Consider the following 144,179-nt stretch of genomic DNA (forward strand, 5'->3'; position numbering starts at 1 on the left):
AGGTGAGGAGGAGAGACTGGGAGGAGAGGAGGGAAGAAAACCTGCTGTCAAAATGTAATATGATGATGATGATGATGATGATGATGATGATGATGATGATGATACTGTGAAGTTCTTATCCATAAATGGGACTTACATACCACACTCCCCACTACCATCAAAGCTCGGGGATATTGGTGGAAGGGTGGACAGAAAGGCCATAGAACCAAAGGTAGATGATATCTTCAAGGAATCAGTACTTTCTGGATACAACAAAACAGTAGCACATGTGAACTCATATCTGTGCATAAGACTCAAGCAAACTGAAACTATACAAAATACCAACATGGGGTTGAGGAAGCATCATGGGCACCAAATTCAACCACTAGCTAAGGAGATATTGACACTTGATAGCACCTGGAAAAGGGAGAGTCAGCTTTCATTAATGGTGTGATCCCTGGTAAGTCAACCACATTTCAAAACAGGCCTCGTTTGTATGAATAGTCAGGTAATTACAAGCCAGATTTGATAGGGAAAGAAGAAAGAGAAAGGGAATAAGGGGCAGAGGGAATGAGGAGAAAGGGTGGTGACAAGGAGGAGGAAGATAAAGGAAAGAAAGAAAGAAAGAAAGAAAGAAAGAAAGAAAGAAAGAAAGGAGGGAGGGAGGGAGGGAGGGAGGGAGGGAGGGAGGGAGGGAGGGAGGGAGGGAGGGAGGGAGGAAGGAAGGAAAGAAAGAAGAACACTTTTCTCTCCCTCCTCTTAGTCCTTCCTCCCCACCTTCTCTCTACTGTCCCTAGTCACTTCTCTTTAATTTCTATTCAAAAAAGAGCAAGCCTCCCTTTGATATCAAACAAACTTGGCATATCAAGTTTGTGTAAGACCAGGCATCTATCCTTGGCTGGGTGAAGTGACCTAGTATGAGAAAAATTATTCTGAAAGCCTATGAGAGTCAGTGACATCCCCTGCTCCCACTGTTAGAAGTCTCATAAGAAGACAAAACTACACAGATGAAAAGAAAATAAGAGAAACAAACAAAGGGGAGACAGAAAAATCGAGAAGGAGGAAAGGAGAGATGGAGGAAGAAAGAAAGAAGAGAGAAGGGTAGGAAAGAGAGGGAGAGAGAAGAGAAGAGAAGAGAAGAGAAGAGAAGAGAAGAGAAGAGAAGAGAAGAGAAAGGAAGGAAGGAAGGAAGGAAGGAAGGAAGGAAGGAAAGAAAGAAAGAAAGAAAGAAAGAAAGAAAGAAAGAAAGAAAGAAAGGAAAGGAAAGAAAAGGAAGGAAGGAAGGAAGGAAGGAAGGAAGGAAAGGAAAGAAAGAAAGAGAGAGAGAGAGAGAGAGAGAGAGAGAAAGAAAGAAAGAAAGAAAGAAAGAAAGAAAGAAAGAAAGAAAGAAAAAAAGAAAGGAAGGAAGAAGGGAGGGATGAAGGGAGGAAGGGAGGACAGACACACAAATTTGGACAACTGTGAGGAGTGGAGTATGATGATCAAAATATGCAGTATGAATTTTTCAAAGAATTAATAAAAATATCATTTTAAAAATTAAAACAATATAGGTAACTAGAAACTAAAAACATTAAGGCATGCCTTATTAGTGCTGTTGATGTTGTTGGTATGGTACTGGTGGTGGTGATGGTGGTGGTGATAGGGTATGTCTGTCTGTGTGTGTGTGTGTGTGTGTGTGTGTGTGTGTGTGGCCTCTAGAAAATAACATTTCAAGCTCTTATATATAGCATTCATTGAAAATCACTATAGATGAGTATGGGACCATAAGGAAAATGTTGTTGTGGCACACAGTTTCAGTGTATAATCTAATCATTCACGTATTTTATTATAAGTTTTATAGTATAAATGGATTCTAGTAATATATTTATGAAGATGATTATTATCAAAGGGGGTGGTTAAAAGAACTTGAAAATAGTTAAATTGGGTACATTCCGATCAACTTAAGCAATCATATTTATGGAACTTAATTGAGAAGGTCTACCTCAGCAATTAATACTCAAGTTCAAAGACCCAAAAAGTCTTCTAGTGGTAGCACTTTTCCTTCATTCCCAGATTCAAGCAATAGTACTACAATTTACTAAACACTGCAATTTGAAATTTCTGAGCATTTCTAAGCTCCTCCCTTATGTTGTTGGTTCAGTTTCCAAACCAGGCAAATCAAGCTTTTTTTTTTTTACCTCCCATATTGAGCTTTTGCTTTTATGATAACTGACTCATCTCTAGCCCCAGGCACCATTGCTTTCAGCCAAATTGATATCACAGTATGATGCATGCACATTAACCTATCTCATACATTTCACTCTAGCCTCCTAAATGACCTGCTAGTCAAGTTCCATGAAGTGGAGCCTTTTACTTGTCCATGTATTTCATTCCTGAATTAGACAATCAGTGTATGGAGTTTGCTATGTCTCTTTCCAGATGATGGCTGCCATACAGATTTATTTCAGTGCTAAGCCTTATATTTTCTTAATTTTTGGTGTTAATGAAATTAGAAAAGAGTTTATAAAGTCCAGAAGAAGCTTAAGAATAGAGAAAGTTATCAAAGGGTCTTCCCTGCTGATGATTATACAAATTTAGCTTAAAGAATTGACTGTAACAATTCATCTAATTGTTATTATAGCCATACACTAAATTTCAATCTTGACCCATAGAAGTTAAACAGGAAGGAAGGCACAACTGAAGATACTTGAATCTCACTTAGAAGAAGGAATTAGTCCTAAGAGGTAGATGGAGTGAGGCAATTGGGTGGGAGAGAGGATGGGAATGGGAACGGGAGGGTGTTAAGGACCAGATATGGGGAGGGATAGGAAGGGTGGCCAGGGGGCCATGAGAATAAATGGAAATCTGCAACTGGCAGGGATGGAGAGGTAAGGGTCATCTCCAAGACAAGACAGGGACCTAGGGATATGGAACCTGAAGATGCCACCTTCTGTAGCCAGTCAGGAACCCTAGTGGAGGTCTGTGATCCACTTGGACTTGAGCTTTGTGCAAGGAGATAGAAAACGATTGATTTGCATTCTTCTGTGTGCTGACTACCAGTTGAACCAGCACCATTTGTTGAAAAGGCTGCCCTTTTCCATTGAATGTTTTTAGCTTTTTTGTCTGTGGAGAGTCTTTTGGTGCCACTGGACAGTTGGCGGTGGGAATTTTTGACATCACCAGGACAACTATAAGTTAGCCAAGACAGAAATCTGACTCTGGCCCTGAACTCAGGAAACTGGCCTGGATTAAGATCTTTTGAAGCTTAGGGCAGAACATTTACATTTACATTTGTAGTTCAGGGCATGCTCAGAGGATGTAGGTGTGGCAGTCTCTATGTCTCTTGAGACCCCCTCTTGTCTCTGGTCTCCCCACCGAGCCCTTAGAAAGATGTTTACAGGATTTTTTGATTATTAGCTTGCTTGTTTCCTGACTCAGAACTGATGTTATCTTTCTGCATGTAATTAAAGTGGTTTAGAAGAGGACTGAATAAACCAGGCTTCCCTTCAGCCTCAGAACTAGCAGAAGTCATATTATAATTAGGACTAACTGTCTCACTTTTCTTTTAATCCTCGCTCCTGCCCTGGGGGAACCTTTCGTCTGACAGAACTGGCTTCACATATTTGTCAAAGATCAAGTGACCATAGGTGTGTGGGTTCATTTCTGGGTCTTCGATTCTATTCCATTGATCTACCTGCCTGTCTCTGTACCAATACCATACAGTTTTTATCACAATTGATCTGTAATACAGCTTTAAATCAGGGATGGTGATTCCCCCAGAAGCTTTTATATTGTTGAGAATAGTTTTTGCTATCCTGAGTTTTTTATTATTCCAAATGAATTTGCAAATTGCTCTTTATAGAGAATTGAGTTGAAATTTTGATGGGGATTGCACTGAATCTGAAGATTGCTTTAGGCAAGATGGCCATTTTCACTATGTTGATCCTTCCTATCCATGAGCATGTGAGATCTTTCCATCTTCTGAGATCTTCTTCAATTTCCTTCTTCAGAGACTTGAAGTTCTTGTCATACAGTTTGTTTACTTGTTTGGTTAGGGTCACACAGAGGTATTTTATATTCTTTATGACTATTGTTAAGGGTGTTGATTCTCTAATTTCTTTCTCAGCCTATTTATACTTTGAGTAGAGAAAGGCTACTGATTTTTTCGAGTTAATTTTATATGCAGCTACTTGGCTGAAGTTCTTTATCAGCTGTAGAAGTTTTCTTGTGGAATTTTGGGGTCAAATAAGTATACTATCATATCATCTGCAAATAGTGATATTTTGACTTCTTCCTTTTCAATTTGTATCTTTTTGACCTCTTTTTGCTGTCTGATTGCTCTGGCTATATATATAAAATATAGCATAATGTATAGTATATATATAATATAATATAATGCTTCCAGTATTATATTGAATAGGTAGGGAGAGAGTGGGAAGCCTTGCCTAGACCCTGATTTTAGTAGTATTGCTTCAAGATTTTCACAATTTACTTTGATGTTGGCTTCTGGTTTGCTGTATATTGCTCTTACTATGTTTACATATGGACCTTCTAAAAGTGGATGGCCAATTTTCCTAGAACCATTTTCTAAGTAAGCTGAGTTTCTTTTCCAGAGTATGTCTTTAACACCTTTGGCAGATATTCGGCATCCATATTTCTATGTGTTTATTTCTGGGTCTTCTATTCTGTTTTATTGGTCTACCTGCCTGTTTTTGTGCTGGGATTATAGGCACACAACACTGTGGCTTGACTTTTTACATGGATGCTGGCAAACTCATACCCTCATTACTGCACAGCAAACATTTTCCTTACTGAGCCAACTCTGAGCCCTTCATTTTGTTCTCAGTCCAGCTAGTCTGCATCTTTCTGTTAGGGTTTTCATCTCATTTATGCTTAAGGTTATCACATATGTGCTATGATTTTCCTGGGTAATATTCTGGTTGGCTGAATTCCATTCCTCTTACCTTGGGAGTCTATGGTGGTTTGAATAGGAAATGCCCCTCAGTATTTGAATGCTTGTTTCTGAGTTGGTGGTGCTGCTTATGGAAATTTAGGTGGTGCATCTTTGTTGCAAGAAGAGTGTCACTGGGTAGACAGGAAACTTTAAGATTAAACTAAAATTCTTCCAGTGCATTCTCTCTGCTTTGTGGCTGCATCTTTCTGCTCCTGCCACAACACCTGCTACTTGTTGCCTTGCTTCCCCACTGTGATGCTTTGAATAAACTTGGCTTATAGGAAGTGGCCTTGTTGGAGAAAGTGTGTCACTGTGACGGTGGACTTTGGAAGTCTCCACCCATTGTGAAAAAGAGCTTCCTCATAGCTGCTTGTGGATGCCAGTCTCTAATGTTTGACTTCAGATCAAGATGCAGAGCTCTCAGCTCCTTTTCCAGCACCATGCCTGCCTGAACACTGCCATGTTTCTTCCATGATGATAATGGACTAAACCTCTGGACTACAAACCAGCCCCAACTAAATGTTTTCATTTATAAGAGTTGCCTTGGTCATGGTGTCTTTTCACAGCAACCGGAACCCTAAGACACACACCAGGATAGCTTTACATTTCTCTTAAACGATATACCCACATAAACTTTTCTATAAAACTACCTTAGTTATGATGTTTTATCACAACAACAGAAGGGTAATTAATACAGGATTTTGTTTTCTTTGCTGTGCTCAGTAGAAATGATCTTTTCTTGGCTCTTCTTTATTCAGGTAATCTTTTCATAGAATTTATACTTTGGTATGTTCTCAAAGATCAGACCGTCTTCTTCCATTTGTATAATATTCCTTTCAGAATCTTCTGCAGTGTTATCTTGGTTATAGTGAATTGCCTTAATTCGTATTTTTCTTGAAATATCCTTATTTGCCCTTCAATTTTGAAAGATAACTTTGTTATAGCAATCTTGTTGGACTATTATTTACTTTCAGAGCTTTAAGTATATCATTCCATGCATTCCTGGATTTTAGAACTGCTAATGAAAAATCTGAAGTTATTCTGATATTTGTACCTCTGTATGTGAGCTAATGTTTTTTCCCTTTACATATATTAATATTGTTCCTTTACTTTGTAGTTCTTACATTTTAACTATAATACATAGTATTATATAGATTATATATAGTTCTTCTCTAGTCATATCTATTTGGAGTTCAAAGTGCTTCTTGTGTTTGGATACTAACTTATTTCTCTAAATTTGAGACATTTTTAACCATAATTAAATAACTTGTCATTTAGCTTTTATCCCAGCCCCTACTTTTACTCCATGATTCTTAGATGATGTCTCTTGCAAGTATCTCAGACTTGGAAATTTAGGGCTGTTCACTAATTTTTGTCTTTATCTATATCTGGGTATATTATTAACTGGACTTTGCAATTGCTTCTGAAAATTCATTTTCCTACATGTACATGTCTGTTGTTCATGCTTCTGAAGCAGTTCTTATTTGTTTCATTTTCAGAATTTTGGTTTGATTCATTTTCAGTGTTGCAACTCCTTCTGTATTTTATTTGTAACTGTTTCATTCACTCTGAAGACTGTCTTGTCAAGGCCTTGAATCTAAGTTCATTCATATGTTGATTTGAGTTTTCTATATGGTCAATGATCGTTTTTTTTTTTTTTTTTTTTAAATTCACTTTCCATCTCAATTGCTGCCCTAACTCTTGTTCACCCCCTCCTACAATCCCTCCCCTCCCCTTCTCCTCCAAGAAGGTTGAGGACCTCCTAGGATTTCCTCCACCCAGGCACATCAAGTCTCTGCAGGGCTACATGCATCCTTTCCCACTGAGGCCAGACAAGACAGACCAACAAGAAAACATATCCCACAGGCACGCAAATTTAATCCAAAAAGGCAGGGAAAGGCACATAATACTCATCAAAGGAAAAAGCTACCAAGATGACACCTTAATTCTGAGCAATTATAGTGGGGGTTATCCCAAAAGCCAGTGATCCCTTTAAAACTAGGATTCTAGGATCTTTCTCAGACAGTTCAACTATACTGGTATTTTGGATTCCATTAGAGGGGAATTGAGAGGTTAGGGATCTGATCACGATTGAGAGCAGCACAAATCTACAAATATTAGACAATATTTTGACATGACCGTTTGATAAAACAGCAGTAGGTCTCCTACATATACTATGGCCTATGACCTAGATTTATCTAAGCATACATGAAATCTCTCTTTCAAATCGAACTAGAAAACTATTCGTTACTCCATAAACATTATGCTACCAGTGGGCATATCTTGCCTTGCAAGTTGTTATTGTAATATTCAGGGTTTATTGCTAGGTAAGGCCCTGGGTGTTTTTACTCCTCTTGCAGCTTATATAGCACCTTCCAGCTCTATGAAAGGCAAACAGCATAGAGTTTTTTGGTCAGTTGAGGTTGATTTTTTTTATGTTCTGTAAACCAAGAGAATAGTGTCTTCAGGAATACAGTCTTATCATTTAGGTACAGTGAAGTAACCAAGATCAGTGACAATAGTCAACATTGTTTGGGTAGCCTTGAAGGTTTCCCTGCTAATAATTCATAAAGACATATCCCATGTCTGACACGGAGTCTTTCATTAATAACCCATGTCTTCTAGGAGAAGCATTGTGTACCCATGCAGGATATCTCTGTTCAACTCTCTTTTTAAATATATTGTTTCTAAAAATTACCTTTAAAGCTACTAGATTTTAATAAGGCTTCTTTATACATCTGTAGCTTTGAAATGACTGAGAAATGACTAAATCAAGAGAGCCAAGATACACATTGTGAAAGGAAGACGATTATTGAAAGGTTAGAAAGAAAAGAGGTTCCCAATAGACAGCTGGTTCAGAAAGCATCCCTTAAAAAAAAATCCATGAATCTCTTCCATTCAGACTGGAAATATAGAGCAAGAGAATGGCTGGCGCCAAAGGTTAACTTCAATGGGCTATTATGGAGCTACCCTATTTACATGGTAGGAATCATATAACAGGAAGTTACATGCAATTTCTCCCTCCCTTCCTGACACCTAACACTTACCAGGTCTCCTATGATCCCAAAACTTAGAAGGCAGGAACACTATAAGTTTCAGACTAGCCTGGGCTGTATAGTGAGACCCTATTTCAAAAAGGAAGGGAGGGGAAATGAGGGAGGGATGGAGGAACAGAGTGACAGAAAGGGGAGGGAAGTGGGTAGCAATCAGAGCCACCAATTAACTTGTAAGGAATATACCACCTAAGAGGAAATATTAATAAGTCACTTGTTAGAGCACTTTCCATTCCTGTGACAAATAGATGGGAAAAGCAATTTATAAAGAAAAATGGTTTGCTTCTATCTTGCAGCAATTTTGTGTGTAGGTTCAGTACATGACTAAAAGACTCAGCTGGGGGCTTGTGGTGAGGCAGCAAATCACAGCAGAGAACATTCAGTAGAAGAATAAATTATAGTTAGGAAGGAAAGAAAGACTGATGAAGAGACCCATGGGCCTACAGTCTCTATCAAGGACCAGGACTAGAGGGATCTCTTACTAGCCTCCACCTCTGAAAGTTTCCGTAACTTTCCAGTAGCACCACAGGATGGAGAACAATGCTTTAACACATCTGTCTGTGGAGGACATTCTAGGTCCAAACTATAATACCACATGGCCACCAAAGACCTAAGATCTAGAATATGTTTTTGAAGTCTCCAAAATTAATGGTGGGAACAGGGAGATGACTCAGCAATGGATAACAACAACACTCGGCACACAAGAAGGCCTGGGTACAGATCTCTGGATCTTGTGTGAAAGCTGGACACAGTGGCATTTGCTTGTAATGCTAGTACTCATCCAAAAAGTGGGAGGTGGGGCTATGGGAATCTTCTAAACCTCAGAGGCCAGCTAGTCTAAAATAGTAAGCATGGCAGAAACAAGATAGAAAAAGAGGACCAACTCCCAGAACTATCCTCTGACCTCTACATAAAATCCTTGTATTAAATAAATAAGTAAATAAATAAATAAATAAATAAATAAATAAATAAATGAGCTTTATAAATCAACAATAACAATCAACTACATTACCAAGAACACAAAGATAACTAAGTATAAACTTAATCCCCAGAGATTAATCTCCCCTCTCTTGTTCTCACATCAGCAAAAAATGGACTAACCTGGGGTTTTTCTATTCCTTAAGCAGTGTTAAATGTGTTGCTTAATGGCCAGCAAACTAACCTCTACTTATTATATGATGGAATTTGGTCAAAGTCGGGGAGTATGTTTGATTAAGTGCAGAACAGATTATCCAGGGCAGAGAAAGGGAAAGTTAGTGTGTGTGTGTTAGAGTCTGTGTGTATGTGTGTTAGAGTCTGTGTGTGTGTGTGTGTGTGTGTGTGAGTGAGTGTGTGTGTGTGTGTGTGTGTGTTAGAGTCTCTGTGTGTCAGAGTCTCTGTGTGTTAGAGTCTCTCTGTGTGTATTAGAGTCTGTGTATGTGTTATAATATTTTTGTTGTGGGGTACATGTATATGTGGTATGAAGTGTGTGTATAAATGTGTGTGTGAACACATGCACAAATATAAGAGAGAGATGTGAGGCAGTGTGTGTATCTGTGTGTGTTATGGAGGATGAGGATAGGAGAATACTGTGTGTGTTGGGGTCTATGTATATAATTGTATGTATGTGTATGATAGATTTGATTATATGTATGTATTCAAGTACGTATGTGTTATGGGGTTTGCGCTATAAAGTATATGTGCTGTGAGATGTTTCTGTGATGAGGGATGGTATGTATTAGTGATGTGGGTAGTACGTATGTTTATGTGTGTGTGTACGTGTCTTGTAGACAGTTGGAATAGGAGTGTGGTATGTGCGTGTCAAACTGTGTATTCATGTGTTATGGAATTTGTATTTTGAGGTGTTTTGTGTTCGTTGTGGGGTACATATGTATATGGTATGAGGTTTGTGTGTATGTGGTGTGATGTGTGTGTGTCTGTATACTGTGTCTTGTGTGTGTTAGACTCTGTGTGTGTGTGTGTGATTGGTAGTGTGTATGTGTGTGTGTATTACGGGGTTTATATTGTGAAGTGTATGTACTGTAGATGTGGTAGATGTGTGTTAGACTTTGTGTACGTGTGTATGTGGTAAAGTGTATCTGTATGTGTGTATGCGTGTGTGTGTGTGTGTGTGTGTGTGTGTGTGTTAGGCTGTATGCACTGTGGAGTTCTGTAATATGTGTATATATGTGTTGTATTGTATATGTTATGTGAGCTGTGTATGAGATATGGGGTGGTGTGCATGTGTGTGTTGTGGGAGTTGTGAGATAGGGATGTGTGGTGTGTGTGTTTGGGTGTTTATTTTGTGAGGTGATATATACATGTATAGAGTGCATATATGTGATGAGAGATAGATACATATGATGTATGATGGAGTGGGGTGGGACGGTATGATATAGGAGGTATGAAAGAAGTGTGTGTGTGTGTGTGTGTGTGTGTGTGTGTGTGTGTGCGTGCGCGCGTGCGCTCCACCGAGACAGATATACCCAGAATAAAAACAGTGGAGGGTGGAGGCCTTCAGGATTCTTTGAAACTCCCAGGTGGAACCTAGGTTCAACACACATCCTGCTGCATCGACCTTTCCTGCCCAGCTGGGATATCCTGTGTTTGTCGAAAGGACTACACAGGGAAGCCATAACCATTGTCCTTCCCGAAATTTGCCTGTGTGCCCCTCCCCAGACTGAGGCAGCCGCCCCAAGCAGAGGAAGAGTGACTTTGGAAATGTGTTATCAGCATCCTCCATGGACTTCCTCACCTCCTGCCCAGCCTCATTAGCTGCTAGCTCCTCAGAATCCTCAGACAGAAACCTCAGAGGCTTGGACAGGATCAGCATCCTGAAGCCAGCTGCTTTTGGCAGCTTCCGTTCTGGTAAGGCCTAACCTCCGTGAAGCTCTGAGTGCACCGCTTACGACCAAAGGCTACAGCTACAACACAGAGCGCAGGATGGAGCCCCGACGACCGGGGGCTGCAGCTACTACTGCCTTCAACCAACACTGGCCAGCCCGGCTGCTGCTGTGGCTCTCAACCCTGAGCTGTTCTTTCTCCTTGCCAGCTTCTCTCCCTCCTTCTCTGGTACCCCGAGTCAGAAACAGCTACACTCTGGGAAAGACATTCCTCGGTCTTGATAAATGCAATGCCTGCATCGGGACATCCATTTGTAAGAAGTTCTTTAAAGAAGAAATAAGGTCAGAATTGCCATCAAATAACTACGAGGAGCAAATTAAGATTCTCTTAGTGTGAAGATGCCTAATTTATGGGTGGGAGCTGAGAGGAAGGCATTTAACAGTGGTAATGGGTTGACATAGAAGGGCAAGGGTGAAAACCAAATTGCCTCCCTAAATGCTAAATTCAAATGTTCCTTTTGAAACTGAACATTTTTTTTTCTATGACTGGAGTAGCCTAGGACTGCTGAGTTTTCCCATTCCTTTCTCATAATGAAGTAGAAAGAAAGTTACTATGTGGCAGACATTTTAAACTATTTCCAGGTGTTGACAGTTCGGGCTCATTGTTCAGACAGTAAGCAAACATGGTGGATTAAGGGACTTGCCCGAGGCAGACCTGGGATACAAAGGACCGTTTGCGCCAACATTTCAGTGCCTGGTCTCTGTTGTGTGAATTAACCTCTGGTTTTTTCCCTTCAGAGGTTAATTCACTGCAATGTACATGGCTCTCAGAAAGAGAGAGAGAAGGGAGGGAGGAAGGAATGGAGGAAGGAAGTGGGGGCAAGAAAGATGACCTATGAAAAACGTCATGGAGCATTAACAAGGCTAAGAACCTTGTTCTCAGGTAAATCAGGAACCAAGTGGGAACAGCCACCACAATCCTGTTAAGTTCTAGGTGGTCAGGAAAAAAGGACAAAATTACAAATAACAGTGAGCTTTGACTGATGCATGCTTGAATAAAGGGTGCCACAGAGAGGAAACATTGGTCCCAGAGAGGACTTTTCTGGAGACAGGATTTCTTTTGAACACAGTCATACAGGATGAACTGAAAGTTTTTGGAAGGGGAAGGATTAAGACAGAAGAAGCATCTTAAGCAAAGGCAGCAACCTGGGAAGAGGTGAGAGGTGCTGGTGGCTGAAACCCTAGGTTTAGGTGGCTAGGGACAGAGGAGAAGCTTGGAGAGATTTATGAGGCACAGGCCCTTGAATTATGGTCTAAGAAATGGGGAGCTTAGCCTGTGAACCAGTGATTCCCAGTTTTTCTTTTCAGCAGTGAAGACCTTTGACCTTTACTGTTTCTCCTCCTTGCACCAAAACCTAACCTTATGCCTACAAGATTCTGTGACCAATCAAAAAGCATAGCAATGGTATGCAAACTCTCTATTAGATAAAGATTTCTGTGACTGTTCCATTAAATTACTGAAAAGAAACAAATAGAAAAATGCAATCAAAACTTTTAAAATTTTTTGCTACATATTTATTATGCAAAATGATGGGGCTTCTTTATGAAAATTTTATGTATATATATTATGTGCCTTAATGGTATTTATCTTATTTTTTTCTTGTTCTCATTTTCTTAATGCCCTTTCTTTTTTCAACTAGTTCCTGTTTATTTTCATTTCACATATTTAAAAACAATTATATTCCACATGTGAAAACAATGTAATTTTTGTTTTTCTGAGTCTATCTCATTTTATCTATTATGATGATCTTGAATTCTACCCATTTTCCTAAAAAATTATGAACTTTGCTTATTCTTTATGGCTGAATAAAACTCCATTTGTATGTGTGCATGGGTGTGTGGGTCTCTCACAGAAAATATTAAACTTCATTTTCTTTGATTTTATTTTACTTTTATGTTGTTTCATGTGCGTGTGTGTTTTGCCTGCATGTATGTCTGTGCCTGAAATGAGGAAGCCAAGACACTGCGTCAGACCCCCTGGGACAGTTCTAAAGACAGTTGTAAGCCACCATTTGGGTAGTGAGAATCCAACCTGGGAAAGTGCTCTTAACCAGTGAGCTCTCTTCCTGGGTCTATTTAAATGTTATTTTAAGTGTTTTAGATGTTTAATGGAGTTTATGTGGACATTTTCTATTAAGGATATTGCTTTCTGCTTTGTTCTTTCTGGTGATGAAATGGTACCACAGCCAGGGCCTTTCAAATGCTAGCCAAGCATTCTACCATTGTGCTACATCTCCAGCCCTCTCCAGCAAGGCTTTCATAAACATTTTGTGAAGGTTGCAAAGTTGAAGGATCCCTAATTAAGACTAATCTGTTGCAGACAATAAGGAGGCTGTTAAGCTGAGAGATAAAAGCTGTCTTTTATAGAAAACTGTAAGTAGGGTGGCCTGGGGTTACTCTAAGGGACTGAAGAACCAGAGGAAAGATTACTGCCAACAAAGGAGGGCAGAAAGAATACTTCTGGGTTCAGCTCTGTGATCACTTTGTTGACTGACACAATATGAATGGAAGTAATAGAAATATGGAGATGTTTAATTTGAACTCAGGACTTCCCATCTAGGAAGTGGGATGCAGAGAACTGAGAATATAGTGAAGTGTACTGATTTCTCAGAAAGCAGCAATGAGGATGTGGATATACTTTAAGCTGGGAGAGAAAGAAACTGCAAGCAGAAGAAAGTATCACCAGTAGTGTCAGGGCTTGGTGCTTGCCCATGAGATGGGTTTTAAGTTGGTCCAGTTATTGGTTGGCCATCCTTTCAGTCTCTGCTCCATCCCTGCATTTCTTTTAGACCGGACAGTTTGGGGTTGAAAGTTTTGTTAGGTGGGTTGACGTCCTTGTCCCTCCACTGGAGATCCTGCCTGGCTACAGAAAGTTGTCTCTTCTGCTTCCATGTCCCCACTGTTAGGCATCATGGCTAGTATATTCATCCAAATGTACATGTTTTTAAGAATTTGTCACAGGGAATTAATAAGAGAGATGCACAGAATCTTACCGCAGGAATGTTTGACACATCACTGTTTATAATATTGAAAAGTGAAAAATACTTGTGTTGTCTCATGATAGAGGATTGGTTAACTAAGTTATAGCTGGTTGATGTAACTAAATATCATGAAGCCTTTAAAAAATCAGATTTTGAAAAATAAATTTTAACGATGAGAACAAGTGCTCCTTATATACTATTAAAGTCCTTAAAGAATGTAGATTGTCCTGAAGCTGTTTGTATTTTAATGTAAATTCCATTTCCCCAAGAAGGGCTGCTCAGTCACATATTCAAGAGGTGACTTCATTTGAATGTTTCCATTTTAATTAGTAGAATTAAGAATAAAGAAAAACCAGTGACTGGACAGGATGAGGGAGGTGGAGAGAGGAGAGGTCTCAGAGGTCAGAGGGCGGAGGGTGGAGGTTGTGGAAAGATGGAGGTTCCTAAGGACCAGTTAAACCCAGGTGATATTGATTAGCATTGAATAGCTATGAACATTAAGGACTTTATAGGTCTAGTACCTCATATAGAAGGGCAGTTTGTATTTTTGTCTATTTGATGTAATCTTGTTGTGTAGAGGGTTTGTGGGCTGAGAGTTGTATGTGTAAAGGCCAGAGTTGATGTCAGGTATCTTTCTCATGTGCGCCCAATATCAATCAATTTATTTATTTATTTACTTATTTATTCACATCCCAAATAATGCCCATCCTCAGAGGGGTCTTCACTCCATCTCCCTACCCCTTTGCCTCTGAGAAAGTGCCTCCCACCCAGGGCGTCAAGACTTTACAGGATTAGGCACATCTCCCATTTAGTCCAGATAAGGCAACCCTCTGCTGGATATGTGGCCAGGGGCCTCAGACCAGCCCCTGTATACTCTTTGGTTGGTAGTTTAATCTCTGGATGCTCCCCGGGGTCCAGGTTAGTTGACATTGTCTTCCTGTGGGGTTGCCATCACCTTCAGGGCCTCAGTCCTTCCCCTAACTCTTCCATAGGGATCCTTGGCCTTCATTCAAGGCTCAGCTGTGAGTGTCTGCATCTGTCTCAGTCAGGTTCTGGTAGAGCCTCTCAGAAGACAGCCATGCTAGACTCCTGTCTGCACATACAACATGGCATCAGTAATAGTGTCAGGGTTTGGTGCGTGCCCATGGGATGGATCCCAAGTTGGGCCAGTCACTATTCATTCAGTCTCTGCTCCATTTTTGTCCCTGCTTTTCCTTTAGACTGGACCAATTTTAGGTCAAAAGTTTTGTATGTGGGTTGGTGTTCTCATCCCTCCACTGGGGAGACTGACTGACTAGTGGAGGTGGTCTATTCAGGTACCATCTCCTCATTGTTGGGCATTTCAACTAAGGTCACCCATACTGAATCCTGGGAGCCTCTTACATTCAAGGACTCTGAACTTTCTAGAGGTTCTGCCCTATCTCTCACCCACACCACTGGCAGGTGAATATTTCCATTCATTCTCCTGTTGCTCAGGGTCTCTCTCCTATCTCTCTCCATACCTGACCCTGTTCGCCTACTCCCCTCCCAACTCCCACTCAGGTCCCTCCCTCCCTCTGCCTCCTGTAATTTTGTTCCACCCATTCTAAGTAGGATTCAAGCATCTTCACTTGGGTTTTCCATCTTGTTTACCTTCTTTGGGTCTATGGTATGTATCATGGCATTCTGTACGTTTTTGGCTAATATACATTTATTAGTGAGTATATACAATAATTGTTCTAGGTTACCTCACTCAGGATGATATTTTCTAGTTTCATACATTTTCCTACAAAATTCATGATGTCCTTGTTTTAAAAGCTGAATACTGTTTCATTGTGTAAATGAACCACATTTTCTGTATCTATTGTTTAGTTGATAGACATCTGGGTTGCTTCCAGCTTCTGGCTATTAAGAATAAAACTTCTGTGAACATAGTGAAGCACGTGTCTTTGTGGTATGTTAGAGCATCCTTTAGGTATATGCCCAGGAGTGGTATAGCTGAGTCTTCAAGGTAGAAGTTTTTTCAGTTTTCTGAGGAACTGCCAGATTGATTTCCAGAATGGTTGTACCAGGTTGCAATCCCACCAACAGTGGAGGAGTGTTCCTCTTTCTTCACATTCTTGCCAGCATCTTCTTTTGATAATTTTGTTTTGTTTTAATGTTTTATTTTATTTTTGTGCACTAGTGTTTTGCCTGCATATATGCATGTGTAAGGGTGTGGAATCTTCTGGAACTGAAGTTAGACAGTTGTGAGCTGCCATGTGGGTGATGAGGATGGGACCCAAGTCCTCTGGAAGAGCACATAGTGCTCTTAAGCACTGATCCATCTCTCCAGCACCCAATCACTTGAGTTTTTTTATCTTAGCCATTCTGATTGGTGTAAGGTGGAATTTCTGGGTCATTTGTTTTGCATTTCCCCAATGACTAAGGATGTAGAATATTTTTAGGTCCTTCTCAGCCAGAGTTGTTTTGATTTGCATTTCCCCAATGACTACGGATATTGAACATTTTTAAAGTGCTTCTTGACCATTTGAGATGATTCTGTTGAGATTTCTCTGTTTAGCTCTGTACCCCATATTTTAATTGGGTTATTTGGTTTGTTGGAGTCTGTTTTCTTGAGTTGTTTAAATATATTAAACATTAGCCCTCTATCAGATGTATGGTTGCTGGAGATCTTTTCCCAACTTGTAGTTTGCTCATTTGTTCAATTAACAGTGTCTTTTGCCTTACTGAAGCTTTGCAGTTTCATGAGGTCCCATTTATTGATTGTTGATCTTAGAACCTAAGCTATTGATGTTCTGCTGAGGAAATTGTTTCCTATGCCAATTCATTAAAGGCTATTTTCCACTTTCACTTTTATTAGATTCAGTGTATCTGGTTTTATGTTGAGGTCCTTGATTCTCTTGAACTTGAGTTTTGTGCAGGGTGATAAATATGGATCTGTTTTCATTCTCCAACATACAGACCACCAATTTGCCCAGCACCATTTGTTAATGGTGATTTCCTCTTTCCATTCTATGGTTTTGGATTCTTTGTCAAAGATCAAGTGACTATAAGTGTGTGGGTTTATTTTGGAGTCTTCAATTCTATTCCATTGATCAACCTGTCTGTCTCTGTGCCAATACCATGCAGGTTTTTTTAATCACTATTGTTCTGTAGTACAGTTTGAGGCCAGAGATGAAGATTTCTCCAGAGGCTCATTTATTGTTAGGGATTGTTTTAACTATCCTGGGTTTTTTGTTTTTCCATACAAAATTGAGAATTGCTCTTTCTGTATTTGTGAAGAATTATGTTAAAATTTTGTTGGATATTGCATTGAATCTGTAGATTGCATTTGGTAAGATCATCATTTTCACTATGTTAATCCTATCAATCAATGAACATGGGAGATCTTTCCATCTTATATCTTCTTCAATTTCTTTCTTCAGGGACTTGAAGTTCTTGTCATTCAGATCTTTCACTTGCTTAGTTAGAATTACAACAAATTGTTTTATATTACTTGTGGCTATTGTGAGTGGTGTTGTTTACCTAATTTCTTTCTCTGCCCATTTATCATTTGTATAAAGGAACGCTACTGATTTCTATACATTAATGTTACATCTAGCCACTTTCCTGAAGATGTTTATCAGTGGTAGAATTTTTGGGGTCACTTATATATACTATCAATATACTATCATATGATCTGTGAATATTGATACTTTGTCTTCTTCTTTTACAATTTCTATTCACTTGATCTCCTTCTGTTGTCTTATTGCTTTGGCTAGGTCTTCAAAGACTATATTGAATAGAGGAGAAGAAAGTGGACAACCTTGTCTTGTCCCTGATTACTTTAAGTTTCTCTCCATTTTTTTATCAAGCTGAATTTATTTTTTGTTTACTGGTGTTTGTGTTTCTTGTTTGTTAAGCTGTAAGTCTGTATCCTTTACCTCCTCTCCCTCCCTCCCTCTCTCTCTCTCTCTCTCTCTCTCTCTCTCTCTCTCTCTCTCTCTCTTTCTCTATCCATTTATCCCTTCTATCCCTCCCTTTCCCCCTCACTCTCTTTCTTGCCTGCTTGCTTTGGTGCTAAGGATGTAACCAGGTGTCTTGGCATGCTCAGCAATACTCTATCTCCAAACACTTTGCCCAGCCCTTTGCCTCTCTCTAATGTTACAGTTGTTCATCTCAGTCTTGTTTATCTTCTCACCAATCATTTCTCTATTTTTAAAAATATTCTCATTGTGCCTCAGGAGAAAGCCCATCTCAGGATCTCAAAAGTGTGACTGCAATTCTCTAGCCTGGTCATTGTGTATATATTCCAGCCTTGGTCCTCATTCAGGACTGAATGATTTGGAGCTGCAAATGACAGACAAGCTTCCCAGGTTAGCTGAGTAAACCAAAGTTCTACAACTAGCAAATGAATGTATTTTTCCATCTTTATCTGTCCTTCATAAGGATACTAATGATACACCAGGGGCTTTACATAGTCACCACTGGCAACTGAAAATTGGAATGTGGTCTAGCAATGGCGGCGCACACCTTTAACCCCAGAATTTAAGAGGCAAAGACACAGATGGTATGAGACCAGTCTACTACACAGTGAGTTACAAGATAGCCAGGACTACACAGAGAAACCCTGTCTTGGATAAAAAGGGATTGAAATATGTTCTTACCAGTTTTGATATGTAATCTGTGTTGACCTTTGTACCCTAATTTTTTTTAAAGGTACAAAACTTGGAAATTGGGTTGCCTGACTAACCTGTTCCTTCTACTGAAAATATATTTGGACAAGAAACTCTGCATTGTTCTATCAACCAGGAAGATCCCCCAGGATCTCCTTAGTCTGCATTGTGTATGCATGGGGAAAGGTTACTTAATGACAGTGTTTTATAAATATTGACAGGGATTCAAAAATGTAATTTGTGCAAGGGTCAACAGTGACTTGGTAAAACCAAAGCAACTTCATAAAGGAAACATCAGATAGTGATCATAAAAGTTCAGAGTTAGCTGTGATCAATAACATGACTATATCCTAAAAGCTTTAGAAAGATGATGGATGGTTTAAGAGCTCAATGTGGTGCAAAGACATGTAAAAAAGAAGAGAGACAAAAAGTATTCTGGGAGGCATGGATGACCAGAATCCCTCCTAGGATTCTTGAGCCCTTACTTGGGCAGATTTATTGCCTTCTCTTCCTGACTACATGTGATTGGCCTAACACGCCCAATTCCTACTCCTAAAATCTTAAAGAGTGTTTAAATACCTCCTACTGACTAGTGAAGGGCTTACCAAAAAACAAATTTTTAAGTTGGGCTTGGTTTGGTTGATTAGTTAGTTGGTTAGTTTTTTGCCTTCCCTTCTCTCTTGCCTCTTCTTTGTTGTCTTCATTAATGACCTGTTAGTTACTTTCTTTTTGTCTCTGTGAATAAATAAATGACAAAGCAAACATCAAACAAACAAACAAAAACAGGACATTGATGGAGTCAGGGTTTATTGTACCCTATATATTGAGAGCAATCTAATCAATTATAGAAGGGAAGGTATGCCAGGGAAGACTTGGCAGCTCTGTGGCCAGGAGAGGAAGAAACAGCTGGCTGCATACCATTAGTAGTCAGGAACAGAAAGAGGTACAAGCTGGTGTTCTGCTGGCTTCTTCCTTTTTCTTCTTTCACTTAGTCCAGAGCCCTAGTACATGGAATAGTGCCACCCACATTTGGGATAGTCTTCCTGCTTCTGCCCAACCTCTCTAGAAATCCCCTAAAAGGCACACCAAAGAGGCATGTCTCAGGTAATTGACAATCCATTTAAGTTCACGGTGAAAATTAACTCTTACCAAAGCAGGCAGTAATTATTGCTTTAATTCATTTTCTGACCCCAATTCAGAAGCCTAGGCAGTTCTAGGACTATATAATCTGTCATTCATCAATTCTTTCATGTGCCCATTCATCTATTGTTCAAATGCTCACTCATCCATGATTCTTCCATCCCCACCATCATTTCATGCATTTTATATTCATACTATTCTTTGAGCATTTCTCACATATGCATCTTACATTTAAATATTCTCCATGGCCCATCTGCACATCCAAGCATTCATTCATCTAGCCACAAGATATTGAGTACTAACTTGATAAGAAACACTCTGTTAAACTCTTGAGTTATAAAGTTGAAAGAAGAAACTGTATCTTTTCCCTGGAGGATCTTCTTATTGAGAAAACAAAGTAAATTTTCACAATATATAAAATGGTCAATGAAGAGGGTCATGGGACTATGTAGAAAAAAGCTATCTCAACAAAGACAAAAACAAATGAAGATCAGAAGGAGTGGTATTTGTCTGGGATTCAAAGGATAAGTAGGTATTATCCAGAGAAGAAAAAAAGAAAAAAGTTTCAGAAAAGGAGAAGGTCATATCAGGGACTTGAAAGGCTGCAATTATCCAAGAGTAGCCAGTAGTTTAGTGAGAACAACCCAACTTATAAGGAGAATGAACAGCAGGTGATGAGCCTTTGAAGAACATTGCTCACTGTAATAATGATGATGACTGTATCTTGAGGGTTTTAGAAAGAAGATTGATGGTTTTAAGATTCAGTGTAGAGCTTAGAGATGAAAAGTGACAAGAAATACTTAAGGCATGTGTGAACACAGTAAAAGAGAAAATTTCATTCTTATTCTAGTAGAGTCTCCCCAATCCCCATCATTACTACGAAACACATATTCATCTTAATGTTTCTACCAGTTCTGAGGAGGTATGGTCCTACTGGTCTACCTTTAATGAAGTAAGAAATTTGACCAACTTTACCTCAATCGTGCCCATGATTTCAATTCAAAAGAAAAGTAGAAAGTTGCCTGTTTTAGTTTTTTGTTTAATTTTTGTTTTTATGTTTTTGTTTGTTTCATTTGTTTTCTTTTCAATATTCTAAACTCAAGATTATTGATATTTCACTTAATGAACAGCAAGGCCCCTATTTTCATTCTTCTAGTCAGTGAACTAGGCAGACACTGACACTGGGAGATACACATTTCCCCTTTGCAGTAATAAATGTCACATGATTTTGAATGGAGGAGAGCCTGTCTGGTTTTTTTTTTTTTTTTTTCAAGTTCATTATTGAATTTCCTCAGCCATCATTAAACCTGCAGATTACCTACCAAGACATGCTGTCATCTCATCAGAGCCTCCTCAGAAAATGACAACAGAAAAAAAAGGACAATCACCTTGTTCCACAGAGCAGGAAATCTCTCTCCATTCAGTTCTACAAGTTGATTGAGTGGAAGCCCTGGAAGCTATCTAACCTTTATCACTAATTTTCTGTGATTCTTCAGACAAGTCACATATATTCTGTCTTCCCTTTCTTGTCCCTAAAACAAGATGGAAATGAGCACAAGGATTGAATACGCTTTCAGGATTTGCCAATTCTACCCTTTAATTGACCTCTTCCTATGAGCTAATTCACAAAATGGACTATATAGGAATAAACACTAGTAAAGTAGTAAAAGTTCCAAGCTCTGCATTCTTGAATGCTATTTTTTCCAATTCCTGGTCAAACATCTTTGGAAAAATGATGTTGCTAATCCATGCCTCAGGGTTTTCATCTGTACAATTCATAATGCTATCAATCTTACTGGTATATTGAGAGAATTATGTGCTGGTGATTTAGCTTGGTAGTAGAGCATTTGTCTAATATGTTTGATGTCCTGGGTACAAATTTTAATATCTCTCACAAAAAAGATTTTAAAAATTAATTATACACAAAGCATTTAAAAAGGAAGTTGACATCCTTAAAGGTTTCATAAGTGTGTGTTACTATCATTATCACCTCATTGTAAATCTAAAGTTCCAGGGGCTTTGTAGTTTTGGAACTTTATGACCAAGAGAAGATACTGGAACCAGAATTACCTATGGGCCCTGAGCCCTTTCTGGTCCTTTTTAGAAGGGAAAATGAGTCCCCACAGTTGTCCTGAAACTTCTGATAATGCTGACTTTTTCAAGCTTTTTTCAAGTTCATCTTCTTCAATATCCCCGTGGCAAGGTTCTTGAGAAGAACACCATGTGTTTGCCACCATTGCACTGCAGAGGTGACTTGTTGACAGCACTTTACTGACTGTGAGAGGCTGGAGCTCTAATATGGAAGAGACCCAGAGACCAGAACATTCCAGTTCTTTTCCCTTGTTGACCTTTTGCCCTTAATAGTTTTCTGTGGCTTGCCTTACTATCAAAATACTAGAAATCAACTGGTAGTGTGATTTAGTTATAGGACATTTGGGTAGCATACACAGGCCCTGAGCTTTATCCCCAGTACTACAAATAGCAAACAAATAATCAGTGGAAAATATGTAATCTCTTTAAACAAAGCTGAAATATATGAAACAAAACGATATACAGTTTGTAGCTCATCAAAATTCTAATTCATTGAAAATATACTAGTCAAAACCCATTAGCATGAGCTACTCAAATGTTTAATAGTGTTCAATAACAAAAATTTAAAACTTCCATTTAAGTTCAGTATTTAATGTAGTTTGATTTTCACTTACAGTATGACCTTCAGTTAATAATAATAACGGCAAACTTTTCTGAGTAGTTTTTTAAGACATAAATCAAAATCAGATTCAACATTCTTCCCTGATGAAAATGTCAGCACACAGCTGGAGACGTGACTCTTTAGAAATGGTAACCATGGAGCCTAGGAAATCAGCAAATGATAATAGGCCAGTGCCTTTCCCCTGAGGAGGATTAAAAGCTGACCAAACCGCAGTGCACAATCACACACCTGCTGGAGCCAGATGGCTTCAAATTTGATGGACATGAAGCAGCCTTAGTTGCCTGAAATTTGCTTGGTGATGATGACTTAAATCAATGTTGATGGGGCTCCTCGGGGTTAAATATGGGAGCATGGTGGTCTTTCAAGTTCAGACCCAAGAGTCTGTTGGAGAAAACTGTTTTTGAGACCCAAGCATTGGTCAAAACATGGGTGGTTTGGACAAATAGGAGGACTTGGGGGTTTCACCCCTGACTATCAACATTGTGTTGGATTTTGAACAAGAATACTTAAGCTCTATATGCTTCTGTTTCCATACCTGTAAAGCAAGAGTGGGGTATAAAAGGAACCAAAGGTGTAAAGTTATTAGCTTTAAATGAAGTTGAAGTTCAAAGGGCCACAGTCAGCCCACCTCTACTTTGGAGGAAGAGGATAGTTTCTGAGTGACTTCTTTTCACATCATATGTTTGGCCAAATACAAGTAACCCTGTTATAAAAGGAGTTAAGAACAAATCAAAGGAAAATAAACTATCAGAGAGGCTGTTGTCCCATTTGCTCTTAGGCTCTGCTGACTTCTGGCTCACAGATTTGCTCTATGCTTCCTGCAGGTTTGACAACACACTGGCTTCCCACCCGGGAGTGCCTCCTCCAGATTTGCCTTCTTATGCTGCAAATTACTCAGATGACTCTAAATCCTGGCGCCCTGTGGAGATTTCTCGACTGGTCAGCAAGTACCAAAGTGAGATTTCTGACAGGAGGATCTGTGCCTCTGCATCAGCACCAAAGACCTGCAGCATTGAGCGCATCCTTCAGAAAACAGGGAGGTTCCAGAAATGGCTTCAGGCCAAGCGCCTCACACCTGACCTGGTGCAGGTGAGTGTGGGCCATGGGGCGAATGAGGAGTGGGAAGAGACATCCACTCATAACTCACATCTCAGAACACAGAGGCTCTCAAACCTGTTGGTTACCACCCCTTTGGGGGTCGAATAACCCTTCCACAAGGGTCACTTCAGATGACCAGAAAACACAGATATTCCATTAAGATTCATAACAGTACTGAAATTACTGTAATGAAGTAGCAACGAAAATGAGTTTATGGTTGGGGGTCACCATGAAGAATTATATGTATTAAAGGGTCACAGCAACGTTGAGAACCACTGCTCTAACAAAAAGAAGTACTGGTTTATCTAAAGTGTTACAAAACAATCATAAAACAGAGTGTCTTGTGACAAGAAAGGAACTAGTCAAAATTGGCTTGTAACTCTCTGTCACATTGTCATCCACGGCTCTCTTCTATGTGAGCCTCAGTGGTTATTTGATAAATAGTCCCTGGCTGTCACCTTTAAGATGAAGGTTTGCCAAACCCTCAGCAGCCCTTACCAGCCCACTCCTGTGACAGGGTTAAACTCACCTGCAACATTCCCCTGGATGCTTTCTCAACCCTCAGATGAGCTGAGCTGCTCTCTAAAGAAGCTCCCATACGAAGGTCAGGCATGATGTCATGTGACTATAATCTCAGTAGTCAGGAAGTAAAAGCAGGAGGAGCATGCCACAAGTTGGAGGCCAGTTTGAACTACATAGTGAAACTATAACACACACACACACACACACACACACACACACACACACACATATTGATTCTGCTCTATTCCTTTAGAAATCCTGACTAGTACATATAGAAACTGTTCTGAAATCAGGTGTCAGAAAAAGTACAGTGCTAGTCTAAAAGATACCATCTGACACTGGATAAAGCTGAGTTTTTCCAAGGCTGTCCTTTTCTCCTAGCTTATTGCTAACAAGACACATAATCCTCCAAGGCAAGAAGCCTATTTCCATCTTGAAACTGGGGAACATTGCAAAAGAAGAAACTTCCTGGTATACAAGATTCATTCCAAAGACTGTGGGAATCTCTGCTACCACACCAGACAGCAGAGTGATGATCCTACTCCTGACAGTAATGAAAACAGTTCATCCAACACAACTAAGTAGCCAGTGTTGGATCAAATTTCAGGAGTCTGAACTCAAGACATTTACTTGAGACATAGCTAAACACAGAAAAATTTGGTGAATAGCTTAACTATTTGATGAATAAATAAATAAATACAAATTTGGTGAATAGATAAGTCAATCCCATGTGCACAAGAAAGCTTAAGACATGACTTCATTGAACTTTTCATAATGTACATGTTACATCTTCCATAATTATAGGTCCTCTAGATTAACAAGCTCATGAGACAAGCTCATGTCTCCGCCACACAATGCAAAGGTCACCAGTATTCTCCCAGTCTGCTGGGTGGAAAACAGGTTATACATTTCTCTTTTGAGAGACAACTCTGTGTGTTTAATATTTCTCGTTTTTCTAGGGCTTCTTTGTGAGCAAAAGAACCTTCATACCTCCCACAAATTATAGTCATTATAAGACGAACAGATCAGTCTTAGGCTCTAAACCAGTGCTTCTCATCCTTCGTAATGCTGCAATACTTTAACGCAGTTCCTCATGTTGTGATGACCCCAGCCATAAAATCACTTCATTGTTACTTCATAACTGTAATTTTGCTACTGTTATGAATTATAATGTAGATATCTGATATGCAGGATACCCTATAAAGGTGTCAACCTACAGGTTGAAAAACACTGCTGAAGACTAAGGTAAACTAGTCCCCTTATTCCATAGACACTTTCATAATAACAATAGACTGAGAATTATCCTGTGAGTCCTGACAAATTCAAAGCATCGTTCTGGTATACCTAGAGTCACCTGTATTAGTGTATGTGGACAACAAAGTGTAGGCCAGAGACCCATGTGGCGGTTTTAATATGCTTGGCTCAGGGAGTGGCACTATTTGGAGGTGTGGCCTTGTTGGAGTGGGCGTGGCCTTATTGGAGGAAGTGTGTCACTGTGGGGGTTGGGCTTGGAGACCCTCCTCCTAGCTGCCTGCAAGCCAGTCTTCTAGCTATCTTTGGAACAAGAAGTGGAACTCTCATCTCCTCCAGCTCCATATCTGCCTGGATGGTGCTATGCTTTCCACCTTGATGATAATGGACTGAATCTCAGAACTTGTAAGCCAGCCCCAATTAACTGTCGTCCTTTATAAGAGCCCTTAGTCATAGTGTCTCTTCCCAGCAATGAAAACCCTAAAGCACCCATGGAACATAAAGACTGTGCTTTAGTCTCAGATCTATCACTAACAGTTGTGGCAAAATGAGAAGAAACAGAGTCCCAGGAAGAATTGGGTGTTTCTAGTTCTCAGTCATACATTCAACAAGTTTCGACAACTGCGCTTCCGCAGTAGATTTGGAATCACATGTAGCCTCCTCTCCCAGGAGCATTGGGCTCAGTGGTGGAGACGGAAAAGCCCACAAACTACCAACTCTTTCATGTTGTGATAGCTCCATGAGGACAAAAGAAAGACTACTGACTTGAGTCATTCATTCACTGACCAGTGGCCTTAAATGTAAGCCTTGAACTTATCTCACTCTGCTTTGACCTTCCTGCTGAAGAATGAGGTAAGAAGAGGGCTTCTAGATACGCTCAAAGGCCCTCCAGGATCTGACATTCTTTGACTTCTGTGGCTCTGCTGTGTTTACTTCACAGAAAGACCTGACGTCTATTATCACTGGATTTTCTTATTTCTAAAATGACAGTACATGCTCCCTGTTTCTACCTCATTCCTTCATTCTAGTATGCTTAGAAATAGGAGATGCTTTAGAAAAAGCCTACCACTGTAGAAATAAATATGGTGTTTTGGTAATAAATGAGCCCCTTTCTTTTATTTATTATGCAAATATTTTCTTCATCCCATTTTTTTTATTTTGCATTTGACATGTACTTACAACTTTCACTTCTTTCTCCCCAAACATCTCTTAACAGCACTCAGTAAGACAGCCTGTACCGTAACCATATTTACTTTTCTTTGGTCCTCCCCTATTCAATCTTTTTATCACCAACAGACTTTCTTCTTCCTTATACAACAGAAGAAAAGAAATCAACAAGCATTTTATAAATTCTGGACAAACCCCATTGTTTTTCTATTCACTAAGATCAAGGTCATTCGTATTTTTTTCTGGCAGCATCTTCTCCCTTTCTTGTCATACTTTCTTCCTAGAGATCCTTTGCCTTTGGCATCTACAACCCATCTGCCCTTGGATTTTTGCTACTCTTTGCTGCTTCCAGACCTCATCTGATTATCATCCAAATGCCTATTCTTTTCTTCTTAGCAAAATTCAGTTTCAAATAGATTCTTCAGTGGAGGAAAAAACTCTCACCTAGTGTAACCCAAGAAAATTGAAGACCAGAGTTTAAATCAATCTTGTAATAAATATTCCTGATAGTGCTACTTATAATAGCCAAATGGTAGAAACAACACAAATAAATATCCATCAACTGATAAATTGCTAATAAAATGGGTCATATCCAAACCACGAACTATTTATTAGTCGGCCTTAAGAAGGGAAAATGTACTGATTCATACTGACACATAGATGAACCTTGAAAACATGCTCCAAAAAATAAATCAGATAGAGAGGGTAACTGTAATTCTATTTATAGGAAATGGTCACAGTGGATAAATTAATAGAGACAAATAGATTAGTAGTTGACAAAAATGTAAGAACAGGAGCGAATTCAGAGTGACTATTACTGGGATGCAGTTCCTTTGGGGATGATCAGATTCTAGAATTAAGTACTAATAATGTTCTCATACCATTATGTGAATGTACTAAAACCCTTCAAACTGTATAGTTGAAAATGACTAAAGTGCCCAGGCATTACAGTGTCTGCCTGCAGTCCCAGCACATAGGAGGCTGGGGCAGGAGGTTGGCAAGTCTGAAACAATTCTGCACTACATAGGGAGACTTCTTATCAAAACAAATCAATAGTTAAAGTGTTGAATTTCATGTTATGTGAACTTTAACTCTGTAATAAAAAGAAATATGGTGGGAACAAGTGTGATAAACAAACATTGTTTCCAAGTATGGATATATCATTGTAAAACTTAGAGCTAGGTGCACTGAAAAAATTCCAATTAAAAAAGGAAGAAGTCATTAAATTGCTAGCCTATCTTATGAGTCCACGCATTTAAAGGCATGTGATAAGACAGCTAACCTTATAGTGTACCCTAGGTCAAAAATAAAAACAGTGAAAAGCATTTAACTGCCAGCACTGTGGGAAAACATTTGGATACAAAGCCAAGAGTGTAATTCTCTGGCATAACAATGAGTGCTGTTTTGTTAACTATCTAGGATGTTCCTAATACTGTCAGTGTTCTGTACTAGTGGACTCCACATCTGTGGATTCCATTAACCACAGATCCAAAATAATCTGGGGTACTCACTTGTTGTCCTGGCTACTTTGGATCCCAAGTCAGAAGAACCCCTGGGATTCAAGAGTTCTAAGCCAGTCTATCCAACATAGTGAGAACCCACCTAATCACACTCCAAAATAAAAGTGCCCGTATTAACTGTAAACATATTTTTCCTTTTTATCTTCCCTAAGCAACACAACATAATTATTTGCATAAGATATAGGTTATTATAAGTCATCTAGAAATGATTCAAATTTTGGTGATGTGCTGAGACTCTACACAAATATTCCAACATTTTCTATAAATGATGAAGTGCTGTGGAGGACCATGTACCCAACCACATACCCATACATTCTTTCCATATAGCTCAGATATAGCACCGAGACCCTTCTCAACACCATTCTGAGCAAGCAGTGTCTGTCTCTGATCTCATTTGGAATAAGCTGAGATCTCTGAGACCTAGATTTGGCTGAGCAACTCTGCCCTCTTTGTCTGACCATCCATCAGACATAGGGACTTATTTATGGTTGGGAAATCATGTTCATACTTATGTGGGAGTTCTATTCACCAACTGGGGAGCTATACAGGATGAATCGGGGCAAGATGTACCTCATCTTTCGATGGACACTAAATAGCCTAGAGCCAGCTCAGCCTACCAGCCAAGCCTGGCACTCTGTCGGTGTTTGACTTAAGCTGTCTACCCCAACCCTATTTCCTCGGGAGCTACTTTCTAACTGTGATCCAGATGAAATCCCTTAAGGGGGGAGAGTATGTGAAAATATGTGTAATTGGAGGTGTTTATGTGTTAAGGGAAAGTAGGAAAGGTCCACAATAAACTAGCAGACCTTGTTCAGAGAACTGGCAAGGCAGAGTGGGGAGGAGACAAAAATATAAAGAAATAGAAGTAAATACAAGGAGTATTGCAGCTGGCCATTTGGCCTTGGATCTGGACACTGTGTCTTCTTGTTTATTAATAAAGTCAGCATGGGTGAAAGGCCCAGTGGTCCTCATCTGAGGCAGAGTCCAGTTTGGTCATGTGAACATTCTTTGGGGCTACAGAATATCTACAACATGAGCTATCAAAGATGGTGGCAGAAGCAATAATCAAGAGGAAGTTGAAAATCCAGCGTGTGTGTGACTGTGTGTGCCCAGCATTTACTATAACAAAATTGTGACTTTTCTATGTGGTTTTGATGGAAATATCCCACAACCTAAATTGCTAGTCCCCAAACAGAAACACAGCTAAGAACACACCACTCTTTGATTCTATAATGTGCTTGTTCCCAAAACTACAAAAAAAAAAAAAAAAAAAGCTTCCCTATTATTATGCTAAGTGCAAAGACACAAACACCCCAGCCACCTAGGAGTTGGAAAGGGAAAAACACATTCGCCCCGTCGTGTCTGCCTTCCATCCATATCAAATTACGTAATCTGCCTGGACATAATCATCGATGCAAGTCAGGAGATGCAAATCCAAGAAGAATGAACGAGGAGCTTTTTGACCACTAGATGGCAATACAGAGTCTTTAAACACCTTTGTTTAAAACCGGAGAGTGAACAATTTTACTTTCCGGTTTCCATTATTTGTTTGAATGAATAGAATGGGGAAAATACACAAATTCACCAAAACTCAGCTTAATCATTCAATCAAAATATAGATTTATATGTGACTGCTGAACAAGATAAATTCCGTTTTGCTTAAATTTCACTCAAAATTATCTAAGGGTTTTTGTTTTGGAGGAGTTTTCTTTTGTTTAACCATTTTATAAATTTATTTGATCGAATTCCTCAGAATCCCCTGGATCTGGAAGGTTTTTAATTCACTTTACATCTCACTCTCTGCCCCTCACTGTCAGACACCCCCTCCCCTTTTCCTCTGAGCAGGCGGGGCCTCCTTGGTTATTACCCCCACCCCGGCATATCAGTCTCTTCAAGGCTAGATGCACCCCCTCCCATTGAGGACAGACGAGGCAGACCAGCTAGAATAATCCCACATGCAGGCAGCAGCTTTTGGGACAGCCCCCTCTTCCGTTGTTTGAGACCCACATGAAGACCAAGCTGCACATTTGCCATACATGTGCAGGAAAGCCTAGGTCCAGCCTGTGTATGTTCTTTGGTTGGTGTGTTCAGTCTTTGGGATCCCTAAGGGTCCAGGTTAGTTCATTCTGTTGGTCTTCCTGTGGAATTTCTATTCCCCTTTAGGTTCACAAGCCTCCCCTAACTCTTACCCATAAAAGTCCCAAGCTCTATCCACTGTTAGGCAGTAGGTGTTTGAATCTGTCTGAGTCAGCTGCTGGGTGGAGCTTCTTAGAGAACAGCCGTGCTAGACTCTGGGTTTTCAGGACCTGATAGGACACTGGAAGGGGATGAGTGAGTTTCCTGCACTCTGGAAGATGACACCTACATTCTGATACCAGACAGGGAATGACAAGGTGTTTTCATGAAATTTTATATTAGATTCACGGCTACTTTTCAGAATATCAATTTCTAATTTCTCACACACCACTACTATCTCAAGAACCTTCCAAACATTTTAATAGGATTTTGCTTGTTTCTTTCTTGGTTCAAATATTAGGGTGACTATATTGATGTTGAAAATAAAAATAACTCATTATTGGCTGCATCATTTTCACACTTGTTTAACACTGGAGTCAAAATTTAAATGACTACCCTGGCTGGGTGGGGTACATCTGTAAATCCAGCATTTGGAAGTCTGGGGCAAGTAGAGAGCCAACCTGAGCTATATCAAAAACAAAAGAAATAAATGATTGTTAATGAACAAGAAAAGTCAAGCAACCAAAAGTGTCTTGGCAGTATCACATGAGACAAATTTGTTTCTTCTATGCCCTTTGCAGAACGCGTTTTCAAATCAGAGCCCCCATCACAGGTACAAGATGACCACATCATAAGACATTGTTTCTACTGAGCCAGGAGTGGAGATTGCAGATGCCTAAATCAACTGCTTAAATAAATTGACTAAATTGTTTAAAAAACAAGACATTGTGTCTGGGGACCCTTGAAAGTAACCACTGTACTGTTCCTTGCCCACAGGAGTTTAGAAGGTACAGTAGAGAAATGCAATGGGATGGACTAAGTGTCTCCACAGTGTGATTTCTCCTGCTAACCATGGAATTGCTGAGAGCTGACAAAACTAATAATGGGATTTGTTTAGTGTTAGAATCATTGAGACTTAGGCAACTCACATTTGTGGCACACTGTTTAGAATAGTTTGAATGAAAATGGTACCACAGGCTCATATGTTTGATGACTTTGTCCCCAGCTGGTAGAACTGTTTGAGAAGGATGAAATGCTTCTTGGAGAAAGTATTTATTTCACTGGGGGTAAAATGAGGTAATTTGAGGTTTCAAAAGACTACTATTTCCAGTCTCATCTATCTATCTGTCTGTCTGTCTATCTACCTATCTATTTTTGTATCTATCTCTACCTCCTTCACTTTTCCACACTGTCTTTACTTTCTTCTTGCAGATGAAGATGTAAGCTCTCAAGTGTTCCTGTTGTTATGCCTTTGTTCCACCAAAGGATTCTAATCTTCTAAAACCATCAGCTCAAACCAAACATTTTTATAAGCTGCCTTGGTCATAGTATCTCATCACAGCAAGAAAAAAGTAATTAACGCACGTGACCTACTAATTTCCAGGCCCTTATTGCATTGTAGATTCTCTCTCTCTCTTTCTCTCTTTCTCTCTCTCTCTCTCTCTCTCTCTCTCTCTCTCTCTCTCACACACACACACACACACACACACACACATACACAGAGAGAGAGAGAGAAAGAGAGAGAGAGGGAGGGAGAGAGGGAGGGAGAGAGGGAGAGGGGGAGAGGGAGGTAGAGAAAGGGGAAGAAGGAAAGAGAGAAGTCATCTACTTGGTCCAATAAAATGACTTCTAGAACATTCTTCACAGATGGTATGAATGTAAACAAAACATGGTAAATGGTTTTTCCAGGCTTAACATGGACAAGTTTAAGGAGAACAAGAAGGCAAGAAGACTATATTAAAAAGTGGGTATAAGACAGAGCCCCACCCCCAGCCAACACATAACTAAAATCTGAACAGTCAAGACAGACATTGCAAGAGAGCCTTGTCTAAAGATAAGAGCTTAGAACTTTCTAGCATTTACACATTAGTGAACCAAATCCACTCAAAAGACATTGAGCCATCCTCCATTTTGCTATAATATCATTCCTTTGAGATCTCACTACTTCTGTTCTGATGTATAGTAGCCCATCCCTTTATTTGAAACTTCACTTTACAGTTCCCACTACCTACAGTCAACCATGGTTCAAAATATTAAATTAAAAAAATGCCAGAAATGAGCAATTCATAGCCTCAAAGTAAGTCTTATTATAGTATTTGTTGTAATTATTAATTTTTTTATTTAACTGGCATCAGGACTTAACATGTCTCTCAAACATGTATTAGTAATCATTATACATTATACTTTACTGTGAATAATTTATAAATTAAGCTTTTTCAGAGTTCTTTGGATATATAGAAAAACATAGTCAACTGGGAATTGGTTTATTTAGAATGAGTGTTATATTTCTTTTCTCATGTACAGAATAGCTTAGAACAAATTATCTGCAGATAAGAAACGGATGCTTTTCCTGTAAATGTGACTTGGCTCAGAGGCCACTGGACTGGTTATGTCTATATGTATGTTCACATAACATAAAGAAAGCAGAGGTTAAACATAACTATAGAATAAGTTCTGTAAAGAAAGTTACGTGGAAGAATAAATTATAGAACCACCTTATATATTATGTTTTTAAAAAATGTTTATTAGGCCACAGAGCCTCTTGATAAATTTTTAGAACAAGAAATATTAAAGACCATTTTCTCTAATCATAATACAGTACAATCAAACCAAAAGTATAAAAAGACAAAGACAAAACCACAAAGATTTCAAATAAAACACAGGGATTTAATGACATTATCTTTAAAGCACAGAGCAAAAAACTAAAACTGTAATTTGGAGAAAATGACAATGACAGAAATTCCATATTACCACTATGTATATGATTTATTAGCCATTGCCAGGTCACAGCTGTTCTGACTTTGGTTCCTGATGTGGACGAACAAACAGACACAAAAAATGAATGTTAGTTCAGCCAAAATCAGGGTCACTTACAGTAGACATAATTTTCCCAACTGGGTTAATTCTCCTCTCTGAATATTATCTAGATTTCTGTGGAAGGCATGATTCATAAACTTTTTGGGCCTGTTAAGAGGCAAATTTACTCCCAGTTTCTATATGACAGCAGGCCTCGAAGCAAGATTAAAATAGATTTTTAAGGCCAGTGAAATGGATCAGTGTGGAAATGTATCTGCCAGCAACCCTAACAGTCTGAATTAAATCCCAGGAACCCATGTGCTAGGAGAAAACTGACTCTCACAAGCTGTCCTCTAACCTCCAAAGAAGTGCCATGTGGTGGACTTCTTTCATACACTCACTAACTAATTAACTGAAGTTTTTGAAAGAGAAAGGAAGTGTTTATTTTGGGTACAGTTTTAGGGGATACAGTGAGTTGCATTAAATATTAAAAAAATAAAAAAGGCTTATCTCTTTATCAGCCTGAGGTCTCACTCCTCAGGCTCGATTTTAGTATGGAGCCACATGCCCTTCTGTCCCTCGGTCCGAGCCACCCCCACGATCTCACTTTGTCCACTAGACTCCCTTCTCTGGCAGTTTTCCACTACCTGTTTTCTGCCTCTGACCCAGAGTGTTTCTTTATCCCAAAACCCAACACAAACACATAGCCTGATAGCTTTTCATACAGGTTTATGTATTCAGTTCTCAATCCACAAACCCTCTACACAACAAGATTACATCAAATAGACAAAGATACAAACTGCCCTATCTAATGAGATATTAGACCTATAAAATTCTTAAATGTTCATAGTTATTTAAAGCCAATTAAGCCCACCTAGATCCAGCTTATTCTTATGAATCTCCATTTGGAGTTTCTCCCTCATCCTCTGACCCCTCTCTTTACCTCCCTTACACTGCCCAGTCACTGGCTCTCCTTTATTTTTCTAATTAAAATGGGAAGGTTCAGATGAAGTCACTTCATGAGTACTTGACTAGGCAGCCCTTCTTGGGGAAGTAGATTTAACAGTAAAATATTAACAGCTTTAGGACAATCTACACAGTCTCTCATTCTGAGAAAGGCATAGCTGCTGGAGTAGGGAATAGCTCTATTTCTGTTTGTCATAAGTTCTTGAAGTAAACTTGAAACATCACCAATTAAAGAAAGTAAGGTGAACACACACACACACACACACACACACACACACACAAAGGATTGTCTACCTTGATAACACAATAACAGTAAACATATTTCTTCAAAAAAAAAAAGGCTATGTGGGGGGGGCAGAAAAAAATCTCCTGAATTATAACTTTTATGCATATAAATTATTTCTACTCACTTCCCCTAAAACCTTCCTCCTAAATTGTTTCATCTCTAATGTAAAAATCCCTAGTTTTCCTTATCGTTCTATCTGTCCATTGACCTCATATTGAAGTATTAAGTATATTAATGTTTATCTTAACTAAAAACTCCTCTCACTAGATTTTCATTTATAAGAACAGAACACTTCACTTATCCCACAAAATTGATCTTAAATTAAATCTTACTTTAACCTATCAGATTAATCCTGATTCAAAAAAATGAATCATATTTATTTTTAAGTTATATGTGGTCCTGCCTGCAGAAACCAGAAGTGGATTTTTTTGTTTGTTTGTTTGTTTGTTTGTTTGTTTGTTTGTTTTTATGCTAGAATCTATATGCTTGTGAACACTGAGAACGCGGGTCCTCTAGAAGAGCAGCAAATGTTTTTAACTGCTTAGCTATCTCTCCAGCCTCTTAATTCTGATTCTTTCTCACACTACTATCATCCCAAGTATACATCATCTTCAGTTTTAATTAACAAAACTTTAGTTATGGGCTGGGGACATGGCTCAGTGGCTAAGAGCACTGACTGCTCTTCCAGAGGTCCTGAGTTCAAATCCCAGCAACCACATGGTGGCTCACAACCATCTGTAATGAGATCTGATGTCTTCTTCTGGTGTGTCTGAGGACAACTACAATGTACTTATAAATATGTACTTACAAATAAACAAGTCTTTAAAAAAAAACTTTAGTTATATACTATTGTTAATAAAGCTGTTACATAGGACAGGGCCAAAGAAAAAGCCTAATTTTCTATGAAATTCATCTATTAGCTTTTAGACAAACCCAGTTAGTCAAATATTAATTATCTTTGGGTTTGCAGCCAAGATCTTTAGTGTTAAAATAAGAATCACTGTTGAGTATCTCACTATACATGTACTCTATTTATGAGATTAAAAAGATCAAATAGCCAGGTCAAAGAAGAAAGCCAGTCAGAAATTATTTGATTAACAGAATTGTCAGTGGCTCCATAATATCAACTTTCATTTCAGAAGCTTCTACATTTTATTTTCGGATATTTACCATGATCCCGGATGAGCCCATGAGCCATCAGTTTCACTAAGCCACGACTTGCTTTTTATGCATATTAAAAACAATTTTGTTTTAGTTTTTTCTGATCTCTGTATCCACTGCCCATGGTTCAGAAACACTGTCTGCAAAGTCACTGAGACTTTGTGCCAGGGAACTTGTTCAGAATAATACAAGTTTGTTTGGTGCAGTTGGCTTTCCATTCCTGCTCAGCCTATTTTGTTTCTTTCAAAGTCTCATCTGTCAACAAAGACAGTTAAACTTTAAACAAAGGCAGAAACTCCAATTTGTTTGCCACCAAAATTCTTTCTTTGTTTTTTGTTTGTTTGTTTGTCTGTTTGTCTGATAAAACCTCTGCACAATGTCAATTATTGAGGTTGTTTTAAGATATGCCTTTTTGTTTGTTTGGTTGGTTGGTTGGTTGATTTGGTTGGTTGCTTGGTTGCTTGGTTAGTTGGTGGTTGTGTGGTGATTTGTTGGTGGCTAGTTGATTGGTTTGTTGGTTAGTTAGTGGGCGGTTGGTGAATTGGTTTGGTATGGTTAGGACAAGGTCTGCTATGTATCTCAGGCTAGTCTTAATCTCATGATCTTCTTACTGAGTGCTGGAATTTCAGGCATGCATCACTATTCAGGGCAAATAGCTATTTTTAAAGATTTCTAATTAAAGTATAAACAACACACACAAACACACAAAACTTAAGTATAATAGGTAAAATTTAACATGTGGGTTCACTCGGAAATACCACCCACAAGATACTGGATGTTTCTAGACCATCAAAAGGCCTTTCTGTGTCTCTTTCAAAAGAAAAAGTTTCTTCCTAGGATAACAAATCATCCCAATTTCCTCAGATCTAGTTGATTTTTGGAATGAAAATACAGTATCCCAAAAAATCCTCACAACCCAAGCCAAACTGAAGCAGTAACTCACCCTGTCTCCCCCTCAGTGTGCTCGATATCCTGGACTGAGTCACCTTAGATGGATTTGCCTGTTTTTGAAGTCTATTTAAATGGAATATTGCAGTATTAGAAAACTAAAATATCATCAAGTCATAGTATTTATTCATGTTCTAAGAATCAAAAGTTTGTTTTCTTTTCCTTGAGGTGTAATACTTTACTTTTAATGATACAGGCTATATATTCTGCTATTGATGAACATTTCAGTTATGCTTAGCTTGGGCTATTGTGAATTGGAATTGATGCCAACATTCTTACATGTACCTACAATTGAACACAAGCATGTTGAAGTGAATTTTCTGGATCATAGCATTACATATGGACAGAGTCAGAAAGGGCTGCCAGTTTTCCTATTCACAGTACTCAATATATTCTTCTGCCTATACACAACAGAGAAGAGGGCACTGACTGCTGATTTCTATCTGCATCAGAATTATTTTTAATTTGGAACTTCAGGTATTTTAGTAGGTATCTAGCAGTCTTCTACATAATCTCGCTTGCATTTTTCTGATGACTTATAATGTGGGGCCCTTTCTCATATATTTATTGACTTCTTTGATTTTTGAAAGGGTACTTATATGTGTCCACTTTGTAGTTTTCTATGTTTGTTATTGACTTTCACAAGTTACATATTTATGTTTCGAATACAATTTCTTTATTAGATATATATATATATATATTCTAAATAATTTCTTATTGATCTCTTTATTTCTACATATGCCTACCAGTATTCAGAAGATTCTTCCAACAAAGTGATCCTTCTATACAACACCCTCATTCTCTATTCACTGTAAGGTAGAAAGACAGACCAAGAAGTACACAGCCAGAGACTGGAAACCGGGAATCACACTAAAACCATCAACGATCTACCCATAGTGACCTGCCAGCTAGTTCTCCTCTCTTAGAAGTTTTATACAAGTACACACACACACACACACACACACACACACTGAAATATAGTGCCACCACCTGGGGAACAAACATTCAAAACATGAGCCATGTTCAATTTCAACCATTAACAATATTAGAAATTATTTAGTTTCCTTAGCATCTACAGAAGGACATATAACCTAGGTTCTTCATAAATTCTTTGCCATTTTACACAAGAGACCTGTAAAACTTACAGGGCAGTCCTGGCCCTAATCCCCCATTTACTAAAGGAAAATGGTATTCATATATATATATGATATATATATATATATATCATATATATATATATATATATATATCATATATATATATATATATATATATATATATATATATATATATCAGGGTTGTGGGCACAGATCAATGGTAGGGTGCTAGCTGAGCATGGGCAAGGCTCTGATTTTTATATCCAGCACCATAAAACAATGAAACAAAATATTAGGAAGTTGAGGAGGCAAATGTCACACATGACAGAGAAAATGACTGTGAACATATTGAAGTTATTCCTTCTATATTTTTCTAATCATATTAAACATGGCTGCAGAGTTCTTTATGTAATGTTCCCCAATGGCTTAATTGCATACCACATACTGTTCTTGCTGTTGGAATGATAAGCAAGCAGCATCTCATCATGTTGATATAACACAGCTTAATTTACTGTTGTTGAATGATGTTATTGGTTTATTTGTTTCACTTATCAAAATCACACTTTGAAGAACATCTTGTGCGAAGACTTCATGTAACTCTTTTTATGTCCTTGAAAAAAATTTTTTTTCAAAGTTCCCACATACTGTTTTCTCTGGGCCAGGCACCCTTCATACATAGTGTTGATAGTTGATCTTTAGCACCTGGCACATTCTTCTCATTTTACAGGTGAGGAATCTAACGTGTGTCTCCTGACTCCGGAAATGGCAGCCTTAAACATTGCTTACTCTCTATCATGTGGGTCCCAGACATCAAACACAACAAGTATTATGCCATCTTGCCACTCCCTTCGCACTACAAGTTTCAAAGCATGCTTATAGCACCTTTATAAACCATAACCTTTGACTCTTAAGATTATGTACATTAACTACTAAACAAAATCTAAAGTACTAAATATAACATTCAAATGATAAGCCCTTTTCCCCAGATTGCTTTTCCTGTCCTCTCCCTGGATGACTCTATCTCTATATCTTTTAGGCCAGAATTGATCTTTAACTCTAATCCTTATCTTTGTTCAAGTCTGACCCTTCAACCTGAAATACATTGACATTAGATATCCACCTACCCAAGTCCTACTCATTCTTCAAGGCCAGGTACATATCACAACTTCTATAAAGTCTATCCACACTCCCCTATTACTCTGCACATGATTTACTCCTCCTATAGCATTCGTCACATTCTGGCCCATAGGAAACTTGTGGCAGACATGTTACACTAGTTCACAAGAGTACCAATCAGTTAGAGGTAGGCACCCTTTGTTATTTATCTTTATGACCCCCTGCTTTATATAAAACAAATAAACTTTGACCAAGTTTTGTTGAATGAATGGCTAGCTGCACCCTCACTGGGAGCTTTTGCAATTTTCTTAACACATGTGCATGATTGGATTAGTCTATTTGGGTTGGAGGAAGAGTTTCCTAATTCTTTCTGGTTATATCTAAAATGCAATTGCTGGAGTTGAGCCTAGAGACAATCACAGTGAGTCTGGACTACTAACACTTCCTCCTGGGGGTTGAGGGCAAGAAGAGCTTAGCTGAGCCTGTTCCGGAGGCTTTGTGACCTCTCTTGCTATTGTTTCTGGAGCTGCTATCTCATGCCCAGGAAGCTACTTGCTTTTTTCTGCCCATAGCCCTTCCTTCCACCATAAAAAGACATAGTATATGTTACCCTATGAAGATACCCAGGAAACACTAACAAGAGGGAACATAAGATTAAGATAGAAAATTACAAAGAAGATACAATGGCTAGGGCTATAGGTCAGAAATAGAACACCTGATTATCAGGTGTAAGGCCCCCAATTCCCAACAGGAAAAGTCCCATAATTCTACCTCTCTGTTTGAACCCTGCCTGATACACCTGGTACAGTCTCACCAGAGAGGCACAGGGAGAAGGTAAAGAAAAAGCCTAGCAGCCCTTTTCCTAGGCAAGCAGGAGTACTTTTTGGCAATCATAATTCTCAGAGCCTCCTGCATCAGAGTTATCAGACATGCTTAGCTTCCTTTTTTTAATTAGAAAAAGAAGTAGAAACTAGAACCAGTAACCCATAGGAAAAAGTGGCCCAGTGGAAAACTGCAATCAACCTTAGCATACTTGAGTCAAAATGACAGACCATTAAATAATGTGTTTTGCTCTGCATCAACTGCCCTGACTGCCCCAGCTGTCAGCTGCTTTGCCTTCCACTGTGATGATTTCATCTGACACAGTGAAAATCTTTGACCAACCCACAAACATTTCATTGGCAAAGCCCCAGGGGCCCTGGGATAGAGGAAGATGCAGGACTGGAAGTGGGAGGAAAGAAAAAAGTCCCCAGCAAGAGAGGAAAAGCAGGTCAGACTTCCATCTGCCAGCTAGTTCAAGATGTTGGCAACCCTGTGAGCACTACCAGGTGAATTTGGGATACCAACCAATTTGCCAACAGGAGAGATGTAAACATAAAGGAAAGAGCCTAACTAAGGGTATGGCTACATAGATACTAAGCATGTCAGTGTAGGATATTAACCTGAGATGGTCCTCTACTTCAAATGACAAGACAAATCTGCTAAACAATTCATGTGGTGTTACTGCTACTGCTAATGGTGATGATGATGGTGGTGCTGGTGCTCGTGCTCATTCTGGTGGTTTTGAATGGGACCTTCCACTGCAGCCCATGCTAACCGAGAACTTGGTCTTCGTATTTCAGCCTCCCTCCCTCCATGCGGGGATTAGAGGAGTGTGATACCACATTCAGCTTTTTGTTTGTGTCTTAATCAGGGCTAAGGTTAGGGTTAGGTTAGTTACAAAGATCAAAAAGGAGACTCAGAACACTTAAAGTCAAAAAGGGAGTTAGCATTATTTTTGGTCCTGATTGTTAATTTGACTAGATTTAGAATCATCTAAGAAACACATATCTACTAACAACTGTAAGGGTTTTTCAGAAAAGTCCAGTGGAGAAGGGAAGGTCCACACTAAATGTGGTAGCATCAGGGTTGGAGACCTGGAGTAAAGAATAAAGAAAGAAAAATGAGAGAGAGAAGGAAAAGAAGAAGAGGAGGGGAAGAGAAGAGATTCTAGACCTAGATGGTCTTGATTGAAGATAGATAGATATGACTATTTTTGTAATTTTAATTGGATATTTTATTTATTTGTATTTCAAATGTTATCCCTTTTCCCTGTTTCTCCTCTGGAAACCTTCTCTCCCCTCACCCTGCTTCTGTGAGGGTGAACCTCCACCCACCTCCCTGCCCTAACATTCCCCTATACTGGGGAATGGAACCTTCACAAGACCAAGTGTTTCTCCTTCTATTGATGCCAGACAATTCCATCCTCTGCTACATATGCAGCTGGAGCCATAGGTCCCTCCATGTGTACTCTTTGGTTGGTGGTTTAGTCCCTGGGAACTCTGGGGCGTCTGGCTGGTTGATATTGTTGTTCTTCCTATGGGGTTGCAAACTTCTGCTCCTTCAGTTCCTTCTCTAACTCCTCGGTTGGGACTCCATTTTCAGTTCAATGGTTGGCTCTGAGCATCCACCTCTGTGTTTGTCAGACTCTGGCAGAGCCTCTCAGGAGACAGCTATATCAGGCTCCTGTCAGCATGCAATTCTTGGCATCTGCAACAGTGTCTGGTTTTGGTGTCTGTATATGGGATAAATTCCCAAGTGGGGCAGTTTCTGGGTAGCCTTTACTTCAGTCTCTGCTCTATTCTTTGTTCCTGTATTTTCTCCAGTATTTTGGATATGACTATTTCTAAGGGTTTCTATTGGTCAGTTTGTTTTATCTAGGTGGGTGGTTTATATTTTTGTCAAATGGTTGTAAGCTTATTGTATGGATGTATTGTGGATTGAGAATTTAACATATAAATCTGATTGATAAATTATTGAGTCATGATTTTACTGGGCTGTGGGGAATATGAACTAAGTTCCTGGCTGGCAGGGATACAGCTAGGAGAGGGTAGCTCGTGGTCTGCCTAAGTCTGAGAGTACTTGGGGGCAGTATGGACCACTGAGATAAAAATACCCCATTGTGCCATGTGGTCTAAAAGGTGCTGGCACTAGTCTGGGATAAAAGTTACCACATTTATTTTTACCGCAACAGGCAATATAAAGGGAAAATAAGGTGTAGTTGTGGGAAATTGACCTTGTGTCAATTGTAAACCTTGTGATGGCTAGGCTGGAGCTGGGACAGGTAGCTAATATTGCTAAATGATTTTTCATGAACATAATACCTACTAGATTCCTACACAGGTGACTCTTTCAACATCCTTGTGAGCAAGTAACTTACTTTTTAAGGTTACTATCTGTTCAGGCTTGTCTGAAGTGGCCTCAGTGCATGCTTACTGTACTGGTTTCATTGTTGAAATCATCTTGTTTATGGGGGAGTGAGGAAGATGCCTGAATGAGAGAACAGTAAAATATATATAATGTGGAAGTGGAAGGGAAGAATACTGGGGTAGGTAAGATATAAAAAATAAAAGAAGGAGGAAGATAATAGAAATGTTGGGGTTTGGAGAGCATAAACTAAAACTAAGGATATATGGAAAATTCACATAGAAACTTACTACTTTATAGGCTAACTGTTGTGGTTTGAATGAGCAATACATAGGCTCATGTACTTGAACACCTGGTCCCCAGTTGGTGCCAAGGCTATGGGACCTTTCAGAGGTAGAGCCCTGCTGGAGAAAGCTTTTCACTGAGAATGGATTGAGGGTTTCAAACCTGGCTCCAGTTCCTGCAGGCTATCTCTGTGGCCTGTGTGCTGGTGAGGATGTGATCTCACAGCTTCCTGCTCTTGTTACCATGCATCATTCTTACCATTATGGAAATATGTCCCTCTCGAACCTTAAGCCAAACTAAAGTCTTTCTTATATAAATTATCTCTGTGTGTCTGTTTGTCTTTCTGTCTCTCTGTGTGTGTGTTTGTGTGTGTGTGCAGCTCATATTGCATTAGTTAGTTTTCTAATTTTATGATTAGACACCATGACCAAGGCAATTTATATAAGAAAGCACTTAACTGAACAGAGAGCTTCTGAGGGTTAGAGTCTATGAAGGTGGAACAAAAGCATAGCAGCCAGAACAGCTAAGAGTTCACATCTCAAACTGCAATAAGAAAGCAGAGATCACATTGATAATGACATGAGCTTCTTGAAACTTCAAACCCACACCCAGTGACACACCTCCTCCAATTAGGCCACATTTTCTACTCTTTCTCAAGTAGTTCCACCAACTGGGAATGGAGTAATTAATCATATGAGTATATGAGGGTCTGTCCTTACTGAAACTACCACATAGCTTAACATGAATCCCTGAAGCCCATGGTCTGTCTTGCCTTGTCTTTTCTTTTATTATATCTTTTCTTTCTTTTTTGTTCCTATTTTTCAAGACAGTTTATATTTGCTCTGTAGACCAGGTTGGCTTCAAACTTTGGGATCCACCTTCCTCTGCCTCCCAAGTTCTAGGCCTGTGCCACCATGCCCAGCTCCAGAAGCCATACTTTTTCAGACCGAAATACCAGAAGCCTGAAGAATCATAGGATGCCTCTCTGTGAGGTTTAAATCAGCTAGCTAGTCACTAAAGCATCCCAAAACAATAGAGGCAACACCATTGCTCTTGGTTGCCCACTAGAACTAAACTGTAAGACCCAGTTGCTGAAGACACCAAGAACACAGAGAAACCAAGCTGGAAATGAGATGGAAGATTCCTCCTAGTTAGGTAATATTCACAGCACTGGAAAATGCGGTGTAGACTATTCCGTAATAATAATCAACAACCACACTCATCTATGGACCCTGTATGCTAAAATGCTGTACTGCCTACAAAAGATAGGCCCAGTGGTGCAACAGTGATTTAGATGCTCTGGGACTAACAAATCACTTCCTGGCTAGCTCTGAGGTGCATTTTGTAGGAAGAAATGCATGTCTGGCACTGTAGACTTAGCCAAAAGACTATAATTAGAGTGGTCATGGCCATATAGTATAATCTAATACTGATTATTTTTACTACTAACTGGAAATGTAGTTCAACTGCCTCATAATTATTTATGTTTATACCCACAAAACTAGTGCAGTTCTCAGTTCTGGTCAGAGAATCCTCCTTAGGAGTAGGTGATGACCAAAGCAGGGACCCAAAACTGGTCAAAGTGCTGAGAATAAGTGACTACTGAGTGTGAGAATAAAAAGGGAACAGCCTTCCTTTAAAATGCAGGGAACACCGAGGATGAGGGACTGGAGGGAGATGTGAGAAACCATGGGGAGGAATATAGTGCAGCACTGACTTCTGAATTTGCCATAGAATCATGAACACAGAGCAGCTGCGACTGACCACCAGGGAAGGGAAAAGAAAGGAGGACACGAGGGTAGAGGGAAGACTGATTGAAAAGGTGTCACCAGAAGTAAAATATAGGTGAGAGGGCAGTAGTGAATATAATTACAGTGCACTGTGTGCAAGTATGATACTGATCATTTTTAATTAAACTTGTGAGATCATCTCCTTAAAAGCATCCTGGTTCAAAAGATTTATGATTCCTTTAATAACTATCCCTCACTTACATGTAAGATAAAGAACTTCTCCCAGACCATGCAGTCCTTAAGTGTGATAGTTTGAATATGCTTGCCCCAGGGAGTGACACTATTAGGAGGACTGGCCTTGTTGGAATAGGTATAGCCATGTTGAAGGAAGTATGTCACTGTGGGAGTGGGCTTTGAGACCCTTCTCCTAGTTGCCTGGAAGCCAGTTGCCTCCTGTCTACCTTTGAATAAAAATGTAGAAGTCTCGGCTACTCCTGCACCATGCCTGCCTGAATGCTGCTATGCTCCCACCTTGATGATAATGGACAGAGACTCTGAACCTGTAAGCCAGCTCCAATTAAATGCTGTTCTTATAAGAGTTGCCTTGGTCATGGTGTCTTAACAACAATGAAAACTTTAACTAAGACATTAAGTGACAGATCTAGAATTCAAACCCCAGCAGCTTGACTGTAAAGGATATGCTTGGAACTATTTCATCATCCCGTTTTTTAGAAATCCAAGCTTGGGTGAGTGTTGTCTACCCATTCAAGCAGAAATCCCTCCTCGAGTAGTGGAGTACAAGGTTGAATAACAGGAAATAGGCAGTTAGCTTTTATTAGTAGAAGCAGAAGAAAAGATAAAGCCACCCATGCAACTCCACACACAGGTGGCTGATTACTCCTATCCTGGTAAACCTCACAAGCAACCAAAATGGAACAAAATCTCAACCCCTCTGCTCCTCAGAGAACACTCCATGAGGGTTCAACTTAAAGTCTCTGCAAAGTACCAAGAATCTAAACAAACAGAAAGGCTGCCTAAGGAAAAGATATCATTAGAAGTGAAAGGACTTCTCTTACATAAAAACTGGGTCTTTGAGAGACTGAACTTGTGATACAAGGAATACTTTCCATATTATTTACCCCATCCCAAGTCATCCAGGTAATTGAATGAAGCTTTAATGTATACTCAGTTGTCCTGGATATGCTATCCACTCTGACACGATCTAAGAAAAACTCCAATTTTTAAAAATTTTATTGATTATTTTGTTTATTTGCATTTCAAATGTTATCCCCTTTCCCTTTCCCCTCTGCAAATCCCCTATGCTATTCTCCTCTCCCCTGCTACTATGAGGGTGCTCCCCCCACCCCCTGACTCCCACATTACCACGCTGGCATTGCTCTACACTAAGGCATCAAGCCTTCACAGGACCAAGGGACTATCCCCCCACTGATGCCAGATAAGGCCATCCTCTGCTACATATGCAGGTGGAGCCATGGGTCCCTCCAGGTGTATTCTTTAATGGGTGGTTTAGTCCCTGAGAGCTCTGGGTGGGGGGAGGTCTCGTTGGTTGTTCTTCCTATGGGGTTGAAACCCCCCTCAGTTCCTTCAGTCCTTCCCCTAACTCCTCCATTTGGCGTTCCCATGCTCAGTATGATGGTTTTCTGCAAGCATCTGCATTTGTATCTGTTGGATTCAGTCAGAGCTCTCAGGAGACAGCTATATCAGGCTCCTGTCAATAAGTACATCTTGGCATCAACAATAGTGTTTGAGTTTGGTGGCTACATATAGGATGGATCCCCAAGTGCAACAGTCTCTGGATGACCTTTCCTTCAGTCTCTCCTCCACACTGCCCCTGTATTTCCATTAGACAGGAGAAATCCTGGGTTAATATTTTTGAGATAGGTGGGAAGCTCCATTCCTCAACCAGGGGCCATGTGTAACCTTTGGATATGGTCTCTACAGGTTCTCTCTCCCCTTTGTTGGGTATTTCAGCTATCATCCCTATTGGGTCCTGAGAACCTCTTACTTTCCATGAATCTGGAACTTTCTGGTGGCTACCCCAGTTCCTCATCTCCCGTTGTGATTTCTTTATTGTTTCTATTTCCATTTTTAGATCCTGGATGGTTTTGTTCAATTTCTTCACCTGTTTGGTTGTGTTTTCCTGTATTTCTTTAAGGCACTTATGTGTTTCCTCTTTAAGGACTTCTACCTGTTTACCTATGTTCTCCTGGATTTCTTTTAGGGGGTTATTTATCCATCTTAAAATCCTCTTTCATTACTGTGAGATGATATTTTAAATCATAATCTTGCTTTTCTGCTGTGTTGGGGTATCCAGGGCTTGCTGTGTTGGAAAAACTGGGTTCTGTTGATGCCAAGTAGCTTTGGATTCTGTTGCTTATGTTCTTGCCTTTCACCATCTGGTTATCTCTGGTGTTAGCTGATCTTGCTGTCTCTGCTGGTGCGTGTTCCTCCTGTGAGTCTGTGAGCACTCCTGAGAGAAAAGCTCTCTCTGGGTGGGATTGGGGTGCAGATAGCTGTGGTACAGGGTCAGCTGTGTAAGTGCCGATGGAAATTGAAAGGATCACATCCCTGGTTGCATGTCCCTGGCTGCTATGCAGTTCATACAAGCTATTTCTAAATCACATATTGAACACACAGTTGGATTTTCACTCTGCCCCCATTTCTACTACTGGCAGAACTTTGTATTCTTTTGACCACCAGCACTTTTCCTTCCAAAGATGAAATCATAGTAGACAAAATTTCACTTTCTCTGAATACCCAGTGTGGTTTTGCCTATGGTAAAGTAGTTTCCCATGCCATGTGCTTCTGCTCCATTTCCATTTCAACAATTCTCCCTGTTCTCCTCTGTTCACCATCTCCTGTAATTCCCCACTGCAACTTTTAGTTGCAGGCATTCTCAGAACTAAATAAAAGAAGTCTGTAGACAAACTACCCCAACAATGGTCAACTATGAATGGGAAGTCCAAGGATCTAGTAGTTTCTCAGTCCAACAAGGCAAGTTGTTTCAACTGGTCCTCTTTAATTCCCTCTTAATTTCAGGGAATCTGGGTTGGTCAGCCTCAGTATCAGACAACAACTTCCTAAGGGGAAAGAGACTTATCATAAGTCTGCCCTAACATATTGATTGCAAAGCAAAATTGAAATGATTTAGAAACCATAAACTTAAAGATTCTCCCTCCTCTATTACATATAGCAGTGAGCTAAGAAGATGAGCTCTGCCTATAAGTCTCCAGTCTAAGAGTAACTAGATTGTTATTGAATTTCTGTTTAAAGTGGTTGCTTCAAAATCATCACTATACTAGCAAATAGTTATAGGTGGAAACTGACACATCAAAATTCTCCCTGTTGTGCTGGCACTTCAGATAAAAGAAATAGCTCAAATTACTTTATTAAAAGAACAAAATAATCCAGAATGTGGTGGCATATGCCTTTAATCCCAGCACTTGGGAGGCAGAGACAGGTGGATCTCTGTGAGTTTGAAGACAACATAGTCCACAGAACGAGTTCCAGGACAGCCATGAATGTTACATAGAGAAACCCTATCTTAGCATACACCCCCAAAATAACAAAATTGGGGTAGGCATAAAACTGTCAGTTGCTTTCTTAATAAAACAAAACAGGAGTTTCATGCTTTGATTAAGGAAGGTTTAATTGTCCATACCAATTGAGACAACTATTAAATTGTCACTGTTTTAATGAGAGCCTATTGATTAACTGTGATGCATAATTAACCTCAACTCTGTTTTACAAGCATACTTAACAGCAAAATCATATCAGAGATGTTTAAGTGTATAAGTGTAAGTAGGTATATTAGAATTAAAGTTTTCTCTTCTTCCCCTAAGAGCTAAGTAAGAGAGCTGGTGTAGAGCAGCTAAGTTCATACAGAGTCAAATGTCATTTGTTGAACACTTTATTCAACATTCTACACCCAGTTGTTGGAGGTAACCTTACAGAGAAAAGCCAACTTCCAATCTTAGGATGAAAAGCCATACTTCTGCTCTTTTTCTTTCTAAAAATAGATTTTCTTTCTAAGAACAACTAATGTTCATTTCTTTCATAGATTAATATTTCCATCAGATTAAATGTTCAGATGTATTCAGCAGTGATAAATCTTCACCTTTTGAGCAATATTTGCTTTTGAAAACATCAAAAGTTACTCAGAACATCTTGGGTGATTAATATATAAATTAGCTTTAATGTAATATAATTTTTGGGACCCAGGATGCTGGATGCTTTAAACGAAAAATTTTAAGGTTCATTCCTGTGACATGAGAGAAATAATACACTATCTTCCTGAGGGAAAGGTTAAGTTACAATGGGTTTAGGACTCCCTATTATAACCCACTGTTTTTTCTTGAGTGCCTCAGTAAAGCCACATTTGCCTGGGTTGATAAAGTTGCTTGGCTTCCTTGTAACAAGGAACAAAGGCTCAACGAGCCCACTTCCTAGAAAAGGAATTTGTGATGATGTCATCTTAGTCTGTTTTCTATTGCAATACATGACCATCACAGGCCAATTTTTAAAGAATAGCTATTTGTTTTACTAAAGCCTTTGCGGATGGAAAGTCCAAGAATTTGATATTAGCATCTGGTGTGGGCTTTCATGCAGTATCATGACCTGACAGAGGCGTCATATGATGTGACACAGCAAGCGTGCTAGCTTAAGTTTCTTTTCCTCTTCTTATTTTTTCATTTAATATTTATTTATTTTATGCATATGAGTGCATTGTCACTGTCTTCAGACATAACAGCGAGAGCATCGGATCCCATTACAGATGGTTGTGAGCTACCATTAGGTTGCTGGAAATTGAACTCAGGACCTCTGGAAGATCAGTCAGTGCTATTAATCACTGAGACTCTCTTTTCCTCTTCTTAAAAGGCCACTAATATCATTATCGTGATACCCTCTTGGCTTCATTCAATCCTAATTACCACCTGAAGATGCCAACTTCAAATACCATTAACATATGTCTTTGGGAACTAAAATTCTAATCATGAAATTTTGATGGACAATGTCAAATCATAGCACCATCCCTATCTCAGAATGTATCATGGCAGCTTATAGGCTTGAGCTCTGGAATGCAGTAATTGTGAGGGTTTTTTTTTTTTTTTTTTTTTTTTTTTTGCTATTGTTGTTGTTGTTTTTCTCTGAATTTTCTTTAAGTCCACAGTCATTTTGGTTTATAGCATCCGTTGCTTTCCTAATAGCTCTATCCTCTTTTTCAGATGGATCTCCAAGTCTAAATCCTCAGGAGAAATCTTGATAATGAGCTAACTTTACCAACTGCCACATTAGTAAGGGTCTTTTCACTGGACACTCTGTATCCTACATCTGTAAGGAGGCTGGCAGCCGTGAGAAAAGAGCTTGCTCTGGAAGCACCTGGACAGCAAGATGGCTGGGACTGTTAATTCTCTTTTGAAGCTATCCTTGCTGTGTAGGGAGAAAAAGTAAACTTTAAACTTTCAAAGAAGCAGAGCTGACCTCCATGTCCTCAATGCCCGCATTCCTCCATAGCCCACTCTGTCTTCTCCTTCCACAACCTACAAGAGTGGTCCATTCCCTCTGCCCCATCCAGGGGTTTCCACACTTGCTCAGCAGCCTCCTCAGCCACCCATGGTTTCTCTTCTACTACTCACCTGGGCTCCCATTCCAGTGTCTGTGTCACTTACAAAATTTCAGCAACATCTCTTCATCTGGGGTCTCTCTCGCGTTTCTCCAGGGCCTGCCCAGTCCCTTTCTGCGCTGCCCTTCACAAAGACTCTTGGACCGTGTGGTTCGGCGATATGCTGAAGTAGTTGATGCTGGCAGCATTTTCATGGACCACTTCACTGACCGTGACAAGCTGCGTCTCCTCTACACACTGGCTGTCAATGCACACCCCATCATCCTGCAGGTACTAAGTGACCCCCCACAAGTTTCTCCTCTCAGATTATGTTACCACCCCGGGTTAATTTTTTCCCCTTCTTGTTGCATGTCTTAGGGCCACAAATCAGTGCCAGTACATTTGCAACATCAAGTAAATGTGTAACAGCCTTGGCAGCAGTTGAGGAAAGAGGTATAGGCACGCAGAGCTGAGGGTGTGGGTAGCTGGGAACAGCAGCCAACATTACAAGTTAAGGCAGCAAAGAAGGGCTTTGTGGAGGAAGGCAAATTCGATCTCTGCCACTGAGATAAGTAAGATTTGAGCAAACTCAGGGGCTGTTGAAACAGCCACCCACAGATACACCCTGAAATTATGTTTGGAAAGGAGAAAACCAACTGGAAATGACATAACTGAAGAGTGGTCAAATAAATGAGGACGTATTGGGGAAATGCTTAGTCAAAAAGACAGAGACACCTTGTTAAGAGACATACATAATATTGTTGAGATTTGATGGGTGCAGATTATCTGACATACATAGAAAACATTATCTCCTAGGAGATGTTCTGAAACTCTTGTTCTTATTTCTCCTCCCTTATGCAAATATTATAAAACCTTAAATGTAGCAGATATGTTCTGCATGTACTCAATGGATTGTTGTTCTTAGCCTTTTGACCAGTTGTGACTTTCTATAATTGTGTTTGTTCGTTTCAGAAATAAATAGATATCAATGACCATGGGTGAAAAAAAAAGAGAGACATACATAAGCCTGTGGGGCTAAATCTCTCTGACCAAGGGTCAGGACACCTAAGTCTCACAGTGAACAGAAAGGATAGGATGCCAGAGGACGAAGGGGAAGAAACGAGGCTGGAAAAAAAAAAGTAAATAGTAGAGGAATGGGTGGGAGAGGAGAAAGATGGAGGGGAAGTAGTAGGAGAAAGGGAATGAGGAAGGGAGAGAGGGGGAGGAGAGGAAAATATGAGGGAAAGCAGGGCATGGTGAAACAGGCTATATAATGAGACCATCTTTTAAAATACTAAATATAGATGCAGGTAGAGAAGAAAGGAGCCACAACAAAGACAGTTCCTAAAGATCAGCCAAAAGCTAGTGTTGCTTATTGGATTTTTGCTACATGCTAAGTGTTTCGCTGAATATTTGCTATCACTGCCAGTGCTCACCACGATCCCCCGGAATGTTATTATTATCCCCAATGGGACTCAGAAAGTTTCAGTCATGAAACCTAATCCCAAAGGTGTCTGACACCAGAGACAACAGAAGCTGTACTCTTTCCTCTAAAACTTGCCCAGTATCTTTGGCACTTAATGTACTAGTGGAATAGAAGGAGCTATCACTCGCCCTTCAGGCTCAGGGGTCTTCTTGGAGACCTTTTACCCATAATTTAAACTTCTGTTGGCACCTTAGTTACTTTAAGGTCTAGATCCTGAGAGACCCGGCCTGAGACTATGGATGGGGCTGAGATACTTCACTCCACCCTGGGCTTTACCTTGAGAGATTGTTGGATGGGACACAGGAGTGGCTTCATACATTAAGACAAGGTATAGGTCTATATGTGTAGGGTGTCCCTGTGAGACACAAAGTATGTAAGGTGCCACAGTCAGGTGACACTCAAAGCACAAAGAGCATGACTTCTTTATAACATGGTTGAAGTGGGTAGCAGGTACCAGAAAATTGCCAAGGGAGTAGCTTTAAAGTCTATTTTTATTTTGTTTTCTGTAGTGCTGGGGATGGGACCCAGGGCCTTGTGTATGCTGGGTAAGCACTCTGCTACAAAGATGCATGAACTAGAGTTATTTTGTTTCCTTAGAAAGGTAATCAAAGGGTAAAGTGATAGTTATAGTTTTTGTTATCAGTTCATCACAGCTTCATTTAAAAAATGACCAGCAGTTGAGATTCTAACATGGACTATTTCTACATAGTTCTACCCTGAGATGAAGAGCTACAGGTGGTCAATAAGAAAATCAATCTCCTCCAGAACAAACTCCCACAGAGATTGTCCAGTTCTAAATGGCCAGCTCTGGTCACATACACATATGAGTAAACACTACATGGACTTAGTAGATTGTATATACATGTGTGAAGATATATGCATACAAATATATGTATCTATGTGTAGTGATAATAAAGAATAGATCATTAATTTTGGAGAAAGAAGGGAACATAGGAGGAGTTAGAGGAAGAAGGGAGGGCTGAAAGTGATGGAGATGCAGTGCTCCTTTGTAAAGTGCTAATATATATATATATATTTTAAAAAACTGTCAAGAAAAATCCAGCTAAGATTCCCTCCCCACTTTGCATCTCCCAAATCCACAAGTTGAGAACTCTTATAAGGAGACAGGCTGAGCCACACTCCTTCAGATCAGTATTAGTGTATCTGGAAGCGTCCCTCCAGTTGAGGAGAATCTTTGAGGACGTAGTCACTGGAGCCAGGCAGATTTGCTCAGCCTAGCCATGGGGACAGCCAAGGAACAGCCACCTGCATGATTCTTGTCCTATAACCAGAACCAGGTACTTGTATTCTTCTATTTATTCATAAGCTCTGTTGAACCAACTGGCCTCAACCCTCCTGAAAAGCTGGCACTATTTACATACATGATACCCTGTTTGCAATAGTTTATTGTTGTTGTTGTTGTTGTTATTATTATTATTATTATTATTATTATTATTATTGTTATTTGTCTTGCAGTTACATTGAAGTTGATCCTTTATTATTTTTCCCATGGTCTCTAAGCAATGATATCTTGGAAATTGCAGACTAGTCATATTTTTTAATGACACAACTTTAAAAAAAAAAAACAAACAAACAAAAAAAAAAAAACATATCCCTGAATCCTGGATTGCACTGAAAAATCACTGAAGGCTGGTTAGCATTCTCAGGTCCCAGTTGGAGAAAATTGTGAAATCTGATCCACAGCACAGATGATAGCAGCCTCTTCCTTCCTGAATTCTTCCTTCCATTAACAATATACTACAAAAGTAGGGGAAAGGCAGGGGCTTTACCATGTGGCAAAAGGTAAAAAATAAAATAAAATAAAATAAAATAAAACCCAAAAGAAATGTTTTGCCAGCATGTTTGAGATTCAGGCTGGCAGTAAGACTTTGTGGGCTGTGGACAAGAGGTAGAAAGCAAGCTGCCACTGTGAGATTTCTTCCTGTGTCTAATGCCTGCTCCTTCTGACTTGGCAGATCTTCCCCGGAGCAGAAGGCTGGCCGATGCCCAAGTACCTGGGCTCCTGTGGTAGATTCCTGGTCAGTACCAGCACCAGACCGCTGCAAGAATTTTATGACGCGCCTCCAGAGCAAGCTGCTGACCTTGCCTACCAACTCCTCAGGGTCCTGGATTCCCTGAGGAGCAATGATTTGAACTATTTCTTCTACTTCACCCATGTTGATGCAGGCATGTTTGGCATCTTTGACAATGGGCATCTGTTCATCCGGGATGCCAGTGCGCTAGGCATCATCGACAGGCAGGAAGGTACTCAGCATGGGCTTGGCTGAGCAGCTGTCAAGGGGGATGTCAGGGTGACCAAAGCTAAGGAGGGGTGGCCTGGGGTCACAGTCCTGGGCCTTTGCACTCTGTGTGTCACAGAGTAATCCAAGTTTGGGGGATGTTATCAGTCATAAAACAATGTTCCCCTCTCCCCCCATTTGAATTTCTGTTTCATCTTCATTTCCAAAGGGAAAGTGAGCTTGGCCTTGCCTGTGAGAAACATTGTTGTGGTAGGAACCCTAATGAGCCCTCCCTGGATGGTTCTGTATCTCACTCATACACAAGTCACAGGTCACTTTCCCTCTCAAGCTTCTGTCTCCTTGGATGCTCTTAGCCTTAATCTAAGGCATAATTGTTGCCCTGTTGCACTAGTACACTTTGCAATCAGCGTTGATACACTGACTTTGTAAAGTTTGAAAATTACAAAAACAAGGAATCGAATGATAGGTATGAGCAAGTTGTGTTTCTCAATGTTTAACAAAGGCCCAGCCAGGGTTCTAGAGCCCGATTAAGCCCCAGTTTCTCAAGTTGACCAAATTTGCTGAGCACAATAATAGGACAAGAAACTTTTCACATTGATGACACTTTATGTTTTCAAAAGTACAAAGATAGAGAAAACAACCCCCTTTTCTCACTTCCTGATTTACCTTTATTAAAAAGAATTAGAAGAAAGATGGATTCCAGAATATTCAGGCTATGCAAACATTGGTCCCTTTGGAACCTTCTGAAGGCATTTTCTGAATGACGTGCCCCCTCCTGTCTATTCTAAATGTGCCACGAAACCAATCCTCATAGCGTGCTCACTTCCCTAATTCAGTAACACCAGGAAGTGGTCATGATTTCTACAATTATAGCCCAGATGCTGGGGGACAATGGATTTCCCAGGCTTGGGCCTTAGCCAGATTGTCAAAGAATGTTACTCAGTGCTGTTCTCTGAAGGGGCTGTCGCATTCCTGAGCCCTAAATCTTCTGGTGATAGGAAAATGCTTGGAGACTAAAGCACTTCTCTCAGCAGTTCTAATTGGCACTGCCCCACCCTCCCTTCCCCCACCTCCCCACATGCAAGAATAGATTTTACAGTATCTGACAGTTTCCATTTCTCTTCTAGGCAGCCAAGCAGCTGCCAGGACTGGAGAGAACGAAGACATTTTTAGCTGCCTGGTTTCTGGCTGCCAGGTCCAGCTGTCCTCCTGTGACACTGTCCCTGAGAAGCAAAGCCTTGTACTGGTGTGTCAGCAACTGCTGCCTCAACTTCTCCATGGGAAGTTTCCCTCGCCTGTGCAAAAGGAGATAGACTCTGCTCTCAGTCTGTGTAGCAAGAATGCCAGCACCGACCAAGAAGTTCTCGGAGCCACCAATCAGTTGAAGAACATCTTGAGATCTCTGAGAACCTGTGATCCTAGATTTGCCTACCGCTACCCAGACTGCAAGTATAATGACAGGTTCTGAGTGGCTGAAGGGACAATCTGCTCTTCCGTGTCGACAGTTGAGTTACTGACAAATTGGAAGAAGCAGTTTTCCATTTTGAAGATTTAAGTACATTGATCTCCTAAGAAACACACCAAACTAGTGGGAGAAACTCTGGCACTGCATGATTGACATCGCTGGCTAGGACACTGTGGCAGAGCAGGGGGTGGGTATAGGATGACCAGGTTTGAACACTCAATAATCTTTAGACCTCCATTTTCTATATATTTTAACAGACATTCACAAGTTTAAAGAAAACAGAGGTGTAGGGGGCCTAGAAATACAGTTGTGACCCACAAAGTATGTTCCAAAAGCATACACAGATAAGGCAAGTGAGAAAATCCCATGTTTTAGGAGGCTGGTATAGGTAGAAGGCAATGTGAAGGCAGGGCTTTGGACCATTGGAACTCAAGCCCCCCATTTCTACTCTCCTGCATCTGTGAGGAGAAGAGACTATAAGCCAAAAGGATGTCCTCACCTGCCACCAGCTCCTGAACTCTAGACACCTGGGACTCCTTATGCCTGTGCAGAAGTCACGTCAGGACGTGGAAAAGAGCCAAGGGTACAAAGAGGGGGACACCTGGGCCAATGTGCTTGCTTAGATCATCTAAAAGCAAGGGTCAAAACCCAATTACCTGAGTTTTCTTAGAGGATATGCATACAGGGAAGGCAGAAGGAAGGAAATAGGCAAAGACTGAAAGGCTGACTCATGCTACAGTCAGACCATCAGCAAAAGGTAGGCAATGCAAGAAGAACTGTCCGGGCATCTACAAGACCAAAGGAGCCTGATATCTACCATGAATAGATCCATTTTATTTTCCAGCTGTGTTCAGGGATAGCCATATTGGGCTGTGGCGAGTGTGACTGCAGTTTAGTCACAAAAACAGCAGCCTATGGGGATTAATTGTTCTTTGCTCATTGTTGCTGCAGCCTGGGACCATGGCCTCTCTCTGTACCACTCGAGGAGTCCTAGAACTCTTATTCAAATGTGGCCTTACAAGTCATTATAAAAAAATCTATTTTCAAGGTCAACCAATGAAATACATTTTACTCAACAACTATTTTTGTTGTACCTTTAAAGTATTTAACTACATGGCTTTTGGGCCTCTGTGCATGACATTGTCTGCCCTCTATAACAATCATAAAGGTCTCTTGGACCTTGACCTAGCCTCCCTATGAGGCCTCTACTTGTGGGGTTTGTTTGGTCTACCTCCTTTCTTCTACCTCTACATCATCACCTTGGCAGTCAGAATACCTGACTTAACAAGCCTCACTGCATACACAGGGAAACAGAGGCCCAGGAAGGCTGTGATTTTCTGGGATACTGCTGAAACCCTCCCTACCAGTCCATTCCCCAGTTCATACTCTCATCGTGGACTATTCAATTTTATTTTCATTCACACTTAAAGTTGAATTCCAAGGGTCCTATCTTGCCATATACCTGGTGGCCTTTCGAAGTTCCCTTTCTACAACTGCCCCAGACATTGTCCCATGGCAACCACAGCAGTAAGGATAAAGGACCAACTTGGTGCCATGCCTGAGAAGCTTTGAAAATGGTGTCTCTGGCCAACTATGAAAAATGAAGTCTGACTACATCTTCTACCTGCATTATCATGATTTCCTCTCCCTACTGACTTGCTTGCAGTACATACTCCCAGGCAGCCTCCTGACCAGAGAACCCAGGAAAGGGGCTACAGCCTCGGACTCTCTAAAGGTGAATGTGGACATAAGACCACCCAGGACTCTCTAGTGCTCGTGCCAAGATCAGCCTCTCTCAATATAACCATTGCTTTTTCACTGAAAATAGTGAACTTTGATTTAGACTCTGCAGAGTTGAGAACTGGGACTCACAATAACCCTCCTCCCAGCTGTCTACTGCATATCTGTGGGAAAGGTAAAAAGGAGGGAACAGGTCCTCTAGATCAGTGGTCTGGAACTCTGAAAGAGAATGGCCCTTCAAAAATCATGGAGCTGCTAAATCTAGAAAGGAAACACAGCCCTAGACACCTAATGGATCAGAATAAAGAAATTTTATGTCTTCTTTGATGGGGTCCTAGAAATGAGCAAAGAATAAAACTATCTGAATACTTCCAGAAGGTGAGTGAAAGATTTGCTTTTAGTATGAACTAAAGCAAACACTATGGGTTTGTGCAGCTGTGTATATATCTGCAGTTCAGGCCAAAGGTAACCATTTAAGATTGGAAGGTTAAGAAGTCCCTTTTCTCATACATTTTGAAGGCAAAGCAGACCTTTTCTTGCCATCATGACCAAAGATCACAGACCCCCTTCCTAGGTGCAATTTCCAAGCCACAACCCCCTACTTCCTTTCTGCTATCTGTTGATTCTCTGCTAGTCTCTATCTGCGATAGATGTAGAACAGAGCCAACAGTCCTTTCTCCACAACGGACACCTCTTCTTTCAGTGAACAAATGTAGGGAGCAGGCAGCACTGTCAGCCCCTTGGGTCACTCTTTGGCTTTACTTGAGGCCACACCTGTCCTAAGGCATATCAATACCTAGTTACTGTACTTGTGATGAAATATGTTGCCTCCACCAATTTGGCCTACTTAATTTTTAATGCCAAAACTCTATCTGCATCAGACCAAGACTCTGCTGGGCCTGCATCATAGTCTAACTGACCATGCCCCTCTGTTTTCTATGAATTGTTTTCACAGGTGTTGACTAAATGAGCACCAATGAGTGGCCAAAATGGTGGCTTCACAAAAGCAGGTTCACATCATAATCTCCAGAAGTTATGACAATTACCTGTCTGGGAAAAGATGTGAAGGATTGTGGGACATTCCAGGATTATCTAGGTAGATCCTAAATGGAATCCCATGTGTCCTAATAAGATAGAGGCAGAGGAACTTTCGAGAGAGAGGATATAGAGAGGTAAAAACAGAGGTCAGTCAAGACTGACATGATACAACTATAAGCCAAGGAACTCTAGCAATCACCAGGAAGTGGCAAGGAAGGAATCCTTCTACCAGATCCTCCAGAGGAACTATGGCTTTCATGATACCCTAATTTCTACCCAGTGAGCCCCAAAAATTGTGAGAGAATACAATTCTATTGGACTGTAACACCTCCTTCATAGTAACTTGTTTTAGCACTTGCAGGAAACCAATATATACTCTAAAGTCTACTGATATCAGCATCCAAAGAGCTTCACCTGCGACATTCACCCACAGTCTACTGTGAGCAAACGGAAAGTAGTCCTCAAGAATGTAGTGCATTGGTAGAACACTTGCCTGGCAAACTGGGGCCCTAGTCTCAGCCCCCAGTACAACAAAAGCATGGCCTGGCATGGGAAAGTATAGGATGGATCCTCATCTAGAAGTGAGGGCTTCCTTCTTTCAAAGCTCTAGACATTACTAAAGACCCTGCTCAGTTTTATGTTTATTCAGAAGCTTTCTTGATAGCCACCAGAGATCACTTTCTGAACCTTGACCCTGATGTTCAGAAACATGTCCCACATGTTTGTGCCTCATTTGAGTTTAGTTTCAGGAAGATCTGTGTCCTACTTGCCATTCAGCTCAGAGCCTCCTGAGTCTGGAGATGAAGTGAAGAACTTTGTGTTCACAATAACAAAGGAGGGCTAGACACAAAGCAGAGGCTAGGAAATGCTTCTACTGAGAACAATGACTGCCTCCTTCAGCCCTACCCTACTTTGTTCATGTGCTAACTTGACTACCAATCAGAGAAAGCCACTTCTCAATAGCCAAAAGACAAATGAGTCAACATGCAAGAGTCTTCAAAATAGAACTATCATCAGATATATTCCATTGCTTGGGATTTGAATGGACCCATTATTTCAGCCACAACTTTTAGCCTGTAGGCTGGGCTATATGATTTGTGGGAACCAAAGAAAAAAGGAAATGGAAGATGGATCTATCTACAGCTTGTAGTTGTAAGATGAGACAACAAAGCTAAGCTGTGACCCTCTACTGTGTAGGTTACAGGCTTACCAAGCAGGCAAGGACTGCAGGTACAGATGCTCCTTACACTTGGCCTTGAGTGTTGTTACCATTTATTGGGGGTTTGTTTGCCCTCCACACCCAAAGGAAGCAGGTATAGGACAAATGTGAATTATAATATATGCTTAAGGCCTATGAGATCAGACTCAGGAAATGTAACAACAGCCCAGACCACAGGTCTGACTGTACCGCAGTATGCTGGTTTCAGTGGTTTGGTAAGTATGTCAGTTGTTGAGTCTTCTGCCTGTGGTCTTGCAACATCTAAGCCTGAACATTTTCTCTGGAGTTAAAATAAATGTTATGTTGTTTACCTTGTCCAGGACATGCTTTTTGTGTGCATAGAAATATGAAGGATTAGCTTTACTCTTGAAGAAATATTGTTCCATGTAAGTCATGTGATGTCTCCGTTTGAAGGCAAATGTAGAAACAGAACAGAGGCTGTTCCATAGAGAATAGACACCCACAATGCCATCGTGGAAGAAATCCTAATTTGTTGTATAATTTGTTAACTCCAACGGGGGTTTCTACCCTGCCTTGGTCGTTTAAGTTCCTGATTAAAGGCACACACAACCTTTATATTTACAATAAACCTTAAACAGCAAAAGAGCTGTGCACTTATCTACCCTCTATGCTATTAGAATCTACTTTCCTATCAATAACCTCGAGTTATTCCTTACTATATTTCATCTGGGCTGCTTATAACTCCAATTGACCAGCACTCATGCCCATGTTTTCATGACTCACCTAACCCACAGTGGCATCTCTCTCTCTCTTCCTTCACCTTTCTCTCCTTCTTGAGGTTCTCCTCTGACTCCAAGCCTTGGAAACCTAAACCCCACCTCTGTCTCTTCTGCCCAGCTATTGGCTGTTGGCATCATTATTAAAAATAATCAGAAATAATTTGGGCACAAGGTCACGTGGGTCTACATGCAGACTCCAGGTCTTGAGGGCCCACACTCAGCACTACAGTAGACAGCAAGACCAAACCTCAACACTGATTTCTACCCAGGGAGCCCACACAATGCCTCTGGCTGTTGGACAGTTTAACTGTGATGATTTTGGGTTCAGTCATAAAAGAGCGTTGAGCAGCCTCCCTCCCTCGCTTCCTCCCTGTCCTGACCCTCCAGCAGGCTCAGAAGAGAATGTTCCAAATAATTTGGTAGAGGGAGCCTTACCAAGTCCACCTGTGCTCATTATATGAAGAGAAATGAGGACATCTTGGTCCGGTGAGCACCAGCCTCCACCTGGTTCATTGAGATATGGTTCCCCCATCCACTTTATTCCTGTTGTCCATAGACATTAGCCCAGTTGAGCTCACAAAAACGTAGGATAGTCTCTGACCAGCTTACAGCTCTTGAAGGAACTTTAAACCACAAAAAAAAAAAAAAAAACCCACAAAAGTTGACACCCAAGCAGGAAACAGCAGCATTTGAAGATATAACAGCTCTCTAAGAAAGCAAGTTGGAGGCATTGCTTAGTGAAGGCAGGCTATGCTGGTGACCATAGAATGACTTCAGACCTGGACTATGACCTAAAGCCAACATGGCAACCCCAAGGGAAAATTGGCTCTGGGAGAAGACATGGACCCTTTTGGATCCTTCTGCAGTCATTTGCAAAAGTCAGTATATCAGAGCTATTCCTTGCCAGAATGATATTTGTGCCATTGAGTAGTAAACCTATTATTTGTGATAAATAATTATGCTTTATAATTGCAAAATGTTAGAAACACCATAAAAGTGGTTACACAAGACAGAGGCAGAATGAACTACAGTGTACCCACACAACAGCATGCTACACCCTGTACAGAGGGAAGATGAAGGGCTACAAGAACTCACATGAGGAAAAACACCATGGGTATTTATAGGATGCTAGGAGGCTAATTTTGGTGCAAGAAAAAAAAATGTAAAACCCCATTTACATGTCTGCTCACTTGAAATGTTATGAACTAGATGCTATGAGAAATTGGGAGTAATGATTTGACTGTATATCTTAATGCATCCACAGTACAGGCTGGGAGAGAGGAAGTATGCCTGGAGCTCCATTAGAAAAATGAGAGTCTTCGGTCTGGGTGGGAGTGCAAAATGCTTGGTCATTCTGTCTGTACAATGTTCATGTTGTTGTTTGTGTTAAGATATGAGTACAGAGTGCCTTTGTTTTGTCTTGATCCATCTTAATCAGAGGAGCCTTGTTTGATTTTGGCAATCTGAGAATTTGTTTATGTCTAAGAAGAAAACAAGGGCTGTACTGTCTTGGCCAAACCAGCTGTTGGCGACACCACGGCTAAGGCCTAACTGATCATGCCAACCCAACTCTGCCTCTCAAGGATTCTTGTCTCCTTCTCTATAGAGCAATTGGTAGAATTCAAATAGAGTTTATAGAACACTAAATAGGGCTATTATTAATGTTAATTTCTGAGTATCAGTGAAGATTCAAGTTAAGTGATATGTTAACATGTGAGGAACCTAATAGAACAGTATAAATGGATTCTGCATTCTATTTTGTAGCTTTATTATAAGTATAAAATTATTGCAAAATAAAGACAGCATTTTTTTAAAAAAACATTAGTTAGCCCTGTGCTGTGTGTGTGTATGTGTGTGTTGTATATATGTGTGTGTGTATGGTGTATGTGTATATGTATGTGTTATGTATTTATCACAACATTCAACTTGATGTCAATTCTTTCCTCCTACCATATGGCTCCTTCAAGATCAAACTCAGGTTGTGAGTCTTGGTAGCAGGAAGCTTTTACATTCTGAGTCATCTTGCTAGCTCTAAGGGTTTAATTTAATTTTACTTAATTTAACTTTAAACTTTAACTCGTGGAGCAGAAATTAATTAACAACTGTGTAGAGGGGTTGGCTTGCGTGTCAGGGTTGTGCCGTGCAAAATAGAGCATACATCTCAAAAAGCCAAAACATTATCTGTGTGACAAGATGGCCATGACTATGAGAAACACATGGAAACCGATGTGGCGTCACTAGAAAGTTTAGTCTAGGGCAGAGTTCATCGGATAGAAACATTACTGCTCCACTTTTGTTGTTACTGCCCTTTCTCTCCATCTTTTTGATCCAATCTGTTAATGTGAATGTATCCATCCTGGGAATCGTGCTGCTTGTTCCACAGTTAGATAGCAGGCACCAGGCTTCCCTATGCCCACCCTAGATCCTTTCCCTGTTATACACAGACCACAGTGCCCCTTGGAGAACAGCTGCCTAGCACAGCTTAACCCATTCCCATGTCCCCATCCTGCCACCTCCATAGTCATCAGTTAGCCAAATCTATCTGTTTGAATCTTGCCTGTACCTGTAACAACTCCCTGATAAGAAAAATTACTCTTTAAGAGGAATTGTGCCAAACGTAAGTCAGTAGTATTTGGCTTTTCAAGATAACAAATATTTTAATATGTTTCTTAATGATCTTACCCAGGGCAGGCAAAGTTTTAGGAAAAGAGGCAAGCCATGAAAACTTTGTAAGAAAATCATCCCACTGAAAAGCAATTTGGCAAAGTTCTTTAAGAGTCTTAAAAGGGGAGTGGTGGAAAGAGCAGGGAGAAAAAGCCTAAAAGGGGATGGCACATTCTACCCAGTAATTCCACTTCTGGGATGCCAGCCAAAGGAAGTCTTCAAAAATTCAGAGAAACGTATGAGCAGACTGCCTGTAAAACTCATGTATTGAATATCCGTGACATCTACTAAATGAGAACAAGTGGTATTTTTAATAAGTATAAACTACAAGACAGTGTAACATGGTAAGTGAAAAACAGAATCACAAATTTGAAAGCCAAAAAGCAAAAAATTTAGGACCAGGAGAACAGGATCCTAACTGACTGCAAAGAATTCCCGAACCAGCTAAATTCATACCATAATCCCTTTCCCCCGAAAGTTTGGGACTGAAAATACCAGATCACACCAGAAATAAGAGCCAAGAAGTGGCTGGAGTCTGGATAAGAATTCTTTTTAGAAGCAATTAGATCTCTGCCCCATCCCCAGTTTTCAGATCCAAAGTCAGGGCCCTCAGAGCTCAACAACAACAGCAAAAACAAGAACAAATTCAGACACCCCTTCCCTAGACAGTGTACATGCAGAGAGGACCTGAAAGTTTGTATGCATGAAGACTGTATGTTCCCCACCCTCTCTGGAACCTCTAGGTTGGGGAATAGAGGAGTGACCGGGCTCCCAGAACCCCAAGCAGGAGATTAACATCAGAAGCTACTGGAATAAGGGTTCTGGGCTTTCCAGAGTCATCTTTTTCAGTTCCCTGTGACTTTTGTTTTCCTTTTGGTTTTGAGTCTCAACATTATTTTGAAATTCTCTCAAGCCTTCAGAAAAGCTGATAGAAAAGTCCAAATGCCTCCACGAACCCTGCATCTGAGTTGCTCTTTGCTTGCTTTCTTCCCGTTCCTCCTTTGTCAGCCCTCACTGCCCTCTTCCCCCACCTCCCTGTCTCCCTTCCTGGATGGCTCTGATGCCCCACCTTTTATATTCCCAATCATTTTTGAGCTATTTTGGAGAGATTATAAATATGCCCCTAAAAAAATAAATAAATAAATAAAAATATGTCCCTACATGTGTAAGTCCATACTCTAACAGCAAAGGCTTCTATAACCACAATATGAGGACCCAGACCAAAGCGGTATCACCGAAACCCTATTAACCGACTCCAGAACATCTTCAATTTTTGTCAATTTCCCCCAAACTAACCTTCAAAAAAAATTTTGGGTTTTTTTTTTTTTTTTTTTTTTTTTTTTTTGTTGTTGTTGTTTTGTTTTATCTGTCTCAGGACCCAATCCTGAACCACACAGTGCACATAGCTATTGTATGTCTCTGGTCTCCTTTACCTTGAAATGATTTCTCCACCTGTGCATATGTGTTTCATCACTCCAAAGTCTTTCTTTAAAGTGGAGAGGCTGCTTGTTGTGTAGAATGTGATTCAGTTCCTTTCCCCCTACTTACTATTTTATGTATGGACTAGTGGACTCGTGTTGAAAGGGTTATAGTCCATTGGCATTTGTTTTAAGGCTCAATTTTTTTGTTTGTTTGTTTTTACTTAAAGAGAACAATAGGTCATAAAGAAGATATGAGTTGTAGGAAACCAGAAAGTTGTAGGATCCAGACTGGCAAGGATCCCAGGACACTAGAAAGGTACTTCCTAGAGTCAGCTTTGCCTCAGGCATGGACACACCCAGAAGGCCAGGTCAAATGAATTCAAAAGGTACTCCCTCAGACAGAAAACACAAACCCAGAGTGTCTGCCTGTTTTCAGAGAAAACTTACTCTGGTAAATAATTTAGATTAAATTAAAAGTAAATGTAGTTGAAAAACACAGGCAGAGGCATTAACTTCTGAGCAAAAAAAAATATGCAAAAATTTTAATAAGTGGATATTGTATACCTCATGGGGTACCTTTGAATGGTATATATGCAGACATAGTGCTTCAGACACAAAACATTAATTTAACTGAAGTCATGGTGTAATCTGTATTGAGGATATAAAAAAGACCTTTATGAGATGTGGGCTTAGGAGAAAATAATATAGTGAAATGAACCTTCATTTTTCCATAGTTGAATTTCAAAAAGAAAAATGCTTACCACAGACAAAATTAAGAAGTTTACATTCAAGCATGTTATTTAAAGAAGTGCACTCAGTAGGAGAAGGAAATAGCTAAAAGTTATTTGTTGTTGCCTATAGGGAAAAGGAAGGGAGAGACAATGGGCAGCTAATTTTTATAACCAGCTCTGCGGTCCTGCACTATTACCGAAAACATACAACACTAACAATTTAACTGAAACTGAAAAATAGAATGTGCATGCATTAAAATGATAATCACACCATTATATTTTAATTACCATACAAAGCAACAGGTTTCATATGGCATCTTCATAATACTCTGTTTTGGTTGATAACACATATTATTTTAAATAGCAGAGTGGAAATGGCTCTAAAATTTGGGATACATCCACAGAATTTTACATGTAACTAAACTGAAATATTGCTTAGAAAGTGATTATGCCACAAGAAAACACTTATGATCCAGATATGGAGTATTTTGTGACTGGATTGCTTCAGTATTTTGGGATTTTGTTTTGAATTGGAGGTTCTGTTTTAAAATAAGAGTTTGCATCGAAAGAATAGAAATAAAGATAAAGTATTGCCAATAGTTGAATTCTGAATCTCCAAAACTATATTTCGGTCTTTAACAAGAGTTGATTTGGAACTTTAAAAAATATTTCCAAAACTGCAAAGTGTTTACAGACACTGGCCTCCAGTTGTATCAGATCTGACACCTTCTCCTGGTCTCCTTGCACACTGTATGCATGTGTTGCACAGACATACATGCAGGCAAAACATTCATACACACTTAACAAAAATAAATAGGAAGATATGGTAATGCATGCCTTTGATATCAGAACTCAGGAGGCAGAGGCAGATGGATCTCTGTGAGTTTGTGGTCAGCCTGGTGTAAGGGGTTGGCCTGATGCTAATTTGGGCCCTAAAACTGGTTAGGCCAGAAATGAAAGTCCACACTTCGATGCTAGCTGAGTGACCCTGCCCTCAGTTAATTGTGATTGGTAAATAAAGATGCCAACTGCTAATAGTTGGGATTTAGGTGGGTCGAAGAAGTGAAGAAGTGGACCATGCAGGAAGAGAAAGGAAGCAGCCATGGTTTAAGAGTCAAGAGAGTGTGGTCCTGAGGGCTACCCAATTGGAGCTAAGAGTAGCACAGGTGAAACATAGTAAGTAACAACTCAGGGTTATCGATAGGAAAGTAGATTCTAATAGCATGGAGGGTAGGTATCTGCCCAGTTCTTGTGCTGCTTAAGGCTTATTAAAAAATATAAAGGCTGACAAAAATATATTCATACAATTTTTTGCCAAAATGCTTTTAAAAATATGTACATGTATCTCTCTTTTTCTTTTTAAATAAAGTTGTAAGAAAAAAATATATAAAGACTGGGTGTGTCTTTCATCCAGGAACACAATAACCAAAGGTGGGCCGGGTTTAAATAATTTTCTACTATAGCCTGGTCTACAGAGTTTCAGGTGAGTTCCAGGATAACCAGGGCTATATGCAGAGACTGTGTGTCTGTGTGTGTGTGTGTGTGTGTGTGTGTGTGTGTGTGTAACTTCCAATAATATTGATGTATTCATTGCAGAATTTTGAAAAATATTAATATAGACAAAGTAGAAAATAAAAGAAATCCAGATAAAAATTCCATATTAAAATATGGGGTTGTGTCCTTGATATGCATAAAGTGGCCTGAGAATGGCCATGACTGTCAGAGGTGCCAAGATCACCATTGATTTTAAACTGTGTCAAACAGATGTAACAGTTTTGCATGCCTTCATGCTGCTAAATGTGTATAGCGAAGGAGCTGAAGTATAGCTACTGTAACCTGTTTCTGTAATAGGTTGAAGCTGAGGTTCGAGTTGAGGCAACCATGTTTAAGGTCGACTTAGAACACATTGCAAGATCTTGACTCAGAAAGAAAGAAAGAAAGAAAGAAAGAAAGAAAGAAAGAAAGAAAGAAAGAAAGAAAGAAAGAAGGAAGGAAGGAAGGAAGGAAGGAAGGAAGGAAGGAAGGAAGAAGGAAGGAAGGAAGGAAGGAAGGAAGGAAGGAAGAAAGGGAAGAAATAAAAGAAAAAAAAACGAAATCAAAAGTGTGAATTAATATTCATGTTTATAAAACAAGAAAACTTTAACTATTTCCATGTTACATTTTGTTTTACATGTACTTTAGCTCATTGTAACTATTACGTTTTCAAGGCATACAATCAAACCTTGAAAAAAATCAAGTACTGACTAAAAAAAATATTCATATAGTTTTATGTAAAAATTATGTTAAAATCTGAAAAAAAAGTACTGACAAAAATGTATAATTTTAAGCAAAAAATGTTTAAAATCTGTACATCTATCTTTGTTTTGTAAAATAAAGTTGTTTTATAAAAAAAAATAATCATGTTTATTTTCAAGTCTCAGAAATTGAAGTACTAATGTACTGAGGTGCTAGAGAGAAGGTGTCACCCAAACCTGGCACATGTCACTGCAGGCCTGGGCACCTCCTCTCTCAGTGGAGGTACCCCAATTAGGTGAACAGGAGCTATAGGCAGGCAACAAACACAAAGACAGTCCCCCCAACACTCCCCCAGCTCCAGCTGTTGAGAGACCCACGTAAAACTAAGCTGCATGTATGCTACACATATGAGGGAGGGGGCGGGGAGCTAGGGCCAGCTCATGATGGCTCTTTGGTTGGCGATTCCATCTCTGGGAGCCCCAAGGGTCCAAGTGAGTTGACTCTTGGTCTTCCTGTGGAGGCCCTATCACCTTCAGGTCCCTCAGTCCTTCCCCCAGCTCATCCGCTGAGCAGTGGGTCTCTGCATCTCTTTCCAGCTGCTGCTGGGTGGCACCTCTCCGAAGACAGTTATGCTAGCCTCCTGTCTGCAAGCATGTGTTCTGCATGTGCTTACTATTTGGTTTTTGTTATATTCAGAATAATTATCCATCCAGATGTGTGTGCAATGAGAGAGAAGTAAGACCTCTCTCCAATCCATCATCTTCTTAGGAGCAGAGGAATCAGAGAGAACTAAGGGCAGCTCTGGGCGGAGAGAAAGGGAGTGTAAGAGCTGTGATTTAAAGAGCACTTCCTAGGAGCTTTACATCGTTTCCCCAGCACCTCATAAAGGGAAGTAAGGGGACAGTGAGTAGAGGAGGGAAGACAGGAATCTCACCATAAACCCAGGAGTAAATGTTAGGAATTAAGAATCACAATAGAGGGAAGGAGAGGGGCAGAGAAAAAGTCTCTCTCTCTCTCTCTCTCTCTCTCTCTCTCTCTCTCTCTCTCTCTCTCTCTCTCTCTCTCACACACACACACACACACACACACACACACACACACACTACAATCCCAGTCATTTCTTCCCTGTTCTATGGGTCAGAAAGTCAGAAGAGGCAACTACTACATCCAGCTTGGAACTCTGCTGGGATTTGGGAGACACTGTCTGCTTTTCTTTTTCTTTCTCTTTCCTGTTTGGCAGCCAGTTTGTGGGACTAGTGCCTGCTCTGTTATGCTATGGAAATTGTTTCAGCCAGCTCTGCACTGCTCCAGAAGCAGCTGCCAGAAGGTGAAGAGGCTGAAATGGGGCTGGCAGAAGCTCATATTATTTTTACAGAATTATCTCGCTTCCCAGAAAGGCTATAATAACTGGTTTTGGAGAATGAGGAGCCAGTGTTCTGGTAAAGACAATCCCTGTCTCAAGAGCAAGCCACAATTCCTTCCCAGAACCTTGGGCCAGCTCTACATTGGGCACCAGCAGGAAGCAACCAGGCAAGGCCTGTGGGCCAGAACAGATTCCCATCACAGGAAGACCCAGAGCAGCTGCCAGCCTCCACTCTGTTTAGCACAAAATGTCTGCACAGCAGGGTCCTACTAGCATCCCTTTGTGCTTTGGTAGACACATTGATAGCTTTATTTCCCACTTTCCACTCCCGTTCTTTGGTCTTCTACTTCTTCTTTCTCTTCTTCTTCTTCTTCTTCTTCTTCTTCTTCTTCTTCTTCTTCTTCTTCTTCTTCTTCTTCTTCTTCTTCTTCTTCTTCTTCTTCTTCTCCTCTCTCTCTCTCTCTCTCTCTCTCTCTCTCTCTCTCTAATACACACACACACACACACACACACACACACACACACACAAGTATCATCATATAAACTTTTTTTTCCCCAAGAAATGTTATGCAGGCCTGTAATCCTAGCTAGAGCAGAACGATCTCAAGTTCAAAACCTTTTAAGATTGCATAACAAATTCAAGGCCAACTTTGGAAATTTGAGACAGTGTCTCAAAATTGAATGGAGAGAGAAAGAGAGAGAGAGAGAGAGAGAGAGAGAGAGAGAGAGAGCACGTTGGGGTACAGCTCAACAGTAGAGCACTAACATGTGGGAGACCATCACATCCAAGCCTTAGTTTTATCTGCTATTAAGCTTTATCTAAATGATACCGTATGATATGCCCTTTAAGGGCTTTATATTGCAAAAATATTTAATATCAATTCAGGGTTTCTACCCTGCCTCTGATCATTCAGTTCCTGGATAAAAGACATACAACTTGTATTATTTACATTAAGCTTTAATCAACACAAGAACTGGACAGATATCTACCCTCTATGCTATTATTTGTTTCCCAGCCAATAATTACATAATTTGTCATATTTCGTCTGAGCTACTCTTAACTACAATTACCAACCCACATGGCCATTATATTAATACTCTTACCCCGTGGTGCCCTCTCCTTTCTCCACCTTCTTTTGTTTTGTTTTGTTTTTTTTTTTCCCACCTCTTCGTTCTCCTCTGACCCCAAGCCCTGGAACCCTAAATCCTGCCTGTGTCTCTTCTGTCCAGATATTAGCTGTCTATCTTTATTCAGCAATCAGGGATAACTTGTGGGATCAAGGTCACATAGCATCACCTGGGTCTTCATGGAGTTTCTGTGAGCAACCAGTATTTACCATAGCAAAAGACCAAATCTCAACAGCTTTAGTTCTTTGACTCAGCAGGTTTTTGAAATTTGTGTCTATAGTTCATTTATTTCTGTTGCTGAATAGAATTCTGTTGTATAGAGATTATAGCAGATTGATTTATTCATAAAGGGACATTTAGGTTGTTGTTAGTTCAAAGGTATATGATTAAAGGCTGTGATAAATAATTTTGTGCAAGTCTTTGACTGTCCAAGGCTAGCTCGGTCAGACAACAGGTTCCCCAGGGCAGGATGGAGAATTAAAAGAAAAGAGAGTCAAAATTATAAAGTGATTTCAGCCAGTTCTGAGGCTGAAGCAAAACCATTTTTATTCAGTCTTCTTTTAAACCACTTTAATTACATGCTGAAAGATAACATCAGTCCTGAGTCAAGGAACAAGCAAGTCAATAATAAAAAATTTTGTAAACATGTTTCTGGGGGCTAGGTGGGGAGACCAGGGACAAAAGGGGTTTCCAAGAGACAAAGGAACAGCCACATCTACATCTTCTGAGCATGCCCAGAGCTACAAATGTAAAAGTTCTGCCCTGGCTCTTGCCTCCTGGCTCTCTTGCTTCTCTTGCTCCCCCATCCCTACCTCTCTTCCCATTCCCTTCCCCCACTCCCTCCAAGTGCTCATGGCCAGCCTCTCCTCTACTCCTCTATTTCTCTCTCTCTCTCTCTCTCTCTCTCTCTCTCTCTCTCTCTCTCTCTCTCTCTGCCTCTACCACCCTCTTAACTCTCCCATGACCTGAATAAACTCTATTCTGTACTAAAAAAAAAAAAAAAAAAAAAAAAGTTTTGCCCTGAGCTTCAATTGTAAATATTCTTAATCTGGACCAGTTTCTGGAGTTTAGAGCTAGAGTCAGATTCCTGTCTCAACTATACTTTTATTATCCTGGTAATGTCAAAATTTCCGCTGCCAACTGCCCAGTGATGCCAAAACACTCTCCACATTTGACATACACAGACTTCTATGCTACTAAGCAATCTATTCTCCCGGGTTATAATAAGGCAGTAGGAATCTGAGTTCAAAGCCACTATATGGCACATACCTGTAATGCCAGCACTCAGGATCAGAAGTTCAAAGCCACTCTTGGCTTAAAAGTGAATGTATGGTTAGCCTGGGCTGCATAAGATTTATTCTAAATACAAAACTTAAATAAAATATCAATAAGACAATGCAATGTGTGTGGAGAGGTCTCCGAGTCTGAGATTACTGATAGATTTAGAGTCAAAGAAACTGCTTTGTTTTGCCTCAGTCAAGTAAGTGGCCTAATGTTTCTAATAGTTTTTAGGTGTGGTGCCTGTTCTTGGTTGTTTACTTGACTGCAGTTGAAAGACTCAGGAGAGCCTTTGTATCCAGGAGACACCCACTCAAAGAGACACGGAGGCAGCAAAAGCAAGAGGTTTATTAGTCCAGTGCACTGGGGTAGCCTACAATCTAGAGGAGAGGCAACCCTGAAAGACTGTTACAGTTTTTTTATATTTTTTAGGGGTACAGGTTACATCTGCAAGGTTATAATTTAAATTCATTGGCTAAGCATACTGACTTTTAAACCTGTTGGTTAGTGAGCATATCAGGACCTTAACTGGAACTTTCCAGGAGGTCAGATGGCTATCTGTCAGCACATTTTATGATTCTCCTGAGAATTGTTTACTCAAGGAAGTCCCTTAGGCTGAGGCAGGGTGGGCCACTGGGCCATTGTTTCTGCTAGAGTGGGGAGAAGGAGAATTTAAGGAATGTGTAGGGGGGAGCCAAGGGTAGAGAATTTCCCACATCGACTTCCTTCACAATTATAATCAACTAAACCTCTGGGCAATCTGAGAAAATTTTTCTTGGTTGGATCTTTTGAAGTGGGAAGACCCACCTTAAATCTGGGCCACACATTTTAGTAGCAGCCCACATAAAAGAATGTGGAAGAAGGAAGCTTTTATTTTTTGCCTGTTTGCCCTCACTCTGGCTGGTAAATTCATCTATCCTGTTTAGGCATTCTTTCATTGGTGTTAGAACCTACTTCTTCAGGATTCCAATGTAGATTAAAGATTAAGGATACCTAGAAAACAGTCTGAGGACAATCTGCTTCTGGATCCTGGATTCTATTTAATCTGTTTTTGAAAAGAGATTTTCTTCATTAATTTCCAGACCGGCCCCTAAGATTTTTATAACTAAGATCATTCATTATAGTGGAAAATAAGTAAAAGGAACATTTGCATTTAAAAAGTGTAGTGCCCAAGAATGGAAGCACCATTCAAATAGAACTTCATGACAGCTATCTATAATTAGAAAATTGAAAATAAAGTCATGCACTTGAGCGCTAGGATGTCTTTTATGCTATAGTCATTTTATGACCTGTTTTTGATCCCTAAACACCCAGAATTATGGAAAAATTTAAAGGTATGCAAAAATAGTTGCATTATATAATGCAATGTTTTGATATATCTGTCATGAGTTTACTGGCACAATAAAGCTAATTAACATATTCATCATTATAATCACAGGCTTTTCTACCCACACCCAAGTTCATGAAATAACAACTGAGACTGAATTATTATAAATAAATGCTTAGGCCAAAAGCCTTGTCTCAGTCCTGGAAGCTTGTAATTTAATTATACCATTTATTCTATTCTAAGGTATGCCAGTGGTTGGTTACTTCTCTTCATGCAGTTTCACGTGACCATCTTCCTCCAACTTTGGGGCGAATCGCCTCCTGTGCCTGACTCTCTTCCAGAATCCTCTTTTTACTGGAACTTTCACCTTCTATTTCTTGCCTATGCTAGTATGCCAATAGCTTTTTTATTGATAAGTAATGCTTCCAAACAGAACAGAGGAGATTCTTCCTACATATCACTTTGCATACTTTTTGTTTGTGATGAAGATATTTAAGATTTGATCTCTTAGAAAAATTTAATTTTACAAGATAATACATAAAGTATCCTCTTTTCTATTGTATTAGTGATCAGTGTATTTTGGAAGTATATGATTGTATGTGCAGCTAAATCTTATGAAGCCGTGTGCAGATGTGCAGCATTCAGTGTGATATTTTTAAAAAGGAAGTAAAGTTGGAGGAGGAATGCTTTGGTGGGTAGGGGGCATGAAAGAAGGCTCTAATCAAGATGAATTATATGCATGTATAAACTTGGGGAAACTGGAAAAGGGGATAACATTTGAAATGTAACCAAGGAAAATATTCAATTAAAAAAAGAGAGAAAATATATTTTTAACTCTCTTCTAAAGGTGGTGGTTGCCTTTAAAATTGTTTTCAGTTTTTAAATTTTACTTTGTGTATATAGATGTGCTTCCCTGAATGTATGTCCAAGCACCATGTGTGTACCTGGTGGCCACAGAGACCGGAAGTAGGTGTCAGAATCCCTGGAACTGGAGTTACAAAGTTAGGTGCTGGTACTTGAACTGACATCTTCAGACCCAAGGGTTATTTTTTAACTAGAGAAGTTTGACTAAAGTGTTTAGCATAGTCTGTACCCTCATTTGCTTTTTTACGCTTATATTTATTTTTCATATTTTGTTTTTCTCTTCCTCATTTTTGCTGTCATCAGGATGCATAAAGCCATGATTTGATTTCCTGTTATAGTTTAGAAATTTCACAGAAAAAAAATTCACATTTTATTCCTTTTAGTAGTTAGTTTAGATACTTCAACAAACATATTTGCCTTAATTAAATAGATAACTCTTTTCACATATGAGCTATTTTACTTATGCAACTCATTTCTAATGCTCACAATGATTAATATCATTGTTTTTCATTTCTTTAAAAAATATAATATTTTTATCAATTATTGGAGAATTTCTATACACTCTACACACAATGTTATAGTGAGTTAGAAAATGATCCTCTGGTCCCAGATTTACTGGATGTGTGTCTGTGTGTCTGTCTTTTCTTCATTCCTTGTGGTTTGTAGTCTGCCTTCCAGAACTTGAGCAGTACGGCAGTTAGGAAACATGTTAACTGTTAACAACATCAGAAAGGCTATTCAAGGAAGGGAGGAAAATACTGAACTATTTCTCAATAGGCTAGTTAGAAAACTCAGCAGTCTGGATACCTCACTTCATGAAGGTTGAGCTCTGCTGTGACATTTTTAGTCAGTCAGATAGATACTGACCAGGACTCTCATCTTGACTATGCTGAGCCAGGAGACTCAGTATTCTTAAAGACTTATAAGGACACAGATGTTTTATGTTAATAAAAATTTTAAATACCTATAAATTATACATGTGAGGTTTCAGACCCAGGACAAGCCACTGAGATGCATATTTAACATACAAAAGCAGACCTGGCCTCCAGGTTTTCCCAGCATCGCTCAGCTTCTACCTGTTACAGGGTATAACTGGCATACCCCACCCTCTATGCTGAAATTAACAGCCCAGGACCTGAGAGCTTCCCCCAATAAACTTGCCTTTATCCTTTAATTCAACTCAAATTGGCTTGTTTCATCAATAGAGATAACTTATTAATGTGCATTAAAATTATTTTATCAGACTAATTGCGATAGATTTGTTTTAAAAGGTTTACACTTGTGACACATATGCATAAAGCATGTACACAAAGGACAGAGGACAACTCTGGAAAATTAGTCCCCTCCTTCTACCTTTACATGAGTTCTGGGAATCAAACTCATCATCAGGCTTACACAACAAGCTCCTCTACCTGCTGAGTCATCTTGCTGGCCTCAAATTTCTTTGTCAAGGATATCCCCTCACACATAATTGATTTTAGGATAATGAGGTCCCAATTGACCTTGCATCATATGACACAAATGCATATATTTTTAGTGTTTTTGAAAATATAGTTGCATAATTTCTCCTCTTCACTTTCCTCCCTCAACTTGTCCCATGGACCTCTACCATTGGTTGTTATTCAAATACATGGCCTCCTTTTCTTTACTTCTTGTTTTGTACACACACACACACACACACACACACACACACACAATGTATACATATATATGTATATATGTGGAAATATATACAGAGAGACACAGACACACATAGAAACACAGAGAGACACACGTAGACACATACAAACACACAGACAAAAATACAGAGACAAAGGTAAGTATATCCTGCTCAGTACATATAGTGGAACTTGTTTGTTTTATTCAGGGCTGATCATTTGGTTTTCTACAATTTTCCATTTTCCACAATAATCCCTGAGCTTTAGGTGCAAGAGTTGTGTGTAGGGAGCCGTTTGTGCTGCACCCAAACGTGGTGCCGGCTTCCCGCAGAGAACTCAGCAAACAGAGCTGTGGCCCAGCCAAGAGACTTAATGCGCATGCACCACATAGTCACAGCCCACCCCCGGGGCACGTGATTGAGCTACAGGAGGATGCACCAATCAGGTAGCAACACAAGTCTCTGAGGCATGTATAGCAGTGCATTTTCTCCCACACGAGAGAAGAAGAGGAAGATAGAGAGAGAGAGACCACGTGGAGGGATGGCGGAGAGGCACCAAGTGGAAAGGGACCCGATAGAAGAGATTGCGGGAGGTTCCGCGTGGACAGAGACTGGACAGAGAGATCGTTCGTGGGGGACTGCGCGTGAGAGGCCATCTAGACAGTAGAACTCGGTAGGGAGTCCCCGACTCAGAGACAAGTTTCCTGCTCATGAAGCCCCCTGCTCAAAGTGCTGTTCAATAAAAGTTATCCGCAGAAGAGTTTGTTTTGTTGCACGCCTGTTCCTAGCGGCGGGAAGCGTGGGCGTGTGACAAGTTGTGTTATAGATGTCTCTGTTGGGACTGTGCTCCACAACTTTACATTTTGATTGGTAGATGTGTTACAAAAAAAAAAAAAGTTTCCTTGATGACTGGTAAATGTGAAAGCTTAGACATGCAAGTTGTAAAGGTACAAAACTGTTTCAAACGTCTTTCTATTGCTATATTAAGACTTTGAAAGAAAAAGGGCATGTGCATGCAGGAAGAGAGGAAATACAGAGAGGAGGGAGAAAGAAAATGTAGAGAAGGAGGAGAGAGTAAGAGCCAACGTGTCTGAATTACATAGGGAAGAACTTCTGGGGGAGGGGAAGCCCCACTTCTGAGCTGAAAAGTTCAGCATATAAGGCAGGGTATGCCTACCAGCCATGCCCTATAGAGTAGAAGCTGAGGAATAATGGAGAACCTGGAGGCCAGGTCCACTTTGGTATGTAAAACATACATGTCAGCTGTCTATCCAGTATCTGAATCCCAACAATCACAAGCTCAAAATTTAAATTTCCTTTGGTTGTCTTCTAAATATAGACTTAAAAGTACTTCTTATTCTCCTGAAAAACATCTCTGTCCAATTTATATATTCAGTCCCCTGGAAAAGTGTTAATGCTTTTAGCCAAGGATCATTTTGGGGTCCCTAAACTTTTCCTATGATTCAAAGGTGTGAGTCTATTGCTTTTTCTACAATGGAGATTTCAGTGCAGACTATGAACAATGATAATGCTAATATGTTTAAAATTTGTATATGTAAAATTTATCTCTTTTTACAAAATTAAAATATTTATGTAAGCTTCAGGGAGTCATGAGACCTGTATACCTGTCACAGGTCAAATGAACTCTAGATAAATACTCCTGTCAGTCAACAGCCTAAGTTTTCCAGCCTTCTGTCTACTCTTGAGGATGGGATCTCCCTCTCAACTCTGGTCTGGGAACCCCGCCCATCCCTCTCAATAACTACTAGGCCTATGGTCCAGGAATTTTAAATATACACCCTGAATTTAAAAAAAAAATCCCCAAACTCCTTACCTTTACCATTCCTAGTCTATCTGTCCCAGCAGAACCCAAATGTAATCTGTTCCAAAACTGCTTACAACATGCTGTCCTCTGGTATCCCTTTAGAGCTTGCATTTTAGGCTACTCCAAAGTGTAAGACCCAAATTGAGTCTTATCTATTTGAGGCTCCCATGAATGAGACCAGATATTGGGAATTAATGCGAAAGCAAAAGGTTTATTCATCCAGTGCACTGGGGCGACCTACATCTAGAGGAGAGGCAACCCTGAAAGGCTGTTACAAACAGTTTTTATACTTTTTAGGGGTACAGGTTATATCAGCAAGGTTATAATTTAAATTCATTGGCTAAGCATATTGACCTTTAAACCTATTGGTTAGTGAACATATGCGTCAGGACCCTAATTGGGACTCTCTAGAGGGTCAGATGGCTATCAGTCAGCACATTTTATGATTCTCCTGAGAGTTGTTTACTCAGTCCTAACCCTTAGGCCAAGGCATGTTGGGCCACTGGGCCATTGTTTCTATACAAGTTGGGGGTAGATAATTTTTTACTTCTTTCATTTCCCCCTTTCTCTGGGCTACCATTTCAAGACTACCATCTTGAAGTCTAAGGTCATCTTGTTTCACAGCCTTATACTGTTGTTTGAGCACCGTTATTTGCACAGTGTTAAGGCTCCTTGAGGAAAGCAACTAAGCAATTCAAAATGCAAGGAACGAACTTTAAGAGCAAACATAGGATGATCAAAGGTCTTATCGAAGTTGAAACTACAATGACTCTCCTAACTGTAAAAACAATAGCCCTCTCCTGTTCTATAGGACTACTACCGCCAGGGAGGTGAGCAACTCCCAAAGGTAGAAAACAAAATCTTTTATCCTCTGGAAATCAAGGTTTATGGCTGCATGAAAACTAGAGTAGTGGCTGGACGAGATTACCAGGGAGGCAATTCTCATTCCTAACCCTCCCAGGCTGGATCTCAGAAGCACACTCAGGGTTAAGGCTGTAATTGATTATTTTTCTTTTCTTTTTCTGGCTTAGACCTGGTCTCTTGGAACCCTCATGATACAGGAGCTGAGGCATCAGCTGAACTAAGACACAAAACCCCTTGGTCTGATGTACACAGGGGTCAATCTTGAAAAGTAAGCCCAACAGGTAATCTCAGCGGGAATCAAATACCCGTCTGCCATAGTCATGAGTAGAGTTACAAAGAAACTTTTTCTCTAGAAGGGCAGTGCCTGTTCTTAGTAATTGCCCAGACACTTGTTGCAAGGTGAGAGATTATGGGGCCCTCCACCGGCAGCCCTCATGTGTTCTGTCTTATGGGGCCCGAGGCAGCTATTTTCTCATAATATGGTGGAACAGTATCATAGCAGAGCTCACAAAAGGTGGTAAGGGAAGGCTTGGTTGAGTTTAAAACTAGAAAAGACTTTTCTGTAAGGTTTAGAAGTGGGTGCTCATCACCTGGGGTATCCTGATGAAAGAACAAATGTTCTATTATTGAGGCCACTCTGGTTACCGAAGTAACCCCAGTTACCACCTTGGGCCATACTGTAAGGGTTGAAATAGTGCGTCAAGAGGCCGGAGGTGCCAGACTATAAGAGTTAGGCCCGATGGAAGTAGTCAAGACCTCAATCCACAAGTAGATGGTACAAAGAAACCCATTATCATAGCCAAATTGATATAGCCTTAGTCTCTAGTTGTATTTCTTTTTTTAAGTATATGCTTGGCGCCAATGGCTTCCTACACATGCTCTTTTTCCTGCTTCAGTAAATCAGATGGAGAGGGGGTTGTAGGGGAAATTAAAACAGAGCCCTTCTCCTTCTCAGCTACCACTTCCCCAGGTGATGTCAAGATAGGTGCCAAGGACCCTAAAGGACCCGGAGGCCCTACCAGTCCATGGGCTTGTGCAACTGCTGCTGCGTGTTAGCCCCCTGCTTGTGGAATTCCTTGTTAGAGTAATTAAATCCCATCCCATGAGGAGTGGGAAGTGGACTCTAAACTCTACACACTAAAAAGTAGGCATCAGCTCCTCCGCTCTTAAGAGCCCATGCCCTACTCCGCACATTTCGGGGGCACACATAGACCGGGAAGAGACGTAGCTTACTCCTTAGCTGATGGTGCCCACACCCTAATCCTCATCCTGCCAGACCACCCCCAGGACAGGGCTTCAAGGATCATGTGGGTTCACCCTTGCATTCTAGTAGTCCTTCGCCCTGTTCCACTTTCCAGTAAACCCCAGGTCTATCCCCTCAGACATTTTCCTTTATCTACCTTAGTTCCACATGCATCACCTTCTGGCATGGCACACAGCTATCTACTACCTGTCCCACTAGATGCCTCAAATCTGTCACAAAAGAATTTGACCATAAGATGGTCCTCACAAGTTTGTCAACCTCTAGATGAGTCTACTGATGCATTTGCTTCAAGTCCAGTACTGTATACCAGCTTCTGGATTGGGGCAATGAGCTCAACAGGTTACAGGGGTTAGGCACCATGAGGTAGAGATTGGCCACCCATTTGTTTTCCTCTCAGACATCTTGAACTGGCTGACAGTCGTTGGTTCCTGGTTGACACACCGGTTGGAGAGGTGTGTTCCAGGCTGATTGGCACTTATGCAGAACCACAAGTTGGAGGAGCCAGATGATGTGTGGCATAATCCCGTCTCGAACTTCCTTTGACATGGGTTACTGATGCACCACTATCGAGATAGCCTGGGCTTTACAGTTCTATAATGGACGAGGGGCTGGTTCTTAGCCTCCTCCATTTCTGCGGTCTACCCAGGTTTGTGGATATGCTGGCAGCTCAAAGAGTTGATACTTGTACTCCAACTGGATGGTTAGGACTTACATGGGCTCCCTTTTTGGCCCTCTAACCTGTGGTCTATCAGGGTGAAAGTGTATTTGTGCCACCATCTTAGTCAAGAGGTCTCTCCCCAACGAGTGGCAGGGACAGTCTGGCATTACTATGAATGAGTGGGATACCCGGCCCACTCCAAGATCCACAGATATTTGGGTAGTCCATGAATATTGTGTGTTGTCAATAGCCCCTCGAGCCCAAGACTTTTTGGTTGACATGGGTCCTTCAGTTTGTAGCAGGACAGAGGACTGAGCCCTGTATCTACAAGGAACTGGATAGGTTTCTCTTCCACTTTCAAGGTTACCCTGGACTCGAGGAGGGGTTCTGAACCCTGTTCGTCCTAGTCGCTGTCTTCTTGTATGGTCAGAACTTTGGGGGTGGTTCGGGGGTCCCATTGTTGGGGTCCCCTTTTCTTCTTGTTTGTACAATCTCTGGCCCAATGGCCTTTTTCTTTATAGTAAATACATTGATCCTTGTCGAGAGGCTCCTTCCTAGTGCCAGACTTGGTTCTTAATTCCCTGTGCTTCACTCCTGTGGCCAGGATCCTCTGTAAATTCCTTTCCTGCCTCCTCTCTCTCTCTCTCTCTCTCTCTCTCTCTCTCTCTCTCTCTCTCTCTCTCTCATCTTTTTTTTTCTTTGCTCCTTCTCATCCTCTGTCTCCCTGTTATGGTAAACTTTCTCAACAACCTGCATTAAATCTCACAGTGACTCATCTCATGGTCTCTCTAGCCTCTGAAGGTTTTTTTCCTGACACCTTTACCGGTCTATAAAAGGCATAGTCACTTGTCTGCTCCCTGCTTAACCTCATGTACCTTTGTCAAATCAGTGGATCATCCTGCAACCCCCACGGAGCCTGGTGATAAGACTTTAGGTGCTCCCCACCTTCAGGAGAGTTGCAGTCTAGTCTGGTCTTCAGAGAGGGAATCTCTCACATATGTCAGCAGGGTTCTGAGTGGGAGTCCCATTTGCCCTGTGGACATTCTTTCTGGTCTCTAGAATAATACACTCGTAAAGAGAAGCTGCAAAAGCTGCTGGCAATCATCCCAGGTAGGCTGATGGGTGAAGAAAACAGAATCTAAAAGGTCAGTGAGCCCCCTAGAATTATCAGAAAAAGGGAGATCTGGGACAAAGAGGTCAGAGGAGAAAGAGTCCTGTAGAATCTTTCTTAGGTGGCATGCAGTCCTGTAAAAGCAAGGATCTGGGTTGAAGGGAAAGGCCAAAAGGGCTGGACCCATGGAGGGGTGTCCAACACCAGATTCTCCCAGATCAGGATCTAAAGATCGGGGTGTCCACCCACACCTGGACCAAAAACTTTCTTCTTCTTAAGATCATTCCAGTAATCTAAGCTTAAACTTAAAGGGTAGAGGTGCTCTGTCTCATGTCTAAAAATAATGTCAGTTCAAGTCCATACACACACACATACACACACACACACACACACACACACACACACACACACACACACAACAAAAACATAAAAATAATGTCAGTCCAAGTCCACACAGACACAACAAAAACTGGAACAAATGGGTTCAGTTCTCACAATCTTGGGCATTCCTGCCAAGAATGCCACAGGTAGCTGCTAAAACTGACTGGGGTGCAATTCTCATAATCCACAGCCTCCAAAATTAACTAGTGGTGTTCCACTAGAATTCCCAGAAAATCTGAAGCATCCTCCAGATTCTCTGTGGCCACGACGTTAAGGCATGTCTGCCCACTGCTTACTGGCCACAGGATTCACAGATGTTCGTGAACAAGCCAAAAGTAAACAGAACGACACAGACAAAACACATAGACAGTTCACCCCGCCAAGGGTACAGAACAAGACTCAGCCAGCTCTTGTCGATACAATCCACATAGATTAAGAACCAAACATATGGACATTGCCCCTGCCACAGGTACAGAAAACAAGTAAACAGGTTACTATGTCAGCAAATGCTGACACAGTCAAACAGATGACTCTCCAGCTCCCGCTGTCCAGAGTGAGGTTCCAAATGGAGTCTAAAGCATCCTTCAGACTCCCCAAAGTCAAAACAATGAATCCCTAGCTCACGATGGCCAGAGTCAGGTTCCAAATGGAGCCTGAAGCATCCTTCAGACTACCCAAAGTCAAACAAGTGACTTCCCAGCTCATGCTGGCCAAAGTTGTGACTTACAGAAGCTCTAGATCAAACCAAAACCAAGAACAAGAGAAAAACAATCAAGACAAGACAAAGTAACTGTGCGGTACCTGACCTTGAGGCCTGTTGAGGCCTGTGTCCTCTGTTCATCGGTCTCTCGTGTCCCTTCAGGGACTCTCATTTCTTCCTGGCCAATGCACCTCACCAGCCCTAGGTACTCACTCAGAATCTTGGCAGTGAGCAAAGCAGATATTCCCCAGCCTGCCTCCCTCCTCCCTTCCCAGCCTTAGCCAACATTCCAGCCATCCTAGACACCCCTGAAAATGATGCCTCAAGTTCAGCAGGCAGTAGTTATAGAAGAAGTACTTTACCCCTTATCATCAACTAAAAAGCTGAAACTCAGATCCCAAATAAATCAGGAACAAGTCTCACTCAGTACCTGTGACTCCTCCTGGTACCTCTCACCATACCCCGTACCCTAAACCTCTCCAGCCTTCCAGGCCAGGGACTAGGTTTCCCTTCCCTGCTCCTCTGACCGCTATACAACTCAGCCATTTGGACTCTGTGCTCTCTTGGTTCTCCCATTCTCTTGGCCTCTTGGGCAGTGGCTCCTCTCTTGGTGTGCTTGTCCTCTACCCCCATAATTCTCTCCCTCTCTTGCTTCACCCACCTCTCTGTTCTCTGATGCCCTGGTTCAGTATGGACTTCTCTAGATGCCTCTGGCTATTTTCTTCCTCATATTGAGAACCAGCCAGACTCTGCCTGAAGGTTCGAAGCCATTTTGTTATAAGGTCAGAACAAGTTCATTTCTTTTTGCCACAAAATTTGAAAAAAAAAAAAATGTTTGACAGTACTTTAACCTGTTTCTGGAATTGATATGTTCCCCACCTATGGAGTTTGACTCACTTTGAACATACCCTGAACTCTACCCTGATAAGGTGTTCCAACAAAGAGTCTTGAGATATCTTGAGATATTCTGCCAAGCTGAACGATAATCTAACCTGTAAAATTTGTTTGCCAAGTCCTTACATTACAAATTCCATTGAAAATCCCCAGTTTGCACTTTTTTCCCTATAAAAGGAGGCCTGAAACCCCACACTGCCCTCTCAAATCCCACACTATGCATAGTAAATAAAACTTACTTAATAGGCTTTAATTTGGGTGGTAGACTTCATTCTTGCTCAGTGGGATCAACAATACCTCCAATAAAATCTCTCCCCTTAATTTTACCTGCAAGTATCTATTAATAAGGACTACATCTATCTATGGGTGTATTGATTCTATAAGTAGTTAATGTTTATGTTGGTTTAGTTGCTATGGGACATCTGAAGAGGAAAACTTCGAAGTTGCCCGAATAAGTCAAATGCACTTTTTATTCACCACAAGCCACACTGTCCCAAGCAAAGTTGTGAGCCTTGACTTCCAGTTCATTCAAGTTTTTAAGGACAAGAAACCAGAGACTGTGTTGTATACAGAAAGGTGGTGTCTTATTTAGGGTTTCCATTACTGTGAACAGACACCATGGCAAAAGCAACTCTTATAAAGAACAACATCTAACTTGGGGCTGGCTTAGAGGTTCAGAAGCTTACTTAGTCCATTATCATCATGGTAGAAAGCATGGCAGTTTCTAGATTGGCATGGCACTGGAAGTAGGAGCTGAAAGTGCTACATCTTGTTCCAAAGGCACCCAGGAGAAGACTGTCTCATGGGCAGCTAGGAAGGTCTCAAAGCCTACCCTCACAGTGACACACTTCCTCCAACAAGGCCATACCTCCTAATAGTGCCACTCCCTGGGCCAAGTATATTCAAATCACCACAGGCAATTTTGGACATCCACAGCAAGCATTTACAGAAATGGAGAGATAGTAGTTAAATGATCAAGCAGTTACTTTTAGCTCAGGGTCACATTGCATAGAAATTTATAGCTGGTCCAGAGATCAATATATCATAGGCATTTATTGCCTGGTCATAGTGACCAGAGACCAGTTATGCCCGTTAGTTTTAGAACTTAAAATATTCTTAAGAACCCTTTTATGTGATGGCATAACTATAGTTCAGTAACTCATAACATAGTAAATTGGTAGTTATAAGTTTTCCTTCAGGATCCATGACTTCACTAGTCCTGGGCCGTTGGCTAGGTTTCTAGTACCAGGTATGATTTCCCTCTTGTTGAGTGATTTAAGTCCAATTAGAGAACTATTAGTTACCACTGAAATATGTGTGCCACTTCGGAATTTTTAGGGTTATTGTGCCATGCTGGTCCCTGTTGTGATTCATTGGCACCATAGCTGGGTAGGACTTTCGGTTGTTTCTCTCCCTTGGTGGCTTACATAGTACCTTCTGAAACTATAAAAGATAGCCCTCAAGGAGAAGTCATTCAGGTTAGACATACTTCAGGCATATCTGGGTCCTATGTCTGAAGTACGTGGTGTCTTTATCAATAGGTACTTACCTTCCACCTCTGGGCTACAAACCAGGGACAACAATAGCCTATAATGTTTTGGTACTCTCTTTAGACAACTCTGATAAACAATTTAAAAGGGGGTACCTAACATTAGATAGTTCATGGATATTGGGGGTTCTTTGTCCAGATGAGAAATTTTTATTTAATCTGTGTATGTATATGTGTATATCTATTATCTATTACCTATTATCTATTATCTATTATCTATTATATATTATCTATTTATTATCTATTATCTATTATTTATTTAATATCTATTGTATATTATATATTGTATATTACATATTGTATATTGTGTATTGTACATTGCATATTACATATTGTATATTATATATTACACATTACATACTCTATATCATATGTTGTATGTTGTATGATGTATGATATATTATATGTTATATAATACATATCTTTAGTTAGGTAAGTTATATTATGATTTCTTATAACTTTTTCAAATATCCTTTCATTTATGTTACCCTCTGTGATAGTTTGAATATGTTTGGCCCAATAAGTGGGACTCTTATTAGGAGATGTGGCTTTGTTGGAGTAGGTGTGGTGCTGTGGGCTTGGGCTTTAATACTCTCATCCTAGTTAACTAGAAGTCAGTATTCTGCTGGAATTACCCCAATAAAGATGTTGAACTCTCAGCTCCTCCTGTACCATGTCTGCCTGGATGCTGCCATGTTACCACCTTGATGAACATGGAGTGAACCTATAATCCTGTAAGCTAGCCCCAATTAAATGTTGTTCTTATAAGAGTTGCCTTGGTCATGGTGTATTTTTATAGCAATAAATCCCTAACTAAGACACATTCCTTTCCTTTTAGTCTGTATTTATCTCCATTTGTTTCCCTAACTAGAGCAGGGAGTAGACAAGGCTGCCCACTCTTTCTCTGTTCAATACACAAAGTCCTAGCCAGAGCAATTAGACAAAAAAATTGAAAAGAAGTCAAAATATCACTATTTGCAAATATGATAATATACTTAAGTGTCCCCCAAAAATCCACCACAGAACTACAACAGCTGATAAACAACTTCAGCAAAGTGGCTGCATATAAAATTAACTTGAACAAATCAGTAGCCTTCCTCTACTTAAAGGACAAAGAGACTAAGAAAGAAATTAGGGAATCAACACTCTTCACAATAGTCACAAAGAATATAAAATACCTTGATGTGACTCTAACCAAGCAAGTGAAGGACCTGTATGACAAGACCTTCAAATCTCTGAAGAAAGAAATTGAATAAGATCTCAGAAAAATCCATGCTCATGGACTGGCAGAATTAATATAGTAAAAATGGCCATCTTGCTAAAATCAATCTACAGATTTAATGCAATCCCCCCATCAAAATTCCAACTCAATTCTTCATAGAGTTAGAAAGAACAATTCCCAAATTCATTTGAAATAACAAAAAACCCAGACAGTGAAAACTATTCTCAACAATTAAAGAAATTTTGAGATAATCACCATCCCTGACCTCAAGTTGTATTACAAAGCAATAGTGATAAAAACTGCAGGGTATTGGTACAGAGACAGGAAGGTTGGAGGCCCAGAAATGACTTTAACACACCTATGGTAACTTGCTCTTTGAAAAAAGGAGCTAAAACCATCCAGTGGGGTGTGCTGGAGCCATTGTCATTGAGCCCAGGCCATGCTGCTTTTGCTCCCATGTCGTCACCCCCCCCCCCATCATTCACTAAAGGTCTCAAAAGATTCAAAGTCCAAGATGGTAACCCTTAACGACTAGCAGATTGTGCATCTTCTTAAGAAAAAACAGGTCCCCCAGAACAAGATTACAGTTGTAACTGTTGGTGCTATTAGCATGGCTTGTGTCATCAGTATCTTAATAAAGGACTTGGCAGATGAGCTTGGCCTTGTTGGTGTCATGGAAGACAAGCTAAAGTGAGAGATGATGGATCTCCAGCATGGCAACCTTTTCCTTAAAACACCAAAAATTGTCTCCAGCAAAGACTATAGTGTAACTTCAAACTCCAAGCTGGTCATTATCACAGGGGGCCCGCCAACAAGAGGGGGAGAGCCGACTCAGTTTGGTCCATCGAAATGTGACCATCTTCAAGTTCATCATCCTCAGTTTTGTGAAGTACAGTCCAAACTGCAAACTGCTTATTGTCTCAAATCCAGTAGATATCTTGACCTATGTGGCTTGGAAAATCAGTGGCTTCCCCAAAAGCAGAGTTATTAGAAGTAGTTGTAGTCTGGATTCAGCTTTGTTCCCTTACCTGATGGGAAGAAGATGGGGAGTTCACACACTAAGCTGTCACAGGTGGGTCCTGAGAGAGAAGGCACCTCCAGTGTGCCTGTGTGGAATGCCATTTCTATGAACCCAGAACTGGGCACTGGTGTGGATAAGGAGCAGTGGAAAGATGTTCACAGCAGGGGTTGACTGCACATGAGCTGACCAAGCTGAAAGGTCACCTGGGCCACTGGCCTCTTTGTGGTACTTGGCTGACAGCAGAATGAAGAACCTTAGACTGCTGTATCCCAATTCCACCATGATTAAGGGTCTCTATGGAACCAATGTCCCGTGTATCTATAGTGTAACTTCAAACTCCAAGCTGGTCATTATCACAGGGGGGCCCGCCAACAAGAGGGGGAGAGCCGACTCAGTTTGGTCCATCGAAATGTGGCCATCTTCAAGTTCATCATCCTCAGTTTTGTGAAGTACAGTCCAAACTGCAAACTGCTTATTGTCTCAAATCCAGTGGATATCTTGACCTATGTGGCTTGGAAAATCAGTGGCTTCCCCAAAAGCAGAGTTATTAGAAGTAGGGGACAAACTGAAATCTCAGATGTTGTGAAGGTGACACTGACTCCTTAGGAAGAGGCCCTTCTGAGGAAGACTGCAGATACCCTCTGGGAATCCAGAGGAGCTGCAGTTCTAAAGGCTTCCCAGGGTCCTAGCCCTTCACTGTCCAGGCTGCAGCAGGGTTTCCATGGAAACCACACACTTCTCATCTCAGCTGTGGTTAGTACAGTTATGATGAGGTCTGGCGAAGATCTGTTGCTAAGGTACACTTGTGTAGTGGTAACCTGCTTAGTGTGACAGTCCCACTGTCTCCAAGACACACTGACAACTGTGTTCAAACTTCGATTATCCTGTGAGCCTGCTGCATTCCTGTGCTGGGCACTCTCACCAAACATGCCTAGGCCAATGACATCCCAGTTAGTTATAACCTGGCTCCAGTGTGTAAGTCCATATGCATATCTTGTGCATAAATCTTTGACAGGATATTTTATGTATTATATTCATTGCAATATTATGTGAAATGTAAGATCTGCATAGGAAGATGGAACTAACCACTCAAGTGTCATCTACATCTGATAGCGAACTAATATCTAACACAAACAAATAACTTAAGAAGATAGACACCAGAGAACCAAATAACCCTATTTAAAAAATGGGGGACAGAGCTAAACAAATAATTCTCAACTAAGGAATATTGAATGGCTGAGAAGCACCTAAAGAAATGTTCAACATCCCTAGTCATCAGGGAAATGCAAATCAAAACAACACTGAGATTCCACCTCACAACAGTCAGAATGGCTAACATCAAACATTCAAGTGACAGCAGATGCTGGCGAGGATGTGGAGAAAGAGGAACACTTCTCCACTGTTGGTGGGGTTGCATATTGTAACCTACATTGGAGCATGGCCTTATTTTCCCCTCCTCCACTTGTTTTGATAAAGAACTCCTTCCTTGTATCTATTGTGGTTCTTAACCATGCCCCAGAATGGTCCATCTGAGCTGTCTTTACCCTGAAAACATCCTGTTTTGTACATTCTTGACGGTACCTGGCCTCCCCAGGCTTTGTTGTTCACTCCATATAAAAACAGTACTGAGTAAAGCCTGGGTGGCATTCACCCATTATTGAATGACCCATGTGTGTGTCTGTGTGTGTTTCTTTTTCAATCCCCCAGGTCTCTGCCCAAGGCTCGGTGACAGTGACGGCACGGGTGTCCCCAGTTGCAAGCTGGTACAACCACTCTGGAAATCACTCTGGCAGTTCCTCAGAAAATTGGACATAGTACTACCTGAGGACACAGCTATTCCATTTCTGGGCATATAAACAAAAGATGTTCCAACATGTAACAAGATATGACAAGGTAACATGTTCCACTATGTACAGAGCAGCCTGATGTATCATATACAGAAGCTATTAATTCTTATTCTTAAATGCATTATCTATGTGTATCATCTGCAAATGGTGATATTTTGACTTATTTATTTCCAATTTGTATCTCTTCACCTTCCTTTTTGTCTAATTGCTCTGGCTAGGACTTCTAGTACCATATTGAATAGGTAGGGAGAAAGTGGGCAGCCTTGTCGAGTCCCTGAATTTAGTGCAATTGCTTCAAGTTTTTTCTTTTCATTTATTTTTATGTTGGCTACTAGTTTATAGCATATTGTTTTTACTATGTGTAGGTATGAGTTTTGAATTCCTGATCTTTTTAAGACTTTTAACATGAAGGGGTGTTGAATTTTGTCAAATGCTTTCTTAGCATCTAAAGAAATGATCGTGTGGTTTTTTGGGGTTTTTTTTTGAGTTTGTTTATATAGTGGATGACATTGATGGATTTCCATATATTGAACCATCATTGCACCCCAGGGATGAAGCCTACTTGATCATGGTGAATGATTGTTTTGATGTGTTCTTGGATTCGGTTTGCAAGAATTTTATTTAGTATTTTTGCATCAATGCTCATGAGGGAAATTGGTCTAAAGTTCTCTTTGTAGGGCTTTTGTGTGGTTTAGGTATGAGCATAATTGTGGTTTTAAAAAGTAAGTTAGGTAGTATTCCTTCTGCTTCTATTTTGTGGAATAGTTTGAAAAGTATTGATAATAGGTCTTTGGAGGACTAATAAAATTCTGCACTAGACCCATCTGGTCCTGGGCTTTTTTTGGTTGGGAAATTTTTAATGACTGCTTCTATTTCTTTACTGGTTATGAGACTGATTAGATGGTTTATCTGATCCTGATTTAACTTTGGTACCTGGTATCTGTCTAGAAAGTTGTCCATTTCCTCTAGATTTTCCAGTTTTGTTTATTATACCTTCTTGTAGTAGGATCTGATTTTGTTTTGTATTTCCTCAGTTTCTGATGTTATGTCTCCACTTTCATTTCTAATTTTTTTAATTTGGATACTGTCTCTGTGCCCTCTAGTTAAGTCTGGTTAATGGTCTTGTTTATCTTGTTTTCTCAAAGAATCAGCTCCTGGTTTTGTTGATTCTTGTATAGTTCTTTTTGTTTCCACTTGGTTGATTTCAGCTCTGAGTTTGATTATTTCCTACTCCTCTTGGGTGTATTTGTTTCTTTTTGTTCTAGAGCTTTCAGGTGTGCTGTCAAGCTGTTAATGTATGCTCTTTCCAGTTTCTTTTCGGAGGCACTCAGAGATATGAGTTTTCCACTTAGCACTGCTTTCATTGTATTCCATAGGTTTGGTTATGTTTTGCTTTTATTTTCATTAAATTTTAAAGTCTTTATTTTTTTTTATTTCTTCCTTGATCAAGTTATTATTGAGTAGCATGTTGTTCAGCTTCCATGTGTATGTGGGCTTTTTGTTGTTTTTGTTGTTATAGAAGACAAGCCTTAGTCCATGGTGATCTGATAGAATGCATGGGAGTATTTCATTCTTCTTGTATTTGTTGAGACCTGTTTTGTGTCTGATTATATGGTCAGTTTTGGAGAAGGTGCCATGAGGTGCTGATAAGAAGTTAGATTCTTTTCTTTTAGGATGAAATGTCCTATAGATATCTGTCAAATCCATTTTGTTCATAACTTCTGTTAGTTTCACTCTGTCTTTGTTCAGTTTCTGTTTCCATGATCCGTCCATTGATGAGAGTGGGGTATTGAAATCTCCCACTATTATTGTGTGAGGTACAGTGTATGCTTTGAGCTTTAGTAAAGTCTCTTTTTGAATGTGGGTGACCTTGCATTTGGAGCATATTCAGAATTGAGAGTTCATCTTGGTTAATTTTTCCTTTTATGAATATGACGTGTCCTCCTTTATCTTTTTTGATATGTTTTGGTAGAAAGTTGATTTTAATTTGATATCAAAATGACTACTCCAGCTTGTTTCTTGGGACCATTTCCTTGGAATTTTTTTTTCAGCCTTTTACTCTGAGGTAGTGTCTGTCTTTGTCACCAAGGTGCATTTTCTATGTGCAACAAAATGCTGGGTCCTATTTCCATATTCATTTAGTCTATATCTTTTTATTGGGGAATTGAGTCCATTGATGTTAAAGGATATTAAGGAATAGTGATTGGTGCTTCCTGCTATATTTGTTGTTAGAGGTAGAATTATGTTTGTGTGCTTTTCTTCTTTGGGGTTTGTTACAAGATTAATTTCTTGCCTTTTCTAAGCTGTCATTTCCTTCCTTGTATTGGAGTTTTCCATTTATTATCCTTTGTATGGCTGGGTTTGAGCACAGATATTGTGTAAATTTGCTTTTGTCCTGGAATATTTTGGTTTCTCCATCTATGGTAATTGAGAGTTTTGCTGGATATGGTGACCCGGGCTGGCATTTCTGTTCTCTTAGGGTCTGCATGATGTCAGTTCAGGATCTTCTAGCTTTCATAGTCTCTGTTGAAAAGTCTGGTGTAATTCTGATTGGTCTGCCTTTATATGTTACCTGTCCTTTTTTTCTTACTGCTTTTAGTATTCTTTCTTTGTTTTGTGCATTTGGTGTTTTGACAAATTATGTGATGAGAGAAATTTCTTTTCTGGTCAAATATGTTTGGAGTTCTGTAGGCTTCTTGTATATTCATGGGCATCTCTTTAGGTTAGGGAAGTTTTCTTCTATAATTTTGTTGAAATTATTTACTGGCCCTTTAAGTTGGGAGTCTTCGCTCTCTTCTACACCTATTATCCTTAGATTTGGTCTTCTCATTGTGTCCTGGATTTCCTGGATGTTTTGGGTTAGAAGCTTTTTGATTTTTGCATTTTCTCTGATTGTTGTTTCAATGTTTGCTATAGTATCTTCTGCCCCTGAGATTCTATCATCTCTTGTATTCTGTTGGTGAGGCTTGTGTCTATGACTCCCGATGTCTGTCCTAGGTTTTCCAACTTCAGAGTTGTCTCCTTTTGTGACTTCTTCATTGTTTCTATTTCTGTTTTTAGTTCCTTCACCTGTTTGGTTATGCTTTCCTGTAGGTCTTTAAGTGATTTTTGTTTTTTGTGTTTCCTCTTTATGGGCTTCAACTTGTTAGTGTGTGTTCTCCTGGCTTTTCTGTGCTTCTTTAAGTATGTTACTTATGTGTTTCTCAAGGATCTTCATCATCATCATGAAGTATGATTTTTAAGTCTAAATCTAGTTTTTCTGGTGAGTTAGGATGCCCATTATTTGCTGTGGTGGGAGAACTGGGTTCTGATGTTGCCATGTTGTCTTGGTTTCCATTTCTTAGATTCTTGCACTTGCCTCTTGACATCTTATTATCGGTGCTGTTAGGTGATCTTGTCACTGACTGGATCTTGTCTCTCCTGTGGGTCTATGGGCCCATGGTCTCCAGGGGGAGATTGATCATGTGAGTTAGGCTCTCTGGGTAGGCTGTGAACTCCAATGGCGGTGCTCGGTCCTGATGCAACTGGGCCAGGTCTGGCCTTGAGCAGGAAGTTTCTGTTCCCAGGCAGCACATCTGTCTGGGGCCTGAGAGTTCCAGTTGGCCTCTCCCAGGATAGTCAGTGGAGAGGGAATGTGGACTCGCCCCTGCACTCAGGAGTAGGAGCTTTCCTGAGGCTCTTTCAGGTGCCCAGCAACCTGTGGGCAGGCCTCCAGTCTTGACGAAATTCAACAAAACCAATTTCTATATATTTGTTATAATGAGATTTAAATCTTTAGCAAATTGGATAATTTGAACTTGTTGTTTTAAAATAAAACCTTCATGTTTGATAACACATTTTACCTGTGTATCAGATATCATTTTTGTTTTATTAAAATATAAAGTTTTAGGGACCCACCTCAATTGCAGCCACCAAACCCAAGCACTATTACTGATGCCAAGAAATACTTACTGGCAGGAGCCAGATATGGATGCCTCATTAGAGACTCTGCCAGAATCATACTGATACAGATGAGGATGTTTGCAGCTAACCATTAGAGTAAACACCATCAGAGGACTCCATCTGAGGACCCCAATGAAGGATGCAGAGAAAGGACTGAAGGAGCTGAAACGTTTTGTAACCCCATGGGAAAAACAACATTATCAACCAAATAAACCTCTCCAGAGATACCAGAGACTAAAACACCAACCAATGAGTACACATGGAGAGACCCATGGCTCCAGTTGTAGTATATGTAGCAGAGGATAGCATTGTCTGGCATCAATGGGAGAAGAGGCCTTTGGTCCAAGGAAGACATGTTTTCCCAGTTGAGGGGAATGTCAAAGTGCTTAGGTGAAGAGGGTGATTAGGACAGGGAGCATCATCATGGAAGCAAGGGGAGGGGGAGGGGAGCAGGAATGGGGAGAAAGGGGATAACATTTGAAATGTAAATATAGAGAATATTCAATAAAAAATATAAAGTCTTGTTAAGGATAAAATATTTGCTAATTTTTTCTAAAGAAAAAAGGCAGACAAGAAGAAACTGTAAAGTAATAAAGGAGATACCAAATGCTACAAATAAAATGGAGGAGCGAGAGAAATGAGGAATAAGTAGGTCTAAGGGTAGTTAAAATCCATAGAGGAACATATTATTTTATAAGCTTATTTAAAACATATGCACAGTTTAAGTGGAGTCATTTCACTTGGAGTGATAATGTTACCCACACAAACTTTATTTCCAGGAATGGAAACATCTCTTTGTATTGTTTGTCAAGAAAAACCAATAGACTCCTAAAAGCATAAAGTCTATTACCATTTCCCTTAGTTGCATCCCATAACTTGAAGGCAAGACTCCATTTTGAACACAGGACCCAGAGGAATCCAAATGAACTGACCAGGAAGCCTGCACCCTAAAGACTAGCTCTCACAGTATTGGAAGATTCTATGCAAGCTGCCAAGGAAGAAAAGTAATCAGTAGTCTTAGCCAGCTGTAAAGCCTGAATCACAATAATGGCCACCTTGGCAAGATAATACCAACTGTGCCACAGTGGCACTTTTATCTAGAGGATAACCAACAGCTGTCTAGTTGGACTCAATATCTGTTCTATAGGAGCAAATTTGTTCCTGGTACTATAAACCTAACCAACTATCTATGGCTGGAGAGGTCATAGGCCCTAGATGAGAACCTACTACTGTCATTTTCCTAAATTAAAAAATTTCTAACTTAATTTTAAATACCCACAGGTATTTACTGCTGTCACCTTCATCAAAGAAGTTTCCTTTTGCAACAGATGGAGACTATTACAGAGACCTATAATTGGCCAAAATTCAAAGAATAAATGACCACGAGGTAACCAGCTCCAATTGATATAACTAAAATGTAATTCCTACACTAAGTGTACAGGAAAAATCACAGAAGAGGGGACAAAAAGATTGTAAGAACCAGAGGACCATTATGTTCACTGTTAGCTAGTATCTTCTAGCTATGACAGGAAAACTGTATCCATGTTAACTCAATAACACAGTAGCCTAAAAAAGACTTATAATGACAATGACAGTTCACATACCAATGTGGGTTGGGGATATTTCACAAGGTTCTGTTGCTATATGAAAAATTATAAGGCAATCAATGGCTATTATATTAGTAACTTTTCTGTTGCTCTGTCAAAACACCATGCCCAAGATAACTTATAGAAGAAAGAGTTTATTTGGCTTATAGTTTCAGAGAGTTAGAGTCTATAATGGCAAGGGACAGCATGGCAGCAGGCAATGCCTCCATATGTGGCCAGAACACAATTCATTCTACCTGTGAGAGTATATAAGTTGAAATAGTTTTCAATCCCAGTGAACTGGAATTGGCCGTCACTTTCTGGACCAGCCATGACTTTAATCTTCATCCGAATCACAAACTCTGAGACTTTCTTAACAGCAAATTTCTTATTATTGACAAGGGCAGGGCTTTCTTACTAACAGAAATAAAAGGGTAGAAAATTTTTCTTTCTTTGTGCAATAAAGGTTGAAGCTTATTTTTCATCCAGAATGAGTAAGTTCTTTCTGTACTGGCACTTGGGCTTTTCACACACACACACACACACACACACACACACTCAAGGGCATCTGGTTCCATAAATGTTAATTGTTCTAACTCTCCCTCCTGCCTGGCCAGGAAGAGGCCAAACTTCTGGGCAAAAGAGAAAGCATCACTAGCAACTAATCCTTTCTTTGATCCCCTGCTGTTAAGCAACAGGTGTTAATTCATGAGATCTGCAGCTCCTGGCCTCAGAGTAACTTGGGTTAAGACAGAATTATCAAGCACAGAAAATTATAAAGGAAGAGCTCAGTTTTCTAGGGCGTATCAAGCAGAGGATTATAAAGTAGGCAAGATTTAAGTTTTCTAGCGCTAATCAAGCACAGATATTTATAAAGTAAATAATAGAGAACAGTAGTAAAGAGTTAAATTTTTAGCACAGAGTAATATGAAAGAGTTAAGTCCCCAGCACTTAATGAACAATTAAGTTAAAAGAAAGAGTTAAATAGTAAAATGTAGCATAGTGAGTTATAGAGGGAAAAAAAGCCAGTGATTTTTAGCCACAGATTAAGCAAAAAGTTTAGATTTTTTAGAAGTCATCAGCTTCAGCATCCAGGATAGTTAGAAAGGTAAAAGTCTGGAATTCAAAGTTAAAGAAAAAATAAAATAAAATAAAAAAAGTCGCTCTCTATTGGCAGTGTGTGGTGGCGAGATGTCTCACAGAAAATTCTCAGTCCATGGGTCCGTGGACTTCTTGCCTCGGAAAGGCAGCAACCCACATCGTGGGAAAGTGAAGAGCTTCCCCAAGGATGACCCTTCCAAGCCTGTGCACCTCACAGCCTTTCTAGGGTACAAGGCTGGCATGACCCACATCGTCAGGGAAGTTGACAGGCCAGGATCTAAGGTGAACAAGAAAGAAGTCGTGGAGGCTGTGACCATTGTAGAAACCCCACCCATAGTGGTCGTGGGCATTGTGGGATATGTAGAAACCCCACGAGGCCTCCGGACCTTCAAGACTGTATTTGCCGAGCATATCAGCGACGAGTGTAAAGAGCGTTTATGTAAGAACTGGCACAAATCTAAGAAGGTGGCTTTCACCAAATACTGTAAGAAATATCAGAATGACACAGGCAAGAAGCAGCTGGAAAAGGACTTCAACAGCATGAAGAAGTACTGCCAGGTCATCCGCATAATTGCCCACACTCAGATGCGTCTGCTTCCTCTGCGCCACAAGAAGGCACATTTGATGGAGATCCAGCTGGATGGGGGCACTGTGGCTGAGAAGCTGGACTGGGCCCGAGAGAGGCTGGAGCAGCAGGTTCCTGTGAACCAGGTGTTCGGGCAAGATGAGATGACTGACATCATCGGAGTGACAAAAGGCAAAGGGTACAAAGGAGTGACCAGTGGATGGCATGCAAAGAAACTGCCTCGAAAGACCCATCGAGGTCTGCGCAAAGTTGCCTGTATTGGAGCCTGGCATCCTGCACCTGTAGCCTTCTCTGTGACTCGAGTTGGGCAGAAAGGGTACCATCACCGAACAGAGATTAACAAGATTTACAAGATTGGTCAAGGCTACCTCATCAAGGATGGTAAGCTGATCAAGAATAATGCATCTACTGACTATGACCTGTCTGACAAGAGCATCAACCCACTGGGTGGCTTTGTACATCACGGTGACGTGACCAACGCTCATCACGCTCAAAGGATGTGTGGTGAAAACCAAGAAGCGAGTGCTTACTCTTCGAAAGTCCTTGCTGGTCCAGACCAAATGTCGGGCTCTGGAGAAGACTGACCTGAAGTTCATCGACACCACCTCCAAGTTTGGCCATGGTCATTTCCAGACCACAGAGGAGAAGAAAGCCTTCATGGGACCACTCAAGAAAGATCGCATTGCCAAGGAGGAAGGTGCTTGATGCCAGAAGTACTTTGTGTAGCTGGTGGGGTCTCTTCAATAGAATGTCTACAATAAACAAACAAACAAACAAACAAAGTCATTGGTGGACTTTCTGCTCTTCTAGAGGACCTAAGCTTGGTACCTGAGTTGGGTGGCTCACAACTATCTGTCCTGTAGAGTATCTGAAACCTTTGTCCTTAGCAGTTAGTTACACTCGCAAGCACATACACACATGCACAATGTAATTTCCAATTAGTCCCCAATAAACAAGCTAATATCTAACTTACCTGGGCAACACAGATGGCCCATTGTCTGATCCAATTACCTTAGGGGTGCCAAACCTAGGGAAGATCTCTTCTGGAATCTTCTTAGCTATGACCACTGCTGCCATTTCTCTCTTTGTGGGGAGGCTTTTACCTGCCCAGAAAATGTATCTATAAAGACTAATAGATACTTATATCTATATCTTCTTGGCTCAGTTCTGTAAAATCCACTTCTCAGTAAACCTCAGGTCTATCTTATCTCTTCCCGGCCTTCTACATACATTTGCTTTCTAACATGGCACACAGTTATCTAGTCAAATCTGGCACAAAAGAATTTGACCTCAAGACAGTCTTTACAAGTTTGTCTACCTCTAGATGAGTCCATTGATGCATTTTCTTCAAGTCCAGTGCTGTACACCAGGTCCTGGATAGGGCAATGAGCTCAACAGGTTATAGGGGTTAAGTACTGTAAGGTGGAGTTCTGCCACCAATTTGTTTACCTCTCAGAGATCTTGAACTGTCCAGCAGTCGTTGGTTCCATGTTTCCGCACCAGTAGGAGAGGCACACTTCAGGATGATGGACACATACGAAGTTGTTGGAGTAACCGAATGATGAGTGTCTTGATCCCATCTCATGCCTCCTTTGATATGGGGTACTAACGCACCACTAGCCTGGACTTTCAGCTCCATATGGGCAGGGGCTGGTTCTTAGCCTCCCTCATTCCTGCAGTCTCCGCCCAGGCCTGTGGATATGCCTGCAGCCACCAGTCCATCTGATCTGAGGCAGGCTGTTTAGAGTTGGTACTTGTCCTCCAACTGGATGGTTAGAACCTGCACAGGCTCCCCTTCTGGACCTCTAACCTGTGGTCCATCAGAGTGGAAGTGAATCTGTGCCCCATCTTAGTCAGGAGGTCTCTCCCCAACAGGGTGCAGGGACAGTCTGGCATTACAATGAATAAGTGGGATACCCGGCCCACTCCGAGATCCACAGATCTTCGGGTAGTCCATAAATATTTAAAACTTTGGAGCCACATGTCCGGGGCTTCTGTTGCTGGTGTCCCCTGTTTTTCTTGTTGGGGCAATTTTTTGTCTCAGTGGCCTTCTTCTTTATAGTAAGCACATTGATCTTTGTCAAGAGGCTCCCTCCTAGTGCCAGACTTGATTCCTAACTCCCTGGCCCTTCACTACTGTGGCCAAAATCCTACAAATTCCTTTTTTGTCTACTACCCTCCGGTCCTCTCTTTCCTCTGCCTTCTGCTTTTCTCTTTCTCGCTTCTCTTCCTCAGTCTCCTCCTTATGAAACACTCTCTCTGATTCCTTCACCAAATCCTGCAAGGTATAGTTTTGGAACCCCTCTAGCCATTGTAACTTTCTCTTAATATCTGATGCTGACTGCTGTAAAAAGGCCATAGCCACCTCTGCCTGCTGATCCTCAGAGGTTGGGTCAAGGTATAACCCCTGTCAAGAAACACAGACGGCATTTCAACAGGTCCCTGAAGAACCTCTCTTACCTTAGCCAAATTCGTGGGTTGCCTTGTGGCTCCCTTGAGACCTGCCACTAGAGCCCGGCGGTAGACCTTGAGACGCTCCTTACCTTCTGCAGAGTTGTAATCCTAGTCAGGGCGGATCAAGGGAAAAGCTGCATCTATAAGATTAGGGAGATTGGTGGGGGTCCCATCTGGTCCTGGAACATTTTTTCTAGCTTCCAGGAGGATCCTCTCCCTCTCTTCCGTAGTAAAGAGGACCTGCAAAAGCTGCTGGCACTTGTCCCAAGTGGGCTGATGAGAAAACATCAGGGACTCAAGGAGTCCCGTCAGGCCCGAGGGGGTCCTCTGAAAAAGAGGGGTGGTTATTTTTCCAGTTATACATATCGGCTGATGAAAACGGCCAATACTGTAGCGGGACTAGTTCTCCCGGAGCTGGGGCGGGTCCGTAAGCCTGTAATGGTAGGGCAATAGCAGAGCCAAGCCCCGCGCCATTTCCCCCTGGGCTTCGACCCCGGGGGCTTCGGGTCCCGGCTGCCGGTCCTGTTTCAGAGGTCGTCCGGGAGTCAGTGGGAGTTGGTACCTGTGGGGGACTTGCATGAGAAGCCGATTGAGGGTATGGGGGTGGAGGGTTGTCGAGGAGAAGAAAACCATCATCAATTTCAGGATAGATCTGCGTGGGGGCCGATGGAGCAGGTGCCGGCTTGTCTGGAGGAGGTACTTTTGGTTTCGCGGCCACGGCCACCGTTGCTGTTTCTGTCCCCGCTGTCCAGGGTCTCACCCAGGATGTCGGGTTTTGGACCAGGTCCTCCCACAGGATGATGTATGGTACCTGATCAGGGTGTCCCCCTGAAGCCTGAAAAGCAATTCGCTTAACAGCGGAGATGAGAGATAGATTAAAAGTTCCCTCCAAAGGCCATCCTATGCCAAAACTCGGCCATTCGGAGGAGCAGAAAGTCTGCCACGGTCCTTTTCTAACTTCAACAGAAAGGTTATGAGCTCTTGTCTTAACGTCTGTCCAATGGTCCAAAGTCAGTGTTAGTGGGGTCGTCACAGTCTGGTCCATTTCTAGTTCTGACACACACACACAAAACACTCACAGATACTACAAAACAAAGAGACAAAGTCAGTCGCTGACCTCGAGTCGACCCGAAATCCCGAAAAGAGCCAGATGGCCCAGAATTGGCCCTCTGACACAGATCGTCAAGGAGAAAAACTGATCTCCCGACTTTTCCCGTGGGGGTCCACCAGGCGTCCCTGGTCCTCCCCCTGTCCTCCTGGGACGTCTTTCAGGGCGAGCAAACGGCGGACACCCGGACACGTCTATCCCTGTCCACTCCGCTCCTCCCTTGGAAGAGCAGACTCGGTTAGAGCGTTAGCGAATACAGAACTGCGATCGCACCAGACCTCTCAACAATCCACAAACACAGAATCACAATCTGGACAATCCACAAACACAGAATCACGATCTACAAACACAGAGTCACAACAGGACAACAAGGAAAGAAAGGAAAAAAAGGAAAGAAAATCCTTACCTCCAAGTAGGTCTAGGGCCCCTGGGTGGTCGCGCAAATCCAGGACAAGCCCCCAAATGAAAGACCTCCGAAGGGAGACCCTCACTCAAATCTCAGGAGAGGCGCGCACCCAGTGAGGCACCGAGACCAGACTTGCTGCAATCGCATGAGGAAGTTTATTGAAAGTGAAACAGAGTGAGATCTCAGGCCAGCATGCTGGGGTCGAGACTCATACACCACGCAGGGGTAGAGGAGTTCGACCCCGGCCTGAACTTGTAACGGGCTTATAAAGGCAAAAATCACAAAAGAGGGGGGGACAGGGGGAGAATGAGGAAATTCAAAGGGAGCAATGAGGAAATTCAAAGGGGAAGAATCTTACATTTTTTAGCCATACACCCGGGCACACCTAGGGCGTAGAAACATTCCACAGAGCACATCCGGACCTTCTGTGGTTATTTTGGGAACTCAAATCTCAAGAAACTTCCGGGAGTATTACCTGCAGAGGCTAGGGCCCTAGGGCAAGGAATCAGTGTCCTTTGACAACTTTTTACTCTTCAATACACACAGGCACTCGTGTATAAGCACACATTTAAAATAATAATTCATCTTTAAAAACCGTTTTTGCTTTTTTTTGTTCCCCTTCATGAGCCATAGCCCAAGAAAAATGCCTGATAATCACGCAGAACAACAACAGCAACAACAACAACAAAACAGACTAGACTTTATTAAGGACAATGATTTTACAAGCCTGTGGATTAAACCCTGAGTATGGGCAACCGACATGCCAAGTAGAACAATCACAGCCACATCATCTTTAATAGAAATAAGTTCCATTTCTAAATATATCAGCAGTTATAACTTTCCTTCATTGGTTCTAATGGCTTTTCTTGGGCAGTACTGACTACAGTGTCTACAGCTTTATAATACCTTCCATTTAACCTACCCTACCTCCTTAATATTGTCCTCTTGCATTTTTCAACATACATATTCACCAGTATATTTTTGCTTTGGTTTGTTTTTTAACAATCTGAGGAATTATACCCTTGGAACCTGCTTTTAAAAGATGACTCTTCTAAAATAAGCATGGCCATGGCTTTCCTGACTCTTGCATTTCCTGGGTTATTGGCTGGAATAATCACATTGTGTAACTATTGCATTTTTTCTTATGAGTTTTTGTCTTCTATGATATGTGAAAGTTTCAAATTGAGATGCTTATAAGACAAGAATTGCATCCAACTCCCACTAGAGGAAATCTAGTATCTCCTCTCTAACCAACAGGTAAAAGTAGGAAGAAAGACTTAGGCAGAAATTACACTTCTTATCAGCAGGGAAGTAGCTGTAAAAGACTGATCAAAAAACCCTTCAGCACCCCTAGAAGATTTCTAGGACCTTGCTGGAGAGGAGCAGAGACTCACAGCAGGAAAATAAGGATGTGGAAATAAAGGCATCAGGACTAACAAATGAAAGAAGCCAGTTGGGAGAAAAGGACCAGGAATCCCTCCCAATCTGAGGTACATATAACAAACAGAAAACAAGAAAATCTCATGAAACACAAATATAGAGAGGCCTGGGTGATGTGAAAATAACCTATAAAAGGTCATAATTCATGTGCCGTGGGATTTTGGAGTATTTCTCTTTTGTTCATCCTCTCTCCTTTCTCTGAGTTTTTTTTTCCTTCTTTGATAAACTGTTTCGATTTTTATCACTATCCATATGTTCCTGGCCTTATTGATTGCAGAACACAAAGTTTTGAAAATTCAGCAGATGCTCTCTAAACTCAGCTATGTATCTCTAAGAACATGGTATCAATTACTCCGATTGGTTCTGCTGCATTAGTGGCACAGAATTAGAACTTGATAAAACACCATTGTAATCTTACTGAAAAGTTTCAACATGAGACCCAAAAGATTCAGAATGCTTCCAGTGATTCAACTCCATTCTCAAACCAACCTAAAAATATTTATAGAAATAAAACAATATCCAGACCAACTGTTTTCTGGTTAGTTTTAAGATCTATTCCCTAGGAAGAAATGTATGCTTACTATTATAAATCTGACCAAAAAGCCATGGTTGCAGAGGTCACAGATCTCAGTAGTGAATTTACTCTTAATATTCTACTAAATCAGAATAGCATTAAATAGGCCTCTAAATTCACATCTATACCTATAGATTAGAGCAGCTTTCAGTACTTATCAGAGAAGTTCTTTTGTATAGTGGATGGTGGTCAACACATAAACTCAGTTTAAAATACAGAGTATAAGTGTTAGTTAGAGGAGTACTGAGCCAAGAAAGAATATCTTACATCACTCCTGTCAGGAAGCATCCTAGAAGACAGGGCAGAAAGATTGAAAGAGCACAGGATTTATAAAAGATTAAGTCTGTCAACACTTGACACCTAAGAAGTTATTGCCAGTTGTTCAAAGATTTGTTGGGTCTATGCATTTTCTAGGGCAGTCTTTAAGGTCTCTTTGTATAGGAACATATCATTTACAAATAATTAGAGCTTCTGGGTTATATCCCTTTTATTATGTCTACTGTTTTATTTCTATGGCTAGAATTTCAAGCATTATATTGAACATTATCGTTGAACATTTAAAAACACAAAACAAACTTGTCTTGTTCCTGATTTTTTTGTCAATTTATTTTTGAGACAGAGTCTTTCTACCATGTCACTCTGACTGTTCTGGCACTTGCTGTGTAGACCAGACTAGCCTGGAACTCACAGAGATCCACCTGTTCTACTTCCCAATGTTGAGTTTGGTCCTGATTTAAAAAACAAAACAAAACAAAACATTTGATTTTCCTCATTCAGTATAGTGTTGCCTGAAGACCTGTCATACAAAGAGTTTACTATGTTGAGTTTACTTCTCTTTCTAGCTTATTTCTTTTACTCATGAAAGGGTAGCCTTTTTCAAAGGCCTTTTATGCATCTATTGAAACAATATTGATTTTTTGGTTCTTGATTCTGTTTATAGGCTCATTTACACTTATTTTTTTAACTTATTGCACTATCTTTGCATTCCTATAATAAATACAATTTTTACCATGACATAGGATTTTTAAAAATGTGTTGTTGAATTCAGTATGCTTTGAAATTTTTATTTTTTATGTGTATGTGTGTTTTACTTGCATGTATATCTAAGAACTGTGTGCATGTCTAGTCCCAATGGAGGTCAAAAGAGGCTATTAGATCTTCTGGAATTGGAGTTACAGACAATCATAAGCTGCTGTGTGAGATCTGGAAATTGAACCCAAGGTCCTTTGCAAGAAAATGCGCTCTCAAGTGTTGAGCCATCTTTCTAGCCCCCAGATGCTCCAATCCTCTCTCACAGACACAGAGTTTTCTACTGATCTGTTTCTTCTGATCTATCCACAGATAGATCCATAGACCCTGGACAGCAAGGGAACAGCCAACTGTCCTTAGACTGGACCAACATCCCCATACCAACTTTCCTAGGTTTCCTAGAGACACATCACCCCAAAGTCAGCAGGAAGTAGGAAGAACAGGACGACCATATTCGTTCTCCACCATCACCTCTTTCTAATTTTTCTTTTTTAATTAAACCAACACGGGGGAATATTAGCATTTTGTCTAAGCTCTGCCCCACAGTTACCTGTTGACACTAGGTATGCCTGACTCACTAAAGGGCTGCTTGTGCTCTCTGCTGTCTCTTGCCTTCTTGCTTCTGCTCAGTCTTCTCACCCCTTACCCCCTCTCCCCATTCCCCTCCCTCTCTCCCCCCTCTCTTCATGTGCTGATACCCAGCCTCTACATCTCTTCCCTCTCTCCCTCCCTCTCTCTGCCCAGGACTCCCTCCCCCCTTCACCCAGCATTTCATGAAGTATTGTAAGCCTAGCCCCCACCACACAGCCCTGAGCCAGAGCTGCCACTGTTGCTGCCATGGGGAATGCTGTGGGCACACTTCCGCTCTGGCTTCTCCCTTTAGCTCTTCGCTCAACTCCGCCTTTCTGCATTTCATATCAGAGTTCTCTCACACCAACTGAGTGGAATTGCTAGAAGACAGAATGCTACTTCAGGCGCTTCCCCTTCCCTGCCCACCGTGGACTCCGGTAGGTGGGACGGGGCAGCGCCAGCCCATAGCCTGAAGCACCGGGTCAGGGTTCCTTGCTGCTTGGAGGAAGCCACATCCCACTCATCTGAGCCCACACACCACTGCCACTGCCGTCCCTGTGCCCCCACAGCTAGGCTTCCAGGCCACTGCAAGCTGCCCCACTGTCACCATCTTGAAATGAAGCCAGCAGTCCCAGCCAGTCCCACTCCGTCTGGCTTATTGTGACTCCTTGTGATTTGTGCTCTTCGGGTATCAAGTGTGCATGTTCCACGCCCCCAGCCAGGTCTTGTACCTGGTGCCTCAGCTGCGCATGCTCATACACCTGTCTCCCACTCCTAAACCCCTGGCCCATTCTCATGGCCTGCTCACTCGCCTGGACACACTCACTTTGTGTCTCCAGTGTCATGCCACCACTATTAGCTCTCTGATTTCTCTCCATTCTGGTCAACACCAACACTAAGCCAGGTGTTTCTCTGCTAATGGAACCTGTCAAAGTTACTTAACAGTTAGATTTTCATTCCTATCCTGCCTTGATAAATAATTTTTGCTACTGCCATTCTATTATAGTGTGCTCTATTGTCTAACTCAGATATGACCAATAGATACAGTTCTCAATCTTGTCAGAAGTCTGGTAATGTATTAATACGTTAAGTTTATGACAGACAGAATCTCCCAAAGCCTAACAGTTTACCAAGGTCTCAGAAAATGAACACAGCTACAAGAAACTGCCTAGATTATGGTATGAAAACCACCGAAAAGCACTGTGCCCTGCCCGGGCTTAGTCTACCTGGTGAACAAAACTGGATAACCTGAGATTTGAATGACTCATAGTGTCTAAGTCAAGGTGAGTTATTTCTGGACAGCAAGGAAACAGCCAACTCTCCTAAGACTGGACCAACATCCCCATACCCATTTTTCTAGGTTTCCTAGAGACATGACATCCAAAGTCAGCAGGAAGTAGGTAAAGATTACAATGACCATATTCCTGCTCCACCATCACCCTTTTCTAATTTTTCTTTTTTAATTATACCAAAACAGAGGATGTTAGAATTTTGTCTATGCTTTGCCCCACAGTTACTTAGAAATAGCCAGGTGTACCCCTCTCCCTCTCTCTGCTTTTCTCTGTCTCTACTACCCTTTCAATTCCCCTCCCCATCCCCTGAATAAACTCTATTCTATACTATACCATCATGTGGTATAGCTGGTCTCTCAGGGGGAAAGGATGCCTCAGCATGGGCCCATGGTGGCACCTCTTTCCCCCACACGTGACTACACATCTACCAAACATATTCCTTCTCTCCTTATATTTCTACAAAACACAACACCAGTATGCATTTTCTCCAGTTTTTAAAATTATATTTCACTTAATTTTGCATGTATATGTATGGGTGTGTATGTGTGTATGTTTTATTCACATATGTTACAGTGTGTATATAGTGGTAAGAGGATAACTTGCAAGAGGTAATTCTCTTCTACCGTATGGGTCCCAGGGATTGGCCTGGGGTCATCAGGGTTATAGGTAGGCATCTTTATCTGCTGAGCCATCATCTCGATGGCCCTCAGTATGTGTTTTTTAAAGGATTTTTTACATAAGCAAATTGACCTAAATTTTTCTTTTTGTTGTTGTATTTTAATCTGGTTTTGGTATCAGGATAATACTGGCTTCCTAGCATGGGTTTAGGTTATTTATAACCCTTGGTTTAATTTTGGTTGAGTCATATGAGTCTAGAAATTTGTGCATTTCTAGATATTTTTCCAATTTATTATGAGTTATGTTTTCAGAATATTGCCTAATGATTCTTAATTTCATTGTTGCCTATTTCTTCCTCTTTTAAAACTAATTTTACTAAGGTTTTCTCATTTATCTCTTAAGAAACAACTGTATTCAACAATTCTTTGTATTATTATTTTTAACAAAGAAGATAAATGTTTTGTTTGTTTCTCACGATGTTGCAAAGCCAGTGCCTCACGGTGGAAAAATAACAGCCAACACAGCACATGGCGAAGCAAAGACAGTAGTCTCCTGCCTCTGACACTGCACACACTTCCTGTGGTCCCAGGAATTTCCAAAGAGAGGACACTATGTCTCTGACCAAAACCCAGTGGTGGATATGGGCAAGTTACAAAATTATGTAAGATAAAACCATGGTTATCCTGAATTATGAAATCCTTTTACCCAAGTAGGTAGGGTCTCACCGTGTAACTGTGGCTGGTCTGTGTTCTGACTTCAGTTACCTCTCCTGACAGAGGAGAGTACAGTTCACCGGCAGCCTTCACGCTCTCCAAAACACCAAAGTCCTCTTGTTCTTTCAATTTTGTTCCAACTTCAGGCAGACTGCAGTAAACAACATCTCCCCAAGCTTCCTGTGCAAAAAAGTGCTCAGTCCCACTGTTCTCTCCATTCGCGCTTCTCTGTGAATTTACAGCAAAGCAGATTCGGCGCGCAGTGAGCGTTCGGCGGCAGCGCAGCGCCCAGGGACGGATGCAGGCTGCCGGCTACAGCCCGCAGGCTCCTCGCCACTTGCAGCGACACAATCCGAGGTCCCGAGGGTAACTGTGATAGGTTTGCCTAGTTGGCCCCTCTCTCCTTAAGCTTTCAGCATTCTTTGTTGTTTTTGTTTGTTTTTGACATTTTAAACATAACATAGCATGTCTATTTCTAGATTCCTCCTGTACTTGGTGTGGAGAGCATTTTTGGCACCTCTGGTCAGTTGGTGGCGGAGAAATATTAATTTTTCAGGACACCTTGAAGCGGACCATAAGCAGGAAACCGGCTTTGGTGCTGAGCCCCCAAAGGGCTAGAATTAAGCACATTTGCATCTGAAGCTCAGAGCAAAACGCTTAGGAGTGTAGCCCAGAAAGGTACATTTACATTTGAAATGTAGCTCCGGACAGGGTAGACTCACAGGATGTAGGCTCAGCAGTCTCTTTGTCTCTTGAGACCCCCTTTTGTCCCTGATCTTCACACCTGGCCTCCAGAAAGATGTTTACAGGATCTTTGATTGTTAACTTGCTTGTGTAATCTTTCTGCATGTAATTAATGTGGTTTAAAACAAGAATAATAAACCAGGCTTCAGCTTCAGCCTTGAAGTTTAGGCCTCAAGTCTGGCTGAAGTCATGCTGTAACTTTAACTAACTTGTCTCTTTTCTTTCAATCCTTGATCCGGCTCTGGGGGACCCAAATTGGGTGTCCGAGCTGGCCTCGGACAACTTGGATGTTCAATTATTTCTTATTATTTAAGAACTTTTCTTATAATGTCATTGAAATTTGAAATGGACTTTCTATCCCTTTATAGTCTATATTTTGGTTCTCCATTCCACACTGCAGATTTATAGGGTTGGTCTTATGCCCCAGATGGCTTAAATGTGGTTATGAGATTGCTGCACCCCTTCTTGTTAGACACATATAATAATCAATACTGTCTTCAAACCACTGATATTACTCCTCTACCTGGCCAACTGTATTAGTGATACTCTAATATTGGTGGTTCTCAACCTGTGGGCCATGACTCCTTTGGGGTACAACAATCCTTTCATAGGAGTCACATCTCAGATATTACATCATGATTCATGACAATAGCAAAGCTACAGTTATAGAGTAGCAACAAAAAAACTGTATGGCTGAGGGTCACCACAACAGAAGCAACGGTCACAACGTTAGGAAGGTTGAGAATCACTGCTTTATCTGTAAGAACATTTTTATTTGGTTTATTGAGTCTTTCATTTTTGTGCTTTTTTTTTTTTTTCTACTTCTTTTTGTTTTGAATCCCCTTGCAGGTCACTGATCAGATTTTAAAAGTACACTTTGCAATACTATTAAATATCCTGGCCCGAGGCTTCTAACCTACCTTTGATTATTGAGTTCCCAGAAGACACACACAGTCTTTATATTTTTTAATATGCCTTAGGCAGCACAATAGCTCGGCAACTGCCTACTCTCCATGCTGTTAGAATCTACCTTTATAACCAAGTTATTACTTACTATGTTTCATCCGGGCTGCTCTTAGCTAGAATTGGCTAGCCCATGTGGCCATGTTTTAATGGCTCAGCTAACCCACGGTGGCTCTCCTTTCTCCTCTTCTTCTATTCCATGGTGGCTTTTTTCTGCCTCTTCCCTCCTCCTGGTCCTCTCTCTCTGCCTATGTCTCTTTTGTCCAACTATTAGCTGTTGGCATCTTTATTCACCAGTCAGAATTATCTTGGGTGCAGGGTCCCAGGGGTTATATGCATATTCTAGGTCTTAGAGACCTGCACTTAGCATTACAATAGACAATAAAAGACAAAAATTCAACAACACTTTAAAATTTTTTTCTCTCTGGCATTTTAAGCAGTTTAGTGTTTTTAGATTTAGTCATTGAAGGGTTGTGAACTTTTGGAGGAATCCTGTGGCCCTGGTTTTGCCATTTCTTGTGTTGCTATGATGTAATTTACATGTATGTTGGATAAATATCTGGTTTTATATGTGAATATTCTTTGTAAGATGACTTTCCTTGAAGGCTCAACACATAATACAACTCAGAAAGGAGAAAAGGAACTAAGCCAAAATTTGCATCACTGCTATTGTGGGATACCCACTTGAGAAGTCATAGGTTTAAGTCAATAGAAAATCTTGACTAGCTAGCTAGAGACCACACAGGGTTCAGGATCCCGGTGTAGCACCAAGCCTTTCTCAGGGTGAGGTTTTTAAACACAAAAATCATGTTCTGGGTTAACATACTTGAGTTGACAAGAACGGTTAGGCAAAACCAAAAACTACAGAAGCCTTTTGGTTAGTACATATAGAGACTTTCCAAGAACTATAGACTTTGAATGATTAGGTCTTTATTTTTGTTTAGGCACGTGATTCTGTCTAGGTGCAGAGTTTAAGGGCCTGAATGGTACTTCAGTCATGAAGTCAGTTGTGCTAAGGTCTGGGTGCCTACTAAGGTCTGGGGGCCTAATACACCACCAAAATACATCAGATATATGATAGAAAACGAAAACAACTACAATACCACCAATAACCAGAGAAAAGTGGCAAAATTGTAGAATTAAGTATGAACTTAAAACTTTACAAAGTTACAATAAAAATATTAAGTGAGGGGTCAGTGAGACTGGAGAAATGATTCAGCAGTTAAGACCATGTGCTCTTGTGGAGGACCTGAGTTTGCTTCCTCAAGTATCTACATAGATGTTCACAACCACCTTCAACTGTATTTCCAGACCATCTGGGTCTTCTGGCATCCACGGGCTACTGCTAACACATGGTTACATGATCTCCCACAAGCACACACGTGTCACATGAAAATAAAAATGGAGGTGGGGAAGTGAGAGAAGAAAAAAGCAAGATTAATAAAGAAAATAGAGAAGAGAAACAAGAACTAGTATTTGGTTATAAAGCAAATTAAATAAAATTAGATAAATGTAGAAAGAGGAATAAAAATAAAAACAAGATTTTAAAAAGTAACTCTCAAATATAGTAATATATATGTATATATATATATATATATATATATATATATATATATATATATATATATATATATTAAATAGTAAAAGGGAAAAAAAGAACTGGAGAAGCTTGCTTTTGAAATATCTAAGATTGGACTCTACCTTGGTGGTATGTGTGTGAGGGCCAGTGGATCATAGGTAGAATCGATTGTAATTTTTAATTGGTTCCCATCATGCAGGATAGTGCTGTATTTTGGCTAGAAGATGGATGAAAGTATATGCTATTAGGATCTGGCCATATTAATGTTAGAAGCACCCCTTCTTTGTGTACTAGTGCAGGAGTCTGAAAATCACTGAAGAAGACCCCAGACTCAGATAGCATACAAAGACAAAGAACGTTTACTCTGCAGACACAATCAGCATTCAGGGTGGGGGTGGGGTCAAATGTTCTCCAAAATGCTGACCCCAGACAAAGGCACACAGGCCTTTTTATAGAAAGCTAGGGGAACTCTTGAAGATTAGGTACTCTTTTTAGGTTCCACCCAGCAGTTACCTGGCAACAGTAAGGTAGGCCTGGCTTACTATAAAAGGAGACATCTGCCCCCCTCATTACTCTCTTCCTCTCTCAGATTCTCTTCTCTCCCTGACCCCTTTCTCCCTTTTCCCCATTCTCCTCCCTCCTCTCTGTCTACTTGTTCCTGGCCAGTCTCTCTATTTCTCTCTGTCTATCTTTCTCTGCCTCTACCCCCTTCTCAACTCCCTTCCTATGTCCTAAATAAACTCTATTTTATACTAAACCTGTCATATGGCTGGTGCCTCAGGAGGAAGGTGTTGTGTTTTATAAAAAGTTAAGGAAGAAAGAATATGTTTGGTAGTGGCATGGTATGGTGTGGGGGAAGGGGATGCCTCTGCAGGCACATGCTGAGAGAAGAGAAGAGAAGAGAGAGAGAGAGAGAGAGAGAGAGAGAGAGAGAGAGAGAGAGAGAGAGAGAGAGAGAGAGAGAGAGAGAGAAGGGAGGGAGAGAGAGGAGAGGAGGGGAAAGAGAGAGAGAGAGGAGAGGAGGGGAAAGAGAGAGAGAGAGAGGAGAGGAGGGGAGAGAGAGAGAGAGAGGAGAGGAGGGGAAAGAGAGAGAGAGAGAGGAGAGGAGGGGAAAGAGAGAGAGAGAGAGGAGAGGAGGGAAAGGGGGGGAGCAAGAGCGATCTGCTTTTTCACAGTGGCAGAATCAAGGGATGGGGCAAAGCCAGGCCCATAGGGCCAATCTTCCTCCTCCCAAACAGAATGCAGAAGTGCAGGGTGGGGTCAGGGGGCAGAGCAATGTCTGCTTTCCTGCAGCAGGAGCAGAATTAAGGGGCTGTGAACCTGAAGCAGAGCAAGCACTGAGAGAATGGGGTGGGGAGAGAGGAAAAGTCTACTGATCACTAGTGAGAGAGTTGTTTTTAAAGTGTCAGTTAAGTGGCTATATAGAAATATTGCTTAGTGGGTACTATGAATTAGACCTAGAGACATATCAATAAGTAGGGGCAAGGCTGCAAATACCAGCCCTTTGAGAGAGAGTAGAGTTATTAAAATGTTTCTACTGGCATCCTGAGAACAAAATTAACAACAAACAAACAGCCAGGTCTAGATGTACCAGGTCGTCACTTGTCACTTGGACGCTAGTGGCTATATGTGAGTCTCAGACTCACAGGAAAAATTGGTTTGTCTAAGCTTAGGGCTTTTTCTACAGCAGCAAGAGAAAACAAAACAGCTTCAGACAAGATCAGGTCTGTTCAGGGATGATCTGAGAGGGAGGGGTCATGAAAACCAGTTCCAAGAAGTGGAAGGGGTCATTCAAGGGTTAGAGATCCTAGAACAAGAGTCAGTGAAAAGACCAGTTATAAAGACTGAATGTCTCCATCCTCAGGACAGCACAGGGGGAGGCTGTAAGCTAAGTGACCTTCCCTTCGGACCGGGGGACATTTACACTGACCAGTGGGAGGGAGCTTACCAGTTCTCCAGTTTGGCTAGATAGTTCTAGTGACCAATGGCTCTCCATGTGTTTCTAAATCGAATTCTCACTAATAATATTGTGTTTTATATAAAGATAAGGAAGGAATATGTTTGGTGGAGGTGCAGTATGGTGCGGGGAAAGGTGGTGCTTCTGTGGGCACGTGCTGAGTCATTCCTTCCCCTTGAGGTATTAACCACACTGATGAAGAGTAGAGGAGAGTAGTGAGTAGAGAGTAGAGGAGAGTAGACGAGAGGAGAGAGGAGAGAGTAGAGTAGAGGAGAGGAGAATAGAGAATAGAGTACAGTAGAGGAGAGGAGAAAGTACAGTAGAGCAAAGTATAGAGAGTAGAGTAGAATAAAGGAGAGGAGAGTAGAAAAGAGGAGAGTAGAGAGACGGAGGGAGGAAGAAGAGGAGGAGAGTAGAGGCTGGCCCTGAGCACATGGAGAGAAAGGGGTAAGGGAAATAGGGAGGGGAGAAGAGGGTAAGGGAGCAAGAGAAGAGAGGAAGAGAGGAGGGGGCAAGCAGCCCCTTTTGTAGTGAGTCTGGCACATCTGGCTGTTGCCACGAAACTATGGAGTGGAGCCTAGACAAAATGCCAACAGAAAAGATGTCTCAGCATATATTCATAGAGGCACCCCCTTCCATCTCTCTGTAACTAGCTCTATAAAACATATCCTGGCTCTCTCTTTTATATAAAACATAATACTAGTTCCTGAGACGTATGGTCTGATCTGGTGCGTTATGGCCTTCTTTTGAAATCAGGCCTGGTCCTAAAGTGGAGACAAATGGGGTTCATGTTGTTCTTTCACTAGGAGCTCCTTTGTCTTTGAAAGGCTTTGCAGTCTGTAGGAGAAGCAGGTTCCCACGTTGTCCAGAACTCCCCAACTCTAGCTAGGGGTGGCAAATGCCCAAGCTGATGTGGCTGCATCAGACACTGGGGGAAGGAAACATAGCACTGCATTCTGAATTTGAAGGCAAGGTCCAAGAAAACTGGGTACTGTGTCCTTTTCAGATCCTATCCAGCTGTAAGGAAATGATATATGAAAATTGAACAATTGGCTATATCTAGGGTCAGAAATCACAGACCCACCCAACAACAAATGGAAGATAGTGGGAATGCAGCTCTATGGCTGTGGGAAGCATACACAGAATACTTAAGAGTTTTGTCTCCATAGTAATCCATAAGCAATAGGACTTTTCACCATGGAAGGCAAAGCCCCCAGTGTGCCTTTCCAATCTGAGTATCCTGTTGCATCAACACTCATTCTCTCTACAGCTGCCTCTTGCATCTCTCACCTGTTCAGAGATTGGCATATTGTCTACTGCTTCCCTGATTTGTGACTGTTCTCTGATTTCAAGTACCCAGAGTAGCTCAGTCTCAAATAGGTCCTCTCTCAAAATGGTGCTTGGTTACATCATTTTGAAATATAGAAAACACTAGAATGGCTTGCTTCTTATTGTCTTCTATTCTTTTTTTCTGTTTACAGAGCTCTATCTTTGTAACCCTGGCTAACCTGGGCCTCACTGTATAGAATAGGCTGGCCTTGAACTCAGAGATCCACCATAGCAGTATTTTAGCATAACCATTGAATCTGGTTAGAATTCAGGAGAGAGGGCACCAAGCCTTGAAGTAGTCTTTAGTCAGATTGTCAGATTTTTCTGGGGGAGGTTCTTTTGAAAGATGCTGCAAGCTCTTGAGCTCTTGCACAACTTGAAGAAACGCCAGGCAAACCTGGGAGTCTCTTTGGCTGAGAATTGCTTATGGTGATGGTTCTTTTTCAAGACAGATAAGAGGTTTTCTTATGTGAAGTTGATTTGCTAAAGGTGCCTTTTGTGTAACAATAAAGAGAGGTTCTGCAAAAAGGGTGGGTGTTCCTTCCTGAGAGACTGATGCCCCTGCTGCTTGAGAAGGCTAAATTCTTCTGGCAGTGTCTCTCCTCAATCACCCAGCATAATCCAGAACACCAACAATCCACCAGCCTCAGCCTCCTTATTGTTGGGATTAAAGGTGTGAGCCATAATGGGCTCAGAATGGCTTTCTTTTCCCATGCTGACCAGCTAAACAGGAAATCTGCCCAGTATATTTATCCTTTTGGCTGCCAACATAGCTTGTTTTCATGAGTGTTGCAGGGCTTATCTTTTGGCTACAACTTTCTCCTGTACCAGGGCCATGTGAGAGGCAGCTTTTCCTGAGCTGTTTCTCTATGCTTTTTAATGGGCCCTGCTGACTTTCTTGATTCCCAACGTCTTTCTGTTTCCTGGTTCTTCTCAAAACCTTTAACCCAAAGTCTTACCCACATCTTAGAATTTTTGCTGTCTATTGTAAGGTAAACCAAAAAAGACATTCCATGTACCTGAAAGGAAAATATGGCAAGAAAAAGTGTGAATTGAAAATAATAGCTAGGTATAATAACATACCTGTAATCCAAGTATTTGGAAGGTGAAAGCAGAGGGTCAGGATCAATGGGTTAAACTCTAAAGTAAAATGTTGTTGAGGATATATTTGTGTGAAGACAAGTCCCCTACCCCCCACATACTACTCAGAAAGTTAAGATTATGGTAGAAACATCTAGTGATCAATTTGTCCAATACACATTTATATGCATGCTGTATAACGCTGGTGCCAAAGTGTCTATGTGGATGCCAAAGGTCAATGTCCACCATTTTCCTTTATTGCTCTCCATCACACTTTTTCAGAGGGTATCTTACTGAACCTGGAGTTTACTGATCTCCGGAGGCACAGATGCATGCCAGTCTGTTGGCCTTTTATGTAGGTGATGAGGGATCTGAACTTAGGTCCTTGTACTTGTGTAGCAAGCACCTATTGTACACTGAGATATTTCCCCAGCTCTATGCTGTTTATTAGCAACAAATACCATAAAGTTAAACATCTGACACCATGTGCTTCTTGATGTGACACAGTAACAGCTATACAGTATTACTGTTAAATGTCAGCTAAGCTAAATGATGCCACAAGGAAATTCGACATACACAGGATGAAGTCAACTGTTATGCATGAGTATTTAATAGACTTGTAAATGATTTAGTGATAATAAAAAATTTGTATGTGCCCATCTCTAGATGAGAGAAAGCAAACTTGAAATCCAGAAACTAACGTGTATCTGTGGTATAGTGCTATATATTTTCCCTAGGACAACCATAAATGCTGGCTCACCTCAGATGAAGTACTGATGGCTGAACAAAGCAAGGATTCTACCCAAGTACAGCTTGGGTACAGTTTACTGGGGTTATTTATGGGAGTACATAGGCTAAAAGGCAGGTGCATCACTTAAAAGCCTATCTCAGCATGGGGATAACTTCAGAAGGCTACATCTCTTTAATTCCTTCCCCAACGTGGAGACAGCTCCATTAAAAAGAGTCTACTCCTTGAGCAACTATTCTTGTAATCTAGGTAAAATGGCCTTATAAATCTTATAACTTTCTAGAGCTTCTAGAACTTCTAAGCTTTGTTATCCCACATCTTTATGAGCCCTTTCCCTCTCCAAGAGGCAATACGTCAATTCATAGTGAATACACCACGTTAAAAATGGTAAAAGAACTTAAGTCATTTTAGAGAATAGGATGTTCACCTCTGGTGAACAAGGCAGCTTCTAGAATCTAGGACCTTGATAATATTCAATTTCTTTACATGAGTGATTGCTTATGTGTGTGCTTGCTTTATAGTAACTCATCAAGGTGTACCTGTTAGTACTTGTGAGCTTTATGTAGGTTAATCTAAGACATAAACAAATTTAAAATTGTAATGAATAGCATGGACTAAAGTTAAAAAAAAGATATAATAATAATGCTTCACTATGTAATTATCTTATTACCTGTATGCATACCATAATATATTGAGGGGAAAAATATATACCATAATATATATTCATTCAGGGAGACTGGGGAGATGTTTTAATGAATACTTGCAGTGTAAGCATGAGAATCTGCATTTAAATATTTTCTATTCACATAAAGACAGGAACAGCTATATGTGTCTGTAACCAGAGCATTTTGTGGGGCAGAGACCCGTAAGTTAGGGGAGCCTGCTGGCTAATCTGTTAGCCAAAAACTGCAACCTTCAAGTCAATGGAGTAACCATTTCAATGCAGTAAGGCAGAAAATGACTTGAGATCTCAATATGTGTAACAAACACACACACACACACACACACACACACACACACACTTTCAAATTTTAGATGAACTAGTCTTTTTAGATGAAAAGTTCTGGTGCATTAGTATTACGGATTCACTTACTCTTTTCCCCTTTTAAAATAAGTACATTGTACTTGAGCATTTTTGAAGGCAAGTATATTTTCGAGTATTGCTTTATATTAAACATACCTTTTTAAACGTTATTTTTATCTAAAGATACATATCTACATCTATATATCTTTCTGCCTGTTGATATTAAAATGTTTAGTCACTTAAATAACCCATACATCCTTGGTTTGGCCAGGGCAGTTCTATTTCATAGCAGCTGTCCAACCCAATTATTATTATCAGTACTCTTTTAGTCCGGAGGCAGTCTGTTTTAGGTTATATCAGATACGGTCAACTTAATTGTATGTTATTAACTTTAAAGATATCTTGCTCTTAGTAAAGAAAAATTCAAACAGGATAAGTAAGTCCTTACTACTAACACAATGGTGGACTAAGCATTAAGCAATTCCTAGTTCTCTAGTGAGAAATACAATTTGAAATGGGACTGCAAGGAGGTATTTTGTCTTCCTCAACAAGTAACCATAACCCTTAATGCAAATTAAATGATCTCCAGTACTTAATTCAGGGCTAAATGGACTTACATTTCCTTCAAATGTCACTTCTCATTTTCTCCTTCAATGTTTAAAAAACAAAACACATCTAAGTAGCATGCATATATGCACATACACAGATCAGTGATAAACTTGAGGGAACATTCTCTTCTCACCATGTTGAGTTTTGGTGATCAAACACAGGTTGCTATTTTAAGGCAAGTGCTCTTCCTTCATCCACATCTCACCCGCCCTACACATGGTCTTAAGATTGATGATTTGCTAGTTACCAAGGAATAGCAACTTAATTTCTTATCTGGAATTCCTAAAAAGACCAAATCTAATCCATATCTCTCAAAATGGCAACCCAAAGCCAACTGGCTAATTCTTTTGTTTGCAGCATGTGATGGTTATTTTCTTTCCAAAAAGTTCTAGACTAACTGTAGTTATCCTAAGTTTCTTGACCCTTTTTAATTTTGCCTTTTATGTGCTAATATTTGCATTGGGTATTTAACCTACCTGTTTTCTCATCTGATAGTTCCTGTATTATTTTTTTGGTCTTTAGCAACACCTCAAAGGACATTCAGCTATACTTGTGGTCCAGGTCATTTCTAATTTCAGACATCCAATCACTACTTTTACAATCAAATCCTGTGCCTCCAAAGCTTCTCACGTTATCTCCTATTCTGGCTAGAAGTATCCTTGCATACCTGAAAAATATCTACTTGGTCATATGGACTTGGTCTTTAAAATTTCAGGTTCAAGCCTGTGTCATCTCTTCCTCCTGAACTTTAGAAAACAGGTAGGAAAAGTACTGTAAACTCAATGTCCTTTAGCTTAAATAGGTGGCTTCACATTAACTACAAGATGAAATACAAACATTCCATATGGCAAGAGCAGCTTCCTAATGTTGAGTCCTTATCACTTTTCAAACTGTCTTTTGCCATTTCTTCAACCTCAGCTACATTTAGAATTCCCAAATCATTTTGTTTTGTTGGTATGACGATGCTGAAATGCATGCTCCAATGTCACTCCTGCTACTTAATATCTCCTCTAAGTTCCCAGGATATATTTATATAAACCTCCCCTTCCTAGATGTATATAAAAAGACTAGAAAGCAGGGACCACATTTTACTCATGTATGGGACAAATATTGGGAATAAATAAAAATTCATATAACTTTATGGCATGACACATGTGTATCCCTCCCATCAGACAACAAAAATAGTATTTCATATCTAGGAGACACCTCATTTTACTTAAGCTACTTTGTTATAAGCTACTTTGTTATTTAATCGTTAATTTTGATCCATCAATTACTAATACTTTGAAAGGCGCTAATTATCAGTTCATTATTTTGAAAGAGTGACTGGTTTTATTTTAAAATGTAAACCTATAATTTTGTATTAATTTAACTTAAATAATAGGTTAGGAAAATCAAATTGCTATATTGATGCTCATTGGTACCAATGAGAAAAGAATTTTGTTGGCATTCTGGATCAATATCTGTTTGTTATTTATATATTATTGAATGAGCTTTTTTCTCTGAACAATGTATGTGTTACAATGCAAGTTTGTTTCATTATTAAGCTATCTGGATACTGTATGACTTAATGGACTTAACCTATGCAAACAGTAAAGAAAACAAAACTACCTTCTAAAACCTGAGAAATGCAAATCACAAAGGCTGTTAGTTGAAATAAAGCTGTTTACAAAGACCTTCACTCATCTATTTGAGAATATTGTTGACTTGATTTCTACTTCTTATCTCCATATTTCTATATCTACTTATTCAAAGACTAAGTTCCTAAGCAAGCATTAATCTTGATATATTTATTCAAATGTGGATTACATAAATTTCTCTTATATAGATGTAAGATAACACATTCATCTTGACAAAAATTAACCTTAACAAAATCACACAAAAGATATGTCAGTAAGACAAACTAGAACAGAGTAAAAAGAGTTAGGTGTAATTTGTTCCTTTAAGGTTGGCTGAGAATTTTTGTTCACAAAAGTGTTACCTCCTTATTTCATTCCATTGGATTTTCTGGAGTGTTTATTTTCACAAGTTAACCATTTAAAATATTTGTGGTTAAATATCGAGATCAGTATTTGGATAAATGATTTGGAATAATTTTTCCTGAAATATGAAATGAACGCCAATAGACATCGATGTTTACTGAGTTATTAAGCAACTGAATATCTCTATACTTTCAGTCCTTCAATTGCTCCTAAGACATACTCTAAAAACTATCTGAAGAGATAATATATTCAACATGACAGTTCAACAGATAAGACTAGAGATTCTTTTCAGTCATATGAACCAACCCACCTACCCACATACTCTTTACTTACATCATTCTCTGTTTCTCCCCTAATTTTGTGGAAAATTCTTAAGAACTATATTTTAAAATGAAAATATGTCCCAAAGAACATCAGAAAATGGAGGTACAAATAGAAGGTGCCATTGTTAATAAATGAAATCCTAGCAGTAATCTGTGAATGCTAATATAACCCAATATATTTTACTGGCGATATGAAATTTGTAGTTACCCATTCCACTGCCATGCATGAGGAAAGGCATCAGATTTTAAAACTGCCTAACATTAAAAAATAAGCCTCTTAGTTTATTTGCTTTCTAAAACAGGGCCCTTCATCCTGGAACCCCCTCCCCCCAATGCTGAGTCATGTATAGGATTGGAAAAGTTTTAAGTTCAATCACTATTTGTTTTCTATTATACTACATTTGGCAGATTTTTGTTTATTTGTCTGTAATTGCAGTAGTTGCAATTTAACAATAAACCAGTCTGACATTTTAGATCGTGAAGATACATACCATATATATTTCTTTAAAAATAATCATACTTTTTGTAAGCAATACTTTACAGTAGACACCTCAAAAAAATCTACCATAGATGTGAAACTTAAAACAAGAAATATTCAAGTTCTAAATCTTTATACATATATATCTAGATTTCTATATATATTATATATACAGACATAAGTATATATAAAATATATATAATCAGATTTGAAAAGTGAACAAAAATTGAGCACTGTACATAAGTTCTTTTTAAAACTCAAACAATAGAAAAACTCTTTAAACATTAAACAATTTTAATAAAAGTTTCTGTACAATGCTAAGCAGTTTTATTTACACATAGAAAATGTAATAGGAGTAGTGTTTGAAATTACAGAACTCCTGGAAAATTTCAATGGCAGGTAAATCTGGAAAAAATAACAGCATTCCATTCACAAATATTTTCAGGCAATAAATATGTATTTATAAATAGTGTAAATTTACATCAAGATTAGAAACAAAAATCACAAATCTGAAGTTTATTTCTTAGTCTATGTGCAATCCATTATCTTTGTGACTTTGCTGTTAATTAATTTTTTAAATGTTTTATTTGGGAACCAAAAGTATAACCATCATGGTTTCAAATAAGACAGAAAATCATAAAAGCAGTAAAAAAGTTTCTTACTTTACACATTAAAAAAAAAAAAAAGTTGACCAAAGAAAGACTTAATATTGCTAACTACCTTACAAAGAAATGACCAGCTAGGCTAGTACTTCTTCCCCAAAGGAAAATTCAGAAAGGGAAAAGATAGGTGAAAACAAATTCATTAGCCCAGAAATCGAGAAATATAAAAGAGGTTGTCTTCAAGTCAGTAGTCTGTATGATGTTGCCAGTTTTGTCAGATATATACAAAACGTGGAAATTATTATTCATTTTTTCTGAAGTTCAGCTAATTAAGTTTAAGAGAGTCCTGGCATAGGAGCAGTACTCTCCTGTCCAGTTGGTTGACACTCCACACTTGGAAGGTTGCATAGACACAGTTTTCAGCCAGCAGCCTTACGAGATAGCTACAAAAAGCAGTGGTGCAGAATTGGGTTACTTCCTGAATTGCAGAAAAGGTTTCATGTTTAATGTCCATGGAACAATATCAAGATGAGGCGGATGGTAATGGAGGAGCCTGGAAATAAAGCAAGGTACACTATTTTGGTATACTCATATGATAGTTATGCTCCTTGATTCACAGCTACAAATATATATGTTGGTTTATGAAACTGGAGGAAATTATTCTGTTAAAATTCGACAGTCTTGCTGCACAACCTAACAGTATAACTATTCTTATTCCCACCTGGCCACATTTCCTAAGAATCTAAGACCATCTTTTGTTTTATTGTGCCTCCAAAATCTTTTGAAATATTTAGTTTACCACTTTTTATAAATTGCTTTCTTTGACAGGGCTTTACAAAAATAATTTATCAAATTAATTACAACTTTACTAGTGACTGCCTTCAGTGATCTAGCTAAGGCAGGTAATACATTTCGTTTGGTAATTAGCAGGTAATTTTCTTTTTTCTTGAAGCAATCGTGAAGACCATCCAAATGAAAATATTAGGAGCTAAACTTCATAAGCTCGTGTTTTATTACATGTATGTGAAAAGAATTGGAAGAAAAGAAAACCTTGTAAATAATGTCTGTAGTTCCTTTCCGATCTGCTTTGAATGAAATACTTCCTATACCTTCTACTTGCAATGAAAAACTTTGTGATTTGTAAATATACTTGAATTTCATAAGGTTAAATATACCTCATACCAGAAAGTTAAACACTACTCAAATACTCCCACAAGATCAAAATACCTGCCAGTATACAATTTTAAACAAATTCAATTAGGCCTAAAAGCAGAGGTAAATTTCAAAGCAATCACACAGAATTATTTTGTGGGCACTATTTAAACAAACATTCAGCCAAGATGAAATATGAAAATCATGATGGCATTGTAAAACATACAGTTTTAAAAATAAGTTTTAGGTTGTTCTTTCCAAGAAGCAAGGCAAAAATATTTCGCCAATTTTATAGAAATAAGTACTTGGAAAAGAATTGGGTAGGAACAATATATACTCTTATATAATATCTTAATAAGCCAAAAGAAAATCTACATATTTCGTTACCTCCTATTTATCAGGTGACAGAGCAAACACTACTGCCTCCCAACTGATCTAATGTACTCACATGTTTATTTCACTTACTAATGTAAATTGGTCATAGACTTGCATCAGATCCTCCATTTTGTACTGTTCTAGCACCACAAAATTTTCCAGACTCCCACTTGTTTTTCGTGCACAGTCTTGGCAATGTACTATGTAGGTCTTTCGAGAATTACTCTCATTAGTGACAAAAAGCAGATCAAAAACCTCCACCTGTTTTACACAAATGAAAAATGGGTCAATAGACATAATGGTGTTTATTGTACAGCTTCTGTGTAATTAGTCGTCTTCTTTAATTGAACTGTAAAAAAAAAAAAAAAAAATGGGAGGGGGTGGGGGAGTGAGAGTGAGACTGAAAATGTTTATACTATACCAAACCCCAAGACATGAGAGCAATCATATTTAGGTGAATGAAAGAAAGGAATGGTATGAACATGACATTTTGATAGAACTTAATTTAAAAATGTAATAAATGCCAGTTTATTTTTCCTTTAAATCAAAACATTTGTATAAAATCTGATCAAGTGATCACTATTTTCCTTGCATGTCTCCTTGACAGAATCCATCACAGGCAGCCATATAGACTGAGCTCTTTAAATACAAAGACTGTGTTCATATTTGCACTGCCAGAGCATCTCATAGTACCCAGTGCTTACTCAAACCTCAAAATACACCTGTGAAATGAATGACTATAATCTGATTATTTTAGAGATGAGGAAACTGGCAAGTAACAGTAAGTATATGTTAAAAGTAAGAGCTTTAGAAACATTAGAAATATGTCTTAAAATAACATTGTGGTATAGGAATCAGATTCCAAGAAGCTCATGTTATTATCCCAAGGTACAAAACACATTTTCTTATTTATTTACTGTGACTATTTTATATACCACTAAAATACGCAATTAATTAAATCATTTAAAGTCAACAACAGATTTACCAAAGTTCAAAGTTTGGAACAGATCATCAATGCCCCATCTGTAATTTATCCTTAAACTTTCTCAAGGATCAGAAACTATCAACAAGAATGAGCTAATTCAAAATTCGAGAGCTTACCATATTTCTCTTTATCATTATGGGCAACAACATGAACCTAAATAATGGAGCTAGAAAATATGACAGCATTCTTCAACCTGTCCCTTATTTCTAACTTTTAATGAGTTACCTTGTGGTTTTTATCTTTTAGATCAGTGTTTTCTCAACCTGTGGGTTGTGACCCCTTTAGGGGTCGAACAACTCTTTCACAGGGGCCGCCTAAGACCATCAGAAAACAGATACATGCATTACAACTCATAACAGTAGCAAAAGTTACAGTTATAGAAATAATTTTAAGGTTGGAGGTCAACACAACATGAGGAACTGTATTAGTCCTCACAGCATTAGGAAGGTGGAGAAATACTTTAAATTTCTGTACCATTTTAACAATCCATTGCCATGTTCTAGTGTAGCATTTGTGGCAAAGGAATTCTCTCTCACAAGATTGCTATGATTTATCTTATTTTCTCTATCCTTCTCATTTCTTTGTCTGAAACAGATACTGTTTTTGTTGATTTCTCAAATGTTTCTGGTGGATTCAATGACTTTGGAATAAATATCACATTATTTGACAGCTTCCCCATACATCAAACCATACATGTCACCTAGACTGAATAAGAAGAATCTGTACTTTCAGTATCATAGCCACTCTACTGGCTAACCATTTTTCTAAAGCCACTCCATTTCTCCACTCATGGTACTCCTGATAGTTAACCTATTTTCTCACTCTAGCCTGCTAAAATCACACTCATCCTTCTAGAACGGGCTAAAGCTATGAATTTGTTGTTGCTTTTATAATCTCATATTGCCAATAATAACAGAAAGGAAAACAAAACTTCATCAATTATTTCCCTCTCTGTATTTTTCTACAAAGTCCACCGTCATACTTATTACAGTCTGCTGTATTTTACTTATTAGTTGACTGTAATTTATCCTCTCCAAATAGATTTTAAGTTCCTCAGAACAGGTATCACTTTGATGTTTCCCTTTCAAGCCTTAGACACAGCTGAAGATTAACGTTAATTGTGGACTCCACCAGAAGAGAACTGAACACCAAAGCGCACTGGGTTGTACCAAACTCAACCCAGTTTATTGGCATCTGTATACATCTAGATTGCTCCTAATCTAAAATCTCTCAACTTTCCTTGTTGGTTAATGATCTGACAGCCAAATGATTCTATAGCAGATACTGTTAAGGTAAACCATTAATGAGATATGACACCATTAATATTAGTATCTGATGAGAAAGTATTAAAACTATACAATACTAATCACAGTAAAATGCATTAAAAAAAGAAAAGAAAAAAAAAACGACGACGAACCCAAAACTTTTTATAAACAACTGTGGGCAAGAATGATGATTTACCTCACAAATGTTACAATAATGAGCTGGTTCTTCTTTTGTCCGCCCATGCCATATGATCTCTTTTCCTGCAGCAATTAGAGCTTCCCTCAATGTCTGACATTGCTTCAGGGTTCTCAGAAGACAATATCTAATATAGAAGAAAATTACTCATTACTAGCAGCCAAATATTACATACTTCTCACCTAAGAAATATACCAAATTAGAAATAATGCCAAGAGATTTGCTTTTAACATGTTTTCCTTTTGTTATATGTCTTCTGCTCCCCACTCCCAGATTATTTTTGGAATCTATTTGCTAGCTAAAGATGGCATATAACCCACTATGTATTTGAAAATGGACTCAAACTGTAGCAATTACTCAACCCCACCTCAACCTTCTAGCTGCTGAGATAAGTAGGTGTGAGCTACCATGCTCACTCAGTTCATTTGTCAAATTATCAGATATGATCAGATTAAAAAAAACAAATTATCAACAGCTCCAATAATAATAATAGAGTCATTTATAGTTGAAATTGGTATCTGAATATCACAACATGAAGGTCCTAATAAATAAATTTTTTAAAAAGATTGATTTATTTGCTTATTTATTTTCTGAGTACACTATAACTGTCTTCAGATACACCAGAGGAGGGCATCAGATCCCATTACAGATGGTTGTGAGCCACCACATGGTTGCTGGGAATTGAACTCAGGACCTCTGGAAGAGCAGTCAGTGCTCTTAACCGCTGAGCCATCTTTCCAGCCCGTAATAAATAAAATTTAAACCCTTAAATTAAGGGGTTAAAATTCTAGATAGAAACAGCTATGATTCTAGGTAGGCAGAAAGGCACATCATCTCTAATCATACTACCTAAACACTAACACCATCATCTGTGTAGTTGCTTTTTTAATTTCCATGAGACAAGAATAATTTATAAATTTATTAACTACATGATACAAAAACTGGTTTAAAGACTGCAGAAAAGAAATAGACATGTATTTCTTCATTCTAACTTAAGATGACATAGCAGAATCCATTTATAGTAACACAACTTAACTTTTCTTGTAACTTATACTTTTACCAGTTCTTAAAATTTGTGTTGATTTTTCTAGTTTTCTATCATTGCTTGGAACTGCTAAATTCTCCTGTGAATCTTAGCGCTCAGGTTTTCCATTTGAACTGAGTGGCTGAACTAATGACTCTAAAGCAATTTGAAAGAAAAGATTCATCAACTGATTATCATCTTGACAGCAAAAGTCTTATCCTATTTGCTAACTTGCTGCCATAAACAGTAGGTGTTCAACTGTTCTTGATTGTCAAGCAATTAAAATTCAAGATATAAATAATAGCATATTTGTTTTCCACTTGCCCATAAATATTAATCTCTGGGAGTTATGACCTACTTGCATACATAATACTATAAACTTACTTCAATATACAACAATGTCAACTTTAGGGTTGCAGGACTTCTTTAAGGATCCTACCAATTCCAAGAAATTTACTGAATTTGGTTTTTAAAACTTCTGAATGTTTAACTTATTTAAAAACAAAACAAATGCTTTAGGCTATGGTTACATGTCAAATCTAAAGGATTTATGGGGGGGGGGGGGGGTTGGCGGGGACAGACAACCTAGCTACTAAAAACTTTTATCACAGCAAAATTTAAGACCATGCCTTTGGCTCCTGCTGCTTACTGTCTTCTCTCCTTGTGTCCCATACAGTCCACTTCTAAAGGCACATGTACTTGAGTGTTCTATGAAAAACTTCTAAATAGCATTTTCCTTCTTAAAGAACACAATGCCTAAACTGTAGCTATCTACATTGCAAATTCAAAAATGCTCCTACACAGACAAAAATAATATAAATAAAAACAGATAGAAAGAATGCATCTAGTACTTCACTTGCATTATGCTAAAATTAAGGTTCTTAATTGCTTTTTGTATTGCAAATGGATGAAACTTGGAGCCTCAGTACAACTAAATTTATATGGAAAAAAAGAGAGCCATTAGACTAGTTGAATTAAGATTTGTAAAAGCAGAGATCTCTAGCTTCTGCAGTCTCATACTACATTCTTTTTCATGTCCTACTCTCATATCCTCTAGATCCTCCAATATATACCACCCGAAACACAGAGCTTTTGATCTGTGGAGTATTATTTCAGTCTTTACCCAGAGAATGAACCTCCATCTCCAATGTACTAACTGCTTTGGTAATTTAGTTACAGTTAGAGAGGATGCCAGAAATTATAGCTCTGTAATTTTTATTTTTTTGCCATAAGAGTCTTAGAAAAACTTTAATTTTCCAACCATGTTAACAAATTACACTTTTTTATTGCTTTCATCTATACTGCCACTGAAATTGTGCTCAGCAGTTAAAACAGAGAATTTAGAAAGACAAACAATGAATAGGCTGAAAAGATGTAACTTAACTGCAAATCAAGAGATTCATGGAAAAGCCTCTAGGTAAGATAGAACTATTATTCAGGGCTCAACAGTAATTAGTTTTACTTAGATTAGCCATAGCTTTTAAATTCTATTTAAACATGAGTGTATTAAAGAGCAAAGATAAAAATAAAATCACAAACAAAAATCAAATTTCTCATTTCCCGACAGTAGTTAAGATTTCATTTTACTAAGAATTAAAAAAATAGATCAGTAGCAGAAAATTACAAAATTGTGTAAGACAAAAAAAATGCGTTTTTGTAATGGGGGGTCCATTTTAGGAATAGGGTCACATTATTTTAGCAGCTAGAGAAAGACGACTCTTTAACAATCAAGTCTTGCTTTAATTGCTTAGATCAGCCTCAACTGCCTAGAGAGACCCTGTATTACAGATACATTAAACAACAAAGAAAAGCCCCAACAAGCACAGAAAGGGGTGGAAAGTATAGTGCATTTGAAGTTACACAGCAGACTCTAGTCCAGCCCAAAACTGACTTAAAAATGCCAAATCTAAGGAGATGACTTCACAAGAGAGAATGAAAATGTGCATTATATTCATAAATGACCCAGAATATCTTTAAAAGAAGAAGAATCATCTTCAAACGAAAGTAGAGAGAAATCATGGAAATTTTCTACTCTGTAGCTGAAATTTCTGAATTTGAAAACATTTAGATTTGGATAGGAAAAGCCATCTTCTACATAGAAGGAATGGCACGACTAGCCGTGTTTAGGCTGTTTAAAGAACAATTTCTCAAACACAATAATTTCAAATAATTTTTCTTATAATGTTTTAACTTTCAGGGGCTGGAGAGATGGCTCAGTGGTCAAGAGCACTGACTGCTCTTCCAGAGGTCCTGAGTTCAAATCCCAGCAACCACATGGTGGCTCACAACCATCTGTAAAGGGATCTGGTACCCTCTTCTGGTGTGTCTGAAGACAGTGACAGTGTACTCATAAACATAAATAAATCTTGTAAACTTTTAAAGAAGTTTTCCAGTGAGGTTTTAGGAATAACAGAGTTAATAGGAATGAACCTACTAATGATATCATATTGAAGTTAAGAACATACAGAATTATTCTTGTATTTTAGGGGTATCTTGTCCAAGTTTCTAAATTAGTTATCTAAATGCCAGTGTAGAAATAGAAGTAATAAGGGCATGGACTTTTATAATTCTTTACAGACTACAATCCACCACTAAAAAATTTTAAACATCCCCAGAGGTAGCTGGCCAAGATAAGTCAGCAACAAAAAGCAAGCTCACACTTTCAGAGCTCCCATGCTATCTGTCAGGTCAGGATTGTTTCTCCTTTGACAACAGTGGGTATCAGTATCACTAAGTTACCTAAGAGTTTCATTTAAATTAAGCACATGGCTGAAATCAAGGTCTCACTCAGTCAACAATAAAATGACTAGTTTAGGAACTTTTACCTCATGGACAAATCAGTTAATCATGTGAAAGGAAAAAAACAGAAAACAATTAACACTTAATCATTCCGATCTATATCTTAAAAACTCTGTACTAATCATAAACTGAAAGTAAATAAGGGAAAAGCTATAAAGGTTTTCTAGTCTCAAAAAGCAATCTCATGTTTTTTGTGGTGTTTCCAACTTGCCTGATCATAAACTTTACTGGGCCCTTATAAAAGAGGATCCCACCTCCACCCCAGTTTCTTCTAGCAAAGCTTTGACTGGGTAAAAATAGAATTTTAAGTAAAGAACCAAACGATTCGTGTGACCAGGAGAGTAAAAACCAGTGCAAATATCTCAATTTATTAAGTATTGAAATTAAAAATAGGTTTTTTGGAAGGTTGGGGGGCTGGAATTTCATATTCCTTAAATAGGGTAAATGGTCCCATGCTAATGTAGTTTTTAAAAAAAAAAATTCCTGTGAGAAGTAGTATCTGGTGGTGATGTTATGATGCCTGCAAATTAATGTTTCATGTGGCTCAAAACCAAAAAGCAAACACACATGTATGAGTCTACAGAAGTTGCTAAATAAATGTGGAAAGGTTACAAAATTTCAAACTGGAAGTTGGAGAAAAAAAATGAATAAAAAGAATAAATAAGTTTAGGGTGGACAGCAATGTGTTACACATAAGTTCATTTAAGAATGAAGAGCTAAATCCAGAGCCTTGGACTCATGACATTCTGCTCTACCCAAACATCAGTGCCTCGCTCAGATATCAAAAATATTCCTCTTACAGTAGATGGGAGCTAACAAAGAGGTCCACAATTCAGCAGTGTTCAGAAAACGAGAGATTTTGGTATAATCAATTCCTAATGGGATGTCTTCATTAAATCCCTCTTCTAAGGGATTAGGGATGGACTGTAAGAGCCACAGGGGAATGGATGAATCCAAGGAAATATCTTTCAGACAGAACAGGAATGATATACATATGAGCTCAAAAGATACTCACTCTGACAGTACATAAAGGTTCAAGATAAACAAGGTCATAGTGCTTAGAGAAGTGGACACAGGATACCTAACCAAAAAAGTACCTGCTATTGATACTGCTTGTAAAGGAAAAAAAAAGTTTTCTGTAGTGAAGTATCACAGTAACTATAACTACCCTTCAGAGTAGGCCCTATGTCCGTAGATGAACAACACAAAAAGAAATCAATGGTATGTTTGTAGACATTTTGGCTCGTATTTCTTTGCTTGAGCATTTTTTGTCTTACTGGGATTTTTTTTGTTTTTGTTTTTTGAAGAGAGAAAGGGCATGGAGTTGGGTGGAAGTAGTGACTCATGCCTACAGAGTGTCAGAACTCAAGTGAGGCAGATACAAGACCATAAAGGACTACACAGTAAGTTCCAGGCCAGCCTGAGAAACAGCGTCACATTCCATTTCAAAAAAAAAAAAAAAAAAAAAAAAAAAAAACAAATATTAGAAGGTAATTAAATTATGGGTATACAGAGAATGTGTTGCCTACTATGTATTATGTAAAAGTATCATTATTACTTATATTTTGATTTTATTCTTTTTTTTGCCTTCATAGATATATAAATAAGTTCTGAAACCAATTCTACAAAACAGTCAAACAAATTTGGTCAATATACATTATAACTTCACTCCCATAAAAATATACCAACATAATACTGACATGCATGTTGATACCAGGTGTCTTTCTCCAATGGCTCTCCACCTTATATTTTGGGACGGAGTCTTTCAATGAATCTCAAATCTCAAGTTCATCAATTCACCTCACCTAGCTGGTCAATGAAATCCAGGGTTCTACCTGTCTCTACCCACAAGGGCTGAGGTTATAGAAATCAGCTGTCACACCAAGCTTTCAATGTGGGTTTTGACTTAGATCATATATATATATGAGATCATATAGAGACCAGAATTTTTTTACATTTTGTGAGTGAAGTTTACACTATTACCTCTAAGTAGAACCTAACAATGAGATTATCACTAGTATATATGTATTCAAAATAAGTCACTAGATAAGAATTCATACAAACATATAAAATGTTTACAAAAACTCAAACAGGGGAAACAGTTTATTATAAAAATTTTAATGAAAACGTTAGAAAAAAAACATTTCAGTGAACTACCTCTATTAACTTCTCTGTACCAGCAATTACTCTGTGATGTCATTCTTCCTTTAGTGACTAAAAGCAGATGTTTATTTAATATTACAATTGAAATTCTACTGAGAAATCAAATAGTTCGGAGAAGAGTGGGGAAGTACGAGAAAGTTAATCTTCTGTTGTAGAATAATTTGTATCTTTATTCCTTTTAAAATCATAGTGGGCTATTTGGAAGGGAAAAGTATTTGTAACAAGCAGATTCTCATATTTTGCTAGACTTCTGGATCATCTTGTTTTAATGTTAATATAATTCTATGGGGGAAAAATGTTTAATAGTCATCCTGCCCCCTAAGAGTTCAGTACCGTAATTTTAGAAAGTACTTACTTAACCATTTCAAAGAGCTTTGGATCTGAAACCTTGATATTTCGTGCCATATTCCAGGAAAGATGAACCATGGGTACTATTGACTTTACACTTTGCAATTTGTTCCATTCGTACCGTTCCACTGCTAACTTATACTGACAGGCTGAGAAGAAAAACAAATCACAAATCAAACCAGCAAAAGAAGGGAAGATAACCATTATTACTTCATGAAAATTTCAAGTCACTATTGTTACTGTGTTATTACTGGTTTTTGTTGAGACAGGGTTTCTCTGTGTAGCTCTGGCTGTCCTGGAACTCACTCTGTAGACCAGTCTGGCCTTGAACTTATAGATCCATCTGCCTCTACCTCCCAAATGTTGGGATTAAGGGCATGCACCACCACCATCCTGCTTACAAAAGTAGTTTTTCTTTTGTGACAATTATGGTAATAGCATCAGTAGTAATCATATACAGAGTGCTTCCTATTACCATGTGCTAGGCATTGTGTATAACTAATTTTTATCCATTTTATTGTTATTTTATCCAAGTAATTGTTAGCATTTTCTTATTGGTTTTACTATCATCACTACATAAAAAAAAATCAAGGACTAGAAAAATTAAGTAACCTGCCCAAAGTTATAAAAACTGACTATTTCCAGGTTACATCCTGTTTTACATGTACTTTATGGTCATTGTAACTAGTAAGTGCACACTATCAAACCTTTAAAAAACCCAAGCACTGACAAAAATGTATCCATATACTTTTATGCAAAAATGCTTAAAATCTATACATTTATCTTTGTTTTTTTTTTAAATAAAGTTGTTCAATTAAAAAAAAACCTTATAAAAAACGTCCTGGTTCAAATTCAGGTCTTTCTGGTTCCAGGTCCCCTATTTTTAATTTTAAGACAATACTACCTAAGTGTAGGCTCAAAAACAACTTAACATAGAAGGAAAACCTACAAGAATGTATTTGTAATTAGCTTTTTTTTTTCTCCTTTAAGAGTTCCCTTTAGGGATGCTAACCCCAGAGGCTCGCACTGCCCCAGAAACAACTCACAGACTGTATGAAGTCCAAGAAATAAAGAAAAGAAAACAAAACAAAAAAATCTCTATACAACAAGAAAACTTTGACTATTTCCATGTTACATTTTGTTTTACATGTACTTTATGCTCATTGTAACTATTAAGTTTTCAATGCATACTATCAAACCTTTAATAAAATCAAGTACTGACTAAAAAATATATTCATACAGTTTTATGTAAAAATTATTTTAAAATATGACAAAAAGTACTGACAAAAATGCATTGTATAATTTTATGCAAACAATGCTTAAAATCTGTACATTTATCTTTGTTTTGTAAAATAAAGTTGTTAAAAAAAAGAGTTCCCTTTATAAAACAAAAGCAAGGACTCTTAAAAAGTAGTTACAAGTACCGTTTCCATGTATATAAGTATATAAACCTTTTAAGTCTTTCATTTGCTAAGGATCTATGGTTTTGGACTTTCAATTGTTAGCTAACATTTAACTTTTATATGAAAAAGGAGACATTCTCTTATAAAAAATTTCAGTTATTTATTTATTTTTAGGTTAAATCTTTTTTCAAAATACCTGTAAGTGGACCAACATTCCAAGCAATGTTGTTGCACCAGCCAATAGCTTGAACCCAATGAACAGTGCCTGCATTTATCCAGACTAGATCTCCAGGTCGCTGAATAAATCTATACACTGGAACATTTGCTTCATAAAGATCTTCAAGGTTGGGCCACCATGAACCCATTAAAAAATTCAAATTATTTCTGAAATAAGAGAAACAGTACAAATGGGTCAGGGACTCTAATAAATTCTTTATAAAATAAAGTCAAAAAGCTGTAGTTTTTAATGACAATTCATTTCAATTAAGCTTAACTGATAGTATAATAAAAACTGCTGCATGTATATAGAGTGAAATTAATTACAGTTAAGCAAAGGAATATGTTTAACGATAGTTTGAATTCATTTCTCTACAATCCAAGAGGAATTTGTAGCTATTCTAAGTAGCACATACTTTTATTCTAATTTAATTTCACTAAGGCCCCTCTCCACTTTTACACACCAAACACTTCTATTCTTTCAGTACCTGAAAAATCACTAAACAACAAAGAATGAAGATAAATTCACTTAAATTCATAAATAAGACCACTATGTACCAGAAACCCCACTCAAGAAAAAGAGTCTCTGCTGCTGCTTTGAGTCATAAGGAGGAAAAGGGGAATAAGTTGTCAATTTCTATATGGTTTGGGAGATCAGTAATTAAAACTATGCAGTTGAAAATAAACTTGTATATATCACATACAATAGCCATGACCATCACTATGAAAACATTCTATAGATTCTATTACTACTCTACTTTAAATATGCTACTGGCTATTCATAAAGTATGCTGGAAAAACTATATAGCAACTTTTCCTATAACAGAAGTTTATACCTTTTATAGGAACCACTTCAAATTTTACATGTTGGGCAAAGAACTCATATAGTGGAAATATTTGCTTAAAATCTAAGAAGTAACCTTTATAACTTGGGGTAAAGTGTGTGACAAAGTGTATATGAAGTTCTAACAGTTTGTTTTATAGAAGTTCACAAAACTATGACCCTGCTGACAGTTTTTAATCAACAAACTTTATCAGAAGATAGACATAACCATTTATTTACATATGATCAATGACTGATTTTTATTATAACACAACTGTGACAGAAACCATACAATCTGCAAACTATTACCCAAATTTTATGCAAAAAACTCTTGACCTAAAATGGAATGTTAGTATCTTTCTTTTCCCCCCTCTTCTTCCTTAAAAAAATTCAGGGCAGCCAAGCAGCTCTACTTGTAACAAATACCTGTTATTAAGCCTGAAAATTCAGGGCTGGCAAGATGGCTAAGTTGGTAAAAGTATCTGCCACCAAGCCTGACATTACTTAGATCCCTGGGTCTCACATGGTAAAAGGAGAAGACAGACTTTCTCAGGTTTTACATTATCTTCTGACCCTACACATCCCTAACTGTGTGTGTGTGCTCTCATGTTCTCTATCTCTGGAAACAAACAATAAAAGCAAACTGCTAAGCAACTCTCTGAAACTCTCTAGAGCACACTGCTAATGACAATGACACCCTAACTGCAAGGAGATAGGACTGGCCAGCTGTTTTGTGATAAGGCTATACAAATGCAGTTCTCTATAAAACTAAAATCAATATTAACACATATCCTAACCCTATTTTGACCTTGTGCTACCATCATAAAAGTGCAAAAAACTTTCTAACTAAAAGCAGGCAAAAACAACCTCAATTAATCAACATTACTAGACTACAAATTATGATATAAAGTAGAATAGGTTGCTTCATCAATACATTTAAATCTATAAAATTACTGTATCTGGTTTTCTTGTACTGAATGAAATGAGTGTTAGTGAAGAAAATATAAGGTGATTATTTCTCATTTATGTAAAAAGAAATTTGAGGTCCTTCAATTTTTTTCAATTATGATACATGTCATAATTACCCAAATATTTACAGCAAGGATTTTTAAAAAGTAAAAAATTATATGTTAAACACCACATGCTAATTTATGCTTTTAATATTTAAATCATAATTTTCTAATTTTATTAGTAAATGAAAATACCAGGAGCTTACACAATTGAGTGCCTTTTAGAAAAAAAGAACACACAGTTCTAGCTAGAGACATTAAGTTTAAACCAAATTTTAAAAATCCAAAGTACTCTTTAACATGAGACATAGCACACAAATAAAGGATGATTATTTCTAGAATTGTAAAAAAAAGATTCAGCATGCACTTTCTTTGATTAGCAAAACAAAATCTGAAAGAATTAATTAAATTTTATAAAAAGCTGTTAGAAGAAAACTTGTCACTTTTAAAAAGAATTTATATCACACATGGCAAAGATTATTATGTTCAAGTTTTAGTTATTCCCAATCATAAGCATGTTCACGTTACAGAATTTTTCACTTTCTAAGATATTTATAAATTTTTCTTAGAGTACATGCCTTTTTAAGTAAGTATTTGAATGTATCAGTTAAAAAATGAAAATAACTCAAATTTTCTAAACTCATGCCTATTATATTTCAGAGTCCTTTCAGGATACCTTTACTGTAATTTTCTAGTAACATAAAACAATAGGTTTGAAATCATTCAATTTAACATAAGATTTCTACTAAATTGTAACTGAAAGCTGACTATGTATCCACATTGGGGTATCCAGCTTGGTAAGTTGTCCTTTGTAGTTACTGTTTTTTATAGTAATTATGTTTAAAGAAAATTTAGTTTGGAAACCTACTTTTCACAGAAGTCATTCAGAACACCCCAGTAGCCTTCAGGAACAACAAACCATTCACAATCACCTGGGCCAATATTTATATTAACTGAACAGAAGTTGTTATTTTCTTGATGACCTAAAAGGTGAAAAAGAAATCAACATACTATTAATTCTATAGGAAATGTATCTTTAGACATGAAATGTTTAAAATGTTAATAGAAAACTTCATTCAGTTTTGTATCATTTGCATTTTGTGTTCAGTCTGGTTTCATGATTAAGTTTGTTCAGCTACTTATTAAAGACTAATATAGAAGGCAAAGTCCAGTTTAGGCATTGAAAGGCAAAGTGGAGTTAGGCTTGGCTAAGTTACTTATTAACCCAATCAAGTTGTTAAACCATTTTAAATATACTTTCCTAAATTTTATAAATACCACTACCTTTTAAAAAAAAATAACTACTTGGGCTGGAGATGGCTCAGAGGTTAAGAGTCTATGCTGCTCTTACACAGAGGACTTGTGTTTGACGTCAAGAACACAATCAGGTAGCTCTAAGATGATCTGGCACCCATGGCCTCTGTGGGTACCTGAACTCATCTGTACATACATGTCAATAAAATTAAAAATAATAATATAAAAATAAAGTAGCTATTCTCAAGGGGGTAAAAAAAGAAAGGCAATCGGGGATCTTCCTCTCATATAAAGATCAACTTTATCAGAATTCGGGGGATTGACAGGTTAACTACAATGAAGTAAATACTTAACCAAAAAAAAAAAAAAAAAGGTGACTTAAAGTGAGTGGACATGAATAGTATAATACTTTACATGTTGCCTTTCCTGTAACTCTGGTTGAGTGACTTTGTTTCTAAGGAACTGTATTTTATTTGTATTATTTTTATCTGAGGACTCATGAAAGAACAGAAGCTTATTGTTTTATCTATCTCAGGGCAAGCAATATAATGATACTGAATAGTTATTTTAAGTAGATATTTGGAAATGCCCCCATAGTATGGATTCTAAATAAAAGTGAGTTCTAGTTATAATCAAAGATTCTACGACTATATCACCTATATAAATGTCTTTATGGATAAAGATTAAATCTTAGCACAAGGTTGTAGCTTAAAATATATATGCCTGATATAAAGTCACCTATAACAGATATCACTGTTTAATACATTAGATTGTATTAAATAACACTGAATACAAAGAAATGCAAAATGGTATTTTTTATATTGTGCTGATTAAAATATATACATTCCTTATAAGACCAAGCTATATAATACTGATGACTTTCTGAAATGTGAACTGGAATGGGTAGCAATTGCATAGTATACACTGGCTTTTAAATATTTGGTAGGAAATAAATGTGAGATCTCTTAATTTTGTATTGATAATATGTTTATATTTTGGATATTATAGAGAAAAACTAACTTCAGTTACTTTTTTGTATTTTAATGTATCAAAGTTATTTTTTAAATTATAAGTGATTTAAATTGTATTTCTATTGGACACCACTACCTTAGAGAACTTCTTCAGAAAATTATTGAGAGAATGGGAGAAAAAGTTACCAACAGTATATCAGATAGAGAATAAATAGAAACCTATATACTACACAAATATACTGCAAATGTTATATTCCTCTTCCTCCTCATCCAACCAATAAATGAACGAATGAACTAAGATTTCAAACACCAAACCAACCAACCAAACAAACAAACAAAAAAAGTAGGGGGGGAATATAAATAGCAAATAATATCTGTAAAGTAGTCAGCATCCTTAGATATCAGGAAAATGAAAATTAATTTTTTTTGAAACTGCTGTCTCTCAACCTAGACAGAATAGCTACCAAGAAAAGAAAGGTCAGAAAGTGCTGGGAAGGATGCAGGGAAAGGGGAACCCTTATACACTTCTGTGACAATGTAAAGCGGTGTGGCCACCTGGAAACCAGTGTAGTGATTACTCGAAAGGTACAAATACAACTTGTGATTTAATCCAATATAACACAGAAATAAAAATGTTTCTTTTGACTGCTGCAGTATTTATAATAGCTTAAACATGGAACCAACCTAAATGACCATCAATCTCATTCTCTCTGTCTGTCTCTCTTTCTCTCACACATACATACCATAAATTTTATTCAGCTGTAAGAATAAAATTACAACCTTCACAGGAAAATGTATGGAACTGGAGATTATGCTACATGAAGTGAGCAGGCTTAAGAACAACAAGTATGTTTTCTCTCATGTATGAAATCTATTTTTAAACTTACATTAAAAATGACTTGAAGAAGGTAACGAGATTGTTAAGATTTCTTTTTTTTAACAACTTTATTTTAAAAACCAAAGATAAATGTACAAATTTTAAGCATTTTGCATAAAAGTATATGAATACATTTTTGTCAGTGCTTGGTTTTTTTTTTCCTTAAGGTTTGATAGTGTGCATTAAGATCTTACTAGTTACAATGAGCATAAAGTACGTGTAAAACAGGATGTAACCTGAAATTAGTCAAAGTTTTCTTGGTGTGATTGTTAAGATTTCAAGTTCAGTAACTTGGTGCATTTTTCAGAACCCTCTAATGCCCCCCTTCCCCAAATAAAACTTTACGAACAGGGGAAGGGAGCATGTGAGATAGCTCAACAGGTAAAAATGCTTGCTGTCAATCAAGCTGGACAACCAGTGGTCAATCTCCAGATGCACATGGTAAAAGGGTAGAAACTGACTCTGGCAATTTATTTTCTGACTTCTATGTATGTGCCATGGCACATATACACAGATTTGTGCAAGCATATATGGACATACACAATAAATATGTCTAATGATGGATCGGAAATTAGAACATGGTTCTCCTGACAATTTATGCCAGAATTTTTTTTAAAAATCAAATTCTGTATAACATACAGAATTAAATTTCAAATGACACAAGAATAAAACTGCAATCAATGGTTCCAATACTGGCTGTAGATAATATTCCCTTGGGAAATACTCTGTGTTATTTTGTTGTTTTAGTAATACTCCATCTCAGATCTTAACCTCTATAGATCAATTATATATTCTACAAAGCAAATTAATCTAGACAGCCAGAGAAAGAAAATGATTTATATGAGTCAAACCAAAATAGTTCTATTTTGAAATGATTCTTAAACCAATTCACTAAGGAACAATGAAAGAAAGCAGTTTAGATTTTAAGTCATATATACTTCAACATGTGAAGTTGAAACTTGTGACATGAAAAAAGGCATGTAACATATCTTGTCTTATCAGTAACTGACTAATTCATTGGTGCTAGGATTTTAGTGATGATTAAATATTTCAAAATATTACTCTAAAATTTCATGTCAATCCATAGGCCCCAAACACAGTATATTACTGATAGATGAAAACTTGAAAGCAGAAAATTAAATCATCTGACATGAAGAAAACAATCCCAAGATAGCATATGACTTACAAAAACCTGAGCTGTCTAGTTGGTGGTCAAATCCATAAGATGAGTTTAGTAATCACTTCATATTAAGTGATTTTGAAACTATCAGTTGCAAGTTATCTAGAGGACTATAACCATAGTTTGTTTTTAAAACCAAATAGAATGGAATAGATGGCAAAATATGTTTTTTATGTAAAACTGTTATATACAAGACACGCACTAGGCTATGATATAAACTAAGTATATAAACTATGATTGTTTAAAAAAAACTGTTATAAAACAGTGTACCCTACCATTCTCAGAAGTATGCAAGAATAACAGCTGTTGAGCCAGAGGGTACTCTGAAAATTTTCAGAAGATTAGATTTGAAGGATATCAAAAGGAAGAAATTCTGGCCTAAGTCCTGTTAGAAGCATCAAAGATTAATTCTTTTAATTCTATTCATTTTAAACAAAAATATGTTGAGTCTCTTTCTTTAAATGGGAAAATTAAAAAAGTTTCTTTTATGAGATAATAATTTATAAAATTTACCTGGTGTTCTGCTTCCTGGAACTTTCATGTATAGCTGAACTGTGTTCATGCCCAGTATAGTATGACCAACATGGCTTAGAAGATTTCCTGCTGATACAACTCGCACAAAGGCAGGAAGTTTAGTCAGCTCATGTAACTGTAACTTCCACCTATAAGGAAATAAGAGTAAAACCGTGATCTTTGTGGAAGATATCAATTTATCCAAAACTAATGCACCAATCAGAAAAAAAATCTATAAGTATTTTACTTTCACATAAAAATAATGGAATGTGTAAATTAAGTTCCCAATGAAAAATTGTATAAAATTATAAACCTAGAACATAAAAAAAAAAAAAAAAAAACCCTGTCATCAATTCAGGGTTTTAGTTTAAAAAAAAAAAAAAAGTATGTAACTCTTAAGTTGAAAAAATAATTTAGCTGTAAAGCCTAGCAAAATTACTTAGTTTGACCTCATGTCAATTTAGAAAAATGCTAAGAAACGAAATAGAAGAAACTGTAAACAATTCTCAAAGTAAGGACATTTCTGTTCTCAGCTCACATAGCTATCCTAAGAACTTACTTTTTGTCATCTGAAAGGTCAATGTTGGTCCCAAACTTAATGGTTTTAAAGGGTCCTTTTCTTCTTTTCCCGGAACTTAAAAAGAAAGAGGCAAATTACAAGCACATCTTTTAAACAGAACTATTAAGTAGAAATGAAAAGTTACTTACTTATCTGATGATGTAGATTCACTGTCTGAGTGGTCTTTATGGTGACTTCTTTTCTCATTTTCTTCCTAAAAATCAGAAAAGGGCATTTTAGCTTAGAATTCCACACAACTGGTTAATATTTCTTTTATGTCACTACAGGTTCTCATAGTAACTCTACTGCAAGGAGAGAAAAACTGATGTAATTCACTGTAACACAGTTCAACTTGTAGGACAGATTTTACTAGATGAATATTTTTTTGTAGGAATTACAGAGAGGGACAGTGTGGGGCGCCGCCTGCACATTCTCCATTACAAGATGGCACTGACATCCGGCTAGAGTTAGCAGTAAACAAGTCATGTGCACACGCGCTGGGTAACTTTCCACTCCTTGAGCCCTGCCTCTCCCGTGGTGTCATAGGGCCTGATGAGTTTCAACCAATCAGGAGGCTCCATGTCCAAGGCGAGGACTGATCCCTTTATAAGGGGATGGGCTAGATAGTTCGGGGTCTTCGTCTTCACGTGTTGCAAGCTTATGCTCTGCCTCTCGAGAGCATTAAAGTTTACCGCAGAAGAATCCTATTTCGTGTGCCGCGTCGTTCTTGCTGGCGAGACGGTTGTGCGGGACAGGACAGTGGAAAAGTAACTGCTGTCTAGTTTGTGTCAATTTGACACAAGCCAGAGTTATATGAAAGAAAGAAACCTTAACTGAGAAAATACCTCCACAAGATATGGTTGTAGGATATTTTCTTCACTAGTGATTGATAGAGGGCCTGGTCCATTGTGGATGGTACCACCCATGCTGGTGGTCCTGGGTTCAATAAGAAAGCAGGTTGCCATATGGAGCAAGCCTACCCTATATGCAGTACACACCCCAAACCCCTCCCATTAGCTCCGGTCTCCAGGTTCCTGACTGTGCTTGATGATAAGCAGCGTGATATGGAAATATAAGCCAAATAAACCCTTTCCTCTCCAAGTTGCTTTAGGTCACGGTGCTTCATCAAAAAGAAACCCAAACTAAGATAGTAGTCCAAATTTGTGATTTCATGTATAAATGATGTCCTGACTGAATATAAGAACTCAGTGAAACATTTTGGCTATTTTAAGAGATAAGTAAAAAACAACTTAGCACGAAGCAGTATTTCAAAGAATTCACTTCTATGCATGTTTCACATCTAATTTGTGGAAGAACTCACAAAGTTCTCATTATACTGCTACATGATTTTAGTAATATTTCAATGATATAAGATATATAGGGATGTTTTAGTAATACTTTAGATTTTAAAATATATATTGAAATTATGTAATAATGACTTACGTTTATTATGTCTTCTTTCTACCTCTTCCTCATCATTTTTTAAAATAAAAACAAAGACTGAAAGGAAGAACACTAATACTTCCCGAAAGAGTAGTCTACCTGGTAATATTAAACTGACAGAAAAACAATGCAAGCAAACAAGATCAAGAATAAATGAAACTCCAAATAAGTGATCCAACAGGAATCTGTTGTCTTCCAGGAAATATTTGCCAGGTCTAAAAATGCTTTTGAGAAGACACAGATGCTGCTAAAAGCCTATAACATACAAGACAGCCCCACAACAAAGAATTATTCAACTCAAAATGTCAATGGCACTGAAGAAACCTTGATTTAATCATAAATATCCCAGATAACCTAGGAAACATCTTATTAGACAGTAATTCCCACTCTACAAAATACTGAATCAGCTCATAGGCTTGTTTAAGGTAAAGTGGGTAGCACTTACAAGGTGTTTTATGTAACACAATCTGATGTTTACAAAAGTAGTGTTTTCTTTGAAAGCTACAAAATGAAATAATTTTTAAATCTCTACAAGAATCGCTAGGAAGCAAATACTTACTCTTAATGATTCTTGGAATGAGGAAGCCTGGTACTGAGCATATTTAGCAATTGTAGTATGAGATCTATTGCTTTCACAGTGCCAGATTTTCTTGGTTCCAGTAGGGTCCCAATTTTCATCTGCTGGTTGTAACAACTGTGTCCTCACTTCTACCATATGTTCATTGTTAGCTTCCACCAAAGTTTTAGTAGAGAAAAGTCCCAAGTCTTTATAAGTAAGCCATAAAGAAATAAAAGAAGTCAGTAAAATCAAAACAAAAATGCACCCCACCTCTGCCTCTTTTCAAAGAGAAAGCCTTTTATGGCAGCATGTCCATTTCCCCTAAAAATCAACCAGGTCATTTATAAATTTTGAAGGCCTGGGCATACGTAATGCTCATGTTATTCAAATGAAGAATGAGTCAAGAGTCTGATGGTCAAACTTTCACATACTTCATTTTTGTAGGTGCTAACAAATAGCAATGGGGAGGATAGTACTTGATGAGTACTTATATTTTACATTCAAAATTCTCATAGTAGTTAAACGTAAGTCATTAGACAAAAATATAAGCTAAATTAAAAAATTGCCAGCAACCAACACCATCACCATAATATACTCAAATCATAGACTTAAAGTAAAGATAATCAAATTCTCCATCCATATTAGAAATGAAAATATGTATATGTGTGAGTGGTGATGGTAGGGGGTGGTACCAGACTTAAGTGTTGCTTTAAAAGGTTAAAAGACAGCATGCATAGAAAACAATTTTCTTTTTACTTAAAAGCATACCTAATTTAAGAGCTCCAGCAAGGCCACGTATTACTGTAACAGGGTTGTTTGGATTTGTACAAAATTGATGTAATGGAGGAAAGAAAGCATCACGTTTATTTTCCAACTGTAAAGTTAAAATATGTGGTTATATCTCAGGAAAATACAGCTTTTTAACTTAAATATTATGCCTCATATTCCTTGCCTATCAAGCTATTTTATTTCATGTGTTCATATTTCTCTTCTATTTTCTAGTATTTTGCGTTTTGATTTTAACTGTGACTAAATAGCAACCATATCGATTTTTGTTTACTACATGTTGAACAAATTATGTAGAGATGATAAAATACTTTCTTTCATTAGTATGTGCAGAAAAGAAAAAAAAAAAAAGTCTAATCCCAGTTACCACCAAATTAACTGACTGACTGATTATACTGTCACATGCTGTGACATGGATGAGCCTTGGGGACACGATAAATGCAATAAGCTAGTTATAAAGAAATTTGATTCCATATATAAAGTAGTAAAATTCATGAAAACAGAATTATGACTTAAGGGGATGGGAAAAAAAATGTTCAATGGGTAGACAATGGCAAAATATTAAAGTTTTCAAGGTAAGTTGTACAACATAAGTATGTTTAATACTTAACTATATACTCACAAAGGGTTGAGATTCTGAATTTTGTCATATATTTAAAAATTCAGCAAAGAAATCAAAATTTCTCAAAGTTAAGAATTGTTTTCCCAGATGTAAAACCAAAGTATATTACCATAAGTTTACATGTATCTAATTTTTTTTGTTGGAAGAAGTTAATATAGTGGTAGCAGGATTTATTTGTGGAAAACAGAATTAAGAATTGTTTTTATTTAACTCTTTGTATCAGATGCCTAAATTTCTATGAGATAAAACTAAGTTTTAAATATGCTAAATAACTTATGAAAATTTTGTAACATCTATCTATAATCATATTCTTCCTTTTTTAGACATGCTGGCTTTAAAAAATTGTTTTATTTAAATGAGTGTTTTGCCTGTGCCTGGTAGCCATGGAGGTCAGAAGAGGGCAAATGGAGTTATGGATGGTCATGTGAGCACAGGTAACTGAACCTGGATCTTCTGGAAGAGCAATAAATACTGTTAACTGCTTAGCCATTTCTCCAGCTCCAATGACCACATTCTTAAAACACCTTTTTTTTTTCCTTTTCTGTCACCAAAGGCATTTCTTTTAGCATGTGTATAAAACAGAGTGAATGCTAAGGTCCATAAAATTGATAGATTTAAAATGCAATTTACCTTTAAAAAAAATAAGTTAAATAGTTTCAAGTAGCTTTTGTTTAATGCTGCTCAAAATTAAGGCAGTGAAAGAATTTCTCACTTATTCTCATATACCATAAAATCACAGAGAGACTCTGGGTATAGCAGAAAAGTTATAGAATACATGCCCAGAATGTGCAAAGCACTAGGTTTAGTCTCTAGCACAGTAGCAGCAACAAAACAATAAATTTGTAATACAACCAACAGCTAAAAAGGTACTTGCAAAATATCACAAAATATCTTTAAATACATCTTTTTGTTGCCAAATAGTCACATTGCGGCCAATAACTGTAATATTTACAAAGGATATCTATACTGATCTAAAAGATTTTAACAAAAGACATATACAAGAAAACACTGGCTTGGATTATTTCTAGTCAATCCAGACTTACATAAATACTAGGTGTAGGTGGATTCAACTTGTCCTTTGGCAAGGGAGGGTATGGTGAGGACGGTGGTCTTGGAGGTGGACATTTATCCAACAGAATGCTACTATTAGACAGGCCATTTTTACCTAGATTCCTTTAAAAATAACAGAAATGAGAAAAGAAAGATTAGCTTTACATTTACATAGAAGGCAGAAAACAATTCTGAATTAACTTCTAACAGACATTTTCATAAATCAATGAGTGGTGGATCCAGCAGGAACAACAAAATTCTTCCTCCAAATACTTATTTTGATTTCTGTATCTTCCACTAAAGAAAACTAAAAGAACATGTTGAGCATAAAAAAAAACCCATATTTTGTTTATAATTTCTTTATCTGAAGAATAGGTATGAATTCTAATTTCTCAATTATCAGAATCTTTCCCATTCAAGGTTGGTACATTAGCTTCACCAAGAAAAAATGCAAAGTCATATTAGCAGTTTTTTTCTTTGTCTTGAAAATTAACTACCTGCTTGTCAAAAGCAAGTCCATATTTCTTTGATATAACTGATGTATATAATCTATAAGAGATTATAAACATTTACTTATTAATCTTAATGCTGCAGACAGATGCTGGGTATGCATGCTATTTTCTGAACACTGTTTTAGAATACCATAGGCCAGATAATAAAACTTTATCAATATAGCCCAAAGTAGAAAGAAAAGGAAGCAAATTTATGGAATAAGATGGTGACAGAGAGAATTTAGAAACTATGTCATTTTAAGTTGTTCTTTTTCCCATTCTGAAGCAGCCACACTTAGTAGATAAATGAAGAAAAAGGGTTCTGAGTAAAAGGACCCTTAAAAAAAAATCTGTTTAAAAGCTCCTAAGCCAGAGATACCATGTCTCTTATATACTGTGTTACTTTCACCTGAGTTCTGGTACAAGCTAGTACCAACCAAACACCCCATTAGTTGCAATCTCAAGTCTCCAACTTAAACAAGTAATTTCCTGTCTCTTCATTAACAAATTAACGCCTAGATTAGTTGAAACAGCCCAAGTCCACCCCAGAGATTATTAAAAGTTTTGATGCATTTAGCTATTCATATTAAGTGTCTGTAATGAAGCAAAATGACCTTTGTAAGTTTAACACAAAACTGTGAGAATGTATTCAAGTGAATGTCCCAATGTCCTCATGGGTCTCAAAACTGAGATGGAAGAGCGTCATTCATGACACATTAAGAAATATAGTAACTAGCCACTCCATAACACAAAAATTTATTAACAAAAACTGCCTTTCCACATTGTTTATAACTTTGGGGACAAAACAAAGCTCTAGAATCTATCTCCAGAAAAACGTTTTTATGACATCTTAATTTTTCTTTTTTATTTTATTTTATTTTTAAAGCAAATGTTTTGAGTCTACAAAGACTGGATGAGGTATTGAGCTAACTTAATAGAAGCAAAACTAGGAAAAAGAGGGTAGAGACCAGATTAGCCATGGCAGAGGCAGGCACATAGAAGACAAGCATATTGGAAATGTATAAAGTCAGTTATGGCTGTTGACCTAGACACTTAAAGGGGTTCAATGTTGAAATGAATAATCTAACTTAGAGACAAAATGGTTAATGTCCCTAATTAACAATTTCTAAAGAAATTTTAGAAATTAAGAAATCTTACTTTATGTTTAGAGATCTAATATTAAATGCTGACATGAAAAAAAGTCACCTTCATTTAGGACTGGGTGAGTGTGGTGAAGCACACTTTTAACCCCAGCCCTTAGGAGGCAGAGGCAGGCAGCCTGGTCTGCACAGTGAGTTAAGAGGCTAGAGAGAACCTGCTTATTATGCCTCCCCCATACCCACCCAAAAAATAGTTCATGACAGCTGTTGCTGTGTTACAGGCCACTGAGAAAAATGATACCAGCAAAGTGAGCTCAACAAAGAAAATAATAAAAAACATAATTTCTGCTTAAACTTAGTGTAAAAGTAGTAATCTGATAGCTTAAAATTTGACAGGAAACAATGAAAAGCCATATGCAATAAAACACAGACCAGAAGACTCTTTAAATAAATCAACTCAAGTATTTTAAATAACTTCAGTATATTAAAGTTCCAGTATCACAATTAAAGTGATAAATTAAGATTAACTGAAATTTATTTTAAATGAATCCTTCTCCCATGCCAGTCCTATTTCATGTTCCCCATAACTAGCAAACTCTCTAAAATAATGCTTAATTCTATACAATTAATTAGTGACAAACATTTAATGGTAGATCCAAGATATACTCCTACAAAGCAATATAAATAAAATAGTAAAAGATAATCACATTTCTAGATAATAAGACATACTAGGTACTGATGAGAACTGTTTTAAGCTTTAAAATAAAATTGTTATAATAGGCAATGTCAACAGACCCAATGCTTATATTTCTTTTTATAGAATAGTTATTTTCTATTGATTAAACCAGCAACCAAACAAAGGCCTTTAAAAATCTATATCATTGCTTAAACTTAAAATTTAGTGTTAGAAAACTATGCAG

The 144,179-nt window shown here is 39.1% G+C and overlaps 3 protein-coding genes and 1 pseudogene across 10 annotated transcripts in view; 3 read left to right on the forward strand and 1 right to left on the reverse strand.

The window, feature by feature from the left end:
• Window positions 1–10,770: 10,770 nt before the first annotated feature.
• On the forward strand, window positions 10,771–61,092 carry DIPK2B (divergent protein kinase domain 2B). Of its 2 annotated transcripts, none has more exons than XM_080910819.1 (5): window positions 10,771–11,129; window positions 23,143–23,407; window positions 49,423–49,596; window positions 52,768–53,056; window positions 54,180–61,092. In XM_080910819.1, the coding sequence occupies exons 1-5, from the start codon at window positions 10,888–10,890 to the stop codon at window positions 54,518–54,520; spliced, it is 1,311 nt and encodes a 436-aa protein (XP_080766945.1). In that variant the 5' UTR covers window positions 10,771–10,887; the 3' UTR covers window positions 54,521–61,092. The 2 variants fall into 2 exon arrangements, with proteins under 2 accessions (XP_080766945.1, XP_080766946.1); XM_080910820.1 differs by having other exon boundaries at window positions 52,768–52,982; window positions 54,184–61,092.
• A 19,558-nt stretch (window positions 61,093–80,650) lies between these two features.
• On the forward strand, window positions 80,651–85,859 carry LOC308415832 (L-lactate dehydrogenase A chain-like; annotated as a pseudogene). Its single transcript has 3 exons — window positions 80,651–80,811; window positions 82,028–82,124; window positions 84,926–85,859. The product of its transcript is annotated as an L-lactate dehydrogenase A chain-like (transcript).
• An 8,118-nt stretch (window positions 85,860–93,977) lies between these two features.
• Window positions 93,978–95,178, forward strand: LOC308414574 (large ribosomal subunit protein uL3-like; the record flags this gene model as incomplete). The annotated part of the gene is given in 2 exon segments (XM_080909799.1): window positions 93,978–94,951; window positions 94,953–95,178. Coding segments are annotated over 2 exon segments (1,200 nt in total).
• A 22,607-nt stretch (window positions 95,179–117,785) lies between these two features.
• Window positions 117,786–144,179, reverse strand: part of KDM6A (lysine demethylase 6A) — a 136,399-nt gene continuing 110,005 nt past the window's right edge. For 4 of the 6 annotated variants that reach the window (XM_080910392.1, XM_080910390.1, XM_080910391.1 and 1 more), the window contains 12 exons: window positions 141,662–141,791; window positions 139,979–140,084; window positions 139,211–139,416; window positions 137,358–137,422; window positions 137,209–137,283; window positions 136,650–136,798; window positions 132,723–132,837; window positions 130,002–130,189; window positions 128,410–128,551; window positions 122,069–122,195; window positions 119,713–119,883; window positions 117,786–118,648 (listed from right to left, as the gene is read on the reverse strand). In XM_080910392.1, the coding sequence (XP_080766518.1) occupies window positions 118,619–118,648; window positions 119,713–119,883; window positions 122,069–122,195; window positions 128,410–128,551; window positions 130,002–130,189; window positions 132,723–132,837; window positions 136,650–136,798; window positions 137,209–137,283; window positions 137,358–137,422; window positions 139,211–139,416; window positions 139,979–140,084; window positions 141,662–141,791 (1,504 nt within the window). In that variant the 3' untranslated portion in view covers window positions 117,786–118,618. Of the gene's footprint in view, window positions 118,649–119,695; window positions 119,884–122,068; window positions 122,196–128,409; window positions 128,552–130,001; window positions 130,190–132,722; window positions 132,838–136,649; window positions 136,799–137,208; window positions 137,284–137,357; window positions 137,423–139,210; window positions 139,417–139,978; window positions 140,085–141,661; window positions 141,792–144,179 lie in introns of all 6 variants that reach the window. The other 2 variants (XM_080910395.1, XM_080910394.1) reach the window with 1 other exon arrangement.

The sequence above is a fragment of the Micromys minutus genome (assembly GCF_963924665.1).
Source record: "Micromys minutus genome assembly, chromosome: X".
NCBI lineage: Eukaryota > Metazoa > Chordata > Mammalia > Rodentia > Muridae > Micromys > Micromys minutus.

What these genes read in the sequence shown, in the direction of transcription:
- DIPK2B (XM_080910819.1), top strand. Translation starts at nt 10,888, where the DNA reads ATGGAGCCCCGACGACCGGGGGCTGCAGCTACTACTGCCTTCAACCAA. An exon ending in TCACACCTGACCTGGTGCAG is followed by an intron (nt 23,408 to 49,422) that starts GTGAGTGTGGGC and finishes GCGTTTCTCCAG; the next exon opens with GGCCTGCCCAGTCCCTTTCT. An exon ending in CATCATCGACAGGCAGGAAG is followed by an intron (nt 53,057 to 54,179) that starts GTACTCAGCATG and finishes TTTCTCTTCTAG; the next exon opens with GCAGCCAAGCAGCTGCCAGG.